The sequence below is a fragment of the Zingiber officinale genome, chromosome 9B, assembly GCF_018446385.1.
Source record: "Zingiber officinale cultivar Zhangliang chromosome 9B, Zo_v1.1, whole genome shotgun sequence".
Classification (NCBI taxonomy): domain Eukaryota; kingdom Viridiplantae; phylum Streptophyta; class Magnoliopsida; order Zingiberales; family Zingiberaceae; genus Zingiber; species Zingiber officinale.
Window position 1 is genome coordinate 62,101,271 of NC_056003.1, and position 144,179 is coordinate 62,245,449.

The following is a 144,179-nucleotide window of genomic DNA, read 5'->3' on the forward strand; positions in this document are numbered from 1 at the left end:
GCGTGGTTGTGTTATTTCTATTTTCATCCTAGCCATGTAGGTGGATGGTTATATAGATGTGTTATGTGTATTTATTGCTTCAGATTATCACCCGTACAGGGGAGATGCTGCCGGATTTTTGTCTGGCAGGGACTCCTTTGGAACGTGATAGGTGTAGTAGCAAACTTGAAGGAACCATGAGCCCATAAGGCAAGTAAACCCATTGAGCGCAAGTACCACCTAATACGAGACATCGTAAAATGAGGAGAAGTTATTGTCGCCAAGATTGCATCAACGGGTAACCTGGATCCTTTCACTTAGGCCCTTCAGGCAAGAGCTTTTAATGAGCATGTTGAGGGGATGTGAATAAGATGTATGGAAGCATATATGGCAGCATAGTCTTTTAGTATAAGTGGGAGATTGTTAGGATGTATACTAAAAGCCTAACTTTATATATGGACATTTATTTTGAAGTGAGAATCACATTGGTCAAATGTCTGCATTTAGTTAAATACAGTTGTCTATTTAATTTATATTGTAGATAACATGGTGTGTTATGTCACACAAAAAATCATGTTATCAGTTCCTTATAAATTATAAATAGTAGCTCACAACCAAGATGGATTGAGACAAACCATTGGAATGATTGTAGTGTAATTTGATATTAGTTTGTCTTGACTATAAAATTACACTAGTACACTATGTATGTATTGAGTAGGACCATTTGAGGTTGTTTCTTTTTATACTAACTGCATAAAAGAACAGAATCTCTGTTATTATGGATGTGCGTACTCTTAATCCCGATATAATAACAAGAACATATACTTAGTATTTATTTCTTTAATTTATCAATGGGTGAGATTTATTCGTTAAATCAATAGACTAGATAAGTTGGGAAATAATATTATTTATATAGTGTGTAGTTGATTATAGAAGGAAACTGTGCCCTAGTTATCTAGGTTGATGATGCCCCCTTGAGGAGCTCATAAGGATTATCATGTAAACCTTACAGGTGGACTTAGTCTGACATGATAATGAAGTTGAGTGGTACTACTCTTGGAGCTAGATATTAATTAAGTGGTTGTCAGTAACTCATTTAATTAATAGACATTCGATATCTTAAACACAGGGAGACTAATGCACTTATGATAAGAAGGAGCCCATAATGTAATATGGGATTGGTGCGGTAGTTCAATAATGACTCTTTAGTGGTATGAGTTATTATTGATGAACTTGAGTTGGGTGTTCAGGTCGAACACAGGAAGCTCAAGTCCATCAGGAGGTCAAAACCAATTTCTCCTCTAGGTCCCTGTTGTAGCCTCTTATTAAAAGCCTTGTTATCCACCCAAAGCCCAGCTTCTTACCCAAGCTAGGGGCCGACCACATCCTTCCTTGGTGTGCAAGCAAGGGGCCGACCAAACCCATCTTGGTGTCCAAGATGTGGCCGACCAAGTCTTGCTTGGTGACCAAACAAGGGGCCGACCACTAAAGAAATAAAAAGAGAGATTTTAATTTTTTAAATCTTTCCTTTTATAGCAATCTACAAAGGATAAAAAGAAAGATTTTAATTTTAAAATCTTTCATTTTTTGAAGTCATCCACATGGTTTTAAAAGAGAGTTTTAAATTTTAAAATATTTAGTTTTTTGTTACCATCTATAATGGTTTTAAAAGAGAGATTTTAATTTTGATAAAACTTTCCTTTTTTGTAAACATGATTTAGAAGAGAAGTTTAATTTTAAAATCTTTCCTTTTTGTAGGCATCTATAATGTTTAAAAGAAAGAGATTTTAATTTTTTAAACTTTCCTTTTGTAGCCATCACAATAGGAAATTAAAAGAGAGAGATTTTAATTATTATTAAAATTTCCTTTTATGCCATGACCAAGGATTATAAAAGAGAGGTAGAGGGTGCCCTATAGGAATAACACATCTCCATATTTCTCTTGTTCCCTTAGGGCCGAAACCTAAGCTTTCCCTCTTCTCTTTTCCTTGGTGGCCGACCCTTCTCTCTTTCTCTTCTCCCTTTGTTTTCTTCTCTTAAGGCCGACGGCACATCAAGCTCCATCTTCTTGTGGCCTGTTTACTTGGAGGGGAAGAAGAAGAGAAGGAAGTTTCCTATTTTGGCATTCCTTGGGTGGCCGAAACTTGTAGGCAAAGAAGAAGGTTTGGGTGGATTTCATCTTGGTAGATCGTCGCCCACACGATATTCAAGAGGAGGAGAGGAATACAATAGAAGATCAAGAGGTCTTTAGCTACATAGAAAGGTATAACTAATTATTTGTTTCCGCTGCATAATTAGTTTGTGTTCTTTGTATGGATCCTGAAGTACCAACACAAGAGGCTATCGATTCTGTGTTTCGATTTTGTGTTTCTATTGTGGTCTCTATAGTTAAACCTAAGGTTACTGTAAGAAGTTTAATATTAAATTTCTTTGAAAGACTTTATCTAAGAAGTGGTGGATGATCTCATACCCAAGAAGCCCGAGTGTCTCGCCATGTTTAACCTGGAAGTCAATATTTGAAATAGATATTTAATCAACTTCTGTAATATGGTTTAACTTCTGAAGAACACATGGGTTGAACTTGGAGTAAAAATGTTAAGTTTCGTTTTCAATCCAAGTTTAACTTCTGAAGAACAACTTGGATTAAAAATCTTAATTTTCGTTTGCAATCTAAGTTTAACTTCTGTAGAGCACATGGGCTACTAGAAAAAGTTCTATGCTTGTATAAATTTTTATACAGGGGAAACAAAATGGAATTCTGGGTAGCACCCAATAGGTTATATGTTATATTGGGGAGATGATGCAAATGTAGATGCTTATAAAATTTATAATCAAGATAGGTACAAGACTACTAGAAGGAGTCAACAACGACATAAATCATACAACTAGTTGTTTTGTTTGCCTTTAACTCCAAGGCCACAAAGACTTTATGCACAAAAATAATTGCTGAACACATGACCTGGCATGCAATAACTCATCGAACAAAAGAGGGGCTAATGTGTCTTTCATCAGATACAGATGCGTGGAAAAATTTTGATAGAACATGTCCAAAATTTACAAAGGAGACTCGAAACATTAGATTATGTCTATGTGCTGATGAATTTGCTCCATTTGGTAAATTAGGAAGAAATCATTCTTATTGGTCAATTATCCTAACTCCGTATAATTTTCCACCTGGGATGTGTATGAAAATACCTTATATTTTTTTTAACATTGGTTGTGTCTGACCTGCAAAATCTAAGGAAGTTAATAAATATTTATATGCAACCCCTGATAACAGAACTAAAATAACTATGGAATGAAGGTGTTCCTACATACGATGTGTTGGTGCGGGAAGCATCCGATGATCGAACCCAGGTTTTGATAATGGCAAAGGAATTCAAAGTTAAGGTTATTTGTGTTCTAACGTGCTTGAATGAGTTTTCAGGAAAGTCCTAACTGCGGTTAGGCAGGTGGAAAATCCTAAGGGGTGGTAACTTTAGGTCCTAGGGGGCGGTAACCCTAGGTGGATGAAAATCCTAAGGGGTGGTAACCTTAGGTCCTAGGGGGTGGTAACCCTAGGTGAAGGAAAATCCTAAGGGTGAGTAACCTTATGTCCTAGGGGGTGGTAACTCTAGGAGGAGGAAAACCCTAAGGGGCAGCAACCTTAGGTCCTAGGGGGTGGTAACCCTAGGTGGAGGTTGTTGGGATTTTTGAGCCGCAAAAACCGCTTTTTGCGTTGCGGAAACCTCGAAATCCCATGCCACCGGATCCGTGCGAAGAAAATAATTTCAAAAACTTTACGTGTGGTAACATTGCCATTAGAAGGAAACATATCTATTAACATTGATATTACCTTATCATTTACCTTCGATCGTGTGGTTTGCTCTTCCGTCCAATGTCGTTGTCGGAGTTTCTTCCCTTTCTTATCCTTCGGGACTTCGAACGGTTCATTTACCACCATCATGGTGTCCCAATCCGTGTCGAAGAAGATCTCCATCTTCATCATCCAATAGGTGATGTTCCCAAGGCTTCCTCCTTCAAACTTTGGAGGTTCAATCAAGTCGGTCATCTTCTTGTATTTGCTCTTCTCGATGATTAGTCCGGTGAAGTACGACCTTTGCTCTGATACCACTTGTTGGAGGATCTTGGGGCCAGCTAGAAGGGGGGTTGAATGGACGGCACCCCCAAATCCTTGCTTCCTACGATGTTAGCACAGCAGAATAAAAACGAACACAAATAGAAAGCTAAACACCAAATACAAGAATGGAAATGCAAACCGCTAACATGTTCGTTTACGTGGTTCGGAGATAACTTGCTCCTACTCCACGGCGTGTCCGTAAGGTGGACGATCCCTCAATCCGTTGGTGGATTAGTCCCCGGCAAACTCCGGCTAGCTCAACCTCCTTGTGGGTGGAGAAACCTCACCACAACACTCACCAAAAACACTTGGACACAAGGGAACCTTTGAGCACTTAGTGACTACTAATTAGGCTTTAACTAAGTCTAATTTCGTCAACCTTTGCTGGCCATCCCAAGCTCCTTCTTATAGAGCTTGAGAAAATCAGCCTTGCTGATTTACCCATTACCAGTCGACTGATCCTTGCACCAGTCGACTGGTGCCAGCCCAACGACACTCCAACGGCTATCTATCAGTCGACTAGTCCCTGGACTAGTCGACTGGTCCCAGCTGTTTTGGGTACAGAAGCTCTCTGTGCTCACTATCAGTCGACTGGTCCTAATACCAGTCGACTAGTACAACCCTAAACCTAGGGTTCCCATCCCGAGTACATTTCTCTCAGCACTCTGATCCTCACGACTCACTTGACTCTTCTTTGCAGCTTTGACCACTTGCTTTCAAGCCTACTTCCTTTGTCTCTCGTCCCTCGGATGCATCCAAGCCCGCGACTCGTCCCCAATGCCATCCTTCGCGTATACCTCGAAGTTGCTTCCATCAGCCCTTGTCCTTGCTGCCTTGTCCACGGTCCCTCGGATGCTCCATCCTTCACCAAACCCGAAGCCGTCAACCTGAGTCACATGTGTCACCTGCAGTCCTGCACAACTCAAGTACACATATCAAATAAGGAGGGTAAACCTAACTTAAAACCTTTGTCCAAACACCAAAACACATGGTCCCGCGGACCATTGGGATTGCTCCAACAGATACAAGATCCCAAGTTTACTCAAATTTTCTTAAGAGGTCTTTTGGAAGTTCCTGGTGAAGTCGTCAGCGATCTATAGATAGGGGAGGAGGTTCTTCAGATAGGTAACCCTCCCTCTTTTAGTTGTTGATTACTACTTTAACAGAGTGGGTGAGAGTTCCTACAATGCACCTAGCATACTTCTTACCAAACTCACAAGAATTTAAATATGATATACACTTGCTTTGTCAGTGCTCTTCCTCACCTACCTTATATGCTTGAAGCTCAGATTGTAGGTTATCATTTCCCCCCTGTAAAGTAGTTTTCTCTACCTTAGCCTCTTCTAGTTCTTTCAAAAGCGAGCTTATTTGTAATTTCTGGGCTCGTAATCCTTCCTATTGCTGAAATAAGGTAAAATCTTTAGAAGCTAACTCTGGTGCTAATTCAGGGAACTTCGAGCTATAGGATAGCTGTAATTGATCTAGAAGAGTGGTTTTGTGAGCAACATCCGGGAGAGTTTTGTCTTTTAAGCTCGTTTCAACATTAAGCTTAGAATTAAGCCCTTGTAATTGTAGTTCTAAGTTTTTCTTTTCTTCCTCTTGGGATTGTAGCAATTGGCGATAATCTTGTAGAGCTTTTTCTAGGCTGGCATTAAACTCAGTCTGTAACTTTACCTTGTCCCATAACTGAATAAGTTCATTTTTAGGGAGGTTGGAGGTAACTTGTAATTCCTCCACTTTGTCTTTTAAAGTCTGATTAGTTCTCTCCAAATGTACAACTAGCTTACCCAAATGCACGCTCGAAGCATAGAACTGGATAGAACAATAGCATGGTTACGTTCTGTAGTTACAAAATAAGGAAGTTAAGATTAAAAACTTATTGCAGTAGCTTGGCAACTGTAGTCATCAACATGTTCGGATAGGGTACTTCTTTTTATATGTGCCTGAGATTGCAACCAGGACTCACCTAGTGACCCCTTTAGCTGAAGTAGTCCATATGAGGTAGGGGTAGAAGTTTGACCAAGCTGGGAAGGTAGTCCATGGGATTGTTTGAAGAAGATGGAGGAGCTGGTGGAAGTTGTAAATGGTGAAGAAGAAGAAGGAGGAAGTTCATAAGCCTGTGAAGATAAATTAGGAGATGAAAGGATGTCTAATGAAGGACCTTGTTCAATAGCTATTTCAATAGGCCTGAAGGTAATTGATCTCCTGCAAGGAGTTCTTTTGGCACGGGGTCTGGTGGAAGAAGAAGGTAAAGCTGGAAGAAAGGGAAATGGATCCACAAGAATAGTTGGTACCACCTCTGGTAAAGAAACAGCTAGAGGAATAATAAGAGACATAGGAATGAGAAGTCCTGGTCTCATCATTGTTAATGCAAAATTGGAATGAACATGTGTAGGAGGAGCAAGTTCTTTTCTTCTAGAGTGGGAGATTTCAGAAGGAATAATAAGGACTTGTTCAAAAGTAACATGGTAGATGAAAGTGGACAAGGGGATAAGGTACGAGGTTTATTACGCTTCACAATGAAGGGACCCTCCTAATCTGATGAGCTGGATGATTCCTAAGGTCTCTCTCTCAGATGAAGGTAATAAACCAAGGGAAGAAGAGGGGTGATTAAGACGGCGATCCCTAAACAATTCTTCATCCATTCTAGTTAAAACTGCCCTTGTCAAGCAAGTATTTTTGTACATAAAAGTAGGAAGAACAATATCGGCTAGAAAAAGAGAGAAACTCATGTTAAAAATAATATGAAAATAGCCAAAAAAACATACACAAGAAGAATAATCTTACCAAAGGGCACATCCAATGTTGTGTCGGCTGTGCTAAGACCAAAAGCAAATAATAAGCCTTCGGGGATTAGGGCAACCAAGTTAAACTTTGATCCCTTTAATTTCCCCATAGAAGAACGAATAATGAGATCTTCACAGATATTGCCTAATTGAGGAATAGGAGAAAGATTCTGATGCCAAATTATTGGGTATGGTGGTGGAGAAGGAAGATGCATAAATAATAACTTGCCCCGCCATTATCCTTGAGGGGGGATTCTATGGAACAAAGTGGTTTTAGGACGTGATTGAAACTTAAAAACGCTATCTTCCACTTAGCAAGGAATGAAAAAGTGATGGAAAAGTTGAGGAGATAAAGGAAAGTCATGTAAATGGGAACGAAAACAAAACCAACCATAATAGAGAATGATTGGGGGATGAGTTGATTCAGGGGGAGGTCAAAATATCTACTAACATCAACAAAGAAAGGATGAATAAGAAATCTAAAATCACATAAAACATGTTCCCAGAAATTTTTCACATTCTCTGGAGGAGGAAGATGAGGACGATCCCTGGAGGTAGGAATGACCAGGTATGTAGAGAAGTTATAGTTCCATTGAAGCTCACTGGCTTCCGATGTAGAAAACTTGAAAGTGAATTGAGTGTATCACTTATCGGAGGTCTACATTGTTAACAGGATGAAGTAGGAAAAACAAGAATAGTTAGTAGAAAGCGAAGAACAAAAGATACGTAAACTAGAGGAAGAAGACGAAGTGTTAGGGATTTTCCTCTCTTTTCTCTTTAGAAGCCTTGGTAGAGTATCGAAAAGGGTGTTTCAAGTAGAAATGTTAGATTAAGGTAATAAGAAAAGCGAGAACAAAGAGGAGCCGTTGGATGGATTGATAAGGCGGAGGACATAATAAAATAGGTACATACCAGACGTCATATGCACACGTGTCACTAATAAGGAAATATATTGGTAGCCAATATAAAAGGTTATGTTCCCAAAATATTAGAATCATTACCAAGGGTGAACTTAAAAAAAAAATCCCAAGATCCCAGAAGAGATTAAATATTATACACTTCTTGTATTATGAATTCGGTCGGTCGATACTAACCGATCAAATTTCAGGACTATATATATATATATATATAGAGAGAGAGATAGAGAGAGAGAGAGAGATTAAATATTATACACTTCTTGTATTATGAATTCGGTCGGTCGGTACTAACTGATCGAATTTCAGGACTATATATATATATATATATATATATATATATATATATATATATATATATAGGCTCGGTTAGTCATTTTTAGTTGATTGAGTCCGAAAACAAGTTAAAGATAGATGTATGTAAACTCGACCGGTCACCAAAGGCGGACCGAGTATTAAGTTTCAATTTAAACATAGAAGTAAACTTGATCGGTCTCCAAAGACCAGCCGAATATTAAGTTTGGTCGAATATTAAGTGCAGGCAAAATTAAACATAGAAGTGAGCTTGCCCGATTGGAAGAAGTTGGGCAAACATTATTATCAAAGAAGGATAATTTGCTTATAAGGAAAATTAATATGTAATAACCCTAAAGGTAACAAAACAAATCAGAGCGAATGATGAAACTTAAATAAATGCTAAGCCTAAAATAATTCAACCCTTCAACAATAAAACTAAATCAAATAAAGTCAATCTAAAATCATGCGAATTCCTGAGTACTCATCAAATAGAGGCAAAATCATAGGGTGCCAACAGTTAGAACATCATAAGAAATAATAAAAAAGTTAACAATCATTCTTCATTACAGAAACATTTTGAAAATTAAATCTAGAATTAGAACAGTTTGGGGAACAAATGGGGGGGGGGGGGGGGGGGGATGCTATCAAGTAATTCCTGATGATCTAAGAAGTTAGCTAGAGGGGTAGAAACTAGGTGTCCTTTGTTCTTTAATTGCTTTACACCCCCCTCAACTCCATAGGTGAAGGCTTTGGCAATTGATGCAGTAATAGGAGCATTGAATTCAGGAGATTCTAGCAATATTCTTTTTCTCTTCTCAAACCTGTTATCTTCACCCGCTATATAATCTTCCAGAGCATCTTGAGAAACTTTTAATTCGGACTCTTTGGAGGAAAGCTCTACTTTAACTATGGTTAAGGATGAACATAGAGAGTTTAGCTCAGAGTTTTTAGATTCCAAATCAGAATCTTTAGAAACCAATTCTAGAGTATGGGCATCCTTCAACGCTTGTAACTAAGATGATAATTGAGTATTCTCAGCAGTATACTTATCCACTTTGGATGTCAATTCAGTGCGAAAGATGGTCTCTAATTTAGCTTAAGATTCAAAATTCTCTGTAGAAGCTTTCCATTTACTTGAATTTTCAAGTTCCGCCTCAAGAAGTTTTTGAGTCTCTTGTAATTAGTTGGATAACTCCGCTAACTCTTTAGAAGCATGAGAAGAGGACGATCCAATGGTTTTCTACCTCAGTGTGCTATTTTCTTGAGATAAATCATATAATTGGTGGGCCACACTCATACTTATTACCCACCACTGTACAAAAGAAAGTTATGGTTAGATGCATTAATGAGGGAGAACAAAGGGACGAAGGGCATGTTACCTTAGTTTCCTCGAAAGAAAACTTATCAGTCATATCATCAGAGGTAAGCTTTTCAATTTATTTACATTCCTCTACCCAAACTGTGGTCAAAGACCCCCCCCCCCCCTATAATATTGGTAGGATAGAAGAAGATGATAAGGAATTGTGAAGAGAAGGAGGAGAGAAAAGAAGAAATAGGAGGACCCTGGTTCCTTAGTTAAGTAAAGGAATTGGTTCTGGGAAAGTCATCATGAACTCGGGATCCAAACCAGAACTTAGAAGGGAAGGATGTTCTGGTGGTTCAATAGGTGGAGAAGTAAGCATAGGGTATAAAGAAGATAGGGTAGGTTCCGGAGAAGAGGGTTGAATATCTCCTATAGGTATATCCTCAAGAGCAAATATAGCCCGTTTCTTGGGGAGGGGCACTAATATTAACATCCACCCAGGGCATTTTCTTATGGAAGTAGCTTCTAGTACCTGTTCTTGTAGCTCCAAAGGGGAGTCCTCCGGAGGTAAACTTGTGGATTCCTCCCCAAAAGTAGTATGAGAACTAGAAGCGAGTGTTGGTTGCATAGAAGGCTCAGGTAAAAGAGCATCAGATGTTTGAGTTGATGCGATGTTAAGTTCTGCCCTGAGCTCCTATTCCTTGGATAATAATTCATCCTCTTCTAAGCGGATTACCTTGTCAACCAAAGCTCTGAATATAGCATTCACTGCAACAAATAAAAGAGTATTTTAGTTAGTAAAGGAGGGATAGTTAGAATGTCAGAACTTACCAAAGGAACATTGTAGGCTCTTTTGAACAGGACTTAGGCCAAAAAGATATAAAAGATCATCGTGTATCCATTGGTGACTGTGAAAGCGATGACCTAGTAATTTATTGAAATATTCAGAAAAAATTGGCTGTTGATGAAGCTCTTTTATGTCAGGGAGAGAGGGAAAGGAAGATTGTCACTTGGTGGACCACGCGATAGGCCCAGAAAATTTGATAAAGAAAAAAATGTAATTTCCAAACCATGATGGATGAAGACATTTCTTCAAAGAACACCATCTTCGGACAAGATTGAAAAAGAAATACTCTTGGCTTCAATTTTTTAAGATAAGGAAACATGAAAAAATTTTGAGGAGTAGGAGGTATACTGAAGAGGAGAAATACCATATACAACCCACATAGATATCTAAAAGCATTTCAGGCAAATTATTGTAAAGAAATACCAAAATATTGACACATATCTATCAAGAATGGAGGAATCGAAAAGAATAAACCTACAACTAACGGGATCTTTGAAAAAGGTAATGTAGTTATCAGAAGGAAGGTAGGGGTGAGCGTCAGGTTACGGGACCTTAATACGATATTCTTTAGGGATTTCATATAGAGAACGGATGGAAGTTCGATTAGCAGTAGTGAAGGAAGAATAAATGAGCATACCAAGGGGTTAAGGATTCTTCAGTCATGGTGAAAAACAGAAACACTCAAGGAATAAGCAACTTACTGAGTCCTCAACGAAAGAAAGTCACAGAAGAAGACCAGGGAAGATGGAGAAGCACGGGTTGTCGAAGGGAGTTGGAAAAGAGAATCGCCAAAGAGCAACTGGAGGAAGACGAAGAGTAAAAAGTTAAAAAAGACTTGGGTTTTAGGGAAATATAAGGATCGTCGTTAAAATAAAATGTTTAACAAAGGAGAGTCATTGATCTGCTAAGAAGAATGTGTGATAAGACACAAAAAAAAAGCATACCAAGGATTCCTTTGAAAAAGAGGAAAAAATACTACATAGCGCTTGCCTAGGAAGAGACATTTATGATAGATAGAATAGATCGAATCATATACTAAGTCATCATATCTTTGAACATTCTCTTTCCGTTGAAGGACCAAATACCAACAAGATCATTTTGAAAAACCACGCAAATCTCAAAATATAAGTGAATAAATAAAATTTGTAAACGGTGAAGAAGGAGAATACCTCTTATGGAACATCCCTGTTGGTTACTACTCGGAAAACCTAGAGGTTCCACTGTACAAAAATTTTGTACAAAGGTCTGAACCTTGTCCTAGCTACCATGTGTTCTTTTAAATTAAATTTTGGATCACCTGCGGAACTTAACACGTTTGATCCAAAACTTAATCTATATGTTCTTTTAGGTTTTGACTTGGATCTCCTGCGGAACTTAACACGTTCGACCCAAGTCACCTTAAGTTATTAATTCCATTAAATATTAATTTCCATAATTGGTTCCCAGTACTGACGTGGCGAGGCACATGACCTTCTTGGATATGGGAGCAACCACCACCGACTAGACAAAACCTTTTATGGAAAGCTAATATTTAATTTCCTAAAATAACTTTAGGTTAACCGAAAAGAACAATCAAATCACAAGGAAAATAAAAACAAAAGAACACTATATCGAAAACAAATTCGAAACTCTAGAATCGTATGCCTCTTGTATTTAGTATTATTTCCAAAAATAACTAGTATGATGCGGAAAGAAAAAATACTAGTTATACCTTTTAGAAAAACCTCTTGATCTTCTACCGTATTCCTCTTCTAACCTCGGACGTTGTGTGGGCAACAATCTTCCGAGATGAGAAACCACCAAACACCTTTGTTCTTCCTTGCAAGTTTCGGCCATCAAAACTTCTTCTAGGATGAAGAGGTTCGGCCACCACCACCATGCTCCAAGGGATGCTAGAAAAGAGGCTTCTTTTCTCTCCTTCTTCTCCTTCTTAGATCCGGCCACCAAAGCTATCTCCACCATGAGAAGGTTTCAGCCACACAAAGGAGAGGAGAGGAAAGAAAGGGCCGGCCACACCCAAGGAGAAAAGAGAAGAAAAAATAGAATAGAGATGTTCACCATGAATCCTCCTCTACCCCCTCTTTTATAATCCTTGGTCTTGGCAAATAAGGAAAATTTAATAAAAACTTCCTTAATTCTTTTGCCATTGAAAAATAAAATTTATTTAATTAAAAATAATTTTCTTCTCATCAATTCATATGGCCGGCCATATTAAAGCTACAAACAAGGAGAGTTTTAATTAATTAAAACTTCCTAATTTGTCTCTAGAAATTTATAAAAAATTTCTCCAATAATTTTCATCCCTTCATGATTGGTTAATAAAAAGGAAATTTTATAAATTAAAATCTTTCTTTTAAACATGTGGATAAAAAGAAAGTTATCTCTAAAAATTAAAATCTCTTTTAATCTACAAATAAGGAAAGATATCAAATCTTTTCTTAATCTCTTGTAGAAACTTATAAAAGAGAATATTTAATTTTTAAACTCTCTTTTAAATCATGAACATGGTTAAAAAGGAAAGTTTTCTTAAAATTTAAAATCCACCTTTTAATCAACAAATAAGGAAAGATTTCAAATTTTAAACTCTCTTTTAAACATGTAGATGATTTACAAATAAGGAAAGTTTTTACCAAAAATTAAAACCATCCTTTTAATCTACAAATAAGGAAAGAGATTAATCTCTTCTCTTAATCTTTTGTAGAAAGCTATAAAAGGAAATTTTTAATTTTTAAACTCTCTTTTAAAATCATGATATCCATATAAGAAATAATTTTAATAAAAATCCTTTTAATATTCTAGTGGTTGGCCACCTAAGCTTGGGACCCAAGCTTTGGCCGGCCACCTACATGACTCATCCACTTGATTTTGGCCGGCCCTAGCTTGGGTTCCAAGCTAGCTTGGCCGGCCCCATTGGATGGGTAAGAAGGTGGGTATGCGGTGGGTATAAATCTCTATATACTAGAGGCTACGATAGGGACCGAGAGGAGGAATTGGTTTTGGTCTCCCGATGAAATTAAGCATCCCGTGTTCGCCCCGAACACACAACTTAATTTCATCAATAATAATTCATTCCACTAAAGAACTATTATTGAACTACCGCATCAATCCCAAATTACATTTTGGGCTCCTTCTTATTATGAGTGTGTTAGTCTCCTGTGTTTAAGATAACAATGTCCACTAATTAAGTAAGTTACTGACAACTCACTTAATTAATATCTAGCTCCAAGAGTAGTACCACTCAACTTCATCATCATGTCGGACTAAGTCCACCTACAGGGTTTAACATGACAATCCTTATGAGCTCCTCTTGGGGACATTCTCAACCTAGATCACTAGGACACAATTTCCTTCTATAATCAACAACACACACTATAAGTGATATCATTTCCCAACTTATCGGGCTTATTGATTCATCGAACTAAATCTCACCCATTGATAAATTAAAGAAATAAATATCAAATATATGTGCTTGTTATTATATTAGGATTAAGAGCACACACTTCCATAATAACTGAGGTCTTTGTTCCTTCATAAATTCAGTTTAAAAGGAATGACCTCAAATGGTCCTACTCAATACACTCTAAGTGTACTAGTGTAATTATATAGTTAAGATAAACTAATACCTAATTACACTACGACCTTCCAATGGTTTGTTCCTTTCCATCTTGGTTGTGAGCTACTGTTTATAATTTATAAGGAACCAATAACATGATCTTCTGTGTGTGACACCACACACCATGTTATCTACAATATAAATTAATTGAGCAACTACATTTATCATAAATGTAGACATTTGACCAATGTGATTCTTATTTCTAGATAAATATTTATACCAAAAGCTATACTTTTAGTAAACACTCTAACAATCTCCCACTTATAATAAAAGACTAAGCTGCCATATCTGCTGCCATACATCTGATTCCCATGCCTTTCAAAAAGCTCTTGCCTTAAGGACCTTAGGTTATCATCTGATGCAATCTAGGCGGCAACAATTTCTCCTCGTTATATAATTTCTCGTATTGGGTAGTACTTGCGCTCTATTGTGTTTACTTGCCTTATAGACTCATGGTTTCTTCGAGTTTGTTATTGCACCATTATTATTACAATAAATTGTAATAATCTTTGGACAAATTAAAGATCATATCTAAGTCTATCTTGAGGTAATTAAGTCATTCAGCTTTTATGGCTACCTCAGAGGCTTGCCATATACTCAGCTTCTATGGTGGAGTCCAGAAAAACACCTATGCTTATCACTTTTCCATAGTTAAGACTTTTCCTCCTAAAGTAAACACAAAACCCCGAGGTCGACTTATTATTGTCCCTATCTGATTGGAAGTCAAAATCCGTGTAACCCACAGGGACCAAATTAACTGCCTTGTAAGCTAGCATATAATCTCTAGCGCCTCTAAGGTACTTTAATATATGCTTTACTGCAGTCCAATGTCCTTGTCTAGGGTTACTTTGATATCTGCTAACTATGCCCTTGGCAAAACAGATTTCTGATCTCGTGCATAGCATACATTAGGTTGTCTAACTACCGAAGCATAAAGAACTGCCTACATGTCCTCAATCTCTTTTGATGTCATCGGAGACATCTCTTTAGATAAACACACTCCATGCTTAAAAGGTAAGAAACCTTTCGAGGAGTTTTGCATGCTTAAAACAAGCAAGGATTTTCTGATATATCAAGCTTGGGATAAGTAAAATATATTTTTTCTTTCGATCTCTTATTACTTTGATCCCAAAAATATATACATTCTCCCAAGTCCTTTATATCGAATTATTTGGACAACCATACCCTTACTTCTGACAACATTTTGATATTGTTTCCAACTACCAAAAATGTTATCTACGTATAGTACAAGAAATACCACCACGTTTCCATCACACCTTTTGTATACACAAGACTTATCCGTTTACTCAATAAATCCATAGGTCTGGATTACTTTGATAAACCGGATGATCCAAGACCTTGAAGCTTTGCCTCAGTCCATAGACTGATTGAGCTTGCACACAAGATGCTCTTAGCCCTTTGCAATGAACCCTTCTGGTTGCTTTATATGGATGCTTTCATCAAGACTTCCATTAAGGAATGCTGTCTTGACATCCACTTGCCAAATAGATAAAAGAATCCGGATAGACTTAAGCATGGCTACCAGTGAAAAAGTTTCCTTTTTCATCAAGCCTTGCTTTGAAAGTTACTACCTTCCTTTCTATCCCTCTTTTCCTATTATAGACCTTTTTACACCCAAAGGCTTTTACACCATTTGGTGGTTCTACAAGCTTCCAGATTTTATTAGAATACATATATTCTAATTCTGTTATTCATTACTCTTTGCCAAGATGTTGCATCTTTATCTTGGAGTGTTTCGTCATATGTCCGGAGATCAGATTCATGTCCTCCAGGGATCGAGTCCAAAAACTCTCCCAAAGCATGAATCTTTTTAGGTTGCCTAACAACCCTCCCACTATGACAAGACACTTTCTGCAATTGTGTATCATTTGTGATACGTGTTGCAGTTTCTTTGTGGTATCTCATCTTGTACAGTTGGTACTAGATTAGACATGCCTTTTATTATTTCCTTAAGAACAAATTTTCTTATGGGCACATGGTTTATTACATAGTCCTTTTCTAAAAATCGGTCATTGATGCTAACAATGACCTTCTGATTTTTTAAGACTATAAACCTACTTTCATTTTACTAGGATAACCCACAAACAAGTGAATTCCTGTCCAACTTATCATTGTCTCTCTTCTGCATATGTGCTGGACTACCCGAATCCGAATATGCTTCGAAATAGGCTTACGCCTATTCAGCAATTCTATATGAGTAGAGAGTTCTGACTTTAGAAGGTATTATATTCACTCCCGTTTCCAGAGTATATCCTTAAAATGATTTTGATAATATTCTTAATAACTCATCAATCTACTTATTTCCATAAGAGTCCTATACCTTCCTTTTCCTACACTATTCTGTTGGAGTGTACCAGGTGCAGTTAGTTTGGATTGAATCCCTACTTCTGATAAATGACTCCTAAATTCTCCCAAGAGGTACTTGCCACTACGATCTTAACGTAGTGTCTTGATACTTTTACTTTGTCGTTTCTCCACATCAGCCTCGTACTCTTTGAACTAATCAAAGCACTTAGACTTGCGGTACATCAAGTAAATATATCCGTATCTCAAATAGTTGTCTATAAAATAGATAAAATATTTGAAACAACCTCTTGCCTGGATGTTCTTAGGATCACACAAATCAGAATGAACCAATTCCAATATATCTTTGACTCCATACCCCTTAGACTTAAAAGCTTCTTGGTTATTTTTCCTTCCAAGTAAGACTCATAGGTTGGAAAGATTTCCACTACTAATGAACCCAAAAGGTCATCAGCTACCAATGAATCCTACTCAAGTTAATATAACCTAGCCTTAGAAGCCAAAGATATAATTGGTTCATTTTCAAAGGTTACTTTCTCTTAAAGTTAGAAGATGTGTTACTAATTTCCATTTGTTGCATCGTGAGAGTTATTGGATTTATAAATTGCCAACCAACGTACCAGAACAGATAACTTCCCTCTTTTTCTTAATAACAACTTTGTTATTAAAAGAGGCAGAATATCAAGTTCTTTGAATAGTTTAGAAACTGAAAACTAGTTCTTTCTAAATTTGGTGCATAAAGACAATTACTCAAAAATCCATGTTTTATTCTTATCAAAAGATAAACATCTCCCACTGCAATAGCTACCATTTTTACAGTAGTGCCCATGTAGACAGTGTTTTAATTTTCATTTAGTTGTCGGGTTTCCTAGAACCCTGCAATGAATTACGGACATGATTAATGACATCTGTATCTACACTCCAGGTTTTGGTAGATAACACCACTAAACATGTTTCAACTAATGAATTAAATACACCTATATTGTTCTTAGTTCTAAAAAGACAGTTTACCTTAATGTCCAAGTCCTATTTCCAATCATTACAATTGGGATTACTAAGTCTTTCTTTATAATATGACTACTAGGGGATTGACAAACATTTTAAATCCTAAGAATCACAAAAATACTTGGTCAAGATCAACTTCTTAAAAATCCCCATGAATTTTGTATGTCACGATAGTGTGGACGTATACAAAATCGAAGAGGAGATTTTATTCATTAATTTTATTATCTCGTCAACTTTACTTTATGACGAATAAAATTAATAGTTGATCTGTCTTTGATCAAATATTTGATCAAAAACTTTTGAATTTAAAAAAAATTGATTCCTCAAACAATATTATTTAAATTCACCAACACCTCAAACACCGTGAATTTTGCATGCCACGTTAGTGTGGACGTATACAAATTCAACATTTGTAAAAGGAGGGTTTTAACCCATTAATTTTATTATCTTGTCAACCTAACTTTTTGACAAATAAAATTAATAGTTGGTATCATTTGGTCACACAAATAATAGCAGTGACTCCGATGGGGAGGATACTATTAGATGTGTCTAAGTGTATACCATTACATGACACTAAGTCCATTAATAAGATTATGCCCCTTCCGTTGGGGAAGATCACACGCTCTTAATTAACTTCCTATAGTCATCCAAAAATGGAAGTATGTTCTAGTGATCCATAAAAGAGCTCATCCGTTATGGAGGAAGGCACTCAGAGCCAACGCGCAAGCTTGTTTGCATCACTTACAAACCAGTAATGGAGACCATGGGATTTACTTAAAAATTCCTCTCCCACTTACTTATTTATAAATGAGGAATTTTAACTATGCTAGCCTACTAAATATATAAACTAACATGCACACACAGCACAATATAAAAGCAATAAATAGAAAATCTAATTTTCAACTATTATGGCTTTTGTCTCTTGTTGTCCTCCGTGTGTTGTCATCCCAAGCTGCTGCCATATTTGGCCACTGCCACCGGGTCTAGCTGTCGCATCCATCTTGCTCCTAGTTCCGCTGCGCCTCTGGTCCTTAGAAGGTTCCATGCTTTGCAAGATTCGATCCGCGACATAAATAGAATTTTACATTTTGATCCTATATTCCTCGAAGGAATGTATATGTAACTAGATCAAAGATAAAATAAAATTTACATCCATCGGTCCTATATTCCATAAAAGGAATGTACATGTAACTAGATCAAAAATAAAATCCTAATAAAACTAAATACAGCTCCTGCTGTATTTTATAATACAATCATGCACACACAATAAAATGCCCGTGACATGTCCAAGGGTCCAATCACACACATAATAACTATAATCCATAATAGTTGGATCCTGCATCCACAAAGTTAGCACATCCTACTATTAACCTGCCTAAATTATGTATGACAAGTGCATAATTAAACTAATACCAAATACACAGAGGCAAAACCCTAGCTCTGATACCAATTGTTGGTTACTACTCGGAAAACCTAGAGGTTCCACTGTACAAAAATTTTGTACAAAGGTCTGAACCTTTTCCTAGCTACCATGTGTTCTTTTAAATTAAATTTTGGATCGCCTGCGGAACTTAACACGTTTGATCCAAAACTTAATCTATTTGTTCTTTTAGGTTTTGACTTGGATCTCCTGCGGAACTTAACACGTTCGACCTAAGTCACCTTAAGTTATTAATTCCATTAAATATTAATTTCCATAATTGGTTCCCAGTACTGACGTGGCGAGGCACATGGCCTTCTTGGATATGGGAGCAACCACCACCGACTAGACAAAACCTTTTATGGAAAGCTAATATTTAATTTCCTAAAATAACTTTAGGTTAACCGAAAAGAACAATCAAATCACAAGGAAAAGAAAAACAAAAGAACACTATATCGAAAACAAATTCGAAACTCTAGAATCGTATGCCTCTTGTATTTAGTATTATTTCCAAAAATAACTAGTATGATGCGGAAAGAAAAAATACTAGTTATACCTTTTAGAAAAACCTCTTGATCTTCTACCGTATTTCTCTTCTAACCTCGGACGTTGTGTGGGCAACGATCTTCCGAGATGAGAAACCACCAAACACCTTCTTCTTCCTTGCAAGTTTCGGCCATCAAAACTTCTTCTAGGATGAAGAGGTTCGGCCACCACCACCATGCTCCAAGGGATGCTAGAAAAGAGGCTTCTTTTCTCTCCTTCTTCTCCTTCTTAGATCCGGCCACCAAAGCTATCTCCACCATGAGAAGGTTTCAGCCACACAAAGGAGAGGAGAGGAAAGAAAGGGCCGGCCACACCCAAGGAGAAAAGAGAAGAAAAAATAGAATAGAGATGTTCACCATGAAGCCTCCTCTACCCCCTCTTTTATAATCCTTGGTCTTGGCAAATAAGGAAAATTTAATAAAAACTTCCTTAATTCTTTTTCCATTGAAAAATAAAATTTATTTAATTAAAAATAATTTTCTTCTCATCAATTCATATGGCCGGCCATATTAAAGCTACAAACAAGGAGAGTTTTAATTAATTAAAACTTCCTAATTTGTCTCTAGAAATTTATAAAAAATTTCTCCAATAATTTTCATCCCTTCATGATTGGTTAATAAAAAGGAAATTTTATAAATTAAAATCTTTCTTTTAAACATGTGGATAAAAAGAAAGTTATCTCTAAAAATTAAAATCTCTTTTAATCTACAAATAAGGAAAGATATCAAATCTTTTCTTAATCTCTTGTAGAAACTTATAAAAGAGAATATTTAATTTTTAAACTCTCTTTTAAATCATGAACATGGTTAAAAAGGAAAGTTTTCTTAAAATTTAAAATCCAGCTTTTAATCAACAAATAAGGAAAGATTTCAAATTTTAAACTCTCTTTTAAACATGTAGATGATTTACAAATAAGGAAAGTTTTTACCAAAAATTAAAACCATCCTTTTAATCTACAAATAAGGAAAGAGATTAATCTCTTCTCTTAATCTTTTGTAGAAAGCTATAAAAGGAAATTTTTAATTTTTAAACTTTCTTTTAAAATCATGATATCCACATAAGAAATAATTTTAATAAAAAATCCTTTTTAATATACTAGTGGCCGACCACCTAAGCTTGGGACCCAAGCTTTGGCCGGCCACCTACATGACTCATCCACTTGATTTTGGCCGGCCCTAGCTTGGGTTCCAAGCTAGCTTGGCCGGCCCCATTGGATGGGTAAGAAGGTGGGTATGCGGTGGATATAAATCTCTATATACTAGAGGCTACGATAGGGACCGAGAGGAGGAATTGGTTTTGGTCTCCCGATGAAATTAAGCATCCCGTGTTCGCCCCGAACACACAACTTAATTTCATCAATAATAATTCATTCCACTAAAGAACTATTATTGAACTACCGCATCAATTCCAAATTTCATTTTGGGCTCCTTCTTATTATGAGTGTGTTAGTCTCCCTGTGTTTAAGATAACAAATGTCCACTAATTAAGTAAGTTACTGACAACTCACTTAATTAATATCTAGCTCCAAGAGTAGTACCACTCAACTTCATCATCATGTCGGACTAAGTCCACCTGCAGGGTTTAACATGACAATCCTTATGAGCTCCTCTTGGGGACATTCTCAACCTAGATCACTAGGACACAGTTTCCTTCTATAATCAACAGCACACACTATAAGTGATATCATTTCCCAACTTATCGGGCTTATTGATTCATCGAACTAAATCTCACCCATTGATAAATTAAAGAAATAAATATCAAATATATGTGCTTGTTATTATATTAGGATTAAGAGCACACACTTCCATAATAACTGAGGTCTTTGTTCCTTCATAAAGTCAGTTTAAAAGGAATGACCTCAAATGGTCCTACTCAATACACTCTAAGTGTACTAGTGTAATTATATAGTTAAGATAAACTAATACCTAATTACACTACGACCTTCCAATGGTTTGTTCCTTTCCATCTTGGTCGTGAGCTACTGTTTATAATTTATAAGGAACCAATAACATGATCTTCTGTGTGTGGCACCACACACCATATTATTTACAATATAAATTAATTGAGCAACTACATTTATCATAAATGTAGACATTTGACCAATGTGATTCTTATTTCTAGATAAATATTTATACCAAAAGCTAGACTTTTAGTATACACTCTAACAATCCCAACCGATCGTAATCGCTACCGATCCTATATATAGAATGGAACCTTGAAGCCTGGTCGAACTCATATCTATTCAGGCATATGCATGGAACCCTTCGTTTGATCATCCCTCGCACGACCGATCACATACTTCTTTATATTACCCTCAGCTATCCTTCTATTCTGACTTTAACTATCCCGTCATTCTTCCTAGCTACTAATGTGTATGCATTAAGAGTTCATCTGTGAATTAGGGGAAATTTGTATAGTAAAGAGATAAACAAAGTGAAAACTTAGGTTTGGCTAGTGATATATGTTAGAGCGAGCTAGTATCTCAAGTGGTAGGATGACTAAAGCCAAGAAGATGTTTACATGCTCGAATGGAAAACACCAGTTGGACTCAAAGGTGGTAGGCTTTAATTAGGATATAACATATGATTGTCTGGGTGAGTATATACCTAGGCGGGTATAAATCTTGCCGAATTCGAAGGCATGTAGCTTTATCCAGTTCATGACGTATGATTAACCAAATTAAACTTGGGTGAACCAAGAAATACTTGGCGAGGTAAGTAACATAACCAGATATAAACATAGAACTTTATATTATCATCAGTAATCATACAATCATAACTCTAGAACTTTCGTAAATCTTCCATAAACAGATACAGCAGATAAATAATTTTCTACTTTTCCTTCTTCCTGGACCTACCAGATTCTTCTGCCCATCCCAAGTATGGGTGTGTGGTAGAATGATAGCCTGAACAAAGAGGAGATGTTTGTCATGTCCTCTTGCGCATGTGTGATTCACCCTCTTGGGTTTGTGGCAAAGAAGCTAGCTCTGATCTAGCCCAATCTAATTCAGTTTGCAAAAAATTTACCTTAGCTTTCTGCTGGTCCAAGTCTTGTTATTGCCACAATATCAGTAAACCATCTACATGAACTTTCTTTGTCAAAACAATTATTTCTGAAGCATGTTGAGCTCTCAGATCATCTAATTCTTCAGTCTTCTGCTTTAAATCCAAACAAGCTTTGCTTCTCAAAGCCACTACAGACCGAACTTGAGACTGAGCTGCTAGTAGACGTACTTCGAGCTCTCTTTGGTGTGAGTGATGGAAATCTAAGGCTTGCATAGCCTCCGCCAAAGACTTCTCTTTCTTGGATAATAGTTGATCCCAAGGAGGAAGATTTGAAGCCATAAATCTCAATAATATCTCTAGAAGAAAGTGAAGTGAGAAAGAGTAAAGGTTGGTGTTGTAGAAATTAGGATCACACCTCTATTTATCTTGGTCACAAGATATATGCTGAGGGTGTCATAGGATCACTGTAGTAGATATGAAATGTTTAGAGAAATTAATATTTATCAAAAGGGAAAAAGTAGACTTAGGTTTAGTCAGTCGGTTATACCTCCTTCGACTAGACTTGAAGGGGAGGCTAGTGATATGTGTTATGATAGGTCGGCCTGGCGAGTGAAGGAGGGGTCAAGGTCAAGAAAGATAGGAAAGATACATAGCCGATCGAGTGAAGGCCGAGCGAGCACCCTTGTGCTCGGTCGGGCGAAGCCCGACCAGGCATAAAGGCACTTAGCCTTATGTATTACTTCTAGTACATTACTGGCCAATCAAAGGCTGAGTGAACACCCACGTGCTCGTATGTGCTCGGCTAGGCAAAACTCGCCCGAGCATAAAGGCATTTAGCCTTATATATGATTCTCACCATATTACCGGCCGACTGAAGGTCGAGCGAGCTCCCAGTGCTCGTATATGCTTTACCGGGCAAAGCTCGCCCGAGCATAAAGCCACTTAACCTTATATATGTTTCTCAGCATATTACTGGTCGACCAAACGCCGAGTGAGCACCCATGTGTTCATATACGCTCGGTCGGGCGAAGCCTGACCGAGCATAAAGGCATTTAGTCTTATATATGATTCTCAACATATTACCGGTCGACCGAAGGCTGAGTGAGCACCCACGTGCTTGTATATGCTCGATCGGGCAAAGCCCACCTGAGAATAAAGGCATTTAGCCTTATATACGATTCTTAGCATATTACCGATCAACCAAAGGCTGAGCGAGTACCTATGTGATCATATACGCTCGGCCAGGAAAGCCCGTCCGAGTATAAAGGCACTTAGTCTTATGCATAGTTTCAATATATTGTCGGTCGATTGAAAATCGAGTGAGCACCCACAAGCTCATATATGCTCGGCCAGGCAAAGTCCGCTCGAGCATAAAGGCATTTAGTTTTATATATGGTTCTTAACAAGTAGGTACCCATGAGTTCATATATGTGGCCGGCCTTAATGACTGACCGAGACATGACAACAAGAGATATTCTTAACATATACGACTAGCTTGAACGACCGACCGAGACACACCTAACAAATGACATTCTTATTATATATGTGACCGGTTTAAAGGACCAGCTGAAAATATAACAACCTAGCAGCTTTGGCAGAAAATATCTTCTAGAAACTTCTTTAGTTATAATGACGTGTCCCCATCACAAATATAAGTCACAAATAATAAAAGAGATACATCTGGAGTACAAAAAAATTTCTTAAAGGATTATTGCACGAAGTATAGAAGATGACTTCATCTCCTAACAAACCCTAATGAACTGGGGACTACATGTAACGACCCGGCCCTCTTGGCCCATTTGGCGGCCCATTTGGCGACCTCTCATGTCGTCGACCGTCGGCCCTTATGTCGTCGGCCCATTTGGCGACCTCTAATGTTGTCGACCGACGACCCTTGGCCGTGCCGTTACTCACTAGGACTTTCCACCCCTGGCAGTGGATTTTTTCCTCCCCCAGGATTCGAACTCTAAACCTCCAGGCTTAAGTATTAGAGTCTATGAATCTTGGTAACCAAGTGAGATGATCTCACTTGGTTACCAGGATTCATAAACTCTAATACTTAAGCCTGGAGGTTTAGAGTTCGAATCCTGGGGGAGGCAAAAATCCACTGCCAAGGGTAGAAAGTCCTAGTGAGTAACGGCACGGCCAAGGGTCGTCGGTCGACAACATTAGAGGTCGCCAAATGGGCCAAGAGGGCCGGGTCGTTACAATAAAAGGCGCCTTTTTATTGTAACGACCCGGCCCTCTTGGCCCATTTGGTGGCCCATTTGGCGACCCTCGGGTCGTCGACCGTCGGCCCTTATGTCGTCGGCCCATTTGGCGACCTCTCATGTCGTCGACCGACGACCCTTGTCACGCCCCAGAGGAGTCCCTGTCCGAGAAAATTTCGGCAACATCTCCCCTGTACGGTGGACAATCTGAAACTTTTCTACATCTCACAAATACCTCAGCCACAGGCGGCTGGAATAATAACAACAAAATAAAACATCACCACGCAGTTATATATAATCAAACAAAGTAGTAATACTCCGACTCAAAAATCACCCTACTCAACTACACTCGTAAAGCTCAAAACCGACGAACTCACCTCTTCTGCCGTCCAGGCAGGCATGTAGTAGAGTAAATCCAAATCATACCAAAAGTCCATCCAACGGAAAGATTCCATACAATATCCATATATAAAGTCCAAAACAAAACTAAAACAAAGTCTGATAGCGAAAAGCTAAAATAAAACAACAACTCAAAAACCAGCAGAGGAGTAGCACTACGTGCTGTGGGGACCAGCGACTGGAACTCCCTCCTGACAGCATCAACCTGAAAATAACAACAATGGAGGCGGGGTGAGTCCAACACTCAGCAGGTACAATTGATATACAAAGTAGGGAAACAACACCTAGCACTAATCATGCGTACAGTCTCCTGATAAGAAAGATAAAAATGCATCTGAAGTAAACAGGAGAATACTGTACTAACCAGGTCCTGCGTATAAGGTCAAATAGTCCGAGGGATAAGGAAATCCTGTATGCATGTCAAACATAGGTATCCAAACAATATGCATCATATAAATGCAGCAAACACAAGCACAAGCAATAAATGCATCATGCAAATGATGCCAATGATGCGTCCTGGTCACCCCTGACGCCAGTCGATCATCTCATACAAAAGTGAGGCCGAGTGGGTAGGGCTGTGACAACCGTGCACTCTGTCGTCACTACTCCTGATGAGTGACCGAGTGGACGGGATGCTGTCGGAGTACACCTATCCTCCTACCCCAAATCATGGATGGGGGAGCGCAATGCTCTCAACTCCCGGTACACGATGACGGGGAGGAATCCCTGCCGGATAACACGTTGTGTCACACTACCCATGAGCGGACCAACGGTGCCTAACAGAGTCCCTGCTGCAACACACTCTGCCTGAATCGACCACTAACCCATGAGTGGTGGTATGTGCAGATCCATGTAACTGGCGATGTGCTCAACAATAATGGAGCGGACTATCGCACAGCATGCAATCATGCAAATGATGCATGGCAATAACCATATAAACATCCTGACCTAGTCCATATATATAGAAAAGTGCACCCTAGGTCAAAGAATCATATCGAATCAAAGGTACACAGAAGGTATAAAAACCTAGGTCCTGAACATGGTGAAGCATGGTATATCACTACCCCCTATAAGCATGTATAAACAAATAAAGTATACATGGGATGCAAATCAAGCAATCAATCAATCATGTATCAGATAATGGGTAGTGACTAACCGAAAGAAATAAAGGACATAATTAATGCAACTTGTTAAATTCACTACTATGTATATCAAATGACATAAGTCAAAAGTACCCGCCTCCAATAGAAAGGTCCAATCCAAAATAGATCCCTCGTCAAGACACCGTCTCGAATCAAAGTCCTGCAGATAATGTGATATACAATTTAGCTAATTTTATAAACAACAACTAGCTAAATCCAACCCAACTTAATTAGGAAAAACCTTAATCAATCCATCATTAATTAATCCTAATTAATTATTAACCTGAATTAATCTCCTTAATCAATAATCCTCAATCAGCACAATCATTTCCTTTCGCTAATCAACTTACGATTAGCAATGTGATCATATCTAATAAATCCAAGGATTAAATCTAATCCAACATAAATCAACGGTACTTAATTCATCACAACTACAATAGATTAAGCCTTCCATAATCACATTAGGTTAAGTGAAACATAAATCCATCATAACTTACCTACATCCTCAACTAACCAAACAACTGCAGATTGCAACATCTCCACTTAATCCAACACAAATGCATATCCTCCAAATACTCATAGATATACAACCGAAACTCCAAACATAGCTTACCTTAATCAACGACTGTGATTGTTGATCCACAGCAGGGAGTGTTGATACTGACAACAAGATGCCTACAGATGGAACAGCTGCCGAAACCAAGACCCTCCACCGAACCCAACCTCCTTGCTGGATACTTCACTGTTCGGATCAGATGAAATCAAGATTGACACTCAATCAAGCCATAATCCTAAACAACAAACGAAGCTTACCTCAATCCACAACTGCTGTGGCTACTGGAACAACAAAACAGAACCACAGTAAAGAGCAAAACTAGGGCACAGTGGCTGGAGGCTAGGAGAGGGGCCGGCATGTAACGACCCACCCTTCTTACTACTACTACTCTCTAAAGATGACCGTTACTTAACTACTAACTCTACTTAACCGGTATGATTAAATATCACATGGAAACCCTATCGAAAAATTTCGACAGAGTCTCCCCTGTACCGGTGACCAAATCTATAATACAAACATAGTATACGCAGCCACAGACGGCTGGAACATATTTTCCACAACCACACAGTAATAAAAATCACAATAAAAACAAAGAAACTACTCTAGCAATAGCAATGACTACAACACTCCACAAATAATAAAAGAGACTAGCTAGACATGCGGAAATAAACTCAACTACAATCCCAAATGTAATAAAACATTAACAGAGGACTAAAAGAAAGTCTAGACAATTTTGCCAGCTACTTCTGGATCTCTCCACAGTCCAGACATCACACACCTTCATCACCACCACCATCCTGTCGCCTTCCTTTCATATCTTAGCTTTTCCTTTATCTGCGGTAGGAGGGAAAAAAACAAAAGATCTATAAGCGAAAACGCTTAGTAAGTACTAATCTATCTCACAGAAACATCGAAGTGCATAAAAAGAATGCAACAATACTAAAATTGAAATGCTAAAAGCAAAGCTGCATGTACTCATGGTATACAGAAATAAGACTGAATACTAAACATGCTCACTAACTGGTAGGAAAGTAATGAAACAACTACTGTAAGCTTAGAATTAAAGAACTAAACTTTTATTGATTCTAAGCATAAAACTTGTTTCATTTTCTTATATCCTTATACTAGAAATTAATCTTTTAATTTCTCTTTTACTTTCTTCTTCTTTTCTTTTTCTTTTCTTATGCTAGAAATTAATCTTTTAATTTCTCTTTCACTTTCTTCTTCTTGTTCTTCTTTTCTTCTTTGGGCCCAGGCTTAGTACCATCTTTGTTTTGCGCGCTCTCTAATAGTGACTGGGGTAGCGAGCCTCCAGCCCTATGAGGATAAAGACCTCGGTCTTACCAGGGCCAAGACCTCGGAATTGGTCACCTGGATTTGTTTAACGACAACCTCGGAAGTCGGGTACTAGCCTCTTACTTTAATTTACTTGTTATCTCTTTTTTAACTAGACTTTAGTCTTTTTCTTTACTCATGCTTCTTATAATCCTTTATTGGAGCCTGTTAAAATCCTATAGATGTATCTAACAAGTATAGCATTACAACTAACCAAGCATGCTACATAACAATCACACAAGGGAAGTAGATCCGAACTCTCTAAGATCATGTTATAAAATAGAGCAAAAGGAAGCAAAATCTGAATTTTCTAAACATGCTATAAAATAAAGCAAAAGAGAGCTTATTTGGACTTCCTAAACATGCTGTGATAAAAGCAAAAAGGAAGCTAATCTAACCTTACTAATCATGCTACAAAATAGAGCAAAAAGAAAACTGATATAATCTCGCTAATCATGCTACAAAATGGAGCAAAAGAAACTAATTCAAACTTGCCAATCATGCTGTAAAATAAAGCAAAATCAATGCAACTTTGAGCTTCCTATACATGCTGTAAAATAGGGCAAAAGAATGTAACTTTGAGCATTCTAAACATGCTGTAAAATAGGGCAAAGGAATGCAACTTTGAGCTTACTAATCATGCTATACTAATTCTGCAAGTGAAACGGAATTTAAGAACTAATACTGCTCATGTTATTCTAATACTGCAGATGAAAACTAAACAGCAATAGAAAAATCTACACCGCATGCTAAATGTATTCAAATCCCTTCTTTCTTCTTTGATTCACGGCAGCAAAATAAAGGAACAAGGTTATCAGATTATAGCACACCACAGCAGCCACGCATGGGGAAACAAAAATCCAACTATGAGATGCTCATTATCAGAATTGCGAAGTCTAGACTATATGCCAAATTCATTAAAAAATACCATTCCCATCTTCTTATAAAACTCACGGCAACAAAACCATGTAAACCAGAAAACAGCACCTTAAATTTGGGATGGCAGCAACCAATAAAAATTGAATTACTACTTTCTTCCTTTGTGATTCATGGTTGCTAATTCAAACCAGAGAATCCTTTGCTCTGTTTGAAACTAACGAGATCTAAACCACATGCTTACCCATACCATTCATTTCCCTTATTGGAAGTACACGGCAAAACAAGGAAACGAAATCTGTAAATACCAGCAGACTCTAAGCAACCAACCACATGCTAAACAAGTAAACTAACCCTATTTCTCTTCTTTGAAATACACGGCAGCACACCAAAAAAACCCCAATCTCATAGCATGCTTCGGATTCAAGAAATTCAGGAAACAAGGAAACGAAACCGAAAGATCGGAGCAACTCCTACCACAGGTGAGTAGTACTTACCGAGCATTCTTGGACTTACAACCGAGAAGAGGAAGGAGAAGGCTCTTAGGGTTTTCGGAGGGCTCAGGTTTGCAGATTTTCTGGCTTCTTCTTGTGCCCGCGAGCTCTTCTATGTCGGGATGACCACCCACAAGTGAGGGCTGGCCGGAAGAAAGCTTCGCCGGCACGGGAGACCCAAAACCTAGCTTCTTCTTCGTTTCCGCCGAGAGAGACGGCGCTGTCGCGAGGGAGAAGGGGAGAAACAATTTCGGGAGAAATTGTGTTGGGTTTTGGAAAATCCAAACCTAATTCCCTTTCTTATACTCGGGTTATACTTAATTACTATCTATGCTTTAAATTTATTTCTCCCCATACTTAGTTAACAAAGCGTGCGTAGCCCAGTTGGTGGGCTGTGTCCGGTTAGGTCGGGTCCAACCCGAGGTCATGGGTTCGAGCCTCGCCTTCAACTCTTTTTGTCAAAATTTCTTTCTTTTTGTAAACATACTAAACGACCTCCAAAAATTGCGTAAAAATACTCTAAAAATTTCTAAAAATCTTTAGAATATTTTAAAGGTATTTTCAAATATTTTTATGGACTTTTAGAACTTGAAATGGGGAAAATTGGGTCGTTACAATCCCCCATACCTTATAAAAAGTTCGTCCTCGAACTTAGAATAGTTCTGTCTCATACTGTCCTCCCGCTCCCAAGTGACTTCCTCGTACTTCTGGTTCTGTCAGATGACCTTCACTAGTGGTACTTCTTTATTTCTTAATCTCTTAACTACTCTGTCCACTATCTGTGTAGGTCTGCTCTCATAACTAAGATCCTCTTGGATCTGCACTGACTGAGGCTAAATCACTTGGCTCGGGTCGTAGAGACACTTCTTTAGCATGGAGACATGAAATACATTGTGTATTGCTGACATGTCTTGTGGTAAGTCCAGCCTGTAAGCTACTTTCCCAATCCTCTCTATGATCAGGTAAGGTCCTACATAGCGAGGACTTAATTTGCCCTTCTTGCCAAATCTCATCACTCCCTTCATAGGAGCGACCTTAAGGAAAACTGAATCTCCTACTTGGAATTCCAATGGCCTACGGCGTGTGTCCGCATAACTCTTCTGTCTGCTCTGGACAGTCTCAATTCTCTGTCTGATTTTCTGGATCGCCTGAGTGGTCTCATCTATCAGCTCTGTCTGAATACCCAGCTCTACTTCCATTTCTTTTCTCTCTCCTGCTTCTTGCCAGCATATGGGTGATCTGCATTTCCTGCCATATAGTGCCTCATAAGGTGTCATCTTGATGGTGGCCTGATAGCTATTGTTGTAGGCTAATTCAGCTAAGCACAAATACTTGCACCAACTTCCCTTGAAATCCAGCGCACAAGCTCTGAGCATATCTTCTAAAATCTGATTCACTCGTTCTGTCTGTCCATCAGTCTGTGGATGGAAAGTTGTGCTGAACTTGAGTTTGGTGCCTAGTGCATTCTGAACGCACTCCCAAAAGTGTGAGGTGAAGCGCCCATCTCTATCAGAAACGATAGATTTAGGAACTCCATGAAGTCTGACTACCTCTTTAACATATAGCTGGGCCAACTGCTCTATAGAGTGGGACACCTTGATGGCTAGGAAATGAGCAGACTCGGTCAATCGGTCTACTATTACCCATATTACGTCATATCCCTTTGTAGTTCTTGAAAGACCTGTTATGGAGTCCATGGATATATCTTCCCATTTCCATTCTGGTATTGGAAGAGGCTGAAGAACTCCTCCTGGTCTCTGGTGCTCTGCTTTGACCCTCTGACATGTCAGGCAGGTACTGACATATTTAGCTACATTTCTTTTGAGTCCTGACCACCAGAACTTCTGTTTCACATCTTGGTACATCTTGGAAGAACCAGGATGCATGGAATATGGTGTACTGTGAGCTTCCTCTAAGATCTACCTCAGTTCCTCATCATTGGGCACGCAAATGCGACTCCCCTGATAAAGAATTCCACTATCTGTTACTCTAAACTCTGAGTTGTCTTCTTTCTGTATCCCTTGCTTGATCTTCTGGATGTCCGGATCTTCACTTTGCTTTCTCTGTATCTCCACAAGCAATGTAGACTCTAAGGTCAATGCAGAGAGCTGTCCTTCGATAATTTCAAGTCCAAAATCTGACAACTCCTTCTGCAGTGGCAGGGCTAGTGATGACAAAGACATCAGTGATGCACTAGATTTTCTGCTGAGTGCATCTGCCACTTTGTTAACTTTGCCTGGGTGGTAGAGAATTTCACAGTCGTAATCTTTGACTAACTCCAGCCACCTGCGCTGTCTAATGTTTAAGTCCTTCTGAGTGAAGAAGTACTTAAGACTCTGATGATCTGTGAAGATTCTACACTGAACTCCATACAAATAATGTCGCCAGAGTGTAAGTGCAAAAAACCACAGCTGCCAGCTCAAGATCATGAGTAGGGTAGTTCTTCTCATAATCTTTTAGTTGTCTAGAAGCATAAGCTATGACTTTTCCTTCTTACATGAGTACAGCTCCTAAGCCCATCTTGGAAGCATCACTGTAGATGTCGAAACTCTTGTCGCTCTGTGGAACAGTCAGAATGGGAGCACTGATCAATCTCTTCTTTAGCTCTTGGAAGCTCTGCTCACATTTATCTGACCATTCGAATCTCTTGTTCTTTCTGGTGAGGGTTGTTAGTGGAGAGGCTATCCTGGAAAAGTCCTCCACGAACTTCCTGTAGTACCCAGCTAAACCAAGGAAGCTTCTGATCTCTCTGACGTTCTTGGGTCTACTCCAGTTGTTGACCGCTTCCACTTTGGCTGGATCCACTTGAATACCTTCTTTAGAAATAATGTGACCTAAAAACGCCACCTGATTTAACCAGAACTCACACTTTGAGAATTTAGCATAAAGCTGCTTTTGCTGCAGAGTCTACAGTACCATCCTCAAGTACGTGTCATGCTCCTCTGGGGTCCTTGAATAGACCAGAATGTCGTCGATGAATACGATGACAAATTTGTCAAGATATTCTCTGAACACTCTGTTCATTAAGTCCATGAAGACCGCAGGTGCATTAGTCACTCCAAAAGGCATGACCACAAACTCGTAGTGTCCATATCTGGTCCTGAACGTCGTTCTGGGTATATCTCTTTCTTTCACCTTCAGCTGATGGTACCCAGAGCGCAGGTCTATCTTTGAGAACACTGTTGCTCCTCTTTACTGATCAAATAAGTCATCGATCCTGGGAAGGGGGTACTTGTCTTTAACTGCTACTTTGCTCAGCGTTCTGAAATCTATGCACATTAGCACGGATCCGTCTTTCTTCTTAATGAACAACTCTGGAGCTCCCCGGGGTGAATGACTAGGGCGAATGAAGCCTTTGTCAAGTAACTCCTGTAGTTGTTCTTGTAACTCCTTCAGCTCTGCTGGAGACATGCGATACGGAGCTTTTGAAATTGGACCGGTTCCAGGAACCAATTCAATCTCAAACCCACTCATTTATTGGGAGGTAGTCCAGGTAGATCTGCTGGGAATACCTCGGGATATTCACAGACCACCTGAACCCCCTCTTTCTTACCTTCTTTCTATTCTTCTACACTTACTTGACTGGGCCTCCGGGCTCCCTACTGTCTTGTCTTCTATCTTGGCTGGCTTGAACTCTATAAACTCCTCATAGTGCTTGTTGGTGATAGAACTCTTCATAGAACTCTAACTGAAAATCTACCCAGCTCATCTGATCGGCTGCTCTCTTGGTCCTTATCCTCTCCCACTACATACGAACATCTCTAAACAGGCAGAAAGAGGCGCACTTGACCTTCTCGACTTCTGGCCAGTCAAGAAGCTCCATAGTGCTCTCTAGTGTTTTAAACCAAGCCTGGGCATCGCAGGGCTCAGTCGTGCCTGAGAAGCTCTCTGGTTTCAGCTTCAGCCACTATATAAGATAAGCTTCTGGTCTCTGAGGTGCTGTGATGGCTCCCTGGGTAGCTGGTGGAGTCTCAATTACCACTGGAGCCTCTGAAGTGATAGCTGGAGGAGGGGGAGGAACTGCTGGCTGGTTTGCCATCAGATTGGCAATCACTTGCTGCTGTTCTACTACTTGTCTCTGGAGTTAGGCAACAACTTCAGAGAGATTGGGCTCAGTTGATCTAAGCTCTTCGTTCTCCTGATCTTGGTTTTCAGTACCAGCGGTACGAGGACGTCCTCTTCTTGACATCAAGTCAGGCAGAGGAAAAGAAAACTTAAAATTATCACTATACTTTCTAGGTATATCTTACTTATACATGATTCTTGACTTTCAACACCTATGAGTAGGTACTTCTAAACATTTCTCTATCCTTTCTAAACATACATAAATATGAATAAAGAAAAGGGAAACTAAATCTTCTATCTTACTTTAGTACTCAAAAAAAACAAGTACTCTATACTGCAGTTAATAATAAGGAAAGCAGAATAAAGAAAGGATTTAAATACTTTCTTACTTGGAGACGGCAAGGATGATGCTGATGTGTGTGTGAAGCTGGAGAATGGAAACTGCTCTGATACCAACTGTAACGACCCACCCTTCTTACTACTACTACTCTCTAAAGATGACCGTTACTTAACTACTAACTCTACTTAACCGGTATGATTAAATATCACATGGAAACCCTATCGAAAAATTTCGACAGAGTCTCCCCTGTACCGGTGACCAAATCTATAATACAAACATAGTATACGCAGCCACAGACGGCTGGAACATATTTTCCACAACCACACAGTAATAAAAATCACAATAAAAACAAAGAAACTACTCTAGCAATAGCAATGACTACAGCACTCCACAAATAATAAAAGAGACTAGCTAGACATGCGGAAATAAACTCAACTACAATCCCAAATGTAATAAAACATTAACAGAGGACTAAAAGAAAGTCTAGACAATTTTGCCAGCTACTTCTGGATCTCTCCACAGTCCAGACATCACACACCTTCATCACCACCACCATCCTGTCGCCTTCCTTTCATATCTTAGCTTTTCCTTTATCTGCGGTAGGAGGGAAAAAAACAAAAGTTCTATAAGCGAAAACGCTTAGTAAGTACTAATCTATCTCACAAAAACATCGAAGTGCATAAAAAGAATGCAACAATACTAAAACTGAAATGCTAAAAGCAAAGCTGCATGTACTCATGGTATACAGAAATAAGACTGAATACTAAACATGCTCACTAACTGGCAGGAAAGTAATGAAACAACTACTGTAAGCTTAGAATTAAAGAACTAAACTTTTATTGATTCTAAGCATAAAACTTGTTTCATTTTCTTATATCCTTATACTAGAAATTAATCTTTTAATTTCTCCTTTACTTTCTTCTTCTTTTCTTTTTCTTTTCTTATACTAGAAATTAATCTTTTAATTTCTCTTTCACTTTCTTCTTCTTGTTCTTCTTTTCTTCTTTGGGCCCAGGCTTAGTACCATCTTTGTTTTGCGCGCTCTCTAATAGTGACTGGGGTAGCGAGCCTCCAGCCCTATGAGGATAAAGACCTCGGTCTTACCAGGGCCAAGACCTCGGAATTGGTCACCTGGATTTGTTTAACGACAACCTCGGAAGTCGGGTACTAGCCTCTTACTTTAATTTACTTGTTATCTCTTTTTTAACTAGACTTTAGTCTTTTTCTTTACTCATGCTTCTTATAATCCTTTATTGGAGCCTGTTAAAATCCTATAGATGTATCTAACAAGTATAGCATTACAACTAACCAAGCATGCTACATAACAATCACACAAGGGAAGTAGATCCGAACTCTCTAAGATCATGTTATAAAATAGAGCAAAAGGAAGCAAAATCTGAATTTTCTAAACATGCTATAAAATAAAGCAAAAGAGAGCTTATTTGGACTTCCTAAACATGCTGTGATAAAAGCAAAAAGGAAGCTAATCTAACCTTACTAATCATGCTACAAAATAGAGCAAAAAGAAAACTGATTTGATCTCGCTAATCATGCTACAAAATGGAGCAAAAGAAACTAATTCAAACTTGCCAATCATGCTGTAAAATAAAGCAAAATCAATGCAACTTTGAGCTTCCTATACATGCTATAAAATAGGGCAAAAGAATGTAACTTTGAGCTTTCTAAACATGCTGTAAAATAGGGCAAAGGAATGCAACTTTGAGCTTACTAATCATGCTATACTAATTCTGCAAGTGAAACGGAATTTAAGAACTAATATTACTCATGTTATTCTAATACTGCAGATGAAAACTAAATAGCAATAGAAAAATATAAACCGCATGCTAAATGTATTCAAATCCCTTCTTTCTTCTTTGATTCACGGCAGTAAAATAAAGGAACAAGGTTATCAGATTATAGCACACCACAGCAGCCACGCATGGGGAAACAAAAATCCAACTATGAGATGCTCATTATCAGAATTGGGAAGTCTAGACTATGTGCCAAATTCATTAAAAAATACCATTCCCATCTTCTTATAAAACTCACGGCAACAAAACCATGTAAACCAGAAAACAGCACCTTAAATTTGGGATGGCAGCAACCAATAAAAATTGAATTACTACTTTCTTCCTTTGTGATTCATGGTTGCTAATTCAAACCAGAGAATCCTTTGCTCTGTTTGAAACTAACGAGATCTAAACCACATGCTTACCCATACCATTCATTTCCCTTATTGGAAGTACACGGCAAAACAAGGAAACGAAATCTGTAAATACCAGCAGATTCTAAGCAACCAACCACATGCTAAACAAGTAAACTAACCCTATTTCTCTTCTTTGAAATACACGGCAGCACACCAAAAAAACCCCAATCTCATAGCATGCTTCGGATTCAAGAAATTCAGGAAACAAGGAAACGAAACCGAAAGATCGGAGCAACTCCTAGCACAGGTGAGTAGTACTTACCGAGCATTCTTGGACTTACAACCGAGAAGAGGAAGGAGAAGGCTCTTAGGGTTTTCGGAGGGCTCGGGTTTGCAGATTTTCTGGCTTCTTCTTGTGCCCGCGAGCTCTTCTATGTCGGGATGACCACCCACGAGTGAGGGCTGGCCGGAAGAAAGCTTCGCCGGCACCGGAGACCCAAAACCTAGCTTCTTCTTCATTTCCGCCGAGAGAGACGGCGCTGTCGCGAGCGAGAAGGGGAGAAACAATTTCGGGAGAAACAATTTCGGGAGAAATTGTGTTGGGTTTTGGAAAATCCAAACCTAATTCCCTTTCTTATACTCGGGTTATACTTAATTACTATCTATGCTTTAAATTTATTTCTCCCCATACTTAGTTAACAAAGCGTGCGCAGCCCAGTTGGTGGGCTGTGTCCGGTTAGGTCGGGTCCAACCCGAGGTCATGGGTTCGAGCCTCGCCTTCAACTTTTTTTGTCAAAATTTCTTTCTTTTTGTAAACATACTAAACGACCTCCAAAAATTGCGTAAAAATACTCTAAAAATTTCTAAAAATCTTTAGAATATTTTAAAGGTATTTCGAAATATTTTTATGGACTTTTAGAACTTGAAATGGGGAAAATTGGGTCGTTACACGGCAGTGATGAACTAGGGCACAAGGACAATGTCGCTGGAGTCAGGGCAGAGGCTAGAGTCGGGTCCTCGACTGCGTTGGCTCGAGTGTCGCCGGCGCTGTCCCGACCAGGATTCATAGACTCTAATACTTAAGCCTGGAGGTTTAGAGTTCGAATCCTGGGGGAGGCAAAAATCCACTGGCCAGGGGTGGAAAGTCTTAGTGAGTAACGGCACGGCCAAGGGTCGTCGGTCGACGACATGAGAGGTCGCCAAATGGGCCGACGACATAAAGGCCGACGGTCGAAATTTCTTTCTTTTTGTAAACATACTAAACGACCTCCAAAAATTGCGTAAAAATACTCTAAAAATTTCTAAAAATCTTTAGAATATTTTAAAGGTATTTCCAAATATTTTTATGGACTTTTAGAACTTGAAATGGGGAAAATTGGGTCGTTACACGGTAGTGATGAACTAGGGCACAAGGACAATGCCACTGGAGTCAGGGCAGAGGCTAGAGTCGGGTCCTCGACTGCGTTGGCTCGAGTGTCGCCGGCGCTGTCCCGTGCGGCGGCGGCGCTGTCGGGCCAACGCAGTCGAGGACTCTAATTCTTAAGCCTGGAGGTTTAGAGTTCGAATCCTGGGGGAGGCAAAAATCCACTGGCCAGGGGTGGAAAGTCTTAGTGAGTAACGGCACGGCCAAGGGTCGTCGGTCGACGACATGAGAGGTCGCCAAATGGGCCGACGACATAAGGGCCGACGGTCGACGACCCGAGGGTCGCCAAATGGGCCGCCAAATGGGCCAAGAGGGCCGGGTCGTTACACTACTTCATGACTACGGAGGTCACATGAGGTAGTATGAAAAGGGAGATCCTCTCCGTTGGCAAGGTACACAAGTTTTGACATCTAAACTCTATTTCCAAATACTTCAGTTACTGTTCTTCTTCTTGTTCTTCCTTCCATCTTTGAGAGAGGAAACTAACTTGAGGGTAAGAGGGTCAGAGGGCCTAGCCAAGGATCCCCACCCTAGTCTTAGGTCACTAACGTTTTGTTGGTTTGTCTCGCTATGCGTAGGATCATGGAGGGCTTCTTCTGGATCTCTAGGAGGCTATCTTCAGCGAGGAGCATTGTTGACTGGAGCTAGTGCACAACTTTGCAAATTTCAGACAAGATCAGTTGCCATAGGGCTATTAATTTTTTTAGAATTTTTTATTCGAAATTTCTTAATTAATTCTGTAGCATATTTTTTTTAATAAACATAAATTCCCTCTTTTGTTTATTTTATTTGTAATCTTAATAAAAAATTAAGTTCTCCTACTAGGCTCATTTCAAATTCATTTTTCATTAATTTAATGAATTCTTTTAAAAATTTTAATATTTGTTGAGCTAAAGATTATGTTGTCTAGATAAATTTAAGTTATAAAAAAATTCTTTTCTAAGGTTTTAATAAATAAGGTTTGGTCTATTTGAGTTATAAAATTCATTTTCCTTGGTTAAACCCTTTAGATATTAGGTATATTGATAGTTGTTCATACCAAGCCCTAGGTGCTTGATTTAGTCCATATAGAGATTTCTTTAACCTAAGGACATGGTTTGGGTTGTTTAAGTCTTCAAATCCTGGGAGTTGATTTACATAAACTTCTTCTTTGAGGAACCCATTATAGCTTAAATCCCTTATGTGCTGCATAAGCTAGCAGCATCTTAATGATTCAAATCTAGTTACAGGTGCATAGGTTTCATCATAATCTAGCCCTTCTACCTGGCTGAACCCTTTAGCTACTAGTCTAGCCTTATTTCATACAATTTCACTTTTATCATCTAGTTTATTTCTAAACACCACTTAGTATCAATTATGGATTTGTTTGTGGGTTTAGGTACTAGTTCCCAGACTTATTTATTTATTTATTTATTTTCAAATTGAGCTAGTTTCTCTTACATTACATTTATCCAATCTAGATCAGGTAGGAATACTTCTATAGTTTTGGGTTTAATTTTGAAAATAATAGCTATTTAACTTAGGTTTCTATAAGATGATCGAGTTTAAACTCCTCGGGTTGGGTCACCCAAATTTAGTCAGGTGGGTGGTTAGATCTAATCCTAGGTGGTCTTATTTCATGGTGAGTACTTTGTTCTTTTGATTCACTTGATTTATCTCTAATCTTATTATCTCATCATCTTCTACATTTCTTGTAATTTAATTATTATTTTCATTAATTAAATTAGGTAGTTTATTTTCTTCAACAAAAATCATATTGTTTGTTTCTTTAACATTTAGTGTATTTTTATTATAGACTCTATAAGCTCTACTGATTGTGGAGTGCCTTATAAATATGCCAAATGTTGATTTGGATGTAAATTTACCTAAATAATCCTTAGTGTTTAATATATGTACTTTATATCCAAAAACTTTTAGATAATTTAGGTTGGGTATTTTATTGCAATATATTTTATAAGGGGTTTTATTATAAAATTTATTAATTAATATTTTATTTTGAATATAACATGCTGTATAGAAATTTTATGCAAGTAAATCTTGAGTAATCATCAATTATTATTAAGTAGTATTGGTTTCTCCTTAGTGACTTGGCTTTGTATGAATCAAATAAGTTAAATATAGGAGCTCAAGTATTGAGTAGGTTTGATTTAGGTTTGTTGGTTTGTGGGTTAACTTAGTTTGTTTACCTTGTTGACAAGTATTACAAATTGTATTTTCTAAACTTTTTTAGTTTAGGTAGACCTCTAAGTCTTTTTGACTCATTTTTTAAATGAATCTGATGAGAGTGTGACCTAGTCTTCTGTGCCACAATTTGGTTTCCTCTTGTTGTGTCAATAGACACTTGAGTGAGGAAGTTGGTAGGTCAATTGTATAAATGTAATTTTTTCTAATTCCTTTAATTGTAATTTTAGGATTTTAACATTTTTAATTAAATATCTAGAGTCAGAAAAAGTTACTAAGTATCCAGAGTCACATAGTTGACTTATGCTAAGTAAGTTAAAATTAAATTTATCAACTAATAAAACTTTTCAAATAATGAAATCGGAACTCAGTTTGATATTGCCTATTTAGATTATCTTAAGTTTTTCATCGTTGCTAAATGTAACCGACCCTAAGTTCTTGGGTTTTAGCATGGTGAACTTCAATCAGTTTCCAATCATGTGTCTGAAGCATTGTAGTGTCCAAAAACTCAATTGTTCAATTAAGAGGGGTTATTTGATTAATTTAGATTTAATTAATAATTTATTTAATTAATTCAGCTAGCCCACAATTATGGAATTTAGATTAATCAATTTTATTAAGAAAAATAGTAGGATATAAATATGTATAAAATTTATTATCTAAATATGTGTATAGAAAAATATATATATATATATGACTCAGTAATTTTAAAAAAAATTATAATCCATGTGTATAAATTTGTATATATATGAAAATTTATAGGGATTAGTAAATAAAATATTTATAGGATGTATGTATAGAATTTATAAAACTTAGTATAAAAAATTATATTACATATGAATATAACTTTTTATGACTTAGTATAATAAAATTTATATGACTTTGTTGATAAAATTTAGACAAAGTCCTAAGCTTCCATCTCTTTAAAACCCCTACCTTCAAAAGCTACATCTTCTTATTCATTCACTGACCCTAAGAAGCTTCACCCTCCTCATTATTTTCCACCAGTTCTAGAGCTCCAAGGGAAGACAAGAAGAGGGAGTTATTAGTGTAGGACCGTGATCGTTCGATAGAGGGGGGGGGGGGGTGAATATCGATTCAAAAACTCGAGTGTAAAAGTACGCAGCGGAAAAGTAAATGAACACAATTGATTTTACTTCGTTCGGAGCCTGTGACGACTCCTACTCGAAGGCCCGTGGTCCTTGACCACCTTCGTTGGGAAATCATTAGCAATTCGAATTTGATTACAAAAAGAGTGCAAGAAATGCTAATGAAACAAAACACAAAGCTATACCGACAGAAAAGAAAGCTTAAAGAGCAAGGGCGCGTTGTCGGAGCTTTGTTAGTGTCGCTGGAGCACAAAGCAGCAAAGCAATCTGGGAATTCTGAGATGATCTTGAAGCTCCACCCCTGGGGCTTCTTTTATATGCTGCTTCGGGTGCCTGGATCCCTTCCGGGCGCCCTGGTGCGACGTGGCAAGTCCAGTCAGGATTCTCCACGTGGTGAGGCGACGCAGAGGATAAAAGTTGCCTCCGGGCGCCCGGATCCCCTCCGGGCACCCGGACCACCTTTTTCCAGAGATTCCTTCTCCTGCAAAACAAGGTTAGTCCGAGGCAAAATATATCCTGCAACACAGATTGTTAGCACAATTTATAAAGTATGAATTAACAGAAAAAGTATGACTTAGATTCCGTCTTTCTGAGACCGGAATCTAGTCACGATCTCGACTTAGATATCCGAAATGGATCTAAGCTGGATCGACGCCTAATGTTCCCTTCCTGGGAACGCGTCCTTGCAGTCACTCCCCTCCAGTGACTTACCTTACTTACCTGCCAGACGTCCGGTCAGCCCGTCGACCCGTCTGGACTTCGTGCCAGCTATCCGGTCAGCCCGTTGACCTAGCTGGGCTTCATGCCTAAGCGTCCGGTCAGCCCGTCGACCCACTTGGACTTCGTGCCAGCTATCCGGTCAGCCCGTCGACCTAGATGGGCTTCGTGCCAGACATCCGGTCAGCCCATCGACCTGTCTAGTCTTATCCTACACACTCGATCAGAGTGTTAGATCAACAATAAACCTAACTTAACCTATTTGTCATTCATCAAAACCTGGGTTAAATCATTAGTGCTAACCGCACCAACAATCTCCCCCTTTTTGATGGAATGACAACCTGGTTAAGTTAGTGAAGATATTTGCAAGAAAAATAGATAACATCATTATGTGGAGGTTTTTAAGTTAGTTTGTATTTTCAATTGGTTTGGCTAACTTAACCCACCTAACCCTCCCCCTTTGGCATTCATCAAAAATAAGCATGTTTCAAGTAATTAAAAATACAGACTTCAGACAAAGTAAGGAGTCATGTCAAGTTCATCTGGGGGAGTTTAAACCTTTGAAAACTTGTTTAAAGTATTATCTTTTAGCTTTTAGAAAAATAGGTAAGTGTAGATAGTCAAATTTTCAAGCATAAGTGTATAAGTTCTAAATTTCAAGATCAAGTTTTAAATTTTCAAAACAGGTTTCAACTTTGAAACGCTTTTCAAACATAAGTTTTCAAAATCAAAATTCCAAAATTAAGTTTGAAAAATCTATTTTTCAAAACTGATTGAAATTTATTTTTCAACACTAAGTTTGTAAAAGATTCAATTTTCAAAATTAAGGAAAATGATTTTGAGAAGTTTAGTTTGTGAACTTAAGTTTTGAAAAATCTAATTTCCACAATTTTCAATAACAAAGTAATTTTTTTTTTAAAACTAATTTTTGTAAAATTTAACTTTCAAATCATATTGTCAAAATTAAGTAAAATCGAATTTTAAGAACTAGATTTTTAAATTTCAATTTTCAAAACTAAGTTAAATTTTCAAAATCAATTTTCAATAAAAAGTAAAACCCAATTCTTAAAAACAACTTAGTTTATAAGAGTTAGTTTTCACAGACTAAGTAAAAAGGATAAAAAGTTTGTGATTTTAAAACAAACAATTTTGAGTTGATTTTTAAAAAATTTCACAATTTTAAACAAGTTGATTTTGACGATTAATTTTTAAACTTTGATTTTCAAAATTAAGTTTAAAATTCAATTTGGAAAACTGAATTAGTTTTATTTCTCCCCCTGAACCTGACATAAAATTTTAACAATATTTGCTAAATATATTCAAAGTAGAAAAATAATTGAGGTAGAATTTTCTAGAGAGATTTTAAAGAGATAGGTTCCCCTGAATTTGATACTTCTTTAATTTATTAATCCTCTTTATTTATTACTCCCCCTTAATATAATGCTAAGGTTTGAGTGTGTTAAATTTTAAGCCCTAACACATTTGTCTACCTAAGTGTTTTAGGGGATTTGGTAAATATTTATCTCTGTATCCTTGAGTTTGATTTAATATTAGATTCAGACGCTTAAACTTCAGTTTAAGGTTTAACAAGATTAAAATAACAGTTGGCCATAATCAATAATTTATAGATTAATTTTTACTTGATTTAATAATTTAATACTTAATAAAATAATTTAAATTTAATTGATTGAGTTGGTCAATGAAAGTGTTTTTTTTTTATTTACTTTCTTTTAAGTGGGATTAATTTAGTTTTAGGTTAGCATGAAATTATTAGACACAGTTAAGTAAGGTTTAATTCAAGTCAACTTTAGTTCTCAAATGAAGTTAAGCTTAAATAGTTAAGTTCTACTTATTAATTAGATAATTAAGTTTAAAGTTAAAGTTAACGGAATTTAAGTTTTTAAGTTAGGTGTCTAAGTTTTAAATGAATTTAAAAGAATTATTATTATTATTATTTTTAATGGATTTCTAATTATTTAATGGCAATTAGCATACGTTTAATTCAATTTTGACTTTAGATTTAAATTAATATCAGTGATTAATTTAAGTTAAATTATTAAATTTTAATTGTAATTTCAATATTAAGTTTTAATTTAAGATTTAATTTTCAGTTAAGTTAAAATAATTTTAAGATTAAAATGATGTTTAAGATTAAAAGTGAGTCTAAAGTCAAAATAATAATTTTTAAAGTGAAAATAATCTATAGAAATAATTTATTATTATTACTATTTTTTTTAAGTTAACAAAATTTTATTATAGTGAAAAAATAAGAAGAATTTTTCAAAATGATACATAATTTTTAAAAGAGTTTTTAAAGAATTTTTAAAATAGTTTTTAAAGAATTTTTAAAAGAATTTTTAAAGAATTTTTTAAAATAGTTTTTAAAGAATTTTTAAAGTAGTTTATAAAGAATTTTTAAAATAGTTTTTAAAGAATTTTTTTTTAAAATAGTTTTTAAAGATTTTTTAAAGTAGTTTTTAAAGAATTTTTAAAATAGTTTTTAAAGAATTTTTTTTAAATAGTTTTTAAAGAATTTTTAAAGTAGTTTTTAAAGAATTTTTAAAATTGTTTTTAAAGAATTTTTAAAATAGTTTTTAAAGAATTTTTAAAGTAGTTTTTAAAGAATTTTTAAAATAGTTTTTAAAGAATTTAAAATAGTTTTTAAAGAATTTTTAAAGTAGTTTTTAAAGAATTTTTAAAATAGTTTTTAAAGAATTTAAAATAGTTTTTAAAGAATTTTTAAAATTGTTTTTAAAGAATTTTTAAAATAATTTTTAAAGAATTTTTAAAGTAGTTTTTAAAGAATTTTAAAAATAGTTTTTAAAGAATTTAAAATAGTTTTTAAAGAATTTTTAAAGTAGTTTTTAAAGAATTTTTAAAATAGTTTTTAAATAATTTAAAATAGTTTTTAAAGAATTTTTTAAAATAGTTTTTAAAGAATTTTTAAAATAGTTTTTAAAGAATTTTTAAAATAGTTTTTAAAGAATTTTCAAAATAATTTTTAAAAGTTTAAAATAAATTTTTAAAAGAATTTTTAAAATGATTTTTTAAAAGTTTTTTTTTTTAGGTTAAAATAAATTTTTAAGTTAAAATTATAAATTTTTAAGTTAAAATAATTTTTAGGTTAAAATAAATTTTTAAGTTAAAAAAAAGTAAGTTGAATTTTTAAAATAAATTTAAACTGCCGGCCACCAAGGAATCTCTAGGATGGGGTGCCTTCTCCTCTTCTTCCTTTTCTTCCTCTTCTTCCGCTTCTTCCTCTCCTTCAAGTCACCACCCACCAAGGGAGAAGGGGGCATCGACCCTAAGCAAGGAGGAGAGGGGTGCCGTCCCTAAGCAAGGAGGAGGGGAGGGGCGCCAGTCACAAGGAGGGAGGAGGTGAGGGGCGTCGGTCACAAGGAGGATGTGTGCCGCCGACCCTAGGAGGAGAGAAGAGAATTATGGGAAAATTAGGTTTTTGGGGCCACCACCTACTCCTTTTATAGAATTGCCGCCGACCCTAGGAAGGTAAGAAAAAACCAAACCAAAACCTAAACCGGATGGGTGGATGCGAGGCTTTATATAGAGGCTACAACAGGGACCTAGAGGAGGAATTGGTTTAGGTCTCCTGTTGGGCTTGGGCTTCCTGTGTTCGGCCCGAAAACTCAACTCAAGTCCATCAATAACAACTCATAGCACTAAAGGGTTATTATTGAACTACCGCACCAATCCCATATTACAATATGGGCTCCTTTTTATCATGAGTGCGTTAATCTCCCTGTGTTTAAAATATCGTATGTCCATTAATTAATTGAGTTACTGATAACCCAATTAATTAACATATGATTCCAAGAGTAGTACCACTCAACTTTATTATCATGCCAGACTAAGTCCACCTGCAGGTCTTACATGATAATCCTTATGAGCTCCTTAAGGGGACATCATCAGCCTAAATAATAAGGACACATATTCCTTCTATAATCAACAACACACCATATAAACAATACTATCTCCCAACTCATTAGGCCTATTGATTTAACGAATAAATCTCACCCATTGATAAGTTAAAGAAATAAATACTAAGTATACGTGCTTGTTATTATATCGGGATTAAGAGGACGCTCATCCATAATAACACAGGTTCTATTCTTTTATGTAGTCAGTACAAATCAAGCAATCTCAAATGGTCCTGCTCAATATGCACATAGTGTACTAGTGTAATTTTATAGTCAAGACAGACTAATATCAAATCACACTACAACCGTTCCAATGATTTGTCCCAATCCATCTTGGTTGTGAGCTACTATTTATAATTTGTAAGGAACCGATAACATGATATTCTGTGTGGCACCACACACCATGTTATCTATAATATAAATTAAATGGACAACTACATTGACATATATATAAATATAAAATACAAATATTTGACCAAGATGATTCTCATTTTAAAATATTTCAAAACAGATGTTGCTTGGGATAAGCACAACATCCTTTTCTTGCAATCCCTTATTACTTTGATCCCAAGAATATGCCCACATTCTCCCAAGTCCTTCATATCAAATTGCTTGGATATCCATACTCTTACGTCTGACAACACTTTGACATTGTTGCCAATGCGCATAATGCTATCTACGTATAGTACAAGAAATACTTTCACATTTCCATCACTTTTCTTCTATACACAAGACTCATCCGGACACTGAATGAATCCATAAGAATGGATCACTTCATCAAATCGGATGTTCCAAGATCTCGAAACTTGCTTCAGTCCATAAATGGACCAATTGAGCTTATATATAAGATGCTCTTTGCCCTTCGCAATGAATCCCTCTGGTTGCTTCGTATAGATGTTTTCTTCAAGACTTTCATTAAGGAAATTGATGTGCGCAAATATTATGAACATTTATGCATATTTTAGTGCACATTCACGGACTTTATGCTTATATATTCATTGCATGATTGCCTCTTTTGTCTTGTATTCATTATATATATTCTTTTGTTCAGATATCTACTCTTTGTTTGGTTTTGTGTTGACAGGGATGACTTTCGGAGCAAAAATGGTGATTATCTATGCACCGAAACAAGATGAAGAACACGGTTATGCACACGGCCGTGTGACTACAAAGGTAGGAGCAGTGCACGGCCGTGCACCCTTGCACGGCCGTTCGGCCATGGCAGAGGTGTAGCAGTACGCGGTCGTGCAACCTTGCACGGCCGTGCAGCCATGGCAAAGGCAGAGCAGCACACGACCGTGCACCATTGCACGGCCGTGCCATCCCCAGGCCGAGACGAAAGAATGCCCGGCCGTGCATCCCTGCATGGCCATGCCTTAGGGAACAGGAGCCAGAGACCACACGGCCGTGCAACCCCGCCAAAGGGAGAGAAGAAAAAGGCCGAGCCATCTTGGCACGGTCGTGTTACCGCTGCCAACCCTAGTGTATATAAAGGGTTTTTAACCCTTTTACCAAGGGAGGCGAGCCGTCAGGGGAGAATTGGTCTTGGAGCCATTCTACGTTGTCTCGGAGCCCCATCCCACGATCTTCCACCACCGCATCAACTCCAGAAGTAGAGAATCAGATTCGGAGGCCACTCGTCATCATCGGAATAAGCATACTCTCTCTTCCTCATTCTATCTAAAGATTGTATGTTTATTTACATTATGTCTTCGAGCGTTTCTCTGATACTTATGGAGTAGATTCTCTGTTCTAGGAGTAGGGAGTAGTTGAGGGTTGGTTTGATGTAAAACTCGCAGTTTGTTTATTCACGTTGGATGATATTTCATGTCCTGTTTCAATTGCTTATCGCTTGATTGTGTAGGACTTTTCGATCCCGCACAAGGATTGTTTCTAGATTGTACACCCGAGGGGCCCTAGTGACAGGGGTAACCCGTTCATGGACATTTGGGCACTTCCCTACAAGGAGAGGCAAATTCTCCTCAAGGAAACGGGAGACCACACTCATCTCTTAACCGCTATTCTTAACATACCAATTAGAGTCGTTTCCTTTAGATTCGCTGAGGCGCCCTAGTGACAGGGGTAAACCGTAACAGACTTTCTTAGGAAACTTATTCCTCTTGGTGTTCAAGTGTAGCCGCTTTAGTTTCTAGCAACTGCATGGTAAAGGACAACGAGGATAAGATAAATTGCGATACATCAATACCACCACAACGAAACCGACCTCCTAGAATACCTTGTAACCAAGTGAATACTTTGACTTCCCAGCTTTCGGTTCTTTTTCCCAATCTCTCTCTTTAGATTATTCAAAGTTATTGGTAACTCAGCTAACCCTAAGTGAAAAAATGCTAGTGCTTATAACCAGTCCCTGTGGGATCGATATTTTTATTACTGACGATGAATCCGTACACTTGCGGAATCGTAACAAGTTTTTGACATCGTTGCCGGGGACTGCGTCTATAACATTAGCATATTCACATTGGATTAGACTAGGTTTTATTTTCTTTATTTACTGCGTTTTTATTCTTTCCCCTATCATTCTTTATTTCGTATTGCCATATTCTAAATCTTACCTTTTGCATGCGTAGAGCTAACCTATCAGGACAGCTGCTACCATTTGATCCAGAAATTGACAGGACCTTTCTGAGGAGAAGGAATTTACAGAAAGCTTTCCAAGCAGCAAAATAATCCTCAGGAATGGCCAACAAACCGCTGAAAGATTATGCGGCACCATGTGCACGAGGAGTCCGATCCAGTATCACCCGACCAACCATCAATGCTGACAACTTTGAGATCAAGCCTGCAGTAATTCACATGGTCTAGAAAAATTATTTCGGAGGAGGACCACACGAGGACCCAAATCATCATCTAGAGTTATTTTATGAAATCTGTGGCACGATGAAGGTGAATGAGGTTCCTCCAGAATCCATGAGACCGCTTCTTTTCAGATTTTCTCTGAAAGACAGGGCCAAGCAGTGGCTGAATTCTCTACCGGAAGATAGCATATCATTTTGGGAGCAATGTGAGCAGAATTTCTTAGACAAGTTCTACCCTCCAAGCAAGACTGGCCACATGAGAAACTTGATCGCCAGCTTCAAGCAGATAGACTCAAAATCCCTATTTTAAGCCTGGGACCGATTCAAGAGCATGCTGAGGCAGTGTCCTCATCATGGCCTTAAAGAGTGGCTGGTTTTACACACCTTCTACAATGGAATAAATTATCATACGAAGGTATCGTTGGACTCTGCGGCGGGGAGGTCGTTGATGAACAAGAGCCTTGATGAAGTAGAAGAAATAATAGAGAATGTAGCACAGAACCACCATCAGTGGGCATCTGAAAGATCGGGTGGTGCGTTCTCAGGACATCAGACGAAGGCATCAGGGAAATATGAGGTGGATGCATTTACGCTCATGTCCGCAAAGCTCGGCGCCCTGACTAAGAAATTTGAAGCAATGGGGAGCAACACAGCTAATGTCATAGACTGTGTTTGCGACATCTGCGGGAGCACAGACCACGCTCAAGACACTTGCCCCCTTGGGTCAATGCAAGCACAGATAATCCAACTTGAGTAGTGCGATGCAATAACTGGCTACAATCAGAGGCAAAATAACCCATACTCCAACACCTACAACCCTGGATGGAGGAATCATCCCAATTTCTCGTACAGGAATAATCAGGATCAAGGGCCAGCACATCAGAATTATCAGCCTGGGCAACAACCACCTTCGCAACTATCCAGAATTGAAAAGATGCTTGAGGAAGCCCTCTCAGAGAAAAAGGAGATGAAAAGTGAGATCAAACAACTGATCCAGAGGCTAGAAAACTCTGAGAAGCATCAAAAGATGCAAGACAACCAAATAGCCCAGATAGCTCAGTCCATCTCAAGAACACAGGGGTACATTTCCCGGTAAACCAGATTTAAATCCGGTAGAACATTGCAATCGCATTGAGCTGAGGAGCGGACGTACCGTGGGTGGTCCCCAAATCATTACTCAGAAGGAGCTTGAACTAGAGAAGGAGCCCTCTCCTCTAATGCCCAATCAGACTCCAAACAGGGATGGAGAGGAGGCTACTAAAAAGGTTGAAAAAACTCTTCAAGCTTCCCCACAGAATCTGAAGATCCTTTTCCTCAGAAGCTTATAGCATCCCAGAAGGATGAAGAGTTCAACCGTTTCCTAAAGAAGATCAAAGAAATCTGTATAGAAGTACCACTGATAGATGCGCTGCACCAAATGCTGAAGTTCGCCAAATTTTTAAAGGGGATTTTATCTAACAGAAGACAGAAAGGCGACTTCGAGACTGTAGCACTAACAGAGAATTACATCACTCTCCTTATGCCGAATCCTCCCCCTAAACTTCAAGATCCAGGAAGTTTCTCCATACCGTGTAAAATTGGTTCTGAACTCATACCAATAGCTTTCTATGACTTGGGAGCCAGTGTCAGCCTACTCCCGTACTCCTTATGCAAGAAGTTGGGGCTCCAGAACATTAAATTAACCACGATGACACTGCAACTAGCTGACCATTCATGCAGATACCCAATGGGAATAGTGGAAGATATGCTAGTTGAAGTGGGTAGATGTATAGTTCCTACAGATTTTATTGTCTTGGACATAGAGGAAGATCACAAGATACCGATCATCCTTGGAAGACCATTCCTTGCCATGGCTGGAGCCGTCATCGATGTGAAGAGCCATAAGCTATCTCTGGAGATCGACAAGGAAAAGATCGAATTTGACCTGTCCAATTCTTCCATCTGCAACCCCTCCTCTCAGGGAAATTCTCACAAAATCAGCACACACAGGGAAGGAGAGTGCAGTTTCCATGAGAGTTCCCCTCCAGCAAGCAGCAAGAAATACATCTGTCCTACATGAGCAAAACTGAAGGGGCAGGCTGAAGCATCGAGGCCAGAAGGAGAGTCATTCTCCCACGAGCTTGGCCCACACTGACTGAAATGGGGTCGAGCTAAATACCTAAAACAAGTGCTTCTTGGGAGGCAACCCAAGGGGTTTTCATTTCTGTTTTTTGTTCTATTATGTGTTTTGTTTCTTTGATAAGTTTGATCTAGTGCTTTGCTTTTGATTGTCCATTTTCAGGATGTGCATTGTCCTCCACGAGTTGGCCGTGAGTAGTTCATGGGCGTGGAGGTGTCGGAGGAACCGAAACCAAGAAGGACGAGTCATACCAAGCTAAAAGCCACGGGCCGTGCAACCCTGCACGGCTATGTGGCTAGTGCAGAAAAGAGAAAAGGAGAGGTCGTGCCATCCGGCATGGCCGTGAGAGCCTAGCCGAGGGGAGAAAAGGAGAGGTCGTGCCATTCGGCATGGTCGTGTGAGCCTGGCCGAGAGTAAGAAGTCCTGGGCCGTGCCATTCGGCACGGCCGTGGAAGCCTGGCCGAGGGGAGACACGGCCGTGCGGCGTCACCTGCTCTCTCCAAGAAACGCTAACTTCTACTTTCTCCTCTCCGAAAACACTTCCCATCCCCACTACAACTCATCTAACCCTAATTTCTTCCTCTAGAGTTCACCTTCCCTTGGATCTATATCTAGATCTAACTCATTCTCAAGCCACAACTTTGTAAAGAGAAGCTGACCCCCTATTCCTCCTCTCCCTTCACTCCCATCCTCAAGGACTCACCCCCATGAAATTCTAAGCTAACCATGTCGTAGATCTTGAAGAGACTTCATCGAGGGAATGGTGGATCTGGAGAGGGAGATGCACCGGGAGGTGACAAAGGCAAAGGGAAGGCTTCATCATCAAAAGGCAAAGGAAAGAGTGTGGCACGCGACGAAGGTAACGAAAATGAGTTCAATATTATTTTTAGAAATCATGATCAAAAAGCTAGATATGATAACCTTATCGCTAGAAAAATTGTTTGCACTAAGTACATGGATCCTGTCACTATGGAGGTGCTAGGAATTAAGGATGACATTGGTTGGATGATTAGCTCCTTAGATTGGAACGACATTATGTATTATCATGCACCGACTTACCCTCGTCTAGTCCTTGAATTCTTAAGTTTGATTGATGTTAAATATTCATCCGAGGAAGACTACATAAGGATAATAGCTTTTAGGATGATGAACAAAGAAGTTCGGTGAACTTTTAGTGATTTCAATGATTGTTTTGTTTTACCTAGTGGTGGTCCCCGAGGATTTGATGGTGGGATTAGATGGAATGAATTTTGGAGGTCGATAACCAGATCAAATGGCCCTTATGAACCCTCTAGAGCCAAGGCATCCCGCATGCGAAACACAACCTTTAGATACATGCACCGGGTGATGAGCAAAACGATCTTCGATCGAGGAGATAGTGACGGGGTGGTTATGAAAATAGAACTCTATTCTCTTTGGGCAATGCTGAAGAAAGTTGATTTTGATTCAAGTTTCCATTTCTTGCAAACTCTGGTAAGGGCAGCTAAGGTATCTTCAGGAATGATAGTGTTTGGCTGATTGATCACTCTAATAGCATTCAGTTTAGGTTGTGAGCTTGATGGATTAGAGGTTATTCATGGCAATGACAAGATCGACATCGATTCTTGTCTTGTGATGAAAATGATTTGTCAGGATGAGAATGAGTTTGCCTTTCCTAGAAATGTTGGTTTTTCGTTACCCCTTCCTTGTCCTGAGCGCACTTCAGTTCGCAACCCCGCGAATTGGGTGGTCAGTGAGCAAACCCCTGGAATTTTTCTCCTTTCTACAGAGACCGAGTACCACCAGGAACCTTCGCCATCAGGTGTCCCGCAACCTTTCGGACATCCGGATCTCCCTAGGCACTCTTTTGCTTACGGTTCGGGACCCTCTAGTTTCGATTTTTCTGACTTCCGCACCTCTTTATAATCCCTTCATGAGAAGCATAATACCCAACGATAATTGTTGGAGGGTCGCTTCAAGCTATCCGACGACCAGTTTAGAGAGGTGCGAGACCACTTTCAGTTCACTAGAGACTTTCATAGTCAGGTGACAGGGTTCGTTCAAGATTATGAAGTTGACCAGGAAAGAATGAGGAACTTTATGGATGATATGGATATCACTCGACAACAAGTAGACGCTTTGTATCAATATCATCAGCACATAGGCCATCTTCCTGGTTTTCCTAGATTTCCCTCGGGCCCACACCAGGGACCTCCTTATCCTCCACCCCCTCCACCATACTGATTTCATCGGGACGATGAAAGATTTAAGTCTGGGGGGGGGGTGTTGTTGCACAACTTGAGAGCTGAGTTTTCATTTTTCATTTTTAGTTTCAGTTTTTCTTTTTCTTCTTGCATAGTTTATTTAGCTTGCTCTGTTTTACTTAGTCATATTCTGTTCATTCACATTTTATTTGCACTTTCTTCTTTTAAGACATATTTGAGAACATCAAACCTGTTACTTTTTCCTGACTTGTCTAATAGCAAAATTACTAGTATTTTCTTAGTTCATGGGTTGTCTGATAGTGTCAATATGTTTGGTGTATCTCCTTTCTCTATCTTTAGTAGCAGGAAATAAGCTAAGTCTTGTATGGAGTCCGATACAAGTTTTTGGCGTAACCTTAAGGACCTTATTTTTCACTACACTTAAGTGCTTAAACTTGGAAAGTAAAAATATTTCTAAAATAGTTATGATTCATCCAAATTGTTTAGTACTTTTGTTCCCATGGTGATTCCTTAATTACATTTTGGTTACTGGACAACCTCGGATTATGGAAGCTCATTTGGAAAAATCTAAATCCCAACATATGCATCATGCATATGTGTTTCAAAAAAATAAAAAATAAAAAAAATAAAATAATAATAATAATAATAAATGTGATAAAAAAAGAAGAATATATATATATATATATATATATATATATGAATCAATAAGAAAAAAAACCCAGTTGTCGTGAGTGAAAACTAACAATTCACCCCTTTGAGACCGAGTAAGGTTACTGAGGAAATGAATGTTATGTTTCTCTTGATTCCGAGTAGTATTCTCTGAGACCTTGTGTGATTTAAGGAAAACGAACCAAGTGTGTGGCAGGTAAGTGCCTATCACCGGGAACATTAGGAACTCAATTGTATGACGACTTAACTAGGACAGAGAATTAAGACTTGAAGAGTTTGAGTTACTTATGGTACTGAGCACAAAGGACTTATGCTTATACCGTACTTAGGGTACTCCACAGTCATGCTTATCAATGAAACTAGTTGATAGAGTCAGGCGAATGCACTAAGGATTATGAAACATTGCAGGAGCCTATGAACGTGGTTTGTAGCGTTATGCTTGAGGACAAGTAAAGGTTCATGTCTGGGGGTGTGATGTGCGCAAATATTATGATCATTTACGCATATTTTAGCGCACATTCACGGACTTTATGCTTATATGTTCATTGCATGATTACCTCTTTTGTCTTGTATTCATTATATATATTCTTTTGTTCGAATATTTGCTCTTTGTTTGGTTTTGTGTTGACAGAGATGACTTTCGGAGCAAAAATGGCGATTTTCTACGCACCGAAACAAGCTGAAGAACACCGCCATGCACACGGCCGTGTGACTACAAAGGTGGGAGCAATACACGACCGTGCACCCTTGCACGACCGTGCGACCATGGCAGAGGTGAAGCAGTACGCGGTCATGCACCCTTGCACGGTCGTGCAGCCATGGTAGAGGCAGAGTAGCACACGGCCGTGCACCATTGCACGGTCGTGCCACCCCCAGGCCGAGACAAAAGAATGCCCGGCCATGCATCCTTGCACGGCCGTGCCTCAGGGAACAGGAGCCAGAGACCACACGACCGTGCATCCTTGCACGACCGTGCAACCCCGCCAGAGGGAGAGAAGAACAAGGTCGTGCCATCTTTGCACGGCCGTGTCGCAGCGGCCAACCCTAGTGTATATAAAGGGTTTTTAACCCTTTTACCAAGGGAGGCGAGCCGTCAGGGGAGGATTGGTCTTGGAGCCATTTTACGTTGTCTCGGAGCCCCGTCCCGCGATCTTCCACCACCGCATCAACTCCAGAAGCAGAGAATCGGATTCGGAGGCCACTCGTCGTCATCGGAATAAGCATACTCTCTCTTCCTCGCTCTATCTAAAGATTGTATGTTTATTTACATTATGTCTTCGAGCGTTTCTCTGATACTTATGGAGTAGATCCTCTATTCTAGGAGTAGGGAGAAGTTAAGGGTTAGTTTGATGTGAAACTCGCAGTTTGTCTATTCACGTTGGATGATCTTTCATGTCTTGTTTCAACTGCTTATCGCTTGATTGTGTAGGACTTGTCGACCCCGCACAGGGATTGTTTCTAGATTGTACACCCGAGGGGCCCTAGTGATAGGAGTAACCCATTCACGGACAATTAGGGCACTTCCCTGCAAGGAGAGGCAAATTCTCCTCAAGGAAACGAGAGACCGCACTCATCTCTTAACCGCTATTCTTAACATACCAATTAGAGTCGTTTCCTTTAGATTCGCTGAGGCGCCCTAGTGACAGGGGTAAACCGTAATAGACTTTCTTAGGAAACTTATTCCTCTTGGTGTTAAAGTGTAGCTGCTTTAGTTTCCAGCAACTGCATGGTAATGGACAACGAGGATAAGATAAATTGCGATACATCAATACCACCACAACGAAACCGACCTCCTAGAATACCTTGTAACCAAGTGAATACTTTGACTTCCCAGCTTTCGGTTCTTTTTCCCAATCTCTCTCTTTAGATTATTCGAAGTTATTGGTAACTCAGCTAACCCTAAGTGAAAAAATGCTAGTGCTTATAACCAGTCCCTGTGGGATGGATATTTTTATTACTGACGATGAATCCGTACACTTGCGGAATCGTAACGAGTTTTTCGCGTCGTTGCCGGGGACTGCGTCTATAACATTAGCATATTCACATTGGATTAGACTAGGTTTTATTTTCTTTATTTACTGCATTTTTATTCTTTCCCCTATCATTCTTTATTTCGTATTGCCATATTCTATATCTTACCTTTTGCATGCGTAGAGCTAACCTATCAGGACAGCTGCTATCATTTGATCCAGAAATTGACAGGACCTTTCTGAGGAGAAGGAATTTACAGAAAGCTTTCCAAGCAGCAAAATAATCCTCAGGAATTGCCAACAAACCGCTGAAAGATTATGCGGCACCATGTGCACGAGGAGTTCGATCCAGTATCACCCGACCAACCATCAATGCTGACAACTTTGAGATCAAGCCCGCAGTAATTCACATGGTCCAGAAAAATCAATTCGGAGGAGGACCACACGAGGACCCGAATCATCATCTAGAGCTATTTTATGAAATCTGTGGCACGATAAAGGTGAATGAGGTTCCTCCAGAATCCATGAGACTGCTTCTTTTCGGATTTTCTCTGAAAGACAGGGCCAAATAGTGGCCGAATTCTCTACCGGAAGATAGCATATCGTCTTGGGAGTAATGTGTGCAGAAAGTCTTAGACAAGTTCTACCCTCCAAGCAAGACTGCCCACATGAGAAACCTGATCGCCAAGTTCAAGCAGATAGACTCAGAATCCCTATTTGAAGCCTGGGACCGATTCAAGAGCATGCTAAGGCAGTGTCCCTATCATGGCCTTGAAAAGTGGCTGGTTTTACACACCTTCTACAATGGAATAAATTATCATACGAAGGTATCATTGGACTCTACGGCAGGGGGGCGTTGATGAACAAGAGCCTTGATGAAGCAGAAGAAATAATAGTGAATGTGGCATAGAACCACCATCAGTGGGCATCTGAAAGATCGGGTGGTGCGTTCTCAGGACATCATATGAAGGCATCAGGGAAATACGAGGCGGATGCATTTACGCTCATGTCCGCAATGTTGGATGCCCTGACTAAGAAATTTGAAGCAATGGGGAGCAACACAGCTAATGCCATAGACTGTGTTTGCGACATCTGCGGGAGCACGGACCATGCTCAAGACACTTGCCCCCTTCGGTCAATGCAAGCACAGATAAACCAACTTGAGCAGTGCGATGCAATAAATGGCTACAATTAGAGGAAAAATAACCCATACTCCAACACCTACAACCCTGGATGGAGGAATCATCCCAATTTCTTGTATAGGAATAATCAGGATCAAGGACAAGCACATCAGAATTATCAGCTTGGGCAACAACCACCTTTGCAACTATCCAGAATTGAAAAGATGCTTGAGGAAGCCCTCTCAGATCAAAAGGAGATGAAAAGTGAGATCAAACAACTGACCCAGAGGCTAGAAAACTCTGAGAAGCATCAAAAGATGCAAGACAACCAAATAGCTCAGATAGCTCAGTTCATCTCAAGAACACAGGGTACATTTCCCGGTAAACCATATTTAAATCCGGTAGAACATTGCAATTGCATTGAGCTGAGGAGCGGACGTACCGTGGGTGGACCCCAAATCATTACTCAAAAGGAGCTTGAACCGGAGAAGGAGCCATCTCCTCTATGTTGGGTTTTTTGGGCCACAAAAATAGCTTTTTGCGTTGCGGAAACCCCGAAACCCCCATGCCACGGATCCGTGCGAAGAAATAAAATTACGAAAAACTTTCACGTATGAGTTTTCTATCCTAGATCTACAAAGGAGAAGAGTTTACCCTTGTTGCGATGCCCTTTGTAATCCCGCTCGTCCAAGGTTCGCCGGATCTCGAGAGTATCAAAGTAGATACTCCTCTGTGTGTATCCACACGAACAACTCGATGGAGAGAACCTCTAAGGATGTGCTAGCAACCTTAGAAGATCAGTAATGGTGGAGGAGAGGGAGAGAAGATGAGAGCTTGAGGAAGAAGAAGGAGGTTTCAAAACAAAATGAAACTTACCCCTTGAATGAAAGTGGTCGGCCACCTTAGGTGGTTTGTAACCTCCATGGGATGCCAAGAGTCACAACTCTTGGTAACTCCCATGAGGTGGCATCCCACTTAAGCAATCATGATGATGTGGAGCATCATCATTGGCCCACTTAATGCCAACTCACCAATGAGGTGGCAAATAGTCAAGTCAAACTTGACTCTTCATCTTCATCTTCCTCTCAAGTCAAGTCAAACTTGACCACTTCTCTCCCATGGTTGATCAAATCTAACCATTGGTTCAAGTCAATTTTAATTTAATGAATCTCTATTCATTGAATTAAATTAATTAAATGAGTCTAAGTCCAAATTAGACTCACTTAACACGTGAACCAAATTGAGTCCAACTCAATTAGCTCAATTTGGATTACTCATAATCCAATTTGGTTCATCACATGAACCTAATCGTTTAGGTTCATCAAATGAACCTAATCTCCATCTAATTGCCCTTTGTGTGTGACCGTATAGGTTCTTATAACATTGGTAATGCTCCTAAATCCATTTAGAAGTATAAGTAATGAGCGGTATCTAGCAACACATCATTACTACCCAAGTTATAAGAATGTTGAGATCCAACATCACCTTGTGACTACTAGTTGTGACTCTTCACAATATATGACAAGTGTCCTTCTATCCTTGACATCTAGATTGATCAATGTGAGGCATAGACCATGTCATCCTCTAATCAATCTAAATCTTGAATCCCAAGTAGACTCACTCAATCAAATGAGCTCAACATCTCATATTGACTCATTTGGGCATGGCCATGCACTTAGTGGTCTCACTCTATCAAGAATATCAATGTCTCTCCCATCATATAGGAGGGATAGATCCCATCTACATCACTCACATCCCTCCTCATAATTTGTTACATATCTAGTAATCGCCTTTATAGTTCACCCAGTTACGGGTGACGTTTGACGAAGCCAAAGTATGTAACTCCTTATGTAGGGAACTATGGTGACTTCAGGTCCAAGGACTAATAGTCATACTAATAGCCACATGAGAAAGTATATGACACTCATATAACGATCCATGATACTTTCTCATGGAGGGTCATTCAGTATACATTCTCCAATGCATACCCATGTGTCAACTTGATATCTCTATATCCATGACCTGTGAGATCAAGTCATCGAGTTGACCTACTGCTAGTCTCGTCGCATTTAACATTGTCCCTGAATGTTAATACTTGACTAGGAATGATTAAGAGTAGTGTTCCCTATATCATCTCACTATCGATTCAACCAATCGATTGATATAGGTAAGAACCTTCTACTCAAGGACGCTATTATACTTAGTTATTTGGCACCAATACAAGTAAGTATAATAACCAAAACAAATACCTTTATTTATATACAAGAATATGATACAATGAGTCCATACAACAATCATCAAATGATTGACTCTAGGGCTCTAACTAACAATCTCCCACTAGCAATAGTGACAATCAGTATAGGCTCTAAATCCTAATGACCTAGTGTGACCATCATGCTTTCTCTGTGCCAAAGCCTTGGTCAAGAGATCTGCGATGTTAGCCTCAGTGGGCACTCTGCAAATCTTCACATCTCCTCTATCGATGATCTCTCGTATGAGATGGAAGTGTCGTAGTATGTGTTTAGTCTGCTGGTGTGAGCGAGGTTCCTTAGCCTGTGTTATTGCTCCATTGTTGTCACAATAGAGCTCTATGGGATCAGCTATGCTAGGAACCACCCCAAGCTCTGTGATGAACTTGCAGATCCAAACTGCCTCCTTTGCTGCTTCTGATGCAGCAATATACTCGACCTCTGTTGTAGAATCAGCGACTGTGTCCTGCTTCAAACTCTTCCAGCTCACAGTACCACCATTTATGCAAAACATGAACCCTGACTGCGATCGATAATCATCCTGATCAGTTTGGAAGCTGGCATCACTATAACCCTTTACAGCTAGCTCATCATCGCCTCCATATATCAAGAAATATTCTTTAGTCCTTCTTAAGTACTTAAGAATATTCTTGACTGCTATCCAGTGACTTTCACCTGGATCTGACTGGTATCTACTCGTCATGCTCAAAGCATACGAGACATCAGGACGAGTACATACCATGGCGTACATGATAAATCCTATGGCTGAGGCATAAGAGATCTAATCCATGCGGTCTCTCTCCTCTCTAGAAGAGGGACCTTGAGTCTTCGAAAGACTCATGCCATGTGTCATATGTTGGATCGAGAAGGGCTAGAGGGGGGTGAATAGAGCTTGCGGCTATTTCGTTCGATTATTGGAATCGTAAAACGTTCGTCGAATAATTAAAGCAGTGGAATAAAAAAGAAACAAACACACAAGAACACGGCCATTTACTTCGTTCGGAGCCTAGATCGACTCCTACTCGAAGGCCCGCGATCCTTGATCGCTTTCCGTGGCCAACAATTAAACTATCATGAATAAGTACAAGTAGAAATAAGTACAACTGAAATTGAAATAATACCGACAACAGAATAATAATAAATGAAGCTTCGGGTCGTCGGCGACTGCAACAACACTTTAGAATCAACTCTTGAGCAGCACACAACAGAAGGAAAGCTTGTGAATTATTTTTCTGAGCTGCTGGTCGAGATCCCTTATAAAGGGTGTTCAAGGCGCCTTCTACTGTTCACCAGGGCGCCTTGAATGAGTCGAGTCAGCCGCGAAGATAAGGGCTGAACTAGTCGAACCTTATCAGGTTCAAGGTGCCTTCAGCCTCTCTAAGGCACCTTCATCAAGCTGTCCAAGGCACCTTGGCTTCTTGTAAAATACTGGAAAAATGTCAAATAAGGATAAGTGAATTTTCCAGAATTTTTAGAAATTTTTCGGAAATTTTTCGGAGCTCGTATGGACGAGTTTACGGGGATGAAAACAGGGACCGGGAAAGACTGTTCAGGTTACCCTAATTTAACGAGGAAAAGTTTGATTTTATTTTTATTTTCCTTTTTCCTTTTTTTCCTTATTTCCTTCTCCCGAACTCACCTTCCTCCTCGCGCCGAGCCACCGACCCTGTTGCCAAAACCGCCACACGACAGTTCCCTCTCATCTTCCTCTCCTTTGGCCGACGCGACGCCGACCCCGATCCGCCGGCATCTCAGCCCTAGCACTGGCCCCCTCCTCCACTTCTGAGCGCCGGCAGCCGAGCACCCCTCCTGTGCCTAGTGTTTGTGCCCTAGCCACTTAACGTCGTCAGTCACTCTGCCCTCACCCACTCAATGGAGCGTCACGCCGCCTTGATTTGCCGATCGCCGCTCGCCTTGGCACCGCCACTCCTTTCGCGTGAGGCTAGGTCATCACTGTCGATTTCCCCATCTGCCGATGCCGAGAGCTTCTCGTGAGCCACCCGAACTTCCTTCCTTGTGTCGTGCCTTAGACCTCTACCGTCGCACCATCGCAATCTCTCAGACGTCGCCGTTGTGTCGCCGTAGCCATCAGCCTTTCGGCAGAGCCACGCCCAGCCGATCAGTCCAACACCTCCTCATTATCAGATCTTGGACCAGGGAAGTCCCACGCTTTCTCCTCCCACAGGAGCATCTACCCTAGTTTGGGACAGCACCACGTTTCCCTATATCGCCGGTGTCACCCTACCTTCTGCTTTGCTCATGATTCCAGGGATAGCTTGATTATCTTTTTCTCTAGCAGTGGTTCAGCAGTTGAGACATTCAGATTTAGTTTAGGTTTATAGAGATTTGAATTCTATTATTCTGTTAGGGATGTTTGTGGAGTTATTTGGCCAACCATTGATGATTCTATTACAGTCTTTCAGGCAGCATTTTCTCCTAGCTCCAGCCATTGTTTACCAAAGTTAGGTTTTCTTCGGTTGTGAGCCTACAAAGGAACATCTAAATTTGGGTAAGTTTTGGAGTTAAATTCATTTATACATTTAATTGGTTTAGTGGTGATTGATCGTGGATGTGCTAATTGAGGATTAATTGATATATAATAGATTATATTGAGATAGGATCTGATCAGTGGTTGATTAATTGAGTGTTTGTCCCATTTGGTAGTAGATTGGTTATTTGATTACAGATTTGGGAGAGTTGTACATATTATATAATTAGGGGAGATCTGATTTCTTGGTTGTGATGGATGGATCATTCTCCAAATTGGATTGGAAATCTGTTGTGATTTTATTTTTGGATTAGAGATTATTTATGTATAAATCTAATCTTGAGAAGGACATAATTGAGATTAATCATATCGATTAGGGGTTTTCCTAATTAAGTTGGGTGGGATTTAGCTAGTTGTTGTTTATAAAATTAGCTAAATTGTATGTCACATTATCTACAGGACTTTGATTCGAGACGGTGTCTCGACGAGGGATCTATTTCGGATTAGACCTTTCTATTGGAGGCGGGTACTTTGACTTATGTCTTTTGATATGCATAATAATGTGTTTAACATATAGCATGATTGTGTTTTCCATTTGTTTCGGTTGGTCACTACATGATCTATTACATGTTTACTTGTTTACTCGTTATGCACTGCATGTTATTATTTACCGGATCATACCTGCTTTATAGGTAGTGACACAACCATATGATACATTATGTTCAGGACCTAGGGTTTATTTGATACCTATCTATTTGTGTTCCTTCCATCTGATACATTGACTTGTGGTACACCTTTTATTTATGTATGGATCTTGCTATGCTATTCATGATATTTCCATGTTTAGTGTCATGCATCATCTTGCATGATTTCATGCTGTGCGATTGTCTGCTCCATTATTGTTGAGCGCATCGCCAGTTACATGTATCTGTACACACCACCACTCATGGGTTAGTGGTATATCAGACAGGTGTGTGGCAGTTCTGCTGTTTGGCTCCGTTGGTCTGGTGACTCAGCGTGGTAGCCGGCAGACAGTTCAGCTTTGTTTGGCTCCATTGGTTTAGTGTAGCAGCGTTGTAGCCGGCAAGCAGTTGGACTTTGTTTGGCTCCGTTGGTCCGCTCATGGGTAGTGTAACTCAGTGTCGTAGCCGGCAGAGAGTCCTCCCCGTCATCGTGTACCGGGAGATGAGAGCATTGCGCTCCCCCATTTATTATTTCGGGGTAGGAGTATGTGTATACTCCGAAGCATCCCGTCCACTCGGTCACTCATCAGCGGCAGTGATGTCAGAGTGCACGGTTGTCACAGCTCTACCCACTCGGACTCACCATTATGTGTGAGATGGCTGACTGGCGTCAGGGGTGACCATGTCATTGACATCATATGCATGATGCATTTATTGTTTGTGTTTGCTGCATTTACTTGCTGCATTTATTTGGATGCATATGATTGACATGCATACAGGATTATGACACCCTCGGTTTGACGACCATGTTACCTTTATACCTTGGTCCTGGTTAGTGCACTTTTTCTCCTGTTTTTGTTTCAGTTGCATTTTTTCTTCTCGTATTCAGGAGACTGTACGCATGATTAGTGTTGTCTATTATTTACTTTATTATGCATATCAGTTGTTACCCATTGAGCGTTGGACTCACCCCCGCCTCCGTTGTTATTTTCAGGTTGATGCTGTCAGGAGGCCGTTCCAGTCGCTAGTCCCCATTGCACGTAGTGCTAGTCCTCTGCTGATCACGAGTCGTTATTTTAGTTTTCTCTATCAGACTATGTTTTGGTCTTGTAATGTTTTACTTATGGATCTTGTATGGATTCTTATCGTTGATGGATTTTGGTATTATTTGGATATGTTTTACGATATACCTGCCTGGACGGCAGAAGAGGTGATTTTGTCGGATTTGTGTTTTATGAGTGTAGTGGAGTAGGAAAAATCGGAATTGAGCTTTACGAGTGTAGTTGAGTAGGGTTGTTTTCGAGTCATCGTATTACTGTTCTATTTGTTTACTATTAACTGCGTGGTGATTGTTTTATTATTGTTATTATTCCAGCCGCATGTGGCTGAGGTATATAGTGATTGTAGAAAGTTTCAGATTATCCGCCGTACTGGGGAGATGCTGCCGAAATTTCTTCGGACAGGGACTCCTCCGGGGCGTGACACTTCCTTCAAGGCGCCTCCAAGTTTGCTTCGCAGCCAGTTCAGGTTTTGCACCCGAGGCGCCTCCAAGCTCCATGGAGGCACCTCGGTACTATTCATTCAAGGCTAATTTTACACTTTGGTCCCTGCAAGATATGTTAATCCAAAAAATACCCTACAACACAAAGTTAGCTCATAACACATAAGTGATAGTATGAAAGTTTGACAGCCTTCGAACTGTCCGAGTTTGACTTCGGGTTTCCAACTGGAAACCCTAGGTCGACCCGACGCCTTCTGTTCCCTCTGCGGGGAACGCGTCCTCACCTACTCCACTCAGGAGATTTACCTGCTGCCAGTGCCATCCTCCAGATCGACTGTACTTTCCCTCAGCACTCGAAGCTTTCAGACTTTCTGCTGGACATTCGCTTCCCGGCTAGTCCAGTCTTTCACCTGGTTCGCGACACCAGGACTTTCCACCTAGGGTTACCACCCCCTAAGACTTTTGCCTGAAGCCTTCGACCTGCTAAGACTTTTCGCATAGGGTTACCACCCCCTATGACCTAGGGTTACCACCCCCTATGACCTAGGGTTACCACCCCCTAGGGTTTTTACCTTGCCTAACCAAAGTTAGGTCTTTTCCTGAAACGCTTAACAGATTTGTTAGATCACTAAACATCTTAACTTTGAATCCTTTGCCATTATCAAAATACGAGTTCGATGGTCGGATGCTTCCCGCACTAACAATCTCCCCCTTTTTGATTATGGCAACTCAAATTCAAAGTTAAGTAAATAGATATGCAAGTAAAGCAAGCATAAAGAAAAAAAAAATTTAAGGCGAGCAAAAATGATCTTGTAAAGCTCCCCCTTAAGTATTACTCCCCCTTTAAATAATATTTTGCGATTAATTTTGAATTGACTACTTTTGAATTGGCTTTTGAATTGGCTACTCTCCCCCTTTGTCATATATCAAAAATAAGTAATGGAATACTTATCTTTGGTAGAATAGACAATGATTTTCCAAAAAACAATTGTTTGTTAGAAAGATAGAGAATTAAATAGCCAATAGATTTCTAAAGAGAGAAAGAGAAAAACACTTAGCATTTTATAAGTGATTTCATCGTTTAGCTAAGTGAAATAGGTATCTTAGGCTAAGTGAAACAAAATAAGTAAGGGAGATTGACTTAGCTTAATGTTGAAAACACCTTTTAAACAATTGAAAAATATTCTTCAAAATTGACTAAAGTATTTGCTAAGAGATTTGAAGTCACTTAGCTAAGTCTTTTACAACTGTGTTAGTTAAAAACATTGAATTTTGGAGAAAAGACAAGTGTACCTAATTTCTTTTTGAAAGAATAAAGAAATACCAAAACTACTTTTCATTTTCAAATTTGCGAGTGAAAATATGAGTCAAAAGAGAAGTTTTGGAACTAAATGATTTTTGAAAGAAAATTTTGAAAGCTACTTTTGCTTAGCAGAAATTTTCAAAGTTTGTAAAAATATGCTTTATAATACTTTTTAAGTAACGAATGATTCTGTGAGAAGCCTTATCTTAAAAAGTTTTTTAAAAAATGAAAGTTGCTAGGTCTTTTGCAAACATTGAATTTCGAAACTATAGCTTAAGTTTAAAAAAAACTTAGCTTAACTTGAATAACTTGATTTTGAAAATAGGGGTAAAATTAAGAACTTGTGAATATTTAGAACAAAGAGGGAGTTGCTAAAAATTGAGGTTAATTATTCAGTTGGTCCTTAAGTCCAAGCATGAGTCAAATTAAGCATGAGTCAAATATCGAATTTGATTTGGTCAGGTATCAGAGCCCTAAAGTTCAAGCATGTTTAACCTTAATAGATCCATTTCCTTCACCAACTGTCTATGTCACGCCCCCAAAGGAGACTGTACCGAAAAATTTCGGCAGCATCTCCTCTGTACCGGTGACAATTTGAAGCATCCATACAAGAAAAATACGTCAGCCACATGCGGCTGGAATATTTATGCAAAAAAAAGAACACAACCACGCAGTTAATATTCACAGCCTACACGGCTGGACAAAAGAAATGAAACCAATCATGCAACTAATACGTAGCCCACACGGCCATATCAAAACACAACGGAAAGGCGAAGAGGAAACCCACAAATACAAAAGTCCACGAAACATATCACAGATACAAGTCCACAATACACATATCAAAAACATAGTTCGCTCCCACAACTCCAAATCCAACAAATACGAAATGTAGGAAAAGAGAGACAAAACCGACAAAGGTCCTCGGATATGACGTGGGAAAGGGGACCGGCCAGCAGCATACTCCAAGCATCTCCATATCATCTACCTACTGCCTGAAACCAACATAATATAGACGGGGTAGTGAGTACAGGGAACTCAGCGGGTACAGACAGGATAAAGCATGGTCTACATAATGAGATAGGAATCAAAGAATACAGTCTCCATAAGTAAATAATAAGAATATTCTATCATAATCTAACTCATCTATCCATATCTGATAAAGTAACCGTGAATGAACATACCTGACATAATAAATGCATATAACGTAAATGTACATACCCGAAAGAACCAATACCCTGATACCATGATCCGTAAACCCACCGAGTCAACAACATACTCCTGACACCTATGCAATACATATACGACTGCAAATATATGTATAGTAAATGACATGTATGCAGCATGGCATCCATATGCAGCATACATAGCACAGACAAATGCAACAATACACAATCACATGCAACTAATATCTAGTAAGCATGTATGCAAAAATACCCCCACCGATGCACCGTGCATCATATGCAAAAGTGCATGCATGCTCCATGGTCACCCCCGACACCTCTCTAGACACCACGACCTCTGTATGGCCGAGAGGCTTGGGTCTGTGACGACTGTACTACCCTCCAGCCCACAATAGAGTGGTCGAGGCGGACAGTCCGCTAGTAGCTATTTAACTACATAGCATCAGGGTCCCTGACTGCTCACAACGCCGGATCTCACTAAACCTCGTGACCGGGTGGCACAACAGGACAAGCGGCAACTGCTCCAGCTACCACTACCCATGAGTGGCCGAAGGTGCGCGCTAAACCAAACCAACTGATGACTCTCTCAACCACAAGGGAGACAACGACCATCAGATGCAATGAATGATGAATATGATATATATATATATAATCATCATCCATGCCACAACCTCAAACCTCATAAACACCTCCAATAACCATAACAGACGTAACTACACATACCACTATGTAAATGGAATGTTAATCATGTACAACCCATAACACGTACCAATCACAACCTAGACAGATATAGACCACAAATATCCAATACAGTCATCCCTACAACACTCTACATGTGTATAAACAATAGAGTCACAGATAACAAGAATAGTGACTGTAAAGAATCAACCCAGATCATATCAAAGATCAAGCAAAAGTGACAAGCAGGAAAACAACAAATAATCTGATTTAAGGAATGCAACCTACTTATCCAAATATAACCATGCTTTTAAAGTTCAAAGAACTAAATAGAAATTAAGGAAGAAATACCCGCCTCGATATATCCCGCAATCAACAGAACCACCCTACGTCACGCTGCTCATATAGATCAAGGTTCTGTGTCACACATACAATCCATGTAATATGTAACTAAATATGTGTACACTACAAGTAGGTGAATTACCTACAAATAAATAGCCAACTAAGAAGTAATAGCTAGCTATGATTACTACCCTTTTGCCATTAGTAAAGCTAGATTAAACTTTTAACCTAGCTGAACCCATCCAAAAACTAAATTCCTATTAGATCCTTAAATAATTCCAATCTTCCATTATCACGTAACCCAAAGTAAACCTAAACATCATGGAGATCTCATTTCATATTTAGGTTAATCCACATTTGCAAACCCCTGATTAAGCCAAAATCTCAGCTCACTGTTAACTACTCACTAGTTTTGACCAACACAACCCACATAAGCAATTAGACAGAACATTGTCTGCCAATTTCTGCTAAACAAAGTTCTAGATCCAATTAACTCACAGAAATTCCAGTGAAACTGTACACCAAGACCTCTAACAACCAAACAGAACAAGTGTGGTGGATTCCAACATTAATCTAGATCAAGTAACACATAAAACCCACTACATAACAACTACTATAACTACTGATCGATCAAGAGCACATGAATTAAACACTGTACCAATTCCCTACCACAAAACTACACATTGTATCTCCACCCACCGGTTCAAGAAGAAAGAGCATCAAGAAGTCATCAAACAATTTGTTAACAACAACAATAAACTGGTCTCGGTACCTCTTCTTTGATCGCCGGAGGAGTCCACAGATCAAATGAAGAAGATAATCCGACAGAGTTGTGGAGGCCAGAACCTAAACACAACACCTGCTTCCCAAAAGGATCACCCGAATCACTTCCAGAAAGACAGATTAGGGTTTCGAATTCACGATCAAACAAAAGAAGACCAAATCGCTTACCTCAAGATCACGGCTAGAGCACGATCACAGATCCGGTGGAGAAGTTGATCTAGTCACGCTGTGGTGGCCAGAAACAAGACACCGATCTCTGCTTCCCAAAGAAAACCACCCGAATCTACACTAGAAAAGGATCAAGGTTCGAATTCACAACCAAAACCAAACCCTTACCTCCAAGATCGAAGTTAGGACATGATCTGCCCTTGCCGACGAACAAATCAGGGAAATCGAAAGGAAACAATGGGCGTTACCTTACACAACCGGCTGTTGATGCCCAGATCCAACGTCGACGCCCTTGATTCCCACCCGACAGCTGGCGAAAACCACCGATTAAGATCTGTCGCCGTTGTTCACCGAGTTCAGAGAAGAGGAAAGGGATCGGGGAGAAAGAGGGTTTCGGCTCTACTAACCTTTCTTCCCTTCGATGATCCAAGATCCGCTCCCCGCCGGCGACACCGAGGGAAGAAGAAATCGCCGGTCTAGGTCGTGTGAAGCCCGAAGTCGCGTGGAGCAGGGGATGAATAGAGGAGAAGTCGGGGGAAAATAGGAAGGCTTCGATGCTTTATAGCTAGGTTAATCCAACCCTTAGGTTAGCTTAATTAAAACCTAAGTCTAACCTTAATCAATTCCCACTTAATTTGGGTATTCTAAACCTGCCTTTATCTAGCCCCGTCGATGTATCCCTCAAAATGAGTCATATGGACTCCATTTAACTCCAAAAAAATTTCTAAAAATTCCTAAAAATTTTCCTAAGGTTATTCCGCAATAACCCTAAAAATAGTTTCGCATATATTACATTCTCCCCCACTAATAAAAATTTGGTCCCCAAATTTACCACTACCAACAAAAGCAAGAAGTAGTAGATAAACTTATTCTAGTTACTGAAATAAACTTTACTCACCTTCAGTAAATAGGTGTGGGTAACTGGCTCGCATCTTATCTTCCAACTCCCAGGTGGCCTCTTCCTCTGAGTGATGCTGCCATCCGACCTTGATCAGTCGAATTGTCTTGTTCCGCAACCGGCGCTCTTTGCGGTCCAAAATCCGAACTGGAATCTCCTCATAAGATATATCCGGCTGAAGTACAACTGATACATCAGTGAGAATATGCGAAGGGTGCGGTACATATCTCCTCAACATAGATACATGGAATACCTCATGCACCCTAGTAAGTGATGGTGGTAGCGCCAGTCGATACGCCACCTCACCTATCCTCTCGAGAATCTGGAAGGGTCCAATGTAGCGAGGTGCCAATTTACCTTTCAACCCAAACCTTTTTACTCCTTTCGTAGGGGATACTCGTAAGAATACATGATCACCAACAGAAAACTCTAAAGGTCTCCGTCTCCGATCTGCATAACTCTTCTGTCGATCCTGAGCCTATGACTTCCTGCGCCTGATGGTACAAACCATCTCTGCATCACGCTGAAGACTCTGTGGCCCCAAAATCTGTGTTTCCCCAACTTCTATCCATAAGGTGGGAGATCTACATGCTCTGCCATACAACGCCTCATAAGGTGCCATCTGTATCGCTGAATGATAACTGTTGTTGTAGGCAAATTCTACTAAATGTAAATAATCCTCCCAACTACCTCCGAAATCTATGACACATGATCTCAATAGATCCTCTAGTGTCTGTATGGTGCGCTCTGACTGACCGTCTGTCTGGGGGTGGAAAGCCGTACAGAAACGTAACTCTGTACCCATAGCCTGTTGCAAGCTCTGCCAGAAACGTGAGGTAAACCTCGGATCTCTATCCGAAATAATACTGAGAGGTACACCGTGAAGTCTGATAATCTCTCTACAATACAACTCTGCCAATCGATCTAATGAGTCCGTCCTACGGATCGGAAGGAAATGAGCAGACTTGGTTAATCGATCAACGATCACCCAAATCGTATCATGTGTTCGCCGGGTTCTGGGTAGACCCACGACGAAATCCATCGTGATATGCTCCCATTTCCATTCTGGTATCTGTATCTTCTGGAGTAAACCAGCGGGTCTCTGATGTTCAGCCTTCACTTGCTGACATACAAGGCATCGTGCAACGAAATCTGCGATGTCTTTCTTCATGCCAACCCACCAATAAGAACGTCTCAGATCCCTATACATACGTGTACCACCAGGATGAATCGCAAATCTGGATCGGTGTGCCTCCTTAAGTAGGTCCTCCCTCAAAGAAGGTAGCTCAGGAACACACAATCTCCCCCGGAAGTATAGAGTTCCATTTCCATCACAAGAAAACCCTGTCTGTTGTTCTGGGGAAATTCTGCTACACAAAAACTGTAGATGCTGATCGGCAGCCTGAGCTTCTTTAATCTTCTCTACAATGGGTGACTGAGCAACCATCGATAACAGAATACCCCGCTCAGTCTGACCCTGCTCTACTAATCCCAACTCAGAAAATTTCTGTACCAGTTCTGTAACCATCACGCGATGACAGGCAAGAACTCCTCGGGATTTCCTACTCAACGCATCAGCTACCACGTTAGCTTTCCCTGGGTGGTAGTTGATCGTACAGTCATAGTCCTTCAAGAATTCCATCCATATTCTTTGTCTTAAGTTCAATTCTTTCTGAGTAGATAGATACTTAAGACTCTTATGGTCTATGAATATCTCGAAGGTAACTCCATATAGATGGTGTCTCCAGATTTTCAGCGCATATATAATCGCTGCTAACTCCAGGTCATGCACCGGATAATTCTTCTCATGCTCTTTCAACTGACGTGAGGCATAAGAAACTACTCGTCCATGCTGCATGAGTACTGCGCCTAACCCCTGTAATGATGCATCTGTATAAAGTACGAAGCCCTCATCTCTGGAAGGAAGTACTAATATAGGTGCAGAAATGAGTCTTCTCTTCAGTTCCTGAAAACTCGTCTCGCAAGACTCTGTCCAGCAAAACTTCACCCCTTTCCTGGTCAACTGAGTCAACGGCAGAGCTATGCTAGAGAAGCCCTCAACAAATCTGCGGTAATACCCGGCCAGACCAAGAAAGCTACGAATTTCCTGTACAGACTTTGGCTGCTCCTAACTAGTAACAACCTCTATCTTTTGTGGGCCCACGGCTATACCACTGCTAGAAACAATATGTCCCAGAAAACCCACCGAAGATAACCAGAATGCACATTTGCTGAATTTTGCATAGAGACGTTCACGCTGGAGCGTCTCCAATACTATATGAAGATGTCGCCCATGCTCTTCTTCGGATCGAGAATATATCAAAATATCATCGATGAACACAATCACGAACTGATCCAAGAACTCAAGAAATACCCTATTCATCAGATCCATGAAAACTGCTGGAGCATTGGTAAGCCCAAATGGCATTACCAAAACTCATAGTGTTCATATCGAGTACGGAAGGCTGTCTTCTGTATATCTGAATCTCTCACACTGAGCTGATGATAGCCAGAGTGCAGATCAATCTTAGAATACACACAAGTATTCTTGAGCTGATCAAACAGATCCTCTATACGTGGCAGTGGATATTTATTCTTAATAGTCACTGCATTCAGCTGTCGATAGTCGATGCATAATCTCATCGATCCGTCCTTCTTCTTCACAAAGAGTACCAGAGCTCCCCACGGAGACACGCTAGGACGGATAAACCCTCTATCCAGCAGCTCCTGTAACTGTACTTTTAACTCCTCCAATTCTTTAGGTGCCATGCGATATGGAGCCTTTGATACCGGTGCTGTCCCCGGAATCAACTCAATCGTGAACTCCACTTGCCTCTTTGGGGGCAAGCCGGGTAATTCCTCCCGAACTATAAGAATGTCAGAAAGCGGTGGGGTATGATCCTGATCAGTCTTAATCATAGATAACAAATACCCCTGGCATCCTTGAGACAATAATCTCTGAGTTTGCATAGCTGAGATGACAGAAATCCCCTCATCCTTGGTACCCATGAATACCCAGGATGGTAGACCCGGAGGTCTAAATGTAACCACTCTCGCGCTACAATCCACGGTAGCATAATATCTGGCCAACCAGTCCATACCCAAAATGATGTCAAATTCTAGCATATCTAGAACCTGCAAGTCCACTACCAGGGTCTGACCCTCGAAATCCAACGGACAATCTCTAATCTCCTGACTGATATTTAGTATCTCTCCCGAGGGTAAAGATACCGCTAATATATGAGTCCGACGAACTGGTAATCTACAAATCTTACTCAGAAATACCCGAGAAATAAAAGAATGGGAACTACCAGTATCTATCAACAATTCAACAGGAAAAGAATAAACAGTAATCATACCCCGAAAGACCGATCCCTCGGCCCGCTGTGCCTCCTCTCGAGTAATAGCATAAACCCGTCCTGTCTCCGTGCATGCCGGCGGCATCTCAGTGCCAGTCTGAAACTTTGCTGATGGAGTAGTAGCTAACTGCTGAGACTAGATCACCGGACAAGAGCTAGGTGGCGTCGAAAAATACTGATGTGCCGGATGCATCTGATGTGACGGGACAGCCGAGGAATACCGCATAGCCACAGGTACTGCTGGGTACTGCTGACTCTGAATATGGTATACCTGTGCCTGAGAAGGTGGTATACTCTGCTGATGTGGAGTGCTCTGCGTCTTCTGCGGTCCCTTCGGCCGTTGAGTCTGAGTATTATGACTTCCTTGAGCAGTAACCTTGGCAGCCTATAGCTGAGCCTTCAGAGTACAATCGCGGCTCACATGCCCCGGAAGCTTGCAGTAGTAACATATATCTTGGCTCAATGGGCAGTCAGGTTTAGCGTGACCCTCAACACCACATCTAAAACATCTAAGTCCACCAGAGGAATCCTTCTGAGGAGGTCCAGAAGAACCAGCGGATGATCGTCCCATCTTCGATGATTGATAGGACTCTCCTGAAGTAGACTGGGATCCCTGCCATTTCTTCCGTTTCTTCTGACCTTGGTTCCGTTGTTTCTGATTTGGAGTCGTACCCTGAGCCTTTTGCTTATCCTTTCCTTTTTCCAGTGAAATTTGTTGTTGTGTCATCTCAATCATCAAAGCTCTATCCAACGCCTCCCGGTACGTACTAGGAGCGAAGCCAGACATCCTGATACGGATATATACTGCAAGACCCTGAGTGAACTAATCTAACCGATCGCTCTCCTGGGCAACTAGATGAGGGCAATACTCAGCCAATCGGTTAAATTTCGCATCATACTCCATCACAGACCGATCACCCTGCTTCAGATGTAAGAATTCCTGTCGACGCGCCATACGATAAGGAGCTGGGAAATACTGTCTCTCGAATGCATCTCGGAATAAAGTCCAGGTGATACTCTGGTCTCCAAAAAATGTCTTCTGCATCTTCCACCATGTAACAGCCTGATCTCGAAGGTGGTACGCAGCTAATTCGGCTTTTTCTTCTTCAGTACGCGACAAATACTCGAAAGTATCCTCCACATTTCCCAACCAAGAACAAGCAATACTAGGATCAGGAACTCCATGGAATAAAGTAAAACGATCCTTTACCGACCGGGCCAGTAATGGAATCCGAGCTCTGTCCCTTGTCCAAGAAGTGGCAGCAGGAGTGGGAGCTATGGGTGGTAATGTAGGAGGAACCCACTGAGGCTGAAAACCCGGATCTCTAATAGAAGCCTAAGGAGTCTGTCGGCTACTGTCAACCTCAACCCCTACAGGATCTCTAACAGAATCCGCCTCGTGCTCCTCTGGCTCAACCTCTACTGACTCGATAGGCTGCTTCCGGGGTCACTCCGGACCACGACGCGGACGAGGGGTCGTATCTCCGCGCTTCATTCCTGATATGTACCACAAGGTAAGACTACAACAATATAATACAACAGTAACTTAACTTACATCCTATAGCTTGGAGATATCCTGCCGCTGCCTGATCCCAATATCCGAACAGTCACATCGGAAAAATACAACTCCCGAGTGTAAACTTCGTAATCCTCGTAAAACTCGTAAATCTCGCAATCCTCGGAAATCCAAGACCCGAGAAATAGACATCGTAACCTCAAAATCCAAAACACAAATTAACGAAAACCTCTAAAAATCCAAAACACGAAAAAAAATAGGCCTCATAAACCCGCTCTGATACCACTAAATTGTCACGCCCCCAGAGGAGACCGTACCGAAAAATTTCGGCAGCATCTCCCCTGTACCGGTGACAATCTGAAGCATCCATACAAGAAAAATACGTCAGCCACATGCGGCTGGAATATTTATGCAAAAAAAAAGAACACAACCACGCAGTTAATATTCACAGCCTACACGGCCTGACAAAAGAAATGAAACCAATCATGCAACTAATACGTAGCCCACACGGCCATATCAAAACACAACGGAAAGGCGAAGAGGAAACCCACAAATACAAAAGTCCACGAAACATATCACAGATACAAGTCCACAATACACGTATCAAAAACATAGTTCGCTCCCACAACTCCAAATCCAACAAATACGAAATGTAGGAAAAGAGAGACAAAACCGACAAAGGTCCTCGGATATGACGTGGGAAAGGGGACCGGCCAACAGCATACTCCAAGCATCTCCATATCATCTACCTACTGCCTGAAACCAACATAATATAGACGGGGTAGTGAGTACAGGGAACTCAGCGGGTACAGACAGGATAAAGCATGGTCTACATAATGAGATAGGAATCAAAGAATACAGTCTCCATAAGTAAATAATAAGAATATGCTATCATAATCTAACTCATCTATCCATATCTGATAAAGTAACCGTGAATGAACATACCTGACATAATAAATGCATATAACGTAAATGTACATACCCGAAAGAACCAATACCCTGATACCATGATCCGTAAACCCACCGAGTCGACAACATACTCCTGACACCTGTGCAATACATATACGACTGCAAATATATGTAGAGTAAATGACATGTATGCAGCATGACATCCATATGCAGCATACATAGCTTAGACAAATGCAACAATACACAATCACATGCAACTAATATCTAGTAAGCATGTATGCAAAAATACCCCCACCGATGCACCGTGCATCATATGCAAAAGTGCATGCATGCTCCATGGTCACCCCCAACACCTCTCTAGACACCATGACCCCTATATGGCCGAGAGGCTTGGGTCTGTGACGACTGTACTACCCTCCAGTCCACAATAGAGTGGTCGAGGCGGACAGTCCCCTAGTAGCTATTTAACTACATAGCATCAGGGTCCCTGACTGCTCACAACGCCGGATCTCACTAAACCTCGTGACCGGGTGGCACAACAGGACAAGTGGCAACTGCTCCAGCTACCACTACCCATGAGTGGCCGAAGGTGCGTGCTAAACCAAACCAACTGATGACTCTCTCAACCACAAGGGAGACAACGGTCATCAGATGCAATGAATGATGAACATGATATATATATATTTATATAATCATCATCCATGCCACAACCTCAAACCTCATAAACACCTCCAAGAACCATAACAGATGTAACTACACATACCACTATGCAAATGGAATGTTAATCATGTACAACCCATAACACGTACCAATCACAACCTAGACAGGTATAGACCACAAATATCCAATACAGTCATCCCTACAACACTCTACATGTGTATAAACAATAGAGTCACAGATAACAAGAATAGAGACTGTAAAGAATCAACCCAGATCATATCAAAGATCAAGCAAAAGTGACAAGCAGGAAAACAAAAAATAATCTGATTTAAGGAATGCAACCTACTTATCCAAATATAACCATGCTTTTAAAGTTCACAGAACTAAATAGAAATTAAGGAAGAAATACCCGCCTCGATATATCCCGCAATCAACAGAACCACCCTACGTCACGCTGCTCCTATAGATCAAGGTCCTGTGTCACACATACAATCCATGTAATATGTAACTAAATATGCGTACACTACAAGTAGGTGAATTACCTACAAATAAATAGCCAACTAAGAAGTAATAGCTAGCTATGATTACTACCCTTTTGCCATTAGTAAAGCTAGATTAAACTTTTAACCTAGCTGAACCCATCCAAAAACTAAATTCCTATTAGATCCTTAAATAATTCCAATCTTCCATTATCACCTAACCCAAAGTAAACCTAAACATCGTGGAGATCTCATTTCAGATTTAGGTTAATCCACATTTGCAAACCCCTGATTAAGCCAAAATCTCAGCTCACTGTTAACTACTCAATAGTTTTGACCAACACAACCCACAGAAGCAATTAGACAGAACATTGTCTGCCAATTTCTTCTAAACAAAGTTCTAGATCCAATTAACTCACAGAAATTCCAATGAAACCGTACACCAAGACTGTTAGAGTGTATACTAAAAGCCTAGCTTTTGGTATAAACATTTATCTAGAAATAAGAATCACATTGGTCAAATGTCTACATTTATGACAAATGTAGTTGTTCAATTAATTTATATTGTAGATAACATGGTGTGTCGTATCACACACAGAGGATCATGTTATCAGTACCTTATAAATTATAAACAGTAACTCACGACCATAATGGAAAGGAACAAACCATTGGAAGGTCGTAGTGTAATTAGGTATTAGTTTATCTTAACTATATAATTACACTAGTACACTTAGAGTGTATTGAGTTGGAACATTAGAGGTCGTTTCTTTTATACTGACTTTATAAAGAAACAAAGACCTCAGTTATTATGGAAGTGTGTGCTCTTAATCCTAATATAATAACAAGCACATATATTTGATATTTATTTCTTTAATTTATCAATGGGTGAGATTTAGTTCGATGAATCAATAAGCCCGATAAGTTGGGAAATGATATCACTTATAGTGTGTATTGTTGATTATAGAAGGAAACTGTGTCCTAGTGATCTTGGTTGAGAATGTCCTCAAGAGGAGCTCATAAGGATTGTCATGTTAAACCCTGCAGGTGGACTTAGTCCGACATGACGATAAGGTTGAGTGGTACTACTCTTGGACTAAGATATTAATTAAATGAGTTGTCAGTAACTCGCTTAATTAGTGGACATTTGACATCTTAAACACAGGGAGACTAACACACTCATAATAAGAAGGAGCCCAAAATGTAATTTGGGATTGGTGCGGTAGTTCAATAATAGTTCTTTAGTGGAATGAATTATTATTGATGGAATTAAGTTGTGTGTTCGGGGCAAACACGGGAAGCTTAATTTCATCGGGAGACCAAAACCAATTCCTCCTCTCGGTCCCTATCGTAGCCTCTTGTATATAGAGATTTATACCCACCACATACCCACCTTCTTACCCAACCAATAGGGGCCGGCCAAGCCTAAAGGTTGGCCTTAAGGTGGCCGGCCAATAGCTTGGAGCCCAAGTTTAGGTGGTCGGCCACATCATATTAAAAAGGATTTTTTATTAAAATTATTTCTTATGTGGATATCATAGTTTTAAAAGAGAGTTTAAAAATTAAATATTTCCTTTTAAAGCTTTCTACAAAAGATTAAGAAAAGATTTGAAATCTTTCCTTATTTGTAGATTGAAAGGAGATTTTATTTTTAAGAAAAACTTTCCTTTTTGACCATGATAATAATTTAAAAGAGAAGTTTAAAAATTAAATATTCTCTTTTATTAGTTTCTACAAAAGATTAAGAAAAGATTTGATATCTTTCCTTATTTGTAGATTGAAAAGATATTTTAATTTTTAGAGATAACTTTCCTTTTGGAAATTATCCACATGTTTAGAAGAAGAATTTTAATTTATAAAATTTCCTTTTTATTAACCAATCATGAAGGGATAAAAATTATTGGAGAAATTTTTATAAATTTCTAGAAACAAATTAGGAAGTTTTAATTCTTGTGTGAATTAAATTTTCCTTGTTTTGGGGAATTAGAAGTGGTCGGCCATTATTATTAAAAGAAGAAAATTATTTTTTAATTAAAATAATTTTTCTTTTTATGACAAAAGAATTAAGGAATTTTTTATTAAAATTTCCTTATTTGTCAAGACCAAGGATTATAAAAGAGGGGGTAGAGGTGCCTTCACGGGTGATCAACTCTATTATTCTTCTCCTCTGTTTTCCTCCTTGGTGGCCGGCCCTAGCTTCTTCCTCTTCTCTTCTTCTTATGGCCGGCGGCAACCTCTCTTGGAGCACTTGATGGTGGCCGGTTCTAGCTAGGAGAAGAAGGAGAGAAAGGTGGTTTTGTTTCTTGCATCCCTTGGAGCTTGGTGGTGGTGGCCGAACCTCTACTTCTCTTGGAGAATTGTGGTGGCCGAAACTTGCAAGGAAGAAGAAGGTGCTTGGTGGTTCTCATCTCGGAAGATCGTTGCCCACACAACGCCCGAGATTAGAAGAGGAATACGGTAGAAGATCAAGAGGTCTTTTTAGAAGGTATAACTAGTAATTTTTCCTTTCCGCATCATGCTAGTTATTTATGGAAATAATACCAAATACAAGAGGCTTACGATTCTAGTATTTCGAATATGTTTTTCGAAGTTGTGTTCTTTTATTTTTCTTTTCCTTGTGATTTGATTGTTCTTTTTTGTTGACCTAAAGTTATTTTAGGAAATTAAATATTAGCTTTCCATAAAAGGTTTTGTCTAGTCGGTGGTGGTTGTTCCCATATCCAAGAAGGCCATGTGCCTCGCCACGTCAGTACTGTGAACCAATTATGGAAATTAATATTTAATGGAATTAATAACTTAGGTGATTTGGATCAAACGTGTTAAGTTCCGCAGGAGATCCAAGTCTAAACCTTAAAGAACAAATAGATTAAGTTTTGGATCAAACGTGTTAAGTTCCGCAGGCGATCCAAAATTTAATTTAAAAGAGCACATGGTAGCTAGGAAAAGGTTCAGACCTTTGTACAAAATTTTTATACAGTGGAACCTCTAGGTTTTCCGAGTAGCAACCAACAATTGGTATCAGAGCTAGGGTATTGCCTCTGTGTATTTGGTATTAGTTTAATTATGCACATGTCATACATAATTTAGGCAGATTAATAGTAGGATGTGCTAACTTTGTGGATGCAGGATCCAACTATTATGGCTTATAGTTATTATGTGTGTGATTGGACCCTTGGACATGTCAAGGGCATTTTATTGTGTGTGCATGATTGTATTATAAAATACAGCAGGAGCTGTATTTAGTTTTATTAGGATTTTATTTTTTGATCTAGATACATGTACATTCCTTCGAGGAATATAGGATCGAAAAATGTAAAATTCTATTTATGTCGCGGATCGAGTATTGCAAGGCGTGGAACCTTTTAAGGACCAGAGGCGCAGCAGAACAAGGAGCAAGATGGATGCGACAACTAGACCCGGTGGCAGTGGCCAAAGATGGCAGCAGCTAGGGTTGGTGACACATGGAGGACAGCAATAGATAAAAGCCATAATAGTTGAAAATTAGTTTTTCTATTTATTGCTTTTTATACTGTGTTGTGTGTGCTTGTTAGTATGCATATTTAGTAGGCTAGCATAGTTAAAATTCCTCATTTATAAATAACTAAGCGGGAGAGAGATTTTTAAGTAAATCCCATGGTCTCCATTACTGGTTTGTAAGTGATGCAAACAAGCTTGCGCGTTGGCTCTGAGTGCCTTCCTCCATAACGGATGAGCTTGTTTGTGGATCACTAGAACAGACTTCCATTTTTGGATGACTATAGGAAGTTAATTAAGAGCGTGTGATCTTCCCCAATGGAAGGGGCATAATCTTATTAATGGACTTAGTGTCAAGTAATGGTATACACTTAGACACATTTAATAGTATCCTCCCCAACGGAGTCACTACTATCACTTGTGTGACCAAAAGGAAATCAACTATTGATTTGTCATAAAACTAGATTGGCAATATAATAAAATTAATAAACCCCTCTTACAAATGTTTGAATTTGTATACGTCCACACTAACGTGGCATACAAGATTCATGGTGTTTGAGGTAATTTTATTTGTCAAAAAGTTATATTGACAAGATAGTCAATGGGTAAAACCCTCCTCTTACAAATGATGAATTTGTATACGTCCACACTAACGTGGCATGCAAAATTCACGGTGTCTGAGGTGTTGGTAAATTTAAATAATATTGTTTGAGGAATCAATGTTATTTTAAATTCAAAGAGTTTTGACCAAATATTTGATCAAAGACAGATCAACTATTAATTTTATTCGTTATAAAGTAAAGTTGACGAGATAATAAAATTAATGAATAAAATCTCCTCTTCAATTTTGTATACACAAAATTCATGGAGATTTTAAGGAGTTGATCTTGACCAAATATTTTTGAGATTCTTAGGATGTTTCTCAATCCCTAGTAGTCATACTATAGAAAAGACTTAGTAGTCCCAATTGTAATGATTGGAAATAGGACTTGGACATTAAGGTAGACTGTCTTCTTAGAACTAAGAACAATTTAGGTGTATTTAATTCATTAGTTGAAACATGCCTAGTGGTGTTATCTACCAGAACCTGGAGTGTAGATACAAGATGCCATTAATCATGTCTGCAATTCATTGCAGGGTTCCAGGAAACCCGACAACTAAATGAAAGGTAAATCACCGTCCACATGGGCACTACTGTAAAAGTGGTAACTGTTGCAGTGGGAGATGTTTATCCTTTGATAAGAATAAAATATGGATTTTAAGTAATTGTCTTTACGTACCAAGTTTAGAAAGAACCTGATTTCAGTTTCTAAACTATTATAGATATTATGTCTATTTTGATAACAAAGTTGTTATCAAGAAAAATAGGAAAGTTATCTATTCTGGTATGATGGTTGACAATTTATAATCCAATAAACTCCCACAATGCAACAAATGAAATTAGTAACACATCTTCTAATTTTAAGAGAAAGCAACCTTCGGAAATGAACCAATTATATCTTTGGCACCTAAAGCTAGGTTATACTTAAGTAGGATTCATTGGTAGCTGATGAACTTTTGGGTTCATTGGTAGTGGAAATCTTTCCAACCTGCGAGTCTTACTTGGAAGGAAAATAACCAAGAAGCTTTTAAGTCCAAGGGGTATGGAGTCAAAGATATGTTGAAATCGGTTCATTCTGATTTGTGTGATCCTATGACTATCCAAACAAGAGGTAGTATTGAATATTTCGTCTATTTTATAGACAACTATTCAAGATACAAATAAATTTACTTAATGTACCGCAAGACTAAGTACTTTGATTAGTTCAAAGAGTACAAGGCTGATGCGGAGAAATGTTAAAGTAAATGTCACTATGGTAAGATCGTAGTGGCAAGTACCTCTTGGGAGAATTTAGGAGTCACTTATCAAAAGTAGGGATTCAATCCCAACTAACTGCACCTGGTACACCCCAATAGAATGGTGTAGTAGAAAGAAGGTAAAGGACTCTTATGAAATAATTAGATAGATGATGAGTTATTCAGAAAATTACCAAATTTGTTTTAAGGATAAACTCTGAAAACGAAAGTGAACATAGTACCTTCCAAGTTAGAACTTTCTACTCATATAGAATTGCTGAATAGGTGAAAACCTATTTTGAAGCATATTCGGATTTGGGTAATCCAGCACATATGTTAAAAAGAGACAATGATAAGTTGGATAGGAGTTCACTTGTTTGTAAGTTATCCTAGATAAACAAAAGTAGGTTTATAGTCTTAAAAATCAGAAGGTCATTGTTAGCATCAATGACTGATTTTTTAGAAAAGGACTATATAATGAACCACGTGCTCATAAGTAAATTTGTTCTTAAGGAAATAATAAAGGACATGTCTAACCTAGTACCAACTGTACAAGATGAGATACCACAAGAAAACTGCAACACGTATCACAAATTGATACACAATTACAGAAAGTGTCTTGTTGTAGTGGGAGGGTTGTTATGCAACCTAAATAGGTTCATGTTTTGGGAGAGTTTTTGGACTCGATCCCTGGAGGACATGAACCTGATCTCCGGTCATATGATGAAGCACTCCAAGATAAAGATGCAGCATCTTGGCAAAGAGTAATGAATAAAAGAATTAGAATATATGTATTCTAATAAAATCTGGAAGCTTGTAGAATCACCAAATGGTGTAAAAGCCGTTGGGTGTAAAAAGGTCTACAATAGGAAAAGAGGGATAGACAGGAAGGTAGTAACTTTCAAAGCAAGGCTTGATGAAAAAGGAAACTTTTTCACTGGTAGTCATGCTTAAGTCTATCCGGATTCTTTTATCTATTTGGCAAGAGGATGTCAAGACAGCATTCCTTAATGGAAGTCTTGAAGAAAGCATCCATATAAAGCAGCCAGAAGGGTTCATTGCAAAGGGCTAAAAGCATCTTGTGTGCAAGCTCAATCAGTCTATGGACTGAGGCAAAACTTCAAGGTCTTGGAACATCTGGTTTATCAAAGTAATCCAGATCTATGGATTTAGTAACCGGATAAGTCTTGTATACAAAAGGTGTGATGGAAGCGTGGTGGTATTTCTTGTACTATACGTAGATAACATTTTTAGTAGTTGGAAACAATATCAAAATGTTGTCAGAAGTAAGGGTATGGTTGTCCAAACAATTCGATATAAAAGACTTGGGAGAATGTATATATTCTTGAGATCAAAGTAATAAGGGATCGCAAGAAAAAAAAAATATATATATATTTTACTTATCCCAAGCTTGATACATCGAAAAAATCCTTGCTCATTTTAAGCATGCAAAACTCCTAGAAAGGTTTCTTACCTTTTAAGCATGGAGTGTCTTTATCTAAAGAGATGTCTCCGATGACATCAAAGGAGATTGAGGACATGTAGGCAGTTCTTTATGCTTCGGTAGTTAGACAACCTAATGTATGTTATGCACGAGATCAGAAATCTGTTTTACCAAGGGCATAGTTAGCAGATATCAAAGTAACCCTAGACAAGGACATTGGACTCCAGTAAAGCATATATTAAAGTACCTTAGAGGAACTAGAGATTATATGCTAGCTTACAAGACAGTTAATTTGGTCCCTGTGGGTTGCATGGATTTTGACTTCCAATCGGATAGAGACAATAATAAGTCAACCTCGGGGTTTTGTGTTTACTTTAGGAGGTAAAGTCATAACTATGGAAGAGTGATAAGCATAGGTGTTTTTCTGGACTCCACCATAGAAGCTTAGTATATGGCAAGCCTCTGAGGAAACCATAAAAGCTGAATGACTTAATTACCTCAAGATAGACTTAGATATGATTTCTAGTTTGTCCAAAGATTATTACAATTTATTGTAATAATAATGGTGCAGTAACAAACTCGAAGAAACCATAAGTCTATAAAGGCAAGTAAACACAATAGAGCGCAAGTACTACCCAATACGAGAAATCGTATAAACGAGGAGAAGTTGTTGCCGCCTAGAATGCATCAGATGATGACCTATAGATCTTTTCACTAAGGTCCTTAAGGCGAGAGCTTTTGATGGACATGTTGAAGGGTTGGGAATCAGATGTATGGCAGCAGATATGGCAGCTTAGTCTTTTAGTATAAGTGGAAGATTGTTAGAGTGTATACTAAAAGCCTAGCTTTTGGTATAAACATTTATCTAGAAATAAGAATCACATTGGTCAAATGTCTACATTTATGATAAATGTAGTTGTTCAATTAATTTATATTGTAGATAACATGGTGTGTGGTGTCACACACAGAGGATCATGTTATCAGTACCTTATAAATTATAAACAGTAACTCATGACCATAATGGAAAGGAACAAACCATTGGAAGGTCGTAGTGTAATTAGGTATTAGTTTATCTTAACTATATAATTACACTAGTACACTTAGAGTGTATTGAGTTGGACCATTAGAGGTCGTTTCTTTTATACTGACTTTATAAAGAAACAAAGACCTCAGTTATTATGGAAGTGTGTGCTCTTAATCCTAATATAATAACAAGCACATATATTTGATATTTATTTCTTTAATTTATCAATGGGTGAGATTTAGTTCGATAAATCAATAAGCCCGATAAGTTGGGAAATGATATCACTTATAGTGTGTATTGTTGATTATAGAAGGAAACTGTGTCCTAGTGATCTAGGTTGAGAATGTCCTCAAGAGGAGCTCATAAGGATTGCCATGTTAAACCCTGCAGGTGGACTTAGTCCGACATGACGATAAGGTTGAGTGGTACTACTCTTGGACTAAGATATTAATTAAATGAGTTGTCGGTAACTCGCTTAATTAGTGGATATTTGACATCTTAAACACAGGGAGACTAACACACTCATAATAAGAAGGAGCCCAAAATGTAATTTGGGATTGGTGCGGTAGTTCAATAATAGTTCTTTAGTGGAATGAATTATTATTGATGGAATTAAGTTGTGTGTTCGGGGCGAACACGGGAAGCTTAATTTCATCGGGAGACCAAAACCAATTCCTCCTCTCGGTCCCTATCGTAGCCTCTTGTATATAGAGATTCATACCCACCACATACCCACCTTCTTACCCAACCAATAGGGGTCGGCCAAGCTAAGCTTGAAGCTCAAGCTTAGGGCCGGCCAAGCCTAAAGATTGGCCTTAAGGTGGCCGGCCAATAGCTTGGAGCCCAAGTTTAGGTGCCCGGCCACATCATATTAAAAAGGATTTTTTATTAAAATTATTTCTTATGTGGATATCATAGTTTTAAAAGAGAGTTTAAAAATTAAATCTTTCCTTTTAAAGCTTTCTACAAAAGATTAAGAAAAGATTTGAAATCTTTCCTTATTTATAGATTGAAAGGAGATTTTATTTTTAAGAAAAACTTTCCTTTTTGACCATGATAATAATTTAAAAGAGAAGTTTAAAAATTAAATATTCTCTTTTATTAGTTTCTACAAAAGATTAAGAAAAGATTTGATATCTTTCCTTATTTGTATATTGAAAAGAGATTTTAATTTTTAGAGATAACTTTCCTTTTCGAAATTATCCACATGTTTAGAAGAAGAATTTTAATTTATAAAATTTCCTTTTTATTAACCAATCATGAAGGGATAAAAATTATTGGAGAATTATTTATAAATTTCTAGAAACAAATTAGGAAGTTTTAATTCTTGTGTGAATTAAATTTTCCATGTTTTGGGGAATTAGAAGTGGCCGTCCATTATTATTAAAAGAAGAAAATTATTTTTTAATTAAAATAATTTTTCTTATTATGACAAAAGAATTAAGGAATTTTTTATTAAAATTTGTATGACAAAAGAAGTGGCCCACACAACGTCCGAGGTTAGAAGAGGAATACGGTAGAAGATCAAGAGGTTTTTCTACAAGGTATAACTAGTAAAAAATTTTTTCCGCATCATACTAGTTATTATTGGAAATAATACCAAATACAAGAGGCTTACGTTCTAGTATTTCGAATATGTTTTTCGAAGTTGTGTTTTTTATTTTCCTTGTGATTTGATTGTTCTTTTCGGTTAACCTAAAGTTATTTTAGGAAATTAAATATTAGCTTTCCATAAGAGGTTTTGTCTAGTCGGTGGTGGTTGCTCCCATATCCAAGAAGGCCATATGCCTCGCCACGTCAGTACTAGGAACCAATTATGGAAATTAATATTTAATGGAATTAATAACTTAAGGTGACTTGGGTCGAACGTGTTAAGTTCCGCAGGAGATCCAAGTCAAAACCTAAAAGAACAAATAGATTAAGTTTTGGATCAAACGTGTTAAGTTCCTCAGGCGATCCAAAATTTAATTTAAAAGAACACATGGTAGCTAGGAAAAGGTTCAGACCTTTGTACAAAATTTTTGTACAGTGGAACCTCTAGGTTTTCCGAGTAGCAACCAACAAACCCTTTGGCCACTAGTCTTGCCTTATTTCATACTATATCACCCTAATCATCCAATTTATTCGTAAATACCCATTTGGTGTCAATTATGGACTTATCTACTGGTTTAGGTACAAGTTCCCAGACTTGGTTTCTATCAAATTGGGCTAATTCTTCTTGCATAGCAATAACCCAGTCTGGGTCAGGTAGGGCTTCTTCTATAGACTTAGGTTCAATTTTAGAAATAAGGGCAATCTGACTCAAGTTTCTATAGGAGGATTTAGTTCTGACTCCTAGGTTTGGGTCACCCAAAATTTGGTCAGGTGGGTGAGAGGTACTTACTCTAGTTGGTCTTATGTGTGGGTCAGAAACTGGTTCTTCTGGTTTATTAAGGTTAGGTTGGATTTCATCATCTTCTATAGTTCTTGGATTGATGTCAATATTTTCATTTATATTAGGTAGGTTGTTTTCTTCATCAAAGATTACATTAGTTGTTTCTTCAACTTTTAAGGTATTTTGATTATATACTCTAAAGGCCCTACTGGTTGAGGAGTATCCTAAAAATATTCCTTGGTTAGATTTGGGTGTAAATTTTCCTAAGTAATCTTTAGTATTTAAAATGTGAACTTTACAACCAAATACTTTTAAATAGTTTAGGTTGGGAATTTTATGGTAATATAGTTCATAAGGTGTTTTATTGTGAGGTTTGTTAATTAGAATTCTATTTTGAATATAATTTGCTGTATTTATGGCTTCGGCCCAAAATTGATGATTTAAGTTATACTCATTTAGCATGGTTCTAGCTGCTTCTTGTAGGGTTCTATTTTTACGTTCCACTAGACCATTTTGTTGGGGGGTTCTAGGACATGAAAATTCATGTTGGTATCCATTTATTTTACAAAATTGGGTAAACCTATGATTTTCAAATTCCCCCCGTGATCACTTCTGATACATTTAATTTTAATATCTTTTTCATTTTCTGTTAATTTGGAGAAATTACTAAATATTTCAAAGGTTTCATCTTTTGTTTTTAGAAATTTTACCCATGTGAATCTAGAGTAGTCATCAATTATAACTAATCAATACTGGTTCTTGCTTAGTGACTTGGCTCCATGTGAATTAAATAGGTCAAGGTGAAGGAGCTCAAGAACAGAGTTAGTTCTTTCTAGATTCGTTGACTTGTGTGTTGATTTGGTTTGTTTTCCTTGTTGACAAGCATTACAGATTGAGTTTTGAATGAATTTTAATTTTGGCAAACCTCTAACTAGACCATTTTGACTCATTTTAGAAATGAGTCTAGTGTGAGTGTGACCCAGTCATCAGTGCCACAGTTGGGTTTCCTCTTGTTGTGTCATGAGACACTTTATTGAGAATATTGATAGGTCAATTATGTAGATGTTATTTTTTCTAAGTCCTTTAAGTCTGATTTAAGAGTTTTCAATGTTTTTAACTAAACACCCAGATTTGTCAAAATTGACTAAGTATCCACTATCACACAATTAACTTATACTTAGTAAATTAAAGTTAAAATTTTCAACCAATAAAACATTTCGAATAATGAAGTCAGAATTAAGTTCAATATTACCTTTTCCGATTACTTTCAGTTTACCGTCGTTGCCGAATGCAACCGATCCTAAATTCTTGTATTTGAGTTTAGTAAACTTCAACTTATCTCCAGTCATGTGTCTGGAGCATCCACTATCCAATATCCATTGATCCAATTCCTACACATGAAGTAGTTGAATTGGTTTCCTTTTAATGGATTCAAATATAGCTTAATTGAAGTAGACTCCTTAGTTTTTCTATCTCACCCAATCTAAGTTAGCAATCAGTTAATCCTATGGGTGTTTGTGAGATGTTTGATTAAATTTACATTTTGAAAAGTTTTTGGAAAATGTTTTAAGTTAATTAATTTTTAAAATAATTTTAAGTTAATTAATTTTGAAAATAATTTTAAGTTAATTAATTTTGAAAATAATTTTAAGTTAATTTTTAAAATGATTTTAAGTTAATTAAATTTTGAAAGTGATTTTAATTAATTAATTTTGAAAACAATTTTAAGTTAATTAATTTTGAAAATGATTTTAATTGATTAAGTTTGAAAATAATTTTAAGTTAATTAATTTTGAAAATGATTTTAAGTTAATTAACTTTGAAAATAATTTAAGTTAATTAAGTTTTGAAAATGATTTTAATTAATTAAGTTTGAAAATAATTTTAAGTTAATTAATTTTGAAAATAATTTAAGTTAATTAAGTTAATTTTGAAAATAATTTTAAGTTAATTAAATTTTGAAAGTGATTTTAATTAATTTATTTTGAAAATGATTTAAGTTAATTAATTTTGAAAATGATTTTAATTAATTAAGTTTGAAAATAATTTTAAGTTAATTAATTTTGAAAATGATTTTAAGTTAATTAATTTTGAAAATAATTTAAGTTAATTAAATTTTGAAAGTAATTTTAAGTTGTAAATCACGTTTACTCACCTTTGCGTCGGAGGTTCCCTCGTGAAGTTCAATCAGCTTTTCCCAAAGCTCCTTTGCTGATGAGAATGGACCAACTCTGTTGAGCTCCTCTTTAGTCAGTCCACACTAGAGGGTGCAGGTAGCTCTAGCGTTGGCTTCCACTTTCTTGATGAAGGAGGGTTCCCAAGCTTCGCAGGGAGTAGGTTTGCCATCAGTGTCAGTCGGTAGTTGAAATCCAGTTCGGATGATCATCCACATCTCGACCTGGATCTTTAGAAACGTCTCCATCCGTCCCTTCCAGTACCCAAAATCTTCTCCGGAGAAGAGCGGGGGACGGACGGTGCTGAAACCCTCTTGTTGGGCCATTGAGAGAATATGCAAAAAAGAAAAAAATATATCCCAAGAATATGTCTTGGATTAGCAGTGAGGGAGTAAAGAATTGAAAAAGAACTAACTCGAGTGGTGTTGCACCAACTTCGAGCGAGATCGATAAAAACGAAAAAAAACTGGAATATAGTAAGAATACTAATTTCAGTTGACTCCGAAAAATTTAAAACACCGCGAAAAATTACGTGATTGGTGATTGCACCAGATCAACGCTACCCCGCTCTAATACCAATTGTTGGATCGAGAAGCGCTAGAGGGGGGGTGAATAGCGCTCGCGGCTATTTCGTTCGATTATTGGAATCGTAAAACGTTCGTCGAGTAATTAAAGCAGCGGAATAAAAAAGAAACAAACAGACAAGAACACGGTCGTTTACTTCGTTCGGAGCCTAGATTGACTCCTACTCGAAGGCCCGCGATCCTTGATCGCTTTCCTTGGGCAACAACTAAAATATAGTGAATAAGTACAAGTAGAAATAAGTACAACTGAAATTGAAATAATACCGACAACAAAATAATAATAAATGAAGCTTCAGGTCGTCGGCGACTGCAACAACACTTTAGAATCGACTCTTGAGCAGCACACATCAAAAGGAAAGCTTGTGAATTGTTGTTCTGAGCTGCTGGTCGAGATCCCTTATAAAGGGTGTTCAAGGCGCCTTCTACTGTTCACCAAGGTGCCTTGAATGAGCCGAGTCAGCCGCGGAGATAAGGGCTGAACTGGTCGAACCTTATCAGGTTCAAGGCGCCTTCAGCCTCTCCAAGGCGCCTTCATCAAGCTATCCAAGGTGCCTCCAAGCTTGCTTCGCAGCCAGTTCAGGTTTTGCACCCGAGGCACCTCCAAGCTCCATGGAGGCACCTTGGTACTATTCATCTGAGGCCAATTTTACACTTTGGTCCCTGCAGGATATGTTAATCCAAAAAATACCCTGCAGCACAAAGTTAGCTCATAACACATAAGTGATAGTATGAAAGTTTGACAGCCTTCGAACTGTCCGAGTCTGATTTCGGGTTTCCAACCGGAAACCCTAGGTCGACCCGACGCCTACTGTTCCCTCTGCGGGAAACGCGTCCTCACCTACTCCACTTAGGAGATTTACCTGCTGCCAGTGCGATCCTCCAGATCGACTGTACTTTTCCTCAGCACTCGAAGCTTCCGGACTTTCTGCTGGACATCCGCTTCCCGGCTAGTCTAGTCTTTCACCTGGTTCGCGACACCAGGACTTTCCACCTAGCGTTACCACCCCCTTGGACTTTTTCCTGAAGCCTTCGACCTGCCAAGACTTTCCGCATAGGGTTACCACCCCCTATGACCTAGGGTTACCACCCCCTAGGGTTTTTACCTTGCCTAACCAAAGTTAGGTCTTTTCCTGAAACGCTTAACAGATTTGTTAGATCACTAAACATCTTAACTTTGAATCCTTTGCCATTATCAAAATACGAGTTCGATCGTCGGATGCTTCCCACACCAACAACATCGGCAGAAATCCCTTCTTGGAGTTCTGCATGGCAAACCGTAGGAGTACCTTGTCAATATATGTACTCTGACTTAGGCCAAGCAATCTCTTAGATCTATCTCTATAGATCTGTATGCCTAGAATGCGGGATGCTTCACCTAAGTCCTTCATTGAGAAACAAGTCCATATCCAAGTCTTGACAGACTGCAACAAAGGGATGTCTTTTCCAATGAGTAGTATGTCATCCACATACAATATAAGGAAGACAACTGTACTCTCAACAACCTTCTTGTAGACACAAGGTTCATCTTCATTCTTGATGAAACCAAACTATTTGATTACATCATCGAATCGAAGATTCCAGTTCCGAGAAGCTTGCTTTAGTCCATAAATGGACCTATGCAGCTTGCATACTCTGCTAGTATGTTGTGGATCTACAAAACCCTCAGGTTGTGTCATGTCACATCCTCGAGCAGGTTTCCATTCAGAAATGCGGTTTTGACATCCATCTGCCATATCTCATAGTCATGGTATGCTGCAATAGCATGCATGATCCGAATGGATTTAAACATCGCTACTGGCGAAAAGGTTTCATCATAGTCAATACCATGAATCTGCATGAAACCTTTAGATACCAAGCGACCCTTATAGATAAGTCTATCCATGTTAGTCTTTCTCTTAAAGACCCACTTACACCCTATAGGTTTTACGCCCTCAGGTGGATCAACCAAAGTCCATACTTGGTTAGTGTACATGGATTCCATCTCGGATCTCATGGCCTCTAGCCATTTCTCAGAATCTGGTCTCATCACAGCTTCCTGATAGGAGGTGGGCACATCCTCTATGAGCACAACGTCATCATGGTCAGACAAGAGAAATGAGTATCTCTCAGGCTGATGACGTACCCTATCATGGTCTACTTGAACAGGTTGTTGTTCCTCAACTCCTTGTGGAACAACATCATTCACAATACTTTGTGGTTCCAGTTCAACTTCCATCGAGGCTTTAGTGCTATTGTTCACATTTTGAAATTCTTCAAGATCGAACGAACTCCCTGCTGGGTTTTTCGGGTCGCGAAAACCGCTTTTTCGCGTCGCGAAAACCCCGTAAGCCCCGTCACCGGATCCGTGCGAAGTAAAAATAAAACAAAATTCGAGTACGAATTTACTAAAGCCTAGATATATACTAGGAGAAGAGCCTTTTACCCTTGATGCGCGCCCTTCGCGAATCCCGGTCGTCCAAGGTACCGGATCTCAAGATTGTCAAAGTAGACAATCCTCTACACGTATCCACATGAACAAAAGAGGGAGAAAACCAAACTAAAGTGTGATAGCACCTTAGTAGGGTTCGGCCAAGGTAGGATGAGAGGGAGAGAAGAAGGAGCTCAAGGAGGAAGAAGATAGAATAAAATGCCTTGAATGAAAAATGAATTCCATTCATCACAATAAGTGGCCGGCCACTATTGTAACCTCCTCTCATTTAATGTGGCCATTAAAATGAGGAGGAGATTTGTAACCTCCATGAGGTGGCACACACATGTTCTAAACATGATGATGTGTAGCACCATTATTGGCCACTTAATGCAACTCACAAATGATATGGCATAAAGTCAAGTAAAACTTGACTTTTCCTTTTCCTCTCAAGTCAAGTCAAACTTGACATTATAACACCCATGGTTGATCTAATCCAACCATTTGATTCAAGCCAATTTAATATAATGAATCTAATTCATTTAATTAAATTGATTCAATGAGTCATAATCTAAATTAGACTCATTGAACACATGAATCAACTTGAGTCCAACTCAATTAGTACAATTAGGATTACTCATAATCCAATTTGATTCATCATATGAATCTAACCCTCTTGGCTCATCATATGAACCTAATCTCCATCTAATTGTCCTTTGTGTGTGACCCTATAGGTTCTTATAACATTGGCAATGCTCCTAAACCCATTTAGGAGCATAAGTAATGAGCGGTATCTAGCAACACATCATTACTACCCAAGTTACAAGAATGTTGAGATCCAACATCACCTTGTGACTACTAATTGTGACTCCTTACAATATATAACAAGTGTCCTTCTATCCTAGACATCTAGATTGATCAATGTGAGGCATAGACCGTTTCATCCTCTAATCAATCTAAATCTTGAACTCCAAGTTGACTCACTAAATCAAATGAGCTCAATATCTCATATTGACTCATTTGGGCATGGCCATGCACTTCGTGGTCTCACTCTATCAAGAATATCGATGTCACTCCCGTCATATAGGAGGGATAGATCCCATCTACATCACTCACATCCCTCCGCATAATTTGTTACATACCCAGTAATCGCCTTTATAGTCCACGCATAATTTGTTACATACCCAGTAATCTGTTAGAGTGTATACTAAAAGCCTAGCTTTTGGTATAAACATTTATCTAGAAATAAGAATCACATTGGTCAAATGTTTACATTTATGATAAATGTAGTTGTTCAATTAATTTATATTGTAGATAACATGGTGTGTGGTGTCACACATAGAGGATCATGTTATCAGTACCTTATAAATTATAAACAGTAGCTCACGACCATAATGGAAAGGAACAAACCATTGGAAGGTTGTAGTGTAATTAGGTATTAGTTTATCTTAACTATATAATTACACTAGTACACTTAGAGTGTATTGAGTAGGACCATTAGAGGTCGTTTCTTTTATACTGACTTTATAAAGAAACAAAGACCTCAGTTATTATGGAAGTGTGTGCTCTTAATCCTAATATAATAACAAGCACATATATTTAATATTTATTTCTTTAATTTATCAATGGGTGAGATTTAGTTCGATGAATCAATAAGCCCGATAAGTTGGGAAATGATATCACTTATAGTGTGTGTGTTGATTATAGAAGGAAACCGTGTCCTAGTGATCTAGGTTGAGAATGTCCCCAAGAGGAGCTCATAAGGATTGTCATGTTAAACCCTGCGGTGGACTTAGTCCGACATGACGATGAAGTTGAGTGGTACTACTCTTGAGCTAGATATTAATTAAGTGAGTTGTCGAACTTACTTAATTAGTGGACATTTGTTATCTTAAACACAGGGAGACTAACACACTCATAATAAGAAGGAGCCCAAAATGTAATTTGGGATTGGTGCGGTAGTTCAATAATAGTTCTTTAGTGGAATGAATTATTATTGATGAAATTAAGTTGTGTGTTCGGGGCGAACACGGGATGCTTAATTTCATCGGGAGACCAAAACCAATTCCTCCTCTCGGTCCCTATCGTAGCCTCTAGTATATAGAGATTTATACCCACCGCATACCCACCTTCTTACCCATCCAATGGGGCCGGCCAAGCTAGCTTGGAACCCAAGCTAGGGCCGGCCAAGACCAAGTGGATGAGCCATGTAGGTGGCCGGCCACTAGAATATTAAAAAGGATTTTTATTAAAATTATTTCTTATGTGGATATCATGATTTTAAAAGAGAGTTTAAAAATTAAAAATTTCCTTTTATAGTTTTCTACAAAAGATTAAGAGAAGAGATTAATCTCTTTCCTTATTTGTAATTTAAAAGGATGGTTTTAATTTTTGGTAAAAACTTTCCTTATTTGTAAATCATCTACATGTTTAAAAGAGAGTTTAAAATTTGAAATCTTTCCTTATTTGTTGATTAAAGGAGGATTTTAAATTTTAAGAAAACTTTCCTTTTTAACTATGTTCATGATTTAAAAGAAAGTTTAAAAATTAATAATTCTCTTTTATTAGTTTCTACAAAAGATTGAGAAAAGATTTGATATCTTTCCTTATTTGTAGATTAAAAGAGATTTTAATTTTTAGAGATAACTTTCTTTTTATCCACATGTTTAAAAGAAAGATTTTAATTTATTAAATTTCCTTTTTATAAACCAATCATGAAGGGATTAAATTATTGGAGAAATTTTTATAAATTTTCGGAAGCAAATAAGGAAGTTTTAATTGGTGTTTAAAATTTTATTTGTTTGGAGATTTCTTGGTGTGGCCGGCCATTGCAAAATTGAAAAGAAAAATTATTTTTAATTAAATAAATTTTCCTTTTCAATGGCAAAAGAATTAAGGAAGGTTTTATTAAATTTTCCTTATTTGCCAAGACCAAGGATTATAAAAGAGGGGGTAGAGGAGGCTTCAAGGCTAAGAACTCTATTCTATTTTTCCTCTCTTTTCTCCTTGGGTGTGGCCGGCCCTTTCTTTCCTCTCCTTTTCTTTGTGTGGCCGAAACCTTCTCATGGTGGAGATAGCTTTGGTGGCCGGATCTAAGAAGGAGAAGAAGGAGAGAAAAGAAGCCTCTTTTCTAGCATCCCTTGGAGCATGGTGGTGGTGGCCGAACCTCTTCATCCTAGGAGAAGTTTTGATGGCCGAAACTTGCAAGGAAGAAGAAGGTGATTGGTGGTTTCTCATCTCGGAAGATCGTTGTCCACACAACGTCCGAGGTTAGAAGAGGAATACGGTAGAAGATCAAGAGGTCTTTCTAGAAGGTATAACTAGTAGTTTTTCCTTTTCCGCATCATACTAGTTATTTATGGAAATAATACCAAATACAAGAGGCTTACGATTCTAGTATTTAGAATATGTTTTTCAAAGTTGTGTTCTTTTGTTTTATTTGTCCTTGTGATTTGATTGTTCTTTTTGGTTAACCTAAAGTTATTTTAGGAAATTAAATATTAGATTTCTATAAAAGGTTTTGTCTAGTCGGTGGTGGTTGCTCCCATATCCAAGAAGGCCATGTGCCTCGCCACGTCAGTACTGGGAACCAATTATGGAAATTAATATTTAATGGAATTAATAACTTAAGGTGATTTGGGTCGAACGTGTTAAGTTCCGCAGGAGATCCAAGTCAAAACCTAAAAGAACAAATAGATTAAGTTTTGGATCAAACGTGTTAAGTTCCGCAGGCGATCCAAAATTTAATTTAAAAGAACACATGGTAGCTAGGAAAAGGTTCATACCTTTGTACAAAATTTTTGTACAGTGGAACCTCTAGGTTTTCCGAGTAGCAACCAACAGAATCAAGTGAGAGATGTGGTCAAACCACACTAACTAGATTCTAACCAACTATCTATAATTCGTGTGGGACAAGATCCACATCATACTACGCCTTGAGTTAGTTTTGGCTAAATCGCCCAAGACTTAGTATGATCGGTAGGTAACTAATTACCAATTACATCTCTATGCAACTCTTGTTTATAGGATCAAGATCCGCATTTATATTAAAACTCGAGTTAGCTTTGGCTAATACGCCCGAGAGTTAATATAAACGTGATTTTGACCTATCTACCAACCATTGGAAAATGCCTATAGTTAAACTCGATCCAATTGAGTTAACTAGTTACTCAATCTAATTGAGTTTTACTCACCCATGCGTTGATAGGCAGGACCAAGATTGTCCCTCCGTACCCTACCAAGATAATATGTGTTGCTCTGCTTTGGCAGATTCAACAACTACATGTGATCGAGGTAGTGATAGGTGTCATGGCATGGTAGGCATTATGAGTTATCGCGATTGAGATCTAATCTAATCGACGAGGTGTATCATATACTCGATTTAGATCTAATCTAATCGTTAGGGTGCATCATGTACGCGATTTAGATCTAATCTAATCATCGAGGTGTATCATATACGCGATTGATCGAATCGAATCGTTAAGGCGCTAATTAATTACTTATTCTAGCATGCATCACATATACACACACAAACAATTAATTAAATGTTTTGTGATTAGTCATGGCCCTACTACGATCTTCTCAAGCCAATGAGAAGATCGGATGGTCAAGCTAAGGTCAACAGCTTCTCAAGCTCCTTCCTTTGACCACCTTGTGTTGCTCGCACCCTCCTCGTAACTCCGTCTCGAGTGGACCTTCCACCGCTCCAATTTTGTACATTACAATTTTGAAACTCGAGTTACATTCGAGTCTAAACTATTTACAACAAGAATAAATAAATAGAAAGGCACGACGCGCAGGTCGCGTATCAAATATACAACACACACAATCACATGACGGCACGCAGGCCGTATTATGAATTACAACACACAATATCCAATCAAATTGGGTCTTTTGGGCAATGACTATCACAAAATAATACATAATTAAAATTATGTAATTTCTATAAATTTCTGTAATTTTTCATACAATTTTTACAATTTTTATGAGTAAAAATTCCCAGCGGTCCCGTTTAGCGATTTTCGGGCGCAATCGCGGAACGAAGCCCCTTGCAGGGTCAGGGGCAGCGCCCCTACCCGCGATATAACCATCACGAGTATTCCTAAGCGATCCTACAACGCCTTAGTTCGCTGTCCTAAAACTATTTGGGGCGAAACCTTGCCGTTTCGGAAATATCTTCTCGGTAGTCGAAGCCTACAAGTGTCTAAACACTTGTGCTTCGCTTCTACGAGAAAAATACCCATAAAATCTATAAAAACAGTAAATTTACAGAATGTTACAGAACTGAAAGTTTTTCATAAAAACACAAAATAAACTCGTACGCGCTTCGTATGTGGCTCTAAGACCACTGTTGGGTTTTTCGTGCACAAAAACTGCTTTTTGCGTTGTGGAAACCCCGAAACCCCCATGCCACGGATCCGTGCGAAGAAATAAAATTACGTAAAACTTTCACGTACGAGTTTTCTATCCTAGATCTACACTAGATCTACAAAGGAGAAAAGTTTACCCTTGATGCGATGCCCTTCGCAATCCCGCTCGTCCAAGGTTCGCCGGATCTCGAAAGTATCAAAGTAGATACTCCTCTATGTGTATCCATACAAACAACTCGATGGAGAGAACCTCTACGGATGTGCTAGCAACCTTAGAAGATCAGTAATGTTGGAGGAGAGGGAGAGAAAATGAGAGCTTGAGGAAGAAGAAGGAGGTTTCAAAACAAAATGAAACTTACCCCTTGAATGAAAGTGGCCGACCGCCTTAGGTGGTTTGTAACCTCCATTGGATGCCAAGAGACACAACTCTTGGTAACTCCCATGAGGTGGCATCACACTTAAGCAACTATGATGATGTGGAGCATCATCATTGGCCCACTTAATGCCAACTCACCAATGAGGTGGCAAATAGTCAAGTCAAACTTGACTCTTCATCTTCCTCTCAAGTCAAGTCAAACTTGACCACTTCTCTCCCATGGTTGATCAAATCTAACCATTGGTTCAAGTCAATTTTAATTTAATGAATCTCTATTCATTGAAATAAATTAATTAAATTAGTCTAAGTCCAAATTAGACTCACTTAACACGTGAACCAAATTGAGTCCAACTCAATTAGCTCAATTTAGATTACTCTTAATCCAATTTGGTTCATCACATGAACCTAATCGTTTAGGTTCATCAAATGAACCTAATCTCCATCTAATTTCCCTTTGTGTGTGACCCTATAGGTTCTTATAACGTTGGCAATACTCCTAAACCCATTTAGAAGCATAAGTAATGAGTGGTATCTAGCAACACATCATTACTACCCAAGTTATAAGAATGTTGAGATCCAACATCATCTTGTGACTACTAGTTGTGACTCTTCACAATATATGACAAGTGTCCTTCTATCCTTGACATCTAGATTGATCAATGTGAGGCATAGACCGTGTCATCCTCTAATCAATCTAAATCTTGAATCCCAAGTAGACTCACTCAATCAAATGAGCTCAACATCTCATATTGACTCATTTGGGCATGGTCATGCACTTAGTGGTCTCACTCTATCAAGAATATCGATGTCTCTCCCGTCATATAGGAGGGATAGATCCCATCTACATCACTCACATCCCTCCGCATAATTTGTTACATACCCAATAATCGCCTTTATAGTCCACCTAGTTATGGGTGATGTTTGACGAAGCCAAAGTATGTAACTCCTTATGTAGGGAACCATGGTGACTTCAGGTCCAAGGACTAATAGTCATACTAATAGCCACATGAGAAAGTATATGACACTCATATAACGATCCATGATACTTTCTCATGACGGGTCATTCAGTATACATTCTCCAATGCATACCGATGTGTCAACTTGATATATCTATATCCATGACTTGTGAGATCAAGTCATCGAGTTGACCTACATGCTAGTCTCATCGCATTTAACATTGTCCCTGAATATTAATACTTGACTAGGAATGATTAAGAGTAGTGTTCCCTATATCATCTCACTATCGATTCAACCAATCGATTGATATAGTTAAAAATATTCTACTCAAGGACGCTATTATACTTAGTTATTTGGCTCCAATACAAGTAAGTATAATAACCAAAACAAATGCCTTTATTTATATACAAGAATATGATACAATGAGTCCATACAATAATCATCAAATGATTGGCTCTAGGGCTCTAACTAACACTCTAATGCCCAGTCAGACTCCTAACAGGGATGGAGAGGAGGCTACTAAAAAGGTTGAAAAAACTCTTCAAGCTTAGCCACAGAATCTGAAGATCCCTTTTCCTCAGAAGCTTATAGCATCCCAGAAGGATGAAGAGTTCAACCGTTTCCTAAAGAAGATCAAAGAAATCTGCATAGAAGTACCACTGATAGATGCGCTGCACCAAATGCTGAAGTTCGCCAAATTTTTAAAGGGGATTTTATCTAACAGAAGATAGAAAGGCGACTTCGAGACTGTAGCACTAACAAAGAATTACATCACTCTCCTTATGCCGAATCCTCCCCCTAAACTTCAAGATCCAGGAAGTTTCTCCATACTATACAAAATTGGTTCTGAACTCATACCGAGAGCTTTCTGTGACTTGGAGCTAGTGTCAGCCTACTCCCGTACTCCTTATGCAAGAAGTTGGGGCTCCAGAACATTAAATTAACCACGATGATACTGGAACTAGCTGATCATTCATGCAGATACCCAATGGGAATAGTGGAAGATGTGCTAGTTGAAGTGGGTAGATGTAAAGTTCCTACAGATTTCATTGTCTTGGACATGGAGGAAGATCCCAAGATACTGATCATCCTTGGAAGACCATTCCTTGACACGGCTGGAGCCGTCATCGATGTGAAGAGCCATAAGCTATCCTTAGAGATCGGCAAGGAAAAGATCAAATTTGACCTGCCCAATTCTTCTATCTGCAACCCCTCCTCTCATGGAAATTCTCACAAAATCAGTACACACAAGGAAGGAGAGTGCAGTTTCCATGAGAGTTCCCCTCCAGCAAGCAGCAAGAAATACATCTGTCCTGCACGAGCAAAATTGAAGGGGCAGGCTGAAGCATCGAGGCCAGAAGGAGAGCCATTCTCCCACGGGCTCGACCCACACTGAATGAAATAGGGTCAAGCTAAGGACCTAAAACAAGCGCTTCTTGGGAGGCAACCCAAGGGTTTTTCATTTCTGTTTGTCGTTCTGTTATGTGTTTTGTTTCTTTGACAAGTTTGATCTATTGCTTTTCTTTTGATTGTCCATTTTTAGGATGTGCATTGTCCTCCATGAGCTGGCCGTGAGTAGTTCATGGGCGTGGAGGTGTCGGAGGAACCGAAACTAAGAAGGACGAGTCATACCGAGCTACAAGCCACGGGCCGTGCAACCCTGCACGACTATGTGGCTAGTGTAGAAAAGAGAAAAGGAGAGGTCGTGCCATCCGACACGGCTGTGAGAGCCTGGCCGATGGGAGAAAAGGAGAGGTCGTGCCATTCGGCATGGCCATGCGAGCCTGGCCGAGAGAAAGAAGTCATGGGCCGTGCCATTCGACACGACCGTGCAGGTGTGGCCGAGGGGAGAAAATGAGAGGTCGTGCCATTCGGCACGGCCGTGCAGCACGTGACCCACCCAGGCCGTGTCTATAAGACATGGCCGTGCAGCGCCGCCTGCTCTCTCCAGGAAACCCTAACTTCTACTTTCTCCTCTCTGAAAACACTTCCCATCCCCACTACAACTCATCTAACCCTAATTTCTCCCTCTAGAGTTCACCTTCCCTTGGATCTATATCTAGATCTAATTCATTCCCAAGCCACAACTTTGTAAAGAGAAGCTGACCCCCTATTCCTTAAAAGGTCTCTTGGTCATTTTTCCTTCTAAGCAAGACTTGCAGGTCAGAAAGTTTTCCACTACCAATGAATCCAAAGGTTCATCGGCTATTAACCTTTGAATCCTACTCAAGTTAATATGACCCAACTTTAGATGTCAAAGATATGTTTGGTTCATTTCTGAAGGTTGCTTTCTCTTATTAGAATTAGAAGATGTGTTATTAATTTCCATTTGTTGTATCGTGGGAGTTATTGGATTAAGAGTATACAAATTACCAACCAACACACCGGAATAGATAACCACCATATTTTTCTTGACAACTACTTTGTCATCAAAAGAAACAGAATATCCATCCATGAATAGTTTAGAAACTAAAATCAAGTTCTTTCTAAAACATGGTACCTAAAGACAATTTTTCAAAATCAAAGTTTTATTCCTATCAAAAAATAAATAAACATCTCCCAATGCAACAACCTCCACTCTTGTAGCATTGCCCATGTAGATGGTGATCTCGCCTTCATGTAGTCGTCTGATTTCTTGGAACCCCTACAATGAATTACAGACATGATCAGTGGCTCCCGTATCTACACACCAAGTACCGGTAGATAACACCGCTAAACATGTTTCAATAACTAATGAATAAGATATACCTTTATTGTTCTCCTTTCTGCAAGGACAGTCCACCTTCCAATGTCTAGACTGCTTGCATGTGAAGCAATTGCCTTTCGCTTCTTCACACCTACCTGTGGCTCAGTCCCTTGAGGTCGAATCACTTTCTTTGCTGAACCAACTTATTTCTTCTTCTTCTTTCCGCCTTTCGGCTTAGAGGCATAAACATTTTCAGCAATGTGAACTTGAGAACTTTGACGAAATAGCCCTTCTGCCGCTTGAAGTTCTGTCAGAAGTTCCGCCAACGAATAAACCCTTTTGTTCATGTTGTAATTCAGGCAAAACTGCTCAAAACTATTGGGCAGCGTTTGGAGAATGATATCGACCTGGGTTTCCCCATCGATTTCAGCTCCAAGAACTTCCATTTCATTCAAATGAGCTATCATCTTGAGGATATGATCCCTCACGGGTGTCCCCTCAGTCATGGTGGTCGTCATTAAGTTTCTTATGGCCTCCTACCTGGCAGCCCGATTCTGGTGTCTATGAGTTCCTTGAGAATGAGCATCATGTCATAGGCAGTGGGTATGGCCTGATGTTGATGTTGCAGCACATTTGACATAGAATCCAAAATTTAACACTGCACTATCTCATCTGCCTTGACCCATTTCCTATGTCTATCTATCTCCTCTTCACTAGAATCCTTATCAGGCATGCTAGGACAAACCTCAAGAAGTACAAACTTGTATTCTTCAGCAATTAAGACAATGTCCAAGTTCCGTTTCCAATCAATATAATTTAGACCAGTAAGTTTGTTTTCTTTTAAAATAACAGCAAGAGGATTGAAAGCCATTTTGAAATCTTGAGAATCATAAAATAAAATATTTTGTCAAAACTTTAGAATTTAAAATAATATTGATTCCTCAAACAATATAATTTAAATTCACCGACACCTCAAAACACCGTGAATTTCATATGCCACGATAGTATAGACATATACTAATTCAAACATTTGTAAGAGGAGGTTTTAACCATTAATTTTATTATCTTGTTAACCTAACTTATGACAAAAAAAATTAATAGTTGGTTCATCTTCAGTCACATAAATAATAGCAGTGACTCCGATGGGGAGGATACTATTAAATGTGCCTAAGTATATATCATTACTTGATACTTTGTCCATTAATTAGGATTGTGCCCCTTCAGATGGAGAAGATCACACATATCTAAATAATTTTCTATAACTATCCATAGAGGAAGTTTGATCTAGTGATCCGCAAACAAACTCATCCGATATGGAGGAAGGCACTTAAAGCCAATACGCAAGTTTGAATGCATCACTTACAAAACAGTAATGGAGACTGTGAGATTTATTTAAGTAATCCCTTTCCTACTTAGTTATTTAAATTGAGAAATTTTAACATGCACACACATCACAACACATAGCATCACAGCACATAAAACAACATATAAAGGCAATAAATTTGAAAATAAAATTTCCAACTATTATGGCCTCATCCATCGTTGTCCTCTAATATGCGCCTCAACCATCACTGTCCTCCAATATGCCGCCAATGGATCAAGTCATCGCATCTATCTTGCTTCCTTGTTCACCGCACCTCCGGTCCTTAAAATAGCACCACGCATAGCAAGGATACAAGCCGCAATAAAAAAAATAAAATTTACATTTATCGATCCTGTTGGGTTTTTCGAGCCGCAAAAAACCGCATTTTGCGTTGCGGAAACCCTGAAATTCCCATGCCACGGATCCGTGCGAAGAAATAAAATTTCGTAAAAACTTTCACGTACGAGTTTACAAACCTAGATCTACTTTATATCTACAAGATAAGAGTTTTACCCTTGATGCGAAGCCCTTAACAATCCCGCTCATTCAAGGTTCGTCGCTGGATCTCGAGAGTATCAAAGTAGATACTCCTCTATGTGTATCCACACGAACAACTCGATGGAGAGAACCACTAAGGATATGCTAGCAACCTTAGAAGATCAGTAATGGTGGAGGAGAGGGAGAGAAGAGAAGAACTTGAGGAAGAAGATGGGAGATACAAGACAAAAATGAAAAACTCCACCTTGAATGAAAGTGGTCGGCCACCTTTAGGTGGTTTGTAACCTCCATGGGATGCCAAGAGTCACAACTCTTGGTAACTCCCATAAGGTCGCATCCCACTTAAGCAACCATGATGTTATGGAGCATCATCATTGGCCCACTTAATGCCAACTCACCAATGAGGTGGCAAATAGTCAAGTCAAACTTGACTCTTCATCTTCGTCTCAAGTCAAGTCAAACTTGACCACTTCTATCCCTTGGTTGATCTAATCTAACCATTGGTTCAAGTCAATTTTAATTTAATGAATCTCTATTCATTGAATTAAATTAATTAAATGAGTCTAAGTCCAAATTAGACTCACTTAACACATGAACCAAATTGAGTCCAACTCAATTAACTCAATTTGGATTACTCTTAATCCAATTTGGTTCATCGCATGAACCTAATCCTTTAGGTTCATCAAATGAACCTAATCTCCATCTAATTGCCCTTGTATGTGACCCTATGGGTTCTTGTAACGTTGGCAATGCTCCTAAACCCATTTAGAAGTATAAGTAATGAGCGGTCTCTAGCAACACATCATTACTACCCAAGTTACAAGAATGTTGAGATCCAACATCACCTTGTGACTACTAATTGTGACTCTTCACAATATATGACATTGTCCTTCTATCCTAGACATCTAGATTGATCAATATGAGGCATAGATCGTGTCATCCTCTGATCAATCTAAATCTTGAACTCCAAGTAGACTCATTCAATCAAATGAGCTCAATATCTCATATTGACTGATTTGGGCATGGCCATGCACTTCGTGGTCTGACTTTATCAAGAATATCGATGTCACTCGCGTCATATAGGAGGGATAGATCCCATCTACATCACTCACATCCCTCCGCATAATTTGTTACATACCTAGTAATCGCCATTATAGTCCACCCAGTTACGGGTGACGTTTGACGAAGCCAAAGTACGTAACTCCTTATGTAGGGAACCATGGTGACTTCAGGTCCAAGGACTAGTAGTCATACTAATAGCCACATGAGAAAGTATATGACACTCATATGACGATCCATGATACTTTCTCATGGCGGGTCATTTAGTATACATTCTCTAATTCATACCCATGTGTCAACTTGATATCTCCATATCCATGACTTGTGAGATCAAGTCATCGAGTTGACCTACATGCTAGTCTCGTCGCATTAACATTATTCCTGAATGTTAATACTCGACTAGGAATGATTAAAAGTAGTGTTCCCTATATCATCTCACTATCGATTCAACCAATCGATTGATATAGGTAAGAAACATCTACTAAAGGACGCTATTATACTTAGTTATTTGGCACCAATACAAATAAGTATAATAACCAATTCAATTCATTTATATATATATAAGAATATGATACAACGAGTCTATACAATAATCATCAAATGATTAGCTCTAGGGCTCTAACTAACAATCTCCCTCTAGCACTAGTGTCAATCAGTGTAGGCTCTAAGCCCTAATGACCTAGTGTGACCATCATGATTTCTCTGTTCCAAAGCCTTGGTCAAGGGATCTGCGATGTTAGCTTCTGTGGGTACTCTGTAAATCTTCATATCTCCTCTATCGATAATCTCCAAAATGAGATAGAAGCGCCGTAGTATGTGTTTGGTCCGCTGGTGTGAGCGAGGTTCCTTAGCCTGTGCAATTACTCCATTGTTGTCACAATAAAGCTCAATGGGGTCAGCGATGCTCGGAACCACCCCAAGTTCAGTGATGAACTTGCGGATCCAAACTGCCTCCTTTGCTGCCTCTAATGCAGCAATATACTCGGCCTCTGTTGTAGAATCAGCGACTGTGTCCTGCTTCGAACTCTTCCAGCTCACAGCACCACCATTTATGCAAAACACGAACCCTGACTGCGATCGATAATCATCCTGGTCGGTTTGGAAGCTGGCATCACTGTAACCCTTTACAGCTAGCTTATCATCGCCTCCATATATGAAGAAATATTCTTTAGTCCTTCTCAAGTACTTAAGAATATTCTTGACCGCTATCCAGTGACTCTCACCTGGATCTGACTGGTATCTGCTCGTCATGCTCAAAGCATAGGAGACATCAGGACGAGTACATAGCATGGCGTACATGATAGATCCTATGGCTGAGGAATAAGGGATCTGATCCATGCGATCTCTCTCCTCTCTAGAAGAGGGACCTTGAGTCTTCGAAAGACTCACACCATGTGACATCGACAGAAATCCCTTCTTGGAGTTCTGCATGGAAAACCGAAGGAGTACCTTGTCAATATATATACTCTGACTTAGGCCAAGCAACCTCTTAGATCAATCTCTATAGATCTGTATGCCTAGAATGCGGGTGGATTAACCTAAGTCCTTCATTGAGAAACAAGTCCCTAGCCAAGTCTTGACAGACTGCAGTAAAGGGATGTCCTTCCCAATGAGTAGTATGTCATCCACATATAGTATAAGGAAGACAACTGTGCTATCAACATCCATCTTGTAGACAAAAGGTTCATCTTCATTCTTGATGAAACCAAACTATTTGATTGCATCATTGAATTGAAGATTCCAGCTCCGAGATGCTTGCTTTAGTCCATAAATGGACCTATGTAGCTTGCATACTCTGCCAGTATGCTGTGGATCTATAAAACCCTCAGGTTGTGTCATGTACACATCCTCGAGCAGGTTCCATTCAGAAACACAGTTTTGACATCCATCTACCAGATCTCATAATCATGGTACGCTGCAATAGCAAGCATGATCCGAATGGATTTAAACATCGCTACTGGAGAAAAGGTTTCATCATAGTCAATACCATGAATTTTCTTGAAACCTTTAGCTAACAAGCGACCCTTATAAATAAGTCCATCCATGTCAGTCTTTCTCTTAAAGACCCACTTACACCCAATGGGTTTGACCCCTTCAGGTTGATCAACCAAAGTCCATACTTGGTTAGTGTACGTGGATTCCATCTCGGATCTCATGGCTTCTAGCCATTTCTCGGAATCTGGTCTCATCACAGCTTCCTGATAGGAGGTGGGCTCATCCTCTATGAGCACAGCGTCATCATGGTCAGACAAGATAAATGAATATCTCGTAGGCTGACGACGTACCCTATCAGACCTGTAAAAATGTATGTCTACTTGAACTAATTGTTGTTCCTCAACTCCTTGTGGAACAACATCATCCACAACACTTTGTGGTTCCAGTTCAACTTCCATCGAGGCTTTAGTGCTATTGTTCGCATCTTGAACTTCTTCAAGATCGAACATACTCCCACTAGTCTTTCTAGAAACAAAATCCCTTTCTAGAAATACCTCAGTCTTAGCCACAACTACCTTGTGTTGACTGGGAATGTAGAAGTAATATCCCTTCGTTTCCTTGGGATATCCAATGAAATAGCACTTGTCGGATTTGGGTCCCAGTTTGTCCGAGACTTGACGTCGAACGTAAGCCTCACAACCCCAAATCCTCATAAAAGACACCTGGGCATCTCTCCCAGTCCATATCCTATATGGTGTCTTTATTACAGCCTAAGATGGAACTCGGTTGAGAATGAAGGCTGCTGTGTCTAGAGCATAGCCCCAAAGATACATAGAAAGATCTGTGTGACTCATCATAGACCGTACCATATCTAATAGGGTACAATTCCTCCTTTCGGATACACCATTCTACTGTGGTGTTCCAGGAGGAGTGAGTTGGGATAGAATCCCACACTCAGCAAGATGGTCACGAAACTCATGGCTAAGGTATTCTTCACCTCGATCTGATCAAAGTATCTTAATACTTTTGCCAAGCTGATTTTGTACTTCATTCTAGAATTCTATAAACTTTTCAAAGGATTCAGACTTATATGTCATCAAGTATACATAACCATATCTACTGAAGTCATCAGTAAATGTAATGAAGTACCTATAACCACCTCTAGCAGTGACATTGAAAGGGCCACATATATCACTATGTATAAGACCTAACAAGTTAGTCGCTCTCTCACTGTGTCCACTAAAGGGAGTCTTGGTCATCTTGCCTAGAAGGCATGACTCGCATGTCTCATATGATTCAAAATCAAATGAGTCCAGCAAACCATCTTTATGGAGCTGGGATAGGCGTTTGTCATTTATATGACCTAAGCGACAGTGCCAGATATAGATTTGGTTCAAGTCATTTGACTTGAACCTCTTGATACTTATGTTATAGATAGGGTTCTCAAGGTCTAGAATATAGAGTCCGTTCATCAGAGGTGCACTATAATAGAACATATCTTTTAAATAAACAGAACAACATTTGTCCTTTATTATAAAAGAGAAACCTTTCTTGTCCAAACAAGAAATTAAAATTATGTTCTTAGTTAATGCAGACACATAACAATAATCATCTAATTCTAGTACAAGCCCAGAGGGTAGAGAGAGATAGTAAGTTCCTACAGCAACAGCAGCAACCCGTGCTCCATTGCCTACTCGTAGGTCTATCTCGCCCTACGTCAATACTCTGCTATTTCTCAGCGCTTGTACATTAGTACAAATGTGAGAAGCACATCCGGTATCTAATACCCACGATGAAGAAATAGAGAGGTTGACTTCTATAACATTTATACCTGAAGTAGAAATCTTATTTCTCTTCTTTTTAAGATCTTCCAGGTATCCTGTGCAGTTCCTCTTCTAGTGCCCTGCTTGTCCTTGATATACAGTTGACGAAGATGCTCAACCATATCATAAGCATCCATCAACTCATGTTGCTTCTAAAACTCAGAGTTCATGGTTACGAGCATGAGACATGACACATCTAATGCGTCATCTTGATGCTTCTTGTAAGCATCCCGGTCAGCTCGCGTGGCAGTGGTAGGAGGTGCCTCCGGAATGGGCTGCTCCAGAACGTACAGTTTATGTTCATGTGTGAGAACAATTCTCAGATTCCCGTATCAGTCCAAGAAATTAGCTCCATTGAGCTTGTCCTTCTTAAGGACAGAACGCAGGGAGAAAGAGTTCGTATTTGACGTCATGACAATCTACAATAGAAATTAAAGTAGAAAGTAAATATCATATTCCTTTTATCATTTAATTAGGTCTTTAACTAAATGATGCTCCCACTGAATTATAGAACTTTTGCAGAATCAAGTCAGTGATGTGGTCAAACCACACTTACTAAATTCTAACCAACTAGCTATAATTCGTGTGGGACAAGATCCACATCATACTATGCCTTGAGTTAGGTTTGGCTAAATCGCCCAAGACTTAGTATGATCGGTAGGTAACTAATTACCAATTACATCTCTATGCAACTCTTATTTATAGGATCAAGATCCACATTTATATTAAAAATTTAGTTAGCTTTGGCTAATACGCCCAAGAGTTAATATAAACGTGATTTTGTCCTATCTTCCAACTATTGGATAAATGCCTATAGTTAAACTCGATCCAATTGAGTTAACTAGTTACTCAATCTAATTGAGTTGTACTCACCGATGCGTTGATAGGCGAGACTAAAATTGTCCCTCCGTACTCTACCAAGATAATATGAGTTGCTCTGCTTTGGCAGATTCAACAACAACATGTGATCGAGGTAGTGATAGATATCACGGAATGATAGACATTTTTTGAGTTGATGCGATTGAGATCTAATCTAATCGACGATGTGTATCATATACGCGATTTTGATCTAATCTAATCGTTAAGGTGTATCATGTACACGATTTAGATCTAATCTAATCGTTAAGGCGCATCATGTACGCGATTTAGATCTAATCTAATTGTCGAGGTGTATCATATACGCGATTGATCGAATCGAATCGTTAAGGCGCTAATCAATTACTTATTCTAGCATGCATCACATATACACACACAAGCAATTAATTAAATGTTTTGTGATTAGTCATGGCCCTACTATGATCTTCTCAAGATAATGAGAAGATCAGATGGTCAACCTAAGGTCAACAGCTTCTCAAGCTCCTCCCTTTGACCACCTTGTGTTGCTCGCGCCCTTCTCGTAACTCCGTCTCGAGTGGACCTTCCACCGCTCCAATTTTGTACATTACAAAAGGTGAAACTCGAGTTACATTCAAGTCTAAAACTATTTTACAACAAGAATATAAAATAGAGAGGCACGACGCGCAGGTCGCGTATCAAATACAACACGCACATCATAGAAAATGGCACGCAGGCCATAATATGAATTACAACACAAATTTCCAATCTAATTGGGTCTTTTGGGCCATCGCCATCACAAAATAAAATATATTTCTAAATTATGTAATTTCTATAAATTTATGTAATTTTTCTTACAATTTTTATAATTTTTATGAGTAAAATTTCCGGCGGTCCCATTTAGCGATTTTCGGGTGCAATTACGGAATGAATCCCCTTGCGGGGTCAGGGGAAGCACCCCTACCCGCTATATAACCATCGTGAGTGCTCCTATGCGATCCTACAGTGCCTTAGTCCGCTGTCCCAAAATGATTTGGGGTGAAACCTTGCCGTTTTAGAAGTATTTTCTCGGTAGTCAAAGCCTACAAGTGTCTAAACACTTGTGCTTCGCTTCTATGAGAAAATTACCCATAAAATCTATAAAAATCATAAAATATAGAAACTTACAGATCTGTAGAATTTCATAAAATTCAAAATAAAACTCATACAAGCTTCACACGTGCCTCTGATACCACTGTTGGGTTTTTCGGGCCTCAAAAACCGCATTTTGCGTTGCGGAAACCCCGAAATTCCCAAGCCACGGATCCGTGCGAAGAAATAAAATTTCGTAAAAACTTTCACGTACAAGTTTACTAACCTAGATCTACTTTAGATCTACAAGATAAGAGTTTTACCCTAGATGCGAAGCCCTTCGCAATCCCACTCGTCCAAGGTTCATCGCCGGATCTCGAGAGTATCAAAGTAGATACTCCTCTATGTGTATCCACACGAACAACTCGATGGAGAGAACCTCTAAGGATGTGATAGCAACCTTAGAAGATCAGTAATGGTGGAGGAGAGGGAGAGAAGAGAAGAACTTGAGGAAGAAGATGGGAGTTACAAGACAAAAATGAAAAACTCCACCTTGAATGAAAGTGGCCGGCCACCTTTAGGTGGTTTGTAACCTCCATGGGATGCCAAGAGTCACAACTCTAGATAACTCCCATGAGGTCGCATCCCACTTAAGCAACCATGATGATATGGAGCATCATCATTGGCCCACTTAATGCCAACTCACCAATGAGGTGGCAAATAGTCAAGTCAAACTTGACTCTTCATCTTCGTCTCAAGTCAAGTCAAACTTGACCACTTCTCTCCCTTGGTTGATCTAATCTAACCATTGGTTTAAGTCAATTTTAATTTAATGAATCTCTATTCATTGAATTAAATTAATTAAATGAGTCTAAGTCCAAATTAGACTCACTTAACACATGAACCAAATTGAGTCCAACTCAATTAGCTCAATTTGGATTACTCTTAATCCAATTTGGTTCATCACATGAACCTAATCCTTTAGGTTCATCAAATGAACATAATCTCCATCTAATTTCCCTTTGTGTGTGACCCTATAGGTTCTTGTAACATTGGCAATGCTCCTAAACCTATTTAGAAGCATAAATAATGAGCGATATCTAGCAACACATCATTACTACCCAAGTTACAAGAATGTTGAGATCCAACATCACCATGTGACTACTATTGTGACCCTTCACAATATATGACATTGTCCTTCTATCCTAGACATCTAGATTGATCAATATGAGGCATAGACAGTGTCATCCTCTGATCAATCTAAATCTTGAACTCCAAGTAGACTCACTCAATCAAATGAGCTCAATATTTCATATTGACTCATTTGGGCATGGTCATGCACTTCGTGGTTTGACTCTATCAAGAATATTGATGTCACTCCCATCATATAGGAGGGATAGATCACATCTACATCACTCATAGCCCTCCGCATAATTTGTTACCTACCTAGTAATCGCCTTTATAGTCCACCCAGTTACGGGTGACGTTTGACGAAGCTAAAGTCCGTAACTCCTTATGTAGGGAACCATGGTGACTTCAGGTCCAAGGACTAGTAGTCATACTAATAGCCACATGAGAAATATATGACACTCATATAATGATCCATGATACTTTCTCATGGTGGGTCTTTCAGTATACATTCTCCAATGCATACCCATGTGTCAACTTAATATCTCCATATCCATGACTTGTGAGATCAAGTCATCGAGTTGACTTACATGCTAGTCTCGTCGCATTAACATTGTCCCTAAATGTTAATACTCTACTAGGAATGATTAAGAGTAGTGTTCTCTATATCATCTCACTATCGATTTAACCAATCGATTGATATAGGTAAGAACCTTTTTCTCAAGGACGCTATTATCCTTAGTTATTTGGCATCAATACAAGTAAGTATAATAACCAATACAATGCCTTTATATAAATATAAGAATATGATACAACGAGTCCATACAACAATCATCAAATGATTGGCTCTAGGGCTCTAACAGATCCTATATTCCATAAAGGAATTTATATGTAATCTAGATAGAACAGAATGTAAAAAATGATAGGGCAACCGGGCGTATTTAATTACTACAATCATGCACACAAAACAACCTCGACTTGCCTGAGGGTTCAAATCACACACAAATACACAAAGCCATAATAGTTGGACTTAGGACGCCTGCAACCACAGAGTTAATCTTTCTTGCACATCCTGCTGTTATCTGGCCTAAACTTATATATGAGCAGTGCATAATTTAACTGAAAACTAATCACACAGAACCAGAAAACATGCTTTGATACCACTTGAAGGCGCTAGAATTCTGTTCTGTTTAAATTTCCCTGTACAAAAATTGTATAAGTATAGAACTTTTCCTAGCAACCCGCATGTTCGATCCGTCATGTGTTTGATCAATCAAGTAAGTTCTTGATGGATCAAAGCACACCTTGATCAAAGCCTCTTGTGTTGGTATTCAAAATTGATACAAAGAAAACTTGACTAATTACGCAGCGGAATTAAAGAATTAGTTGTACCTTTCCTTTGTAGCTAAAGACCTCTTCATCTTCTACCGTATTCCTCTCCTCTTCTTGGACGTCGTGTGGGTGATGATCTACCAAGACAACACCACCCTTCTTCTCTTCTTTGTTTCCAAACTGTCGGCCACCAAGGAATCTCTAGGATGGGGTGCCTACTCCTCTTCTTCCTCTTCTTCCTCTTCTTCAAACCACCACCCACCAAGGGAGAAGGGGGCATCGACCCTAAGCAAGGAGGAGAGGGGTACTGGCCCTAAGTAAGGAGGAGGGGAGGGGCGCCGGCCATAAGGAGGGAGGAGGTGAGGGGCGTCGGCCACAAGGAGGAGGATGTGTGCCGCTGACCCTAGGAGGAGAGAAGAGAATTATGGGAAAATTAGGTTTTTGGGGCCACCACCTACTCCTTTTATAGACTTGCCGCCGACCCTAGGAAGGTAAGAAAAAACCAAACCAAAACCTAAACCGGATGGGTGGATGCGAGGCTTTATATAGAGGCTACATCAGGGACCTAGAGGAGGAATTGGTTTAGGCCTCCTGTTGGGCTTGGGCTTCCTGTGTTCGGCCTGAACACTCAACTCAAGTCCATCAATAATAACTCATACCACTAAAGAATTATTATTCAACTACTGCACCAATCCCATATTACAATATGGGCTCCTTCTTATCATGAGTGCGGTAATCTCCTTGTGTTTAAAATATCGTATGTCCATTAATTAATTGATTTACTAACAACTCAATTAATTAACATCTGATTCCAAGAGTAGTACCACTCAACTTTTTTATCATGCCGGACTAAGTCCACCTGCAGGGTTTACATGATAATCCTTATGAGCTCCTTAAGGGGACATCATCAGCCTAAATAATTAGGACACAGATTCCTTCTATAATCAACAACACACCATATAAACAACACTATCTCCCAACTCATCGGGCCTATTGATTTAACGAATAAATCTCACCCATTGATAAGTTAAAGAAATAAATACTAAGTATACATGCTTGTTATTATATTGGGATTAAGAGGACGCACATCCATAATAACACAGGTTCTGTTCTTTTATGTAGTTAGTACAAATCAAACAATCTCAAATAATCTTGCTCAATACACACATAGTGTATTAGTGTAATTTTATTGTCAAGACAGACTAATACCAAATCACATTACAACCGTTCCAATGATTTATTCCAATCCATCTTGGTTGTGATCTACTATTTATAATTTATAAGGAACCGATAACATGATCTTTTGTGTGACACCACACACTATGTTATCTACAATATAAATTAAATGGACAACTGCATTGATATATATATAAATATAAAATGCAAATATTTGACCAAGGTGATTTTTCATTTTAAAATATTTCAAAACAGATGTTCATACAAAAGATAGGCTTATAGTATACATCCCAACAACTGTTGGAGGTAGCCAATGGCTACTTACCAGTCGACTGGTAAAAGTACCAGTTGACTGGTCACTGCTGGCTGAGTGAATAGAATGCTTTTATTCACTCCCAGTCGACTGGACCAGTCGACTACAACTTCAATCAGTCGACTGGTTTCGGTTACACACTCACACTCATCCTCTCCAGAGTCGCCCTTAAAGTTCTCTTCCTCGGTCTTCGTCCCTCAGATGCACCTGAGCCGCGACTCCTCTCCGTGTCATCCTTCACGTTGCCTTGAAGTTCACTTCCTTTGGCATCACTCCATTGCTCCTCGTTCAGTGGTCCCTCAGATGTCTTCCACACCATCCTTCACCGACTCAAGGATCCGAGCCCTTGGATTAGCTTCCCAAACTTGGTCGCACCAAGTTCCTCATGTGTTTTCACCAAGTCTTTCAAGACTCAAACCTATATCAAACACATATGAAAGCCTAACTTAAACTCTTTGACACACACATTAAAACCATGATCACACCGATCAAACTTAGGTCGATTGCACCAATAGTTATTTGTTTTAAATAATTCAGATAAATTGAGAATATGTATGGGTGTAAGCACAATTATGATTCAGACGTCCACATGCTTGGACATGTACATGAATAAAAAAAAGGGACTTGGGATGTTTCAAGCATCCACTGTCCAACATCTATTAGTTCAAATCATTATACTCCTACACATAAAATATTTGATTTGGATAAACTTTAAATGAATTATAAGATACATTGATTGAATTCAACCCCTTATTTTCTGTCTCACCCAATCTAGGTTGTCAATCATGTTATACTTATGGGTGATTGTGAGATGGTTAATTGAGTTTAGCTTTTGTTTTTTTTAATGTTTGATTAGGTTAAGGTTTAATTGAGTTTGGGTTAATTGAGTTTAAGTTTAATTAGATTAATTGAATTAGGTTTAATTAGATCAATTGAATTAGGTTTAATTAGATTTAAGTTTAATTAGATTAATTTAATTAAGTTTAATTAGATTAATTGAATTTGGTTTAATTAGTTTAAGTGAAATTTTGTTTAGGTTTAATTGAATTTAGTTTGATTAGTTTAAGTGAATTTGGTTTGATTAACTAATTTTTATTTTAAACCTAAACCCATCTCACCCTTTTTTAGATTGTCAATTAGGGAACCTTATAAGTTTTATTAGATGGTTAATTTTATCTTTAATTTAGATTAAAATCTAAGGATTGATTTACATTTGAGTTAGACTATGATTTAACAGTTACTCAAACATCTCTTTCAATAATTGGCTTCCAGACTGTGGCGAGGCACTAGACCTTCTTGGTTATTGGAGTAACAACCACTTCTAGATAAAGCCTTTTAAAAAAATTAAATATTTAATTTTCTTTCTGAAAATCCTTGGTCTAACTAGTCAAGTGTCAATCAAGTCTAGTCCTTATCTATCCTAATCTAAGCATGTATAGGGTTGTAAACGAGCCGAGCCAAGCCGAGCTTTGGGGTGTTCAAGCTTGTTTGATAAGATAATCGAGCCGAGCCGAGCCGAGCTTAAAATGAACCAAGCTTTTGAAATGAGTGTTCAAGCTTGGCTTGGTTTATTTTTTATGAGCTTGAGCTTGTTTGAAGCTTGACTTGAGCTTGGTTCGTTTAGATGTTATCAAGCTCTCAATTCAAGCTTGGCTTGGGCTTGGTTCGAGCTTGGCTTGAGCTTGGTTTGAGCTTTGTTCGTTTAGATGTTATCAAGCTCTCGATTCAAATTTGTTTGATTGTTTGAAACTTTTAATTGTCTGATTAGTTATTAAGATTGATAATTTAAATTTATTTATTTTATTTTATTATTTATTTAGCATATTGAAAGAGTTTTATTAATAAATATGGTTCGTGAACATTGTTCACGAACGTTGTTCACGAACATTGTTCACAAACGTTGTTCACGAACGTTAACGAGCTGAACACATATGTGTTCAAGCTTGTTTGTTTAACTTAACGAGCTGTTCAAGCTTGTTTGTTTAATTAATCGTATGTATATTGAATGAACATAAACAAGCTCTTACCAAGCCGAACACCAAGCTTGTTCACGAACGCTTGGTTCATTTACAGCCCTAAGCATGTATAAGGAAAGTGGTAAAGCAAAAAATCAATCAAGTTTATCTAACAATGAAGATGGTCTTTCTATTGGTTCCCTCTGGATCATAGCCTCGATAAGGTCTATCAAGGTAGTGGATTTGATCTTTGGGGATCCAATATTGATTAAGTCTAACTTGATTAATCAAGTTAAACGTAGATACCCATGGTTGGACCAATTTTCTATTTGTTCGATTAACTAAGGATAAGTATGATTTGAATCGACATTTGGCCTTATATCTGAGTCCGGATCAGTTGTATGTAGCCCTTTGTTTCCCAAGAATTAGATCAACGTTCTTGGAACCCAAAGTGAACTGTTTCAATGTTTACTTAAGTTCTTTAACTTGAGTTCTCATATTAAAATTTTCTTCCATAAGTTGGACTTGAGTTGGAGTTCCAATTTGTGTCTTCTCTGTTAATGTACTTGGATTAGTCTTTTCCTTGAGGGCTTTGACCTCCTCTTGGAGTGACTTGACCCAGAGGTTGGATTTAGCCAACTTTCTAGACAAGTAGAAATTAAATTATGTGATCTAATTAAGGAAATACTTACAGTGGATTGGGAACCTTCTGAACTAGATATGGGTCCGTGGCTTCGCTCAGACTAGGCTTCTGATTCGCTTTATGTTATGAATTTGATGACTTTTTCTTGGGCTGGAAGCACTAGGAAACTTATCTATTCAAGATCTTCTTCGGAATCTTGTAATGAAGATTTATCCCATGTTGCTTGTAGTGTCTTCTTCCTCCATTGCCTCTTTACTTCCTTCAAGGTTGGATAATTTGCCTTAATGTGCCCCTTTTTGTTGTATCTATAGCAGGTGACTTCTGACTTGGCCTTCGAATTCGAGTTTGGACTCGATTGTTTCATCTTTGACTGGATCACTTTCTTGATCTCCCATTTTGTGAAGCCCTTCTTTTTCTTGTACAATTTTCGTACTAGGTTAATGAGCTCGGCGGTGATTTAATCATTGTCTTCTAAGTCGGATTGATCTTTAAACTCAGGTTCGGTCTAGCGCTTGTTCCTAGACTCTTTTGTCTTGCTTGTACCTACAACCAACGCAATACCTTTCTCAACCGGAAGTGCATTAGTCTATTCGTCAAGTTTAAATTCAAAAAATAATTCATCTAATCTAATTAAAGAGAAAGCATCCACCATGGATGCCCACAAAGTGTTCCTTAGAAAAGCATTAAGGGTATACCTTATAACATCACGATTTTCCACCTTCTGACCAATTGCTTGGAGACTGTTGAAAAGGTCTTAGATACATGCATGCAGTTGACTCGCTAACTCACCATCCTACATTTTAATGTTGTATAGTTTGTTTAAAATTAAATCTCTTTTGCTTACCTTTATGTCAGAGGAGTGCTCATATAGCTCGATTAGCTTTTCCCATTACTCCTTAGCGCTATTGAAGGGGCCGACCCGGTTCAACTCTTCTTTGGTTAAGCTACATTGGAGGGTTTGGGTTGTCTTTGCATCAGCTTCGATCTTCTTCATTATACTTTGGTCCTAGTTTTCTCATGATACTAGTTTTCTAGTGTCGTCAAGTGGAAGTGAGAAGCTAGTTTGAATGAAGATCCACATGTCGACTTGTGCTTTGAGATGGTACTCCATTTAGCTCTCTTCTAGCTGAAATCTTCATCGGAGAAGAGTGGTTGGCGTGCAGTGTTATAACCTTCTTGGCATGCTATTTAAAAGAATCTTGCACACAATAAAATAAGGAGACTTGTCCCAAGACTTAGTCTTGAATTAGCAGTGTTGTATAAAGAACTTATGAAAAATTGAAGAACTTGAATGCTATTGTACCAAGTTCAAAAAATAAAAAAACTTGATTGCAAAAAAATTGATTGAAACGAGTGATCGTACTGATTCCGATTGACTCTGAAAAATTTAAAAATAATACCACGAAAAAAAATTACTTGAATAGTGGCTTCACCAATATAAAGTAGCCCCGCTCAAATATCAATTGTAGGATCGTTATGCTAGAGGAGGTGAATAGCACTCATGGCTTTCACGTTCATTTAAAGCTCGGATAGACAAGCGGCAACGGAATAAAGAAAGAGACAAAAAAGAAAATAGATAACATTAACAAGCCCCGCTCTTACTCCAAGGCTCACAAGTGAGAGTACTTTCGTTGTACAATCACTAATCAATTCAGAAAGTTACAAGAATGATTATAATTAAATAAGTAACTTTAATAATAACCAAATGATACTGACGACTTGGAGAGTCAGATATGTAGTGTAGTCATCATCGACCAAGCTTTTGGGCATCGTAGAGGTCTTTTCGGAGCAACACACAGAAGCACAAGTTGTTTACGTTGATGTATTAAAGTTGTTGGTCGAAGCCTCCTTTTATAGCCCCATTCGGGCGCCTGGATCCCCTCCCAGGCTCCTAGACTGTGTTGACATGGTGAGCTCTCATTGAAACTTCATCCCAGAATTTTATCCACGTCCGGGAGCCCAAACCCCCTCTGAATTTTATCCACCTAGACCACTAATGTGGGTCGACCAATCATTGTGCTCCAGCTCCGTGTATTGATCAAATTTTGTCCTTCTAAGCACTTGGAGCACCTCCGAGCACCTGGACCACTAGGGTGCTTGGCCAAGCACTCGCCCAAGTTGCTGCTTCACCAAAGCCTTCCCGGGTGCTCGCAGCGGACCACATTTTTCCAGCTCTTTTCTTTCTATAAAAATAGAGTTAGTCCAGGAAATAAACAATATATAAAGTATAATTTTGAAAACCTCTGGACTGTTCGGTCCTGACTTTGTGTTTCTCTGAAACTCTAGGTTAGACCTACGCCTACTATTCCCTCTTCGGAGAACACATCCTCACCTACTCCTCTCAGGATAGATTATCTTTTTCTAGACTGGTCCTCCAAATAGTCTGGACTTTTGCTCAGCATCTTATATATCAGGATTCATGCTGGATGCCCGATCCCCGACCCGTCCAGTTGTTTGCCTGGTGTCCGCGATCCCCAAAACTTTCACCTTGCATCCTCGACTTTAGGATTTCACCCAATGTCCTTGACCACCAAGACTTTGCCTAGTCTTCTAGACCAAAATTTTATGGCCTAACTACAGTAAGGACTTTTCCTTTGCCTAAGATTACTTAGGACTTTCCTTCACACTCAGTTTAACTTATTTGAACAATAATAACACTTAACTTAAAACCCTTTTCTATTATCAAAACTCAAGTTCGATCGTCTGGTGCTCCCTGCACCAACAACATATGCCTAGAAAAATGGATAGGTCTAGGAATATCCAATGTGGATAAGTTAATTCTAGAATTAGGAGTCTAGAAAAGGAAAATCAAATTTTGAAAGCAAATCTTGATAATTTAGAGAAAACCCTAGAGAGATTCAATGTTAAATCTAAGGGGTTAGGTATGGTGTTGGGTAGTCAAAAATTAAATAAAGATAGATTAGATTTGGGATACCAATCTAGTCTCTCCAACGCCAAAAGGAGATCATATGCCAGGGTGGCACATGATAATGGTAAGGGAGGAGTAACCAAGGGCAAGGGAGAGTCATCTAAGGCCAATGAGAAGAAATATGCTATGGTTTCATATGATTATGGCAAGGATGAGGTGTCTAAGGTGGACCATTGTGGTTTAGCCATAGTGCAAAAAGTATCTAAGAAGATGGCTAAGGTTAAGAGCTCTAGGGGAGCTTAAAGAGTCAATTTAGGACCCATGGCCAATGCATCTCAAATGGATATTACCTGGGAGTCTAGATGGGTCATGGAATATGTCAAAGTGGTTTGGAGACTTACTTAAGTCTCAAACCTAAGGAATTGGCACAATTGGGTTGAGTTTTATGCATCAAAATATGAATTGAGTTTATATTGCATGAAAATTAATTTTAGATATATAGATGTCATATAAACTAATGGTAGCGATGCATTGTGATTTAGTATGTGTATATACATCAAAAGAAAGTCAAAACTAGGACTTTAGATTAAGATTCAATTAAACCATTTAGATAGTTTTGAATTTTATATCAATCTTGGGATTCATGATATATAAATTTTTAAATATATTTTTTCCAAGTAGATACAGATAAAACTGACCTCTCCATAAAATATGGTGATTTTTGGATGTATATGAAATTTTTAATGAATTTCTTAAATTTGGTCAAAAATACTATTTGGGCTAAAAATAAGGTGTCAGTCGACTGATGCAGATACCAATCTTCTGATAATAGTGTTTATTGAGCATAGAATGGTCATGTGAGTTTGTTTTGATAAGGACATTTAACTGGAGTTTAGGGCAGTCAACTGGAGTCTAAGGTAGTCGATTGATATAAGTCTGAAACTATTTTTTAGCATTAAGTTTAACTAAGGCAGTTTATATAGGTGTATGAGATCCTTAGGGGATAAATACACGAGTTTGGGGTAAGTTTGGATTATTTAGTTTTGACAATTAGGATATTATTCGAAGCTTTTTGATATTAGGCAAAGGGGGAGAAGTAAGGTTTAAGTGGAAAGCCTTAAACACCTTTGTGATGAAATTCCTAGCTCAATAGGGAGCTTAGGTGTAGGGGGAGTCTTGTGATAGGTTCTTAAATATCCTGATGGTGAAATTTCTAGCTCAATGGGGAGCTTAGGTGTAGGGGGAGCCATGTGATAGGTTCCAATGCATGTTGCATGTTTTATTAGCATGTTTATTTGCTATTATGTTTTCCCTAACTTAAACATATTATCAAACATCAAAAAAGGGGAGATTATTGAAAGCAATCTTAAGAGTACGATGTGACCATGAGTTTTGATATTTGGGCTAAGGATTTAAGTTAGGTTTACCCTTGTATTTGATATGTGTATTTGAGTTGTGCAGGTTTGTAGGATACATATATGATTTACCTTGATGACTTCGAGTCCGGTGAAGGATGGAGCATCCGAGGGACCATGAACAAGGTGGCAAAGACAAGCAGAGGGAAGCACACTTTGAGGCATACATAAAGGATGGCGTTGGGGCAAGCCACAAGCTTGAATGCATCCAAGGGACGAGAGCCAAAGGAAGTAGACTTTAAGGCAAGAGGTCAAGGCTAAGAAGAAGAGTCAAGTGAGTCGTGAGGATCCAAGTGCTGAGAGATTATACTCGGGGTAAAATCCTAGGTTTGGGGTCTACCAATCGAATGGTGACTTTACTAATCAACTATGTAGTCAATTAGAAGCGTACAGAATACTTCTGTTCACTCACCCAATGTGAAGCAATCAACTGGTAAAGCCACCAGTCCTGATATCGAGTAGTTGGGGTGTAACGATTGAATTTTCACAGAGGTCAGTCGACTAGTATACTTATTAGTCAATTGATAGGTGGGGTTTTCCAACCCATGTCCTATATAATCAAGACTTCAAAGCTTGGTTAGAGTGATGAAATTAGTGGTGGTTAACTCTAATTAGTAGTCAACAAATTCTCAAGTGCTCTTTGTAATCCAAGAGGTCTTGGTTGGTATTATGCTGAGGTTTCTCCACCCACAAGAAGACTTGAGGTAGCTAGAATTTGTCGAGGGCTAATCCACCGACGGATAGGGGTTGTCACCTTATGGACATCCATGGAATAGGAGTAAGTTATCTCCGAACCACGTAAATAGACGTGTAGTGGTTTGCATTTCTTTTCTTGTCTTTAGTTTTTGATTTGTATTCTTTGTATTCTACTATGCTAACGAATACGTAGAAAATCGATTTAGAGTAACGAGCTATTCAATCCCTCTTCCAACTGGCCACTAATCCCCAACAAGTTATCCATAGGCATGGGGGCATTGGGGAAGAAGACGCCATGAAAATAGGGCTAAGAAAAGATGGGTCAGAATTTCACACAGCCTACCCGTGCATGTAAGGCACAGGCCATGTCTTCAAACAGTGCCAAGGCCATGCCCCGATGGAAGTAGAACAAAAACACATGGTCGTGTCATGCTTCATAGGCATGGCCCATTCATATGAGACATGGGAACCATCTGATTAAAATTTAGGGCATGGGGTGCTCTATTTACAAGGGTGTGCCTCCTCCCTAGATGGTCGTGCCTAGCCTCCACTCATCTCCCCCTTCCTTCTTCCTCCCCATCCACTTCCATAAGATGTTGAAAAGGCTTAAGAAGGGGTTGAACTCTCAAATGGCTAGGGATACAAAGGGAAAAGGAAAAGTCAAGGAAAACCTAGAGATTTTTGAAAGACAAAAGAGCATGCTTCAAAGGTATGAATAATAACTTTGGTATCATTTTTGGGAATGATGAACAAAAATGTGGTGTATAAATATTACAAATTCTTAGATAGTAGAAAGCATTGGTTTCCTATTTGCCCTAAACTTTTTGGTTTTCTAGATGTTTCCCCTACACGACCTTACTGATTTCATTGGGAAAATGAAATGTCCAAGTTTGGGTGACATTGTATAGTGTACAGTCTTATTTGGCTTCTTACAGTTGCCTTTTTTTTTTGCAGTTTTAGTTTTAGATCCGATCAGTTCTAATTCAGTTTTATTGTCTTCATGTTGAGGCTAGTATTACATCGTTGATCATGTTATTGCTGACTTGTTCTTAAGTAATAATTCTAACATGTTGGTTCTTTATTCATGTTTTTTGACTTGAGTGTTAGTATGTTTAGTGATTGATTTTTCTCTATTGTTAGTAGAATAAAATCAGCATAACTTTATTTAAAATATTTGGATTATAGCCTAATCTTATGATCTCTCTTCACTTTGCCTAGTCTAGATAGTTGATAACTTTGTAAATAATCATGATTCATGAAACTTATTAGTACTTGTGGTTCCATGGTAATTTCTTGAACTATATTTTGGTTACTAGATGAAACTTGGATCACGCTAGCTCACTCAGAAAAATAGTTATCCCTACATTTGCATCTGTATATATATGCATTTATGTCAGTACTACCCTTAAAGCACATAAAAAAATCATTTGAAATAAGGGATTAAAAAAATACTTTCATGAGTGGAATGTAGCAATTTATCCCTTTGAGACTGAGTTATGTCACTGAGGAAAAAATGTTAAACTTCTCTTGATACTGAGTTTGCCTTTGAGATCATGGGTAGTTTAAGAGGGATAAACCAAGCGTGTGGCAGGTAAGTGCCTATCACATGAATAATAGGGAATTTAGTTGGATGACATTAGACATAGAGTTTGAAACTTGAGAAACTTAGGTCACTCATCGCACCGCACACAGAAGACTACTATTTAGGTCACTTTTGGATTACTTTGATATCATGTTGATCAATAAAATTAATTGATAGAGTGAGATTAATTCACCGAAGATTATGATGCACTTTATTGACACATGAGTTTAGATTGCAGGCTTTTGCCTGAGGACAAATAATAATTTAAGTCTGGGGTGATGATGCGCATAGGTTATATGTGTTTCTAGATACTATTTGATGCACATTCACTTAAATTTCCTATGTATGACTACGTTATTTTGCCTCTTTCCATCATTTATTAGCATAATTACTCTTGTTTGTTCGAAGATATGCTATTTATTGGTTTTTCACTTTCAGGGCACAACTAGGAGCTTAAACAGACAGAAAAATCTATTGAAGCAGCTTCGGGATAGAAGAAAGACAAAAATTCTAGAGCCCGTTATTTTAAGGCATAGCTCATGTGTACTAGACATGGTCATGCCATGTATCCTACATCAAGGGAACACACAGCCATGTGGTGCCCAGTAGCACGGTCCATGCCTCCTTCCAAAGATTTGCACGGCCGTGAACTAAGGGAACACATGGTCGTGTCGTGTCGTGCCCCGATGGCATGACCCGTGCCTCATTCCAGAGATTTGCACACCCGTGCCATGCCTGTATGACACAACCCATGTGACAAGTCATGCCAGACCCTATAAAAGGGGGTCTCTCACACTATAAGGGAGACATAGTCGTCAGTATGCATACATAGCAATGATGTGCGAGATATTAATACTCATGACTTAAATGTTGGGTTTTCGGGCCGCGAAAACCGCTTTTCGCGTCGCGGAAACCCCGAATCACCCAAAGTCGTAGATCCGTGCAAGGAAAACCGAACAAAAATTACGAGTACGAGTTTCAAAATATCTAGATCTACTCCTAGATCTATGTGTTAAGAATATACCTTGAAGCGTGCCCTTTCGCGTTCCCGCTCATCCAAGGAGTTGCCAGATCTCTAGACCGTCAAGCGTCGGTCCTCTAGAAGTATCCACACGGACACGTAGGTGGAGAAAACCTCACACAAAGGTGTGCTAGCACCTTGGTGAGATTCGGCCAAGCAAGAAGGAGAGGGAGAGGAAGAGCTTCAAGAGGAAGAAGAAGAAGATACACCACTTGAATGGAAAAATCAATTCCCATTCAAAACCAAAGTGGCCGGCCACTTCCATTGTGTAACTCCCCATTAAATGCAATTAATGTGAAGTTATTAAGAAAATGGCTTTGTAACTTCCATGAGGTGGCAACCATGATGATGTGGTGCATCATCATTGGTCCACATCAATGCCAACTCACCAATGAGGTGGCATAAAGTCAAGTCAAACTTGACTTTTAAACTTCCTCTCAAGTCAAGTCAAACTTGACCAAATCTCTTCCATGGTTGATCTAATCTAACCATTTGATTCAAGACAACTTAATATAATGAATCTAATTCATTAAATTAAGTTGATTTAATGAGTCATAATCTAAATTAGACTTATTGAATACATGAATCAACTTGAGTCCAACTCAAGTTAGCCCAATTAGGATTACTCTTAATCCAATTTGATTCATCAAATGAATCTAATCCTCTTGGTTCATCATATGAACCTAATCTCCATATAATTGTCCTTAGTGTGTTACCCTATAGGTTCTTGTAACATTGGCAATGCCCTAAACACATTTAGGAGCATAAGTAATAAGTGGTATCTAGCAACACATCATTACTACCCAAGTTACAAGAATGTCGAGATCCGACATCACCTTGTGACTACCAATTGTGACTCCTCACAAAATAATGACAAGTGTCCTTCTATCCTAGACATCTAGATTGATCAATATGAGGCATAGACCGTGTCATCCTCTAATCAATCTAAATCTTGAACCCCAAGTAGACTCACTCAAACAAATGAGCTCAACATCTCATGTTGACTCATTTGGGCATGGCCATGCACTTAGTGGTCTCACTCTATCAAGAATATTGATGTCGCTCCCGTCATATAGGAGGGATAGATCCCATCTACATCACTCACATCCCTCTGCATAATTTGTTACATACCCGGTAATCGCCTTTATAGTCCACCGGGTGACGTTTGACGAAACCAAAGTACATAACTCCTAATGTAGGGATCCATGGTGACTTCAGGTCTAAGGACTAATAGTCATACTAATAGCCACATGAGAAAGTATATGACACTCATATAACGATCCATGATACTTTCTCATGGCGGGTCATTCAGTATACATTCTCCAATGTATACCCATGTGTAAGCTTGATATCTCTATATCCATGACTTGTGAGATCAAGTCATCGAGCTGACCTACATGCTAGTCTTATTGCATTAACATTGTCCCTGAATGTTAATACTCGACTAGGAATGATTTAGAGTAGTGTTCCCTATATCATCTCACTATCGATTCAACTAATCGATTGATATAGGTATGAACCTTCTACTCAAGGACGCTATTATACTTAGTCTATTTGGCACTAATACAAATAAGTATAATAACCAAACAAATGCCTTTATTAATATACAAGAATATGATACAATGAGTCCATACAATCATCAAATGATTGGCTCTAGGGCTCTAACTAACAATCTCCCACTAGCACTAGTGCCAATCAGTATAGGCTCTAAGGCCTAATGACCTAGTGTGACCATCATGTTTCCTCTGTGCCAAAGCATTGGTCATGGGATCTGCGATGTTAGCCTCTGTAGCTACTCTGTAAATCTTCACATCTCCTCTGTCGATAATCTCTCGAATGAGATGGAAGCGCCGTAGTATGTGCTTGGTCCGCTGGTGTGAGCGAGGTTCCTTCGCCTGTGCTATAGCTCCATTGTTGTCACAATAGACCTCAACTGGATCAGCAATGCTAGGAACCACCCCAAGTTCAGTGATAAACTTACGGATCCAAACTACCTCCTTTGCTGCCTCTGATGCAGCAATATACTCGGCCTCTGTTGTAGAATCAGCTACTGTGTCCTGCTTCGAACTCTTCCAGCTCACAGCACCACCATTTAAGCAAAACACGAACCCTGACTGCGATCGGTAATCATCCTGATCGGTCTAGAAGCTGGCATCACTGTAACCCTTTACAGTTAGCTCATCATTGCCTCCATATATCAAGAAATATTCTTTAGTCCTTCGTAAGTACTTAAGAATATCTTGACCGCTATCCAGTGACTTTCACCTGGATCTGACTGGTATCTGCTCGTCATGCTCAAAGCATATGAGACATCAGGTCGAGTACATAGCATGGCGTACATGATCGATCCCATAGCTGAGGCATAAGGGATCTGATCCATGCGATCTCTCACCTCTCTAGAAGAGGGACCTTGAGTCTTCGAAAGACTCACGCCATGTGACATCGGCAGAAATGCCTTCTTGGAATTCTGCATGGCAAACCGAAGGAGTACCTTGTCAATGTATGTACTCTGACTTAGGCCAAGCAATCTCTCAGATCTATCTCTATAGATCTGTATCCCAAGAATACGGGATGCCTCACCTAAGTCCTTCATTGAGAAGCAACTCCCTAGCCAGGTCTTGACAGACTGAAGCATAGGGATGTCCTTCCCAATGAGTAGTATGTCATCCACATACAATATGAGGAAGACAACTATGTCCCCTACAACCTTCTTGTAGACACAAGGCTCATCTTCGTTCTTGATGAAACCAAACTGTTTGATCGCATCATCGAATCGAAGATTCCAGCTCCGAGAAGCTTGCTTTAGTCCATAAATGGACCTATGCAGCTTGCATACTCTACTAGTATGCTGTGGATCTACAAAACCCTCAGGTTGTGTCATGTACACATCCTCGAGTAGGTTTCCATTCAGAAACGCAGTTTTGACATCCATCTGCCATATCTCATAGTCATGGTAGGCTGCAATAGCAAGCATGATCCGAATGGACTTAAACATCGCTACTGGAGAAAAGGTTTCATCATAGTCAATACCATGAATCTGCTTGAAACCTTTAGCTACCAAGCGACCCTTATAGATAAGTCCATCCATGTCAGTCTTTCTCTTAAAGACCCACTTGCACCCAATGGGTTTTACCCCTTCAGGTGGATCAACCAAAGTCCATACTTGGTTGGTGTACATGGATTCCATCTCGGATCTCATGGCTTCTAGCCATTTCTCAGAATCTGGTCTCATCACAGCTTCTTGATAGGTGGTAGGCTCATCCTCTATGAGCACAATGTCATCATGGTCAGACAAGAGAAAAGAGTATCTCTCAGGCTGACGACGTACCCTATCAGACCTGCGAAGAGGTATGTCTACTTGAACCGGTTGTTGTTCCTCAACTCCTTGTGGAACAACATCATCCACAACACTTTGTGGTTCCAGTTCAATTTCCATCGAGGCATTAGTGCTATTGTTCGCATCTTGAACTTCTTCAAGATCGAAAGCGCTCCCACTAGTCTTTCTAGAAACAAAGTCCATTTCTAGAAAGACCCCAGTCTTTGCCACAACTACCTTGTGCTGACTGGGAATGTAGAAGTAATATCCCTTAGTTTCCTTGGGATATCCGATGAAATAGCACTTGTCGGATTTGGGTCCTAATTTGTCTGAGACTTGACGTCGTACGTAAGCCTCACAGCCCTAAATTCTCATGAAAGACACCTGGGCATCTCTCCCAGTCCATATCCTATATGGTGTCTTTATCACGGCCTTTGATGAAACTCGGTTGAGTATGAAAGCTGTCGTGTCTAGAGCATATCCCCATAGATATGTCGGAAGATCTGTGTGACTCATCATAGATCGTACCATATCTAATAGGGTACGATTCCTCCTTTCGGATACACCATTCCACTGTGGTGTTCCAGGAGGAGTGAGTTGGGATAGAATCCCACACTCAGCTATGTAGTCACGAAACTCATGGCTAAGGTATTCTCCACCTCGATCTGATCGAAGTATCTTAATACACTTGCCAAGCTGGTTCTGTACTTCATTCTTGAATTCTTTGAACTTTTCAAAGGATTCAGACTTATGTGTCATCAAGTACACATAACCATATCTACTGAAGTCATCAGTAAATGTGGTGAAGTATCTATAACCGCCTCTAGCAGCAACATTGAAAGGGCCACATACATCACTATGTATGAGTCCTAACAAATCAGTTGCTCTCTCGCTATGCCCACTAAAGGGGGTCTTGGTCATCTTGCCTCATAGGCATGACTCGCATATCTCATATGATTCTAAATCAAATGAATCCAACAAACTATCCTTATGGAGCTGGGATAAGTGCTTGTCATTTATATGACCTAAGCGACAGTGCCAGAGGTAGGTTTGGTTCATGTCATTTGACTTGAACCTCTTGGTACTAATGTTATAGATAGGGCTCTCAAGGTCTAGAATATAGAGTCCGTTTATTAGTGGTGCACTACAATAGAACATATCTTTTAAATAAACAAAACAACAATTGTCTTTTATTATAAAAGAGTATCCTTTCTTGTCTAAACAAGAAACTGAAACTATGTTCTTAGTAAGAGCAGGCACATAACAACAATCATCTAAATCTAGTACAAGCACAGAGGGCAGAGATAGCTGATAAGTTCCTACAAGGAACCCGTGCTCCATTGCCTACTCGTAGGTCCACCTCGCCTTTGCCAATATTTCTCGGTACCTGCACATCAGTATAAATGTGAGAAGCACATCCAGATCCAATACCCATGATGTAGAAATAGATAGATTGACTTCTATAACATATATACGAAGTGGAAGTCTCACTTCGCTTCTTCTTAAGATCCTCCAGTTCCTCTTCCAGTGCCCGGTCTGACCGCAGTGGAAGCAGGTAGCATCCTTGGCGACCCCTCCTTTAGGCTTCAGTGCCTTGCCTTTGCCCTTGGTTTGGGACTTTCCCTTACCTTTGGGCTTGCCCTTGCCCTTGTGCTTCTGGACCATCAGAATGGGCTTAACCTTCTTAAGGTTAATCTCAGCAGTTCGTAACATACTAAGTAGCTCGGGCAGTGGCTTGTCAATCTCGTTCATGTTATAGTTGAGAACGAATTGACTATAGCTATCCAGCAAGGACTGCAAGATCAAGGCCAAGTGGGAACCCCAGTCTTTGTAGGTTCTCTATATACCCAATCATCTTGAGTACATAAGGACCTACAGGAGCCCCGTCTGACATCTTGCACTAAAACAGTGCCTTAGAGATCTCAAATCTCTCATGCCTCGCTTGTCCCTGATATAGTTGGCAAAGATGCTCAACCATATCGTAAGCGCCCATCAACTCGTGTTGCTTCTAAAGCTCAGAGTTCATGGTCACGAGCATTAGACAAGACACATCTAATGCGTCGTCTTGATGCTTCTTGTAAGCATCTTTGTCTGCTCGCGGGGCATTGGCAGGAGGAGCCTCCGGAATGGGCTGCTCCAGATGTACGTGAGAATTATTCTCAAGTTCCTGTACCAGTCCAGGAAATTCGCTCCGTTGAGCTTGTCCTTCTCAAGGACAGATCGCAGGGAGAAGGAATTCGTGTTCGACGTCATGGTTATCTACAACAGAAAAATTTGTAGAAATAAATATCATATTCTTTAAAAATTATTTAATTAGGCCTTTAACTAAATGATGCTCCCACTGAATACTATAATTCATGTGAGACAAGATCCACATCATACTAACCCTTGAGTTAGCTTTGGCTAATACGCCCAAGGCTTAGTATGATCGGTAGGTAACGATTACCAATTACATCTCTATGCAACTCTTGTTTATAGGATCAAGATCCATATTTATATTAAAACTCGAGTTAGCTTTGGCTAATACGCCCGAGAGTTAATATAAACGTGATTTTGTCCTGCCTTTCCAACTATTGGAAGAATGCCTATAGTTGACTCGATCCAACCGAGTAACTAGGAATACTCAATCTAATTGAGTTTGTATTCACCCATGTGTTGATAGGCGGGACCAAGATTGTCCCTCCGTACCCTACCAAGATAATATGTATTGCTCTGCTTTGGCAGATTCAACAATACATGTGATCGAGGTAGTGATAGGTATCACGGCACGATTAGGCATTAGAGTTGAGTCGATTGAGATCTAATCTAATCGAAAGGGATGCATCTTGTGCACGACTTAGATCTAATCTAATCGCAAGGGCGCATCATGTGCACGACTTAGATCTAATCTAATCGTAAGACACTAATTAATTAACTACTTATTAAATATGCATCACATACACAAGCAATTAATTAATCTATTTGTGATTTAGTCATGGCCCTACTACGATATTCTCAAGCCAATGAGAAGATCGATTGGTCAACCTAGGGTTAACAGCTTCTCCAAGCTCCTCCCTTTGACCACCTTGTGTTGCTCGTGCCCGCCTCGGAACTTCATCTCGTGTGGACCCTCCACCGCTCCAATTTGTACACTACAATTTGAAACTCGAGTTACATTCGAGTCTAAATCTAATTTACAACAAGAATATAAGAGAAGGCACGACGCGCAGGTCGCAAATATAATACAACACTCGCAAACACATAACGGCACGCAGACCGTATTATGAATTATAACACAATCCAATCATATTGGGTTTTTGGGCCATGACTATCACAAAATTAATATATAATTCAAAATTATATATTTTTCATAATTTTCTGTAATTTTAAAATTAATTTTTACAATTTTTACGAGTAAAATTTCCCGGCAGACCCGTTTAGCGGTTTCGGGCGCAATCGCGGAACGGATCCCCTTGCGGGGCCAGGGGCAGCGCCCCTACCCGCGATCTAACCATTGCGAGGGTTCCTTTGCGATCCAACAGCGCCTAAACCCGCTGTCCCAAAACGATTTCGGGTGCAACCGCGGAGCAAATCCCCTTGCGGGGTTAGGGGCAGTACCCCTACCCACGATCTAACCATCGCGAGTTGCTCCTAAGCGATCTAATGGCACCCAAGCCCGCTGTCCCAAAAAATTTTGGGGCGAAACGAAGCCGTTTTGGAAAAATCTTTTCGGTAGCCGAAGCCTACAAGTGCCGAGACACTTGTGCTTCGCTTCTACGGAAAAATTACCCATAAAAACTCGAAAATCATAATTTTACAGAAAATTACAGAAACTTTAGTTTTCATAAAACCAAAAACAAACTCGTACAAGCCTTGCACGTGGCTCTGATACCACTGTTGGGTTTTTCGGGCCGCGAAAACCGCATTTCGCGTCGCGGAAACCCCGAATCACCCAAAGCCGTAGATCCGAGCAAGGAAAACCGAACGAAAATTGTGAGTACGAGTTTCAAAATATCTAGATCTACTCCTAGATCTATGTGTTAAGAATATACCTTGAAGCGTGCCCTTTCGCGTTCCCGCTCGTCCAAGGAGTTGCCGGATCTCTAGACCGTCAAGCGTCGGTCCTCTAGAAGTATCCACACGGACACGTAGGTGGAGAAAACCTCACACAAAGGTGTGCTAGCACCTTGGTGAGATTCGGCCAAGCAAGGAGGAGAGGGAGAGGAAGAGCTTCAAGAGGAAGAAGAAGAAGATACACCACTTGAATGGAAAAATCAATTCCCATTCAAAACCAAAGTGGCCGGCCACTTCCATTGTGTAACTCCCCATTAAATGCAATTAATGTGAAGTTATTAAGAAAATGGCTTTGTAACTTCCATGAGGTGGCAACCATGATGATGTGGTGCATCATCATTGGTCCACATCAATGCCAACTCACCAATGAGGTGGCATAAAGTCAAGTCAAACTTGACTTTTAAACTTCCTCTCAAGTCAAGTCAAACTTGACCAAATCTCTTTCATGGTTGATCTAATCTAACCATTTGATTCAAGCCAACTTAATATAATGAATCTAATTCATTAAATTAAGTTGATTTAATGAGTCATAATCTAAATTAGACTTATTGAATACATGAATCAACTTGAGTCCAACTCAAGTTAGCCCAATTAGGATTACTCTTAATCCAATTTGATTCATCAAATGAATCTAATCCTCTTGGTTCATCATATGAACCTAATCTCCATCTAATTGTCCTTAGTGTGTGACCCTATAGGTTCTTGTAACGTTGGCAATGCCCTAAACACATTTAGGAGCATAAGTAATGAGCGGTATCTAGCAACACATCATTACTACCCAAGTTACAAGAATGTCGAGATCCGACATCACCTTGTGACTACCAATTGTGACTCCTCACAAAATAATGACAAGTGTCCTTCTATCCTAGACATCTAGATTGATCAATATGAGGCATAGACCGTGTCATCCTCTAATCAATCTAAATCTTGAACCCCAAGTAGACTCACTCAAACAAATGAGCTCAACATCTCATGTTGACTCATTTGGGCATGGCCATGCACTTAGTGGTCTCACTCTATCAAGAATATTGATGTCGCTCCCGTCATATAGGAGGGATAGATCCCATCTACATCACTCACATCCCTCTGCATAATTTGTTACATACCCGGTAATCGCCTTTATAGTCCACCCAGTTACGGGTGACGTTTGACGAAACCAAAGTACATAACTCCTAATGTAGGGATCCATGGTGACTTCAGGTCTAAGGACTAATAGTCATACTAATAGCCACATGAGAAAGTATATGACACTCATATAACGATCCATGATACTTTCTCATGGCGGGTCATTCAGTATACATTCTCCAATGTATACCCATGTGTAAGCTTGATATCTCTATATCCATGACTTGTGAGATCAAGTCATCGAGCTGACCTACATGCTAGTCTTATTGCATTAACATTGTCCCTGAATGTTAATACTCGACTAGGAATGATTTAGAGTAGTGTTCCCTATATCATCTCACTATCGATTCAACTAATCGATTGATATAGGTATGAACCTTCTACTCAAGGACGCTATTATACTTAGTCTATTTGGCACTAATACAAATAAGTATAATAACCAAACAAATGCCTTTATTAATATACAAGAATATGATACAATGAGTCCATACAATCATCAAATGATTGGCTCTAGGGCTCTAACTAACATTAAACATGGTCATTAACAATGCAATAGTATGATAATCATAAGTACATTATATTTAGTAGACACCAGTTATATATATATGTTGGTTGCTACTCCGAATACCATTCTGTTTCCTCTGTATAAAAATTTATACAAGCACAGAACTTAACCTAGCTAACCATATTCTCTACTGAAGTTAAACTTGGATTGCAAACGATACTTAACATTATTAATATAAGTTGCTCTTCATAAGTTAAACTTGGATTGGAAATGATTCTTAACATTTTTACTCTAAGTTTAACCGATGTGATCTTCCTAAGTTAAACCATATTATAAAAGTTGATTAAATATCTATTTCAAAGATTAGCTTCCAGGTTAAACATGGCGAGACACTAGACCTTCTAGGTTATGGGATTATCCACCACTTCCTAGACAAAGCCTTTCAAAGAAATTGGATATTTAACTTCTTACAGTAACCCAAGGTTTAACTATAGAGACCACAATAGAAACATAAGATTGAAATGCAAAATCAAAATACAAAATCGATAGCACGAAATCAAAACATAAAATCGCTAGCCTCTTATGTTGGTGTTTCAGAATCCATGCAAAGAAAACTAACTAATTAATTCGAAGCGGAAACCATTAATTAGTTATACCTTTCTTTGTAGCTAAAGATCTCTTGATCATCTGTTGTATTCCTCTCCTCCTTTTGGACGTTGTGTGGGCAACGATCTACCAAGATGAAATCCACCCGAACCACTTCTTCTCCTCCAAGACTCTCGAGCCACCAAGGGATGCCAAAATAGGAAACTTTCTTCCTCTTCTTGTCCTCCAAGCAACCAGCCACCAAGTGCATCTCCTCCTCTTCTTCTTCCTCTCCAAGCAACCGACCATTAGGACTTTTCAATCCTTGATACCACCGGCCCTAAGGAAGCAAAAGAGGAGATAAGTGGGGCGCCGACCTAAGAGAAAGGGAGAAGGGAAGGGGCCGGCCACACCAAGGAAAAGAGAGGAGGCTTAAGGTTATGTGTATATATATTTTATGAGGCACCCTCTACCTCTTTTTTAAAATGAAAAGTTTTAAACATAATTAAAACTTCCTTATTTGTGGCCTCCCCTTAAAAAAGGAAAATTTAACAACAATTAAAATCTCTCTTTTCTAAATTTCCTATTGTATATGACAATAAAGGAAAGTTTTAAAATTAATCTCTCTCTTTTAAAACATGTAGACAACTACAAAAAAAGGAAAAATTAATTAAAACTTCTCTTTTTAAATCAGGGTTACAAAAAAGGAAAGTTTTATCAAAATTAAAATCTCTCTTTTAAGCATTATAGATAACTACAAATAAGGAAAGATTTTAACAAAATTAAAATCTTTCTTTAATCCTTTGTAGATAGCTATAAAAGGAAAGATTTTAAATTTTTAAAACTCTCTTTTAAAACCATGTGGATGACTATAAAAGAAAATATTTTAACAAATAAAATCTCTCTTTTTAACTCCATGTGGATGGCTATAAAAGGAAAATTTTTAACACAAAATTAAAAACTCCTTTTATTCTTTGTGGTGGTCGGCCCCTTGCTTGGGCACCAAGCAAGGCTTGGCCGACCACCTCTTGGGCTCCAAGATAATGCTTGGCCGACCCCCTTGCTCCAAGCAAAGATGTGTCCAACCCATTACTTGGATAAGAAGTGGACTTGGTGGATACAAGGTTTAATAGAGGCTACAACAAGGACCGAGAGGAGAAATTGGTTTTGGTCTCCCAATGAGCTTGAGCTTCTTGTGTTCGCCTCGAACACCCAACTCAAGTTCATCAATAATAACTCATATCACTAAAGAGTTATTATTAAACTACCCCACCAATCCCAAATTTCATTATGGGCTCCTTCTTATCATGAGTGCGTTAATCTCCCTGTGTTTAAGATATCGAATGCCCACTAATTAAATGAGTTACTGACAACTCACTTAATTAATATGTAGCTCCAAGAGTAGTACCACTCAACTTTATTGTCATGTCGGACTAAGTCCACTTGCAGGATTTACATGGCAATCCTTATGAGCTCCTCAAGGGGACATCATCAACCTAGATTACTAGGACACAGTTTTCTTCTATAATCAACAACACACCATACAAATAATATCATTTCCCAACTTATCGGGTCTATTGATTTATCGAACTAAATCTCACTCATTGATAAATCAAAGAAATAAATACTAACTATATGTGCTTGTTATTATATCGGGATTAAGAGTACGCGCATCCATAATAATAGAAGTTTTATTCTTTTATATAGTCAGTATAAAAAGAAACAACCTCAAATGGTCCTGCTGAATACACACATAGTGTACTAGTGTAATTTTATAGTTAAGATAAGCTAATAACAAATTACACTACAACCATTCCAATGGTTTGTCCCATTCCATCTTAGTTGTGAGCTACTATTTTTAATTTATAAGGAACTGATAACATGATCTTCTGTGTGGCACCACACATCATGTTATCTACAATATAAATTAAATGAACAACTACATTTAACATAAATGTAGACATTTGACCAATGTGATTCTTATTTCAAAATAAATGTTTACAAAAAGCTAGGCTTTTAGTATACATCCTAACAATCTCTCACTTATATTAAAAGACTATATTGCCATATATACTACCATACATCTGATTTCTATCCTCTCAGCATGCCCATCAAAAGCTCTCACTGGAAAGACCTTAGAGAAAGGATCTGCCAGGTTATCTTCTGATGTAATCTTGGCGACAACGTCTCCTCGTATTAGGTGGTACTTGTGCTCTATGTGTTTACTTGCCTTAGGGGCTCATGGTTCCTTCGAGTTTGCTACTGCACCAGTATTATCACAATAAAATGTAATAATTTTGGGCAAACCAAGAATCACATCTAAGTCTGTCATGAAGTTTCTGATCCATACAGCTTCTATGGTTGCCTCAAAGGCTGCCACATACTCAGCTTCCATGGTGGAGTCTGAAACACATTTCTGCTTAACACTCTTCCATTGTTATGGCTCCACCTCCTAAAGTAAACACAAAATCCCGAGGTTGACTTATTATTGTCCCTATCAGTCATAATCTGTGTAACCCACCGGGATCAAATCATCTACCTTGTAAACTAGCATATAATCTCTAGTCCTTCTCAGGTACTTTAATATATGTTTTACGACAGTTTAGTGTCCCGGTCTTGGGTGACTTTGATATCTGTTAACCATGCCCACGATAAAATAGATATCCAGTCTCGTATATAGCATTGCATATAATAGGCTTCCTACAGTCGAAGCATAAAGAACCGCCTTCATCTCCTCTATCTCCTTTAATGTCTAAGGAGACATCTCTTTAGATAAGGGATGCCGAAAAGGTAGAAAACCTTTCTTGGAGTTTTACATGTTAAAACGAGCTAGGATATTATTGATGTATGAAGCTTGGGATAAGGACAATATCCTTTTCTTGCAATCCCTTATTACTTTGATCCCAAGAATATGTCCACATTCTCCCAAGCCCTTCATATCAAAACACTTGGACAACCATAGCCTTATGTCTGACAACACTTTGACATTGTTGCCAATAAGAAAAATGTCATCTACGTATAGTACAAGAAATACCACCACGTTTCTGTCACTCCTCTTATATACACAAGACCCATCTGGTCACTGAATAAATCCATAAGACTGGATTGTTAGGATCGATGGACGCGGCTAGAGAGGGGGGGTGTGAATAGCCGACCTCAAAAACTTTCGTTTCTTCCTACGATTAGGGTTAGTGCAGCAGAAATAATAAATAGAAACGAAAAAAGAGAAGCAAACCTCAACACGAAGATGTAACGAGATTCGGAGATGATACTCCTACTCCTCGGCGTGTCCATAAGGTGGACGAAGCCTATCAATCCGTCGGTGGATGAGTCCCCGGAAAACCGGCTAATATAAACTCCTTATGGGTGGAGAAACCTCGCCACAAAAACTTACAACAGCAAGAAGGAGTACAGGTACAGCAAGAAGCAAAATACAATACAACTGTAAAACCTTCGCTTACTTGCCTTCTCTTCGACTGGATGAAGCAGCAGCTTCAAGCGACGCCTACAACAGCATGAACCCAGCCGAAAGGAAGCTCACGCGAAGCTTAGACGAGAGGAAGAAGAAGAGTTATTGCTGTAGAAGCCCTCGATCTCCTTTTATAACCTGCACTGCAAAGAAGACAGCGAAGAAGACGGAGATAGCCGTTGTCACTCATAACGGCTATACCTGGACCGATCAGGCTCCACCCTGATCGGTCCGAGGCCTCCCTGATCGGTCTTGGGGACCGATCAGGACCTATGCTGATCGGTCCCCAGACCGATCAACACTCTTCACAGAGAACTCGCCCAACTCTCTGATCGTCTCCTGATTGGTCTGTGGACCGATCAGGGTGCATGTGGATCGGTCCACAGACCGATCCCCTCCTTTTCTCTTTGCCTTCTGTTCGCTTTTTGATCGGTCTGCAGACCGATCAGAAACATACAGTAGCATACTGTTTGGTTACTGATCGGTCACCAGACCGATCAGATAACCCAGTGTATCACTGGATCGATCCAGCTCTTGGTTTTTGCCCAAACCAAGTCCAAACCAATATCCGATCAACCTTGACCTCTTGGTACATCATGCTTAGCATCCGGTCACTCCCTTAACCTGCTAAGACTCCCCACCAAGTGTCCGGTCAATCCCTTTGACCCACTTGGACTTTTCTCTTCGTGTCAAGTATCCGGTCACTCCCTTGACCTACTTGACCTTCTCAACACCAGATGTCCGATCACCCTTGATCCATCTGGATTTTCCCTTGCCCGGCTTCACTCACCAGGACTTTCACCTAGCTTCACTCACTAGGGTTTTCACCTGGCTTCACTCACCAGGATTTCCAATCTGCCCGGCTTCACTCACCAGGACTTTCCAACTGCCTGGCTTCACTCACCAGGACTTTCCCACTGCCTGGCTTCACTCACCAGGACTTTCACCAACTGCCTGGCTTCACTCACCAGGACTTTCACCAACTGTCTGGCTTCACTCACCAGGACTTTCCCACTGCCTGGCTTCACTCACTGGGACTTTCACTTTCACCTAGCTTCACTCACTAGGGTTTTCACCTGGCTTCACTCACCAGGATTTCCAATCTGCCTGGCTTCACTCACCAGGACTTTTCCGTCTGCCTGGCTTCACTCACCAGTACTTTCCACATCCGGTCCAGAGAACGAGCTACCGAGCCCTCTCTAACCTAGTCCGGAGAATGAGCTACCGAGCCCTCTCCGACTTCCACTGGCCAAGTTCCCATACTTGGACTTCTCCGTGCCAAGTCTCCATACTTGGACTTTTCCCGTGCCAAGCTCCCTGCTTGGACTTTTCACCAGATGTCTGGTCAACTCACCTCGGGTCAACCAGGTCAACCTTGACCACGGGTTGCACCCACAATCTCCCAAGCTTGTATCCTTGTCAATCATCAAGATACCACTTTTTTGTTCACGTCAAACATCAAAACACAACTCGAGTCAAGTCAACTCGAGTCTGGTCAACCAGGTCAATCTTGACCTAAGGTTGCACCAACATGGATCACTTCATTAAACCGGATGTTCCAAGATCTCTTGCTTCATCATATGTCCAAGGATCAAGTTCATGTTCACCAGGGATCAAGTCCGAAGATTCTCCCAAAAACATGAATCTATCAAGTTGCCTAACAACCCTTCCACTACGACGAGGCACTACTTGTAATTATGCATCATTTGTGACATGTGTTGTAATTTCTTGTGGTATCTCATCTTGTACCGTTGGTACTAAAATAGACGTGTCTTCTCTAATTTCATCAAAAATAATTTTACTCATGGCCTTGTGATTTATTACATAGTCCCTTTCTAAAAATTAAGCATTGGTGCTAACAATGACCTTTTTGATTTTTTTTTAGGACTATAAAATAATCCTTCTTTCGTTCCTTTAGGATAACCCACAAACAGGCGAACTTCTATATGTGATTCTAACTTATCAGTGTCTCCCTTCAGTACATGTACTAGACTACCCCAGATCCGAATATGTTTCATACTAGGCTTATGCCCATTCCATAATTCTGTGGGAGTAAATGGTACTGACTTATAAGGTACCAAGTTCATAATGTACACTGTCATTTCCAGAGCATATCCCTAAAATAAATTTTGTTATATTGTAGGAGTTATTGGATTTAGAGTATACAAATTGTCAGCCAACGTACCAGAACAAATAACTACTCTATTTTCTTTACCAAAAGAAATAGAATATTCATCCACAATTTTAGAAACTGAAATCAATTTCTTTCTAAAACTTGGTGCAGAAAGATAATTTCTCAAAATCAATATTTTATTCCTATCTAAAGATATATAAACATCTCCCACTACAATAACCGCCACTTTTGTAGCATTGCCCATATAGAGGATAATCTCCTCTTCATGTAGTCATCGAGTTTCCTGGAACCCTGCAATGAATTGCAGACAAGATCAGTGTTGGTTGCTACTCGGAATACCGTCCTAGTTCCCCTGTACAAAAATTTGTACAAGCATAGAACTATTCTAGCTACCCATGTGTTCTACTAAAGTTAAATTTGGATTACAAACAATGCTTAATATTATTAATCCAAATTTTTCCTTTAGAAGTTAAACTTGAATTGGAAACGAAACTTAACATTCTTACTTCAAGTTCAACCGATGTGATCTTCCTAAGTTAAACCATATTACAGAAGTTGATCAAATATCTATTTCAAGGATCAGCTTCCAGGTCAAACGTGGTGAGACACTAGGCCCTCTTGGGTATGGGATCATCTACCACTGCCTAGACAAAGCCTTTCAAAGAAATCGGATATTTAAACTTCTCACAGTAAACAAGGTTTAACAATAGAGACCTCAATAGAAACATATTATCGAAACATGAAATCGAAACAAAAATCGATAACAAAAATGATAATTAAAATCGATAACCTCTTGTGTTTGGTTTTACAAGATATATACAAAAGGATGCACTAGTTATGATGCGGAATTAAATAACTAGTTATACCTTTTGAAGCTTATAGACCTCACGATCTTCTATTGTATTCCTCTTCTTTTTTAGACGTCATGTGGGCGACGATCTACCAAGATGAGACTCCACCAAAACCTCCTTCTTCTCCTTGCAAGTTTCGGCCACCAACAATCTCCTAGATATGAAGAACTTTGGCCACCAACCAAGCTCCAAGGGATGCTAAGAAACAATACCTCCTATCTCTCCTTCTTCTCCAAGCAAAATCCGGCCACCAAAAATCTCTCCAAGACTAGATGCCGCCGGCCACCAAAGAAGAAGAGAAGAGGAAGAGCAATGGACGAGGGCCGGCCACACCAAGGAAGAGAGGAGAGGAATAATAGATATGTTATATGAGGTGAGGCACCTCTACCCTCTCTTTTATATTCCTTGGTCTTGGCAAATAAGGAAAGTTTTAAACATAATTAAAACTTTCTTATATTCCTTGCCAATGTCTAAAAATAAAAATTTAATTAAAAACTTCCTTATAAACCTTTAATGGTCGGCCCCTACCTTGTCCTCCAAACAAGAAAAGTTTTAAACAAAAATTAAAACTACCTTAATTGTTTTCAGTTAGAAATTTTAATTAAAAAATTTCTTTCTTTAAATCCCTTCATGATTGGTTAAAAGGAAAGTTTTATAAATTAAAATCTATCTTTTAAAACATGTGGATGGTTACAAAAAGGAAAGTTTTATCAGAAAATTAAAATCTTCCTTTAAACTACAAATAAGGAAAGATATCAAACCTTTCTCTAAATCCTTTGTAGAAAACTATAAAAAGAAAGATTTATAATTTTAAAACTCTCTTTCAATGTGAATGTGGCTGGCCACCCTTGCTTGGGCTCCAAGTTAGGGTCGTCCACAACTTGAACCCTTCTAACCTTGGTTTGGCCGACCCTATCTTGGGCTCCAAGCTTGGCTTGGCCGGCCACCTTAAGTGTTAGTTGGAGCCCTAGAGCCAATCATTTGATGATTGTTGTATTGACTCATTGTATCATATTTCTTATGTTTATAAAGGTATTTATTTATGGTTATTATACTTACTTGTATTGGTGTAAAATAACTAAGTATAATAGCGTCCTTGAGTAGAAGGTTCTTACCTATATCAATCGATAGGTTGAATCGATAGTGAGATGATATAGGGAACACTACTCTTAATCATTCCCAGTCAAGTATTAACATTCAGGGACAATGTTAATGCGACGAGACTAGCATATAGGTCAACTCGATGACTTGATCTCACAAGTCATGGATATAGAGATATCAAGTTGACACATGGGTATGCATTGGAGAATGTATACTGAATGACCCGTCATGAGAAAGTATCATGGATCGTTATATGAGTGTCATATACTTCTCATGTGGCTATTAGTATGACTATTAGTCCTTAGACCTGAAGTCACCATGGTTCCCTACATAATGAGTTTCATACTTTGGCTTCGTCAAACGTCATCCGTAACTAGGTGGACTATAAAGGCGATTACTGGGTATGTAACAAATTATGCGGAGGGATGTGAGTGATGTAGATGGGATCTATCCCTCCTATATGACGGGAGTGACATCATTATTCTTGATAGAGTGAAACCACTAAGTGCATGGCCATACCCAAATGAGTCAATATGAGATGTTGAGCTCAATTGATTGAGTGGGTCTACTTGGAGTTCAAGATTTAGATTGACTAGAGGATGACACGGTCTATGTCTCACATTGATCAATCTAGATGTCTAGGATAGAAGGACATTGTCACATATTGTGAAGAGTCACAATTAGTAGTCACAAGGTGATGTTGGATCTCAACATTCTTGTAACTGTTAGTTAGAGCCCTAGAGCCAATCATTTGATGATTGTATGGACTCATTGTATCATATTCTTGTATATTAATAAAGGCATTTAAATTTTGGTTATTATACTTACTTGTATTGGTGCCAAATAAACTAAGTATAATAATGTCCTTGAGTAGATGGTTCTCACCTATATCAATCAGTTAGTTGAACCGATAGTGAGATGATATAGGGAACACTACTCTTAATCATTCCTAGTCGAGTATTAACATTCAGGGACAATGTTAATGCAATAAGACTAGCATGTAGGTCAACTCGATGACTTGATCTCACAAGTCATGGATATAGAGATATCAAGTTGACACATGGGTATACATTAGAGAAAGTATACTGAATGACCCGCCATGAGAAAGTATCATGGATCGTTATATGAGTGTCATATACTTTCTCATGTGGCTATTAGTATGACTACTAGTCCTTAGACCTGAAGTCACCATAGATCCCTACATAAGGAGTTATGTACTTTAGTTTCGTCAAGCGTCACCCGTAACTGGGTGGACTATAAAGGCGATTACTGGGTATGTAACAAATTATGCGGAGGGATGTGAGTGATATAGATGGGATCTATCCCTCCTATATGACGGGAGTGACATCCGTATTCTTGATAGAGTGAGACCACGAAGTGCATGGCCATGCCCAAATGAGTCAATATAGGATATTGAGCTCATTTGATTTAGTGTGTCTACTTGGAGTTCAAGATTTAGATTGATTAGAGGATGACACGGTCTATGCCACATAATAATCAATCTAGATGTCTAGAATAGAAGGACACTTGTCATATATTGTGAGGAGTCACAATTAGTAGTCACAAGGTGATGTCGGATCTCGATATTCTTGTAACTTGGGTAGTAATGATGTGTTGCTAGATACCGCTCATTACTTATGCTCCTAAATGAGTTTAGGGCATTGCCAACGTTACAAGAACCTATAGGGTCACACACTTAGGACAGTTAGATGGAGATTAGGTTCATATGATGAACCAAGAGGATTAGATTCATTTGATGAATCAAATTGGATTAAGAGTAATCCTAATTGGGCTAACTTGAGTTCGACTCAAGTTGATTCATGTGTTCAATGAGTCTAATTTAGATTTTGACTCATTGAATCAATTTAATTAAATGAATTAGATTCATTATATTAAGTTGGCTTGAATCAAATGGTTGGATTCGATCAACCATGGAAGAGATTTGGTCAAGTTTGACTTGACTTGAGAGGAAGATTAAAAGTCAAGTTAGACTTGACTTTATGCCACCTCATTGGTGAGTTGGCATTGAAGTGGACCAATGATGTTACTCCACATCATCATGGGTGTCACCTCATGGAAGTTACAAAGCCATTTTCTTAATAACTTCACATTAATTGCATTTAATGGGGAGTTACACTATGGGAAGTGGCCGACCACTTTTGGTTTGAATGAGAATTCATTTTTCCATTCAAGTGTGTATCTTCTTCCTTCTTCCTCTCAAGCTCTCCCTCTCCCTCTCCTCCTTGCTTGGCCGAATCTTACCAAGGTGCTAGCACACCTTTGTGTGAGGTTTTCTCCACCTACGTGTCCGTGTGGATACTTCTAGAGGACCAACGCTTGACGGTCTAGAGATCCGGCAATTCCTTGGACGAGCGGGAACGTGAAAGGGCACGCTTCAAGGTATACTTCTTAACACATAGATCTAGGAGTAGATCTAGAAGTTTTGAAACTCGTACTCATAATTTTCGTTTGGTTTTCCTTGCATGGATCTACGGGTTTGGGTAATTCGGGATTTCCGTGACGCGAAAAGCGGTTTTCGCGGTCCGAAAAACCCAACAGTAACTTGGGTAGTAATGATGTGTTGCTAAATACCGCTCATTACTTATGCTTCTAAATGGGTTTAGGAGCATTGCCAACATTACAAGAACCTATAGGGTCACACACAAAGGGTAATTAGATGGAGATTAGGTTCATTTGATGAACCAAGAGGATTAGGTTCATGTGATGAACCAAATTGGATTAAGAGTAATTCAAAGTAAACTAATTGAGTTGGACTCAATTTGGTTCATGTGTTAAATGAGCCTAATTTAGACTTAGACTCATTGAGCCAATTTAATTCAATGAATAGAGATTCATTAAATTAAAATTGACTTGAACCAATGGTTAGATTTGATCAACCATGGGAGAGAAGTGGTCAAATTTGACTTGACTTGAGATTGACAAGCCAATCCTTGCCAGATAGCTATAGTCAATTTGTTCTAAATTATAACATGAACGAAATTGACAAGCCACTGCCCGAACTACTTAGCATGTTAAGAACTGCTGAGCTCAACCTTAAGAAGGTTAAGCCCAATTCCATTCTGATGGTGAAAAAGCATAAGGGCAAGGGAAAGCCCAAAGGTAAGGGAAAGTCCCAAGCCAAGGGCAAAGGCAAGGCACTGAAACCCAAAGGAGGGGTTGCCAAGGATGCTACCTATTTCCAGTACGGTCAGACCGGGCACTGGAAGAGGAACTGCAAAGTGTACTTGGAAGATCTTAAGAAGAAGAGAAGTGAGACTTCCACTTCAGGTATATATGTTATAGAAGTCAGTCTATCTATTTCTTCATCATGGGTATTAGATATCGGCTGTGCTTCTCACATTTGTACTAATGTGCAGGTGCTGAGAAATAGCAGCGCATTGACGAAGGGTGAGGTGGACCTACGAGTAGGAAATGGAGCACGGGTTGCTACTGTTGCTGTAGGAACTTATTCTCTATCTCTGCCCTCTGGGCTTGTACTAGAATTGGATGATTTTTGTTATGTGCCTGCTTTGACTAAGAACATTATATCAGTTTCTTGTTTAGACAAGAAAGGCTTTTCATTTATAATAAAGAACAAATATTGTTCAGTTTATTTAAATGATATGTTCTATTGTAGTGCACCTCTGATGAACGGACTCTATATTCTAGACCTTGAGAACCCTATCTATAACATAAGTACCAAGAGGTTCAAGTTAAATGACATGAACCAAACCTATATCTGACACTGTCGCTTAGGTCATATAAATGACAAACGCTTATCCCAGCTCCATAAAGATGGTTTGCTGGACTCATTTGATTTTGAATCATATAAGACAAGCGAGTCATGCCTACTGGGCAAGATGACCAAGACTCCCTTTAGTGGACACAGCGAGAGAGCAACTGACTTGTTAGGACTTATACATAGTGATGTATGTGGACCTTTCAATGTCGTTGCTAGGGGTGGTTATAGGTACTTTATTACATTTACTGATGATTTCAGTAGATATGGTTATGTGTATATGATGACACATAAGTCAGAATCCTTTGAAAAGTTCAAAAAATTTAAGAATGAAGTACAAAACTAGCTTGGCAAGAGTATTAAGATACTTCGATCAGATCAAGGCGGTGAATACCTTAGCCATGAGTTTCGTGACTATCTAGCTGAGTGTGGGATTCTATCTCAACTCACTCCTCCTGGAACACCACAGTGGAATGGTGTATCTGAAAGGAGGAATCATACCTTATTAGATATGGTACGGTCTATGATGAGTCACACAGATCTTCCCATGTATCTTTGGGGCTATGCTCTAGACACAGCAGCCTTCATTCTCAACCGAGTTCCATCTAAGGCTGTAATAAAGACATCATATAGGATATGGACTGGGAGAGATGCCCAGGTGTCTTTTATGAGGATTTAGGGTTGTGAGGCTTACGTTCGACG

At 39.0% G+C, this 144,179-nt stretch overlaps 2 protein-coding genes, 1 long non-coding RNA gene and 1 pseudogene across 3 annotated transcripts; 1 reads left to right on the forward strand and 3 right to left on the reverse strand.

The window, feature by feature from the left end:
- Positions 1-48,192: 48,192 nt before the first annotated feature.
- LOC122025978 lies at positions 48,193-48,264 on the reverse strand (annotated as a pseudogene).
- A 16,714-nt stretch (positions 48,265-64,978) lies between these two features.
- LOC122025530 lies at positions 64,979-67,888 on the reverse strand. The gene is made up of 5 exons (XR_006123747.1): positions 67,771-67,888; positions 67,612-67,697; positions 67,364-67,478; positions 67,185-67,271; positions 64,979-65,203 (listed from the first exon to the last, which is right to left on the reverse strand). It is a non-coding gene; the product is annotated as an uncharacterized LOC122025530 (long non-coding RNA).
- A 4,117-nt stretch (positions 67,889-72,005) lies between these two features.
- Positions 72,006-74,145, reverse strand: LOC122023038. The gene is made up of 4 exons (XM_042581137.1): positions 74,119-74,145; positions 73,048-73,140; positions 72,454-72,929; positions 72,006-72,408 (listed from the first exon to the last, which is right to left on the reverse strand). Exons 1-4 carry the CDS (start codon positions 74,143-74,145, stop codon positions 72,006-72,008), a joined length of 999 nt encoding a protein of 332 aa, XP_042437071.1.
- A 24,004-nt stretch (positions 74,146-98,149) lies between these two features.
- Positions 98,150-98,596, forward strand: LOC122023040. Its single transcript, XM_042581138.1, has one exon. The coding sequence runs from the start codon at positions 98,150-98,152 to the stop codon at positions 98,594-98,596; it is 447 nt and encodes a 148-aa protein (XP_042437072.1).
- The last annotated feature ends 45,583 nt before the right edge of the window (positions 98,597-144,179 follow it).

What these genes read in the sequence shown, in the direction of transcription:
- LOC122023038 (XM_042581137.1), bottom strand. Translation starts at nt 74,145, where the DNA reads ATGGTATCAGGGTATTGGTTCTTTCGG. An exon ending in CAGGGTATTGGTTCTTTCGG is followed by an intron (nt 73,141 to 74,118) that starts GTATGTACATTT and finishes ATATTGTTGTAG; the next exon opens with TCTTACCTTGTGGTACATAT. An exon ending in CCCCGGAAGCAGCCTATCGA is followed by an intron (nt 72,930 to 73,047) that starts GTCAGTAGAGGT and finishes CCGGGTTTTCAG; the next exon opens with CCTCAGTGGGTTCCTCCTAC.
- LOC122023040 (XM_042581138.1), top strand. Translation starts at nt 98,150, where the DNA reads ATGATACTGGAACTAGCTGATCATTCATGCAGATACCCAATGGGAATA.